Below are 144,179 nucleotides of genomic sequence, written 5' to 3' on the forward strand. Positions count from 1 at the left end.
AGACTGACATTCTCAACCTCAGTCCTTCTACACCAGCATTCTTCAAAGCAAAGTTTGCGGGTCAGTGGTTGTGGCCATTCATACTCTGATTCTAATCTAAGCTAATCTAATCCTTAGGTTTGTATACCGCATCATCTCCACGTTCATAGAGCTCGACGCGGTTTACAGTAGGAGAAATAGGAAGGAACTACAACAGAGGGTTAGAGGTAGAAGTGTGAAGAAAATTTAGAGGACTTGGGATGCCAAGATATAAGAGTTTCCTTGATTCCTAAGTTGGAGGGAGACTTACATTTTTTGAGAAAAGCCAGATTTTCAGATGTTTGCGGAAAACTTGGAGAGAGCTCAAGTTCCGAAGAGGGGAGGTAAGGTTGTTCCAGAGCTCAGTGATTTGAAGTGGAGGGAGGTCCCTAGCTTTCCTGTGTGGGAAATGCCTTTTAGCGAGGGGAAGGATAGTTTTAATTTGTGGGAGGATCTGGTGGTATTAGGGTTTGAGGAATTCCAAGAAAGAGGGATAAAGGGAGGGAGGATACCATATAGGATTTTGAAAGTTAAACAGGCGCATTTATAGTGGACCCTGGCGATTATCGGAAGCCAGTGGAGCTTGGCCAGGAGCGGGGAGACATGGTCAAATTTACTTTTAGCGAAGATGAGCTTGGCCGCGGCATTCTGAATTCTTCCCTCTCTCCTTAAAGAATGACATGAAGATGGTTTCCCGCGGTTATCCGCGGGGACGGGAAGGGTGATGAATTTTGTCACCGTGTCATTCTCTAATGTAGACCTTTAAAACCCTGGCCTATATTTCTAACACCTTTGATGAAAGCCACAATTCTATAAATGGCGCCATTACGTGATTGACACACAATCAGCAGCCATTTTTAAAGTGGCTATTGATAATGGCGCTACTTACACTGTGGAATATTTTACCTCTGACCTTGAGACAAGAAAAGAATCTCGATAACTTTAAATCTAATCCTAAAGCATTTCTTTTCAGAGATCCTTTTGAGATTTATACTTAGGGCTCCTTTTATAAAGGTGCGCTTGCATTTTTAGCGCACGCACCGGATTAGCGTGCACTATAGCGCGTGCTACCTGAAAAATTACTGCCTGCTCAAGAGGAGGAGGTAGCAGTTAGCGTGCATGGCATTTTAGTGCGCGCTAAGCGTGCAGTAAAACCGCTAGCGCGCCTTTGTAAAAGCAGACATCAAGCCTTACCTTAATGATTCCTTTTTGCGCCTTTTGTTATTTATCTTCCCCATTTGCCCATCTGTATCATGTTGTGTCTGTATGGTAATTGTGAATTTGTTCCCTTTATTTTATTATTATTTTATCTTTTTAAAACTTTGTATTAATTGGAAACTGCTTTGACTATAAAAGCGGTATTTCAAGATTTAATCAAACATGAAACATGATTTGTGCACGTGACAGTGCCTGGGTTGCCTTTATAAATTAGTCTTAGCGTTGGTGTCATTTTTCCAACTTCGTTATAGGCTCCTCTTCTTAAAATCATCCCCTGAAAGTAAGAGCATTTTAAATCTGATAAATGTTAAAGCTGTTTTCAGAGAGCCAGTTTCCCCAGGTGAATTAGTAGTTAACCAAGCCAATGACTTTGAAAATCGCCTGGATAACATTAGGCTTTCACCTTAGTATTTGCTATGTTCTAAAATTATTTCCGTAAATGATATCATCGCTGAATAGTAGTCTCCTTTTCATACAGTAGAAATGCGGGGTTTGAAGATGTTGCTACCATGAAAGAACAAAATAAATTGAAGTCACTGAGGTGAAAATAACATTGACAAAGTATTTAATTTTATAGTATAAAAATGTAGCAAAGTTAGTACTAATCTAAATTAGATACATTTTGCAAGTCTTTTTTTTTTTTCTTTCTTTTTTTTTGTGCTGAAGAACTACAGTAAAACCTTGGTTTGCGAGTATAATTCATTCCAGAAGCATGCTTGTAATCCAAAGCACTCGTATATCAAAGCAAATTTCCCCATAGGAAATAATGGAAACTCAGACGATTCGTTCCACAACCCCAAAACTTTAAGACAAAATATTATACGTACTTGTATTGCAAGACCTCGCTTGTTTAGAACAGTCACTATACTCCCGCAGCATCAGAGAGAGAAGAACCATCAACTCAGTTGTGATGTCCTGCAATACAAGACACATTGCTTGTATATGCAAACCAAGTTACTTGCAATCCAAGGTTTTACTGTACAGTGGTACCTCGGTTTACGAGTGCACCGGTTGGCGAGTGTTTTGCAAGACGAGCAAAACATTTGCAAAATCGGTGCCTCGGAAACCGAGCATGGCTCGATTTACGAGTGCCCCTCCCGCCCCCGTGATCCAGCACCCTCCCCCCCGCGATCCGGCACCCCCCGCCATGATCCGGCACCCCCTCCTGCCACGATTGGGCACCCCCCGCCGCTTCTTACCCTCATCTGGGCACCCTGAAGATCGGCCTCCTCGTCTGCTGGGCCTTGAGCATCTGAGCGGATCGTGGCGGGGGGGTGCCCAATCACGTTGGGGGAGTGCTGGATCATGGCGGGGGGGGGGGGGGTGCCAGATCGCGTCGGGGGGAGGGGAGGTGCCGGATCGCAGGGGGGGTGCCGGATCGCAGGGGGAACCTTCGAGGGGAGCAATGCCGGTTCTCGGGGGGGGGGGGGGGGGGGGAAACGCACCAAAGTGAGTTTTCATTATTTCCTATGGGGAAACTCGCTTTGATAAACGAGCATTTTGGATTACGAGCATGCTCCTGGAACGGATTATGCTCGTAATCCAACGTACCACTGTATTTAGCTTTTAGTCTGACATCCTTCATGGTATATACTAAGAGACAAATTCTTCAAGGGGCACTAACCAATTTAACACACTAAGGGCTCCTTGTACTAAGGTGTGCTATGCTTTCTAGCGCGCTAAATGCTAACGCGTGCATGTTAGTCTATGGACGCGTTAGCGTTTAGCACATGCATAGATTTAGCGTGCGTTAAACGCGCGCTAAAATGCATAGCACACCTTAGTAAACCAGGGGGGTAACTGATTTACACCCACCCCCTTTTACAAAACCATAGCACGGTGTTTAGCGCCAGCCGCAGCGGTAACGGCTCTGACGCTCATAGGAATTCTGTGAGCGTCGGCATGGGTTGAAATTTGGCACAGGGCTATAGAGTAATACCATCATCATGCATAACTGCCGGGACTTCAGCACCTGTAATTATGTTTCAAATATTCTGAGATTTTCACAACTTCTAGAATATCTAGTTTTTCAATTATTTCATGAGCGTCAGCCCCACCACTCATCGCCTCAAAATCCTTTCTTTGCGGCAAGCTTTACGTGGTCATTTCCTCATTGGTTCCTTGTGATATTTATTTTCCTTTTCTTTACAACTGTTTTTAAAAGTGCATATGTGCCTTACATTATTGCACTTCTCCCTGTATTTATATGGTTATATATTAAAGTGCTCCGTGCTTACTCATTCCATCAGCTTCCTATAAATATATTCTTTTTATAAATATAGATATAAATAAGGCAAATAACAGCTTAGTTTAGTGTTGTTTAGTTCATGTACACCTCCTTTCTTAAATCTTCAGTTTAGTTTTTTCGGCTTGGGAGGGTTAGACCCGACATGTTTCGCCCAATGCTGTTTCAAGGGTCCTCCCTATTACAAACAAAAAGGTTTGTTAATCAAAATTAATTCATAGAATATGTAAGCCTTCGCCACTTAACTACTATTTTAATAATCTTAAAATTAAAAACTTTATTGAACTAAAAAAAAAAAGTAAATTCTTTACCACAACCGCCGGAATCGATCCACCTCTCTCAAAACTCAGATCTCAAGATGGCCGCGGCGTCCTCTAACAAGTGTTTTTTAAAGTGTATCTCATTATCAAATTCCCCCGCCTCCTACGTTTTTTCCGGGCAGAATCAGCCTATCAAAGAGCCCCATTCGACTATGTTCAAGCCCCCTGGTTCCACCGTCCCCAGCTGGTAGATCCATCTCTGTTCTTTAAAGTATAACATTCTCTCCGTATTTCCTCCCACCCACCCTTCATCTGTTTTTTCAACCACCCTCCATCTCATCGCTTCTACCGGATGCTTTTTTTTGAGTCCAGTGGGCTACCATAGGTGCTTGCTCATTTTCTGTCATAATCCGTGATTTATGTTCATTCAATCTCGTTTTTACTGTTCTACTTGTTCTGCCTATGTATACTAGATACAGTTGTAAAGAAAAGGAAAATAAATATCACAAGGAGCCGATGAGGAAATGACCACGTAAAGCTTGCCACGAGGAAAGGATTTTGAGGCGGTGAGTGGTGGGGCTGAGGCTCATGAAATAGTTTAAAAACTAGATATTCTAGAAGTTCAGAGAATCCAAAACACTGCACTAAGATTGATCTACTCGCTAAAAAAATTTGACCAATCACCACTGCCTACCTAGACTCACACTGGTTACCAATACAAGCGCGAATTCAATTCAAATTATACTGTCTAATTATTCAAAGCAATAAATGGCACAGCCCCCAAATACCTAAACAACCGCCTGAACCAAAACCTTACCACTAGACAAAGAAGAACTAAGACCCCATTTACCTACCCCCCACTCAAAGGCACCCAGCGCAAGAAAATGTTTGACGGTCTACTAGCGACGCATGCAGCGAAACTGGACCATACCATCTCCAACCTGTTGATAACAACAAGCGACTTCAAATCTTATCGTAAAGAAATCAAAACCCAACTATTCAAAAAAATTTATCCAGATGTCTTAACTCTAACCCTGGACTCCCCTCCATGTAATTCCCTCAACGACTCCCCCTCTCCAGTTATCCTTACTCTTAAAAGCCTCAAGCACGTCAACTGCTTCCCAAACTGTATATATACTGGAACTGCACTTTCTCCAATTTGTACATCTCCCCAAATTGTAAATCTACTGGAATAGCCCAATCTTCCATGCTGTATCCCATTCCCAAAACTGTAATTCACCAATCTTCTTGTAATTCACCGATCTTTTTGTAATTTCTCATGGAAATGTCCAGATGTCTCTTTTGTAATCCGCCCAGAACTGCAAGGTATGGGCGGAATAGAAGTCAGTAATGTAATGTAAGTTGTGAAAAGCACAGAGTATTTGAAACATAATTACAGATTCTATTCTCTGTGCAAGGATTTATACCAGGGATCTCAAAGTCCCTCCTTGAGGGCCGCAATCCAGTCGGGTTTTCAGGATTTCCCCAATGAATATGCATTGAAAGCAGTGCATGCACATAGATCTCATGCATATTCATTGGAGAAATCCTGAAACCCCGACTGGATTGCGGCCCTCAAGGAGGGACTTTGAGACCCCTGATTTATACTATACACGGATCATATAGTGTTTGGGGACTTCAGCACCAGCATTTAAATCAGCATTTGGCTGGCATAAATACTTGCACCTGAAATTAGGTACAAGAATGGGGACTTAAACTAGTATTTTATAAAGACAGTTCCACAGAGAACTTCAAGTTTTAACCTCTAGCACAACTTGATAAAGGGGGGGGGGGGAAGGGGTGTTAATTATTTAAAAAGCTCAATCATCACTGATAATTGACAATTAGCATTTTATAATTAGCTTAAATTAAAATTAATTGGGTGATAGGCACTAGGTATGCGTCTACCCTAGGCACCTATCAGAAAGCGGGCATGGTTAAGGGCAGATTGCGGGTGGATCTTGGGCATGTGTTGCATGTAGGCACCTAAAACGGATTTAGGCGCTAATATTTAGGCCAAGAAAACCCTGATATAAATAGGGGGTGCCTACGGTTCAGGTGCCTACCTGCGCCAAAGTCCATTTTAGGCGCTGCTAGGCACGAATTTATAAATGCCACCTAACTGAAAATTGGCAGGGGCAATGCGCCACGTTCTGTGGTGCCTAGAATCGTGGCCTTAGTATGCATCATCCTGGGGCTTAATTTTGGGCAACCTTAGTGAATTCCCCCCCTGTGCTCATTTTTTGAGATTTAGACGTGTATCCCAGAACTTTAAAACTGAGATTTAGATGTATATACAATATACAGTACATTCATGGGCTATTCATGACTAAAATGTGCATAGGTTTTCTAAAATAAGCACCTTAATATAGAAACCCACATCCTTATATTAGAATAACTGAATTTAATTGCTTAAATTCTGTTTTATGCTAATGTAACAGATGGCTCTTACTGACTTCTCCGGTAATCATGTCATTATTTTACTAGAAGGACTAAGGCTTGAGGGTTATTTTTCCATATTTTGCCAATACATCTCTTTAAAATTAAAGTCCCCTTTGGGCACATGTCATGCAAATGAACAAACTCCAACTAATTTGCTTTAATATTCTACAAAATATTTTACTTGAGCTATTATTCTGCAAATATAGTGTTCCTTTTATTAAAAAAGCATTAAGAGATGCTTCACACGTTTTAATGCAGAACTTTCCTGCATGCGAAGCCCATCTCTAGAGCGGACCAAAATTAGTTTTTTGGGTTGTTTTTTTTTTTTTTTTTTTTGCTTTTTGCAGATCCTATGTTTTCCATTAGTGCGGGACCTGCAAAAATATTAACGTGGTAAGTCTTACTGCCTGTTATCCTGTTGGGATGCTATGGATTAACGGTCATTTGATGCCATGAAGATGCAACCATACTACCTATTTTTAAATTAGACTTCAATGCCTATGAGGATGAGTCTTTAAAAAGATAAGTACAGTGTTTGGCTTATGCTTGCATGATGTTGAATCAAATTGAACTATACTTGGAATGCATTGAAATATTGAACTATTTTTCCATATTTTGATTGCTGTAATCGGTGGATTTTTTTTTTTTTTAGACCTGTTATGTATCTGGTCCTTTAAAAACTTTTTTTTTTAAGAGGGTTTGCCTTTATCTAAAACAGAGTGAATCATTTGAGCTATTTTGCATATGTAGTGACACCAAGGTCTTTTCTACACTTCAGTAAAGGTCTTCTTTACAAAACTGCTGTTGCAATTCCAGAGCAGCAAATGCGACACAGCCTACTCAATTCCTATAGGCTATGACGCATGTGTCACGCCGGGACTTGCTACTGCGGCTTTGTAAAAGGGGTTCTAAGTAAACATAGAAATAGACGGCAGATAAGGGCCACGGCCCATCTAGTCTGCCCACCCCAATGACTCTCCCCTACCTTTCTCTGTGAATAGATCCCACGTGTCTATCCCATTTGGCCTTAAAATCAGGCACGCTGCTGGCCTCAATAACCTGAAGTGGAAGACTATTCCAGCGATCAACCACCCTTTCAGTGAAAAAGAATTTCCTGGTGTCCCCGTGCAGTTTCCTGCCCCTTATTTCCACGGATGCCCCCTTGTTGCCGCGGGACCCTTGAAAAAGAAGATATCTTCTTCCACCTCGATGCGGCCCGTGGGATACTTGAATGTCTCGATCATGTCACCCCTCTCTCTGCGTTCCTCGAATGAGTACAGCTGCAACTTATCCAGCCGTTCCTCGTACGGGAGATCCTTGAGTCCCGAGACCATCCGGGTGGCCATTCTCTGGACCGACTCCAGTCTCAGCACATCCTTACGGTAATGCGGCCTCCAGAATTGCACACAATATTCCAGGTGGGGCCTCACCATGGATCTATACAATGGCATAATGACTTCAGGCTTACGGCTGACGAAACTCCTGCGTGTGCAACCTATGATTTGCCTTGCCTTGGATGAAGCTTGCTCCACTTGATTGGCAGTCTTCATATTCTCATTGACGATCACCCCTAAGTCTCGTTCTGCTTCAGTTCTTGTTAGGATCTCGCCATTAAGGGTGTAAGTTTTGCATGGATTTTGGCTGCCCAGGTGTATGACTTTGCATTTTTTGGCATTTAAGCTGAGTTGCCAGGAGTTGTATTAGTTCCATGTTTATGATATATTTATTTGAGTAGGATTTCGGTGAATTTTTGTGCAGTATCGTAATAAGGGGGGGAGGACCGCCCCATTCGCTGTCTTCACGGGGGTGCTGGCACAGGCGCTGGTGCCTCCCTTCTCTCCTCCCTCCCAGCATACCTCTTTAAATGTTTGCCGGCATAAGAAGCATCTTCCACCTGCTGCTTGCACCAGCTTCGGCTACCTTCTGACTTCACTTCCTGGTTTTAGAACTCGGGCCTAACTGAATATCGTATACTGTTTTAAAAGGTCCTAATGAAACAGGATTTTAATATGCATTTCGCCAATTCCCCAGATTTGCTGATATTTAATTATTTATTTGAATCCTATAAAAGTTTCAAATTTATAATTTTATAACTTAGCATGGGAAAAATTTTTATTTAATTTTAACATCCAGGGATATAATGGGCATCTTATCATTTATTGCAGTGGTCTTAAACTCATGGCCCAGGGGCCACATGCGGCCCGCCAGGTACTATTTTGAGGCCCTCGGTATGTTTATCATAATCACAAAAGTAAAATTAAACAGTTTCATGATCATATGTCTCTTTAGATATAAATTAAAATATTATTATTAAGATTTAACCAAAAGGAATCCCACTATCCTTTAACTCCTCGAGTCCTGACTCCACCAGACCCGCCCAAAGATATAAACTATCCTTCCCCTCTCTACGCGGTATTCTCTATGCAGGTAAACTGGGAAAATCTCTTCTCTTCAAAATCACAGGTCTCTGGAACGACCTTACTATCCCGTTGCAGAACCTGGGCTCTCTCCAACTATTCCGCAAGCAACTGAAAACTTGGCTCTTCTCTAACATGTAATTCTATTTTACCCCTTACTCTTCCATTCTATATATAAGCTCATGTAAACCTTTTCCTTTCTCTTCTTATATTTTAAGATCTTGTAAACCGTGCCGAGCTCCACTTCCATGGAGAGGATGCGGTATATAAACTTAAGGTTTAGTTTAAAGAGTTTTACCTCATGTAAAATTGTAATTTCTTATTAACCATTTTTTTTTCTGAGGCCCTCCAAGTATCTACAAATCCAAAATGTGGCCCTGCAAACGGTTTGAGTTTGAGACCACTGATTTATTGTATACTAATCATTAGCTTGCGCTAACTCAGTTAGTGTCCCTTGATGAATTTCTCCCTTTAACCACCTAAAGGTAAGCAGCCATATTGGACCACATAAAATACAGTTCTATCCTTATGAGATGTTGCTTGCATAGTTAAGTGCGAAACATAGCACTTAACTGCTTAAGTAATACTTGGCCGCATAAACCCAGATATTCAATGGAATAACACCAATGGCAGTTAACAAGAAGTTTTCACTGCTACCGGCTGAATATCTACTCCTTAGTAATGCTAGTAAAATTCCCAAGGGATCCAGATTATCCTCTATTTTATTTACCCCCTCCCCCACACACCTTTTACTAAGCCGCGGTAGAGGTTTCTACCATGACCTGGAGCACTAAACACTCTGACGCTGCTTTGCCGCTCCTAGGAATCCTATGAGTGTCAGAGCGGTGTCGGAGGATTTCACCACGGTAGAAACCGCTACCACAGCTTAGTCAAGGAGGGTCTTAATTTGTTTTTATGTTTCTGGGACAGGTGACTAGAGTTAAGTATCTTTATTTATATACAGATGAAATCCAAATAGTGATTCCTAGACAAGGGACAATTGTACTGGATTTATTTGGACTGGTTATGCTCCCTGAACCTGAAGGAGGCCTACACTCACATCCTGATCCACCCGGCCTCTTGCTGGTTCCTTCGCTTTCAGGTGGGAGGCCTTCACCTGCAGTATCGGGTCCTCCCGTTCAGGCTCGCTTCGTCCCCACGAGTCTTCATGAAGTGCCTCGTGGTGGCAGCGGCCCTGCGATCACGGGGTCTTCAGGTGTTCCCGTACCTCGACGACTGGCTCAGCAAAGCACCGTCACGGCAGGAGGTTATTACAGCAATCCATCAGACTATTACATTCCTTCAGCGTCTGGATTTCGAGGTCAACTTTCCCAAGTCCCAGTTGTGCCCCTCTCAGTCTCTGCAGTTCATTGGGGCGGTGCTGGACACGGTTCGCCTCCGCTCGTTTCTGCCTCAACCTCGGCAGGCCACCCTCATCCACCTGTGCCAGCAGGTCTCCCTTCAGTCCACTGCCTCCGCCAAGCAGATGATCCTGTTGGGACACATGGCCTCCACCGTTCATGTGACTCCTTTTGTCAGACTTCACCTCCGGGTACCTCAGTGGACCCTGGCGTCCCAGTGGAGACAGGACCGGGATCCCGCCTCTCAGCGCATTGCGGTGACTCCCTCCTTGAGGCGTTCGCTCCGTTGGTGGACGTTCTCTTCCAATATTTCCAGAGGTTTTCTTTTTCTCATGCCCCCGCCGCAGAAGGTCCTAACAACAGACTCCTCCATGTATACGTGGGGGGCTCACCTCGACGGCCTCCGGACCCAGGGTCTTTGGTCGAGCGCCGATCATCGCTGCCACATCAACCTGCTGGAACTTCAGGCCTGGTCGCCTTCAGGCCTGGTCGCCTTTCGGTATTTGCTTCAGGATCAAGTAGTCCTGGTGCGCTCGGACAACCAGGTGGCTATGTATTATGTAAACAAACTGGGGGGTATGAGTTCCCTGTCTCTTTGCCGGGAGGCTCTTCGGCTCTGAGAGTGGGCGATACGCCACAACATCTTCCTTCAAGCAGTCTACATCCAAGGCGAGCAAAACTGCCTGGCGGACAGGTTGAGTCGTCTTCTCCAGCCATTCCTCAATTCTGCGTCAGGTGTTTCGCCTCACCCCTCAACCACAAATTGCCTTGCTTCTGTTCAAGGATTTACTACTGAGCAGCGTCGACCCAGAGAAGGCGCTGCAGCTGCCAGCTTTGGCCATGAAGAGGAGTGACCACCACGACCACCACCGCCTTCGCGAGGGGGAGGCCATGGTTGGCCCGGACGGCACGGTGGTTGAGGTGCCGCGCACGGTCAGAGAGGCGCGGTGCCTGTCCAGAAAGGAGACAGATTCATCGAATTTGGCATGCAGGAGGAGGGTGTGAATGTCTCAGACGAGTTGAGGACCGGAGACACTGGATCTGGGGCTTCCGGTATGCTGACTAGGATCGGATGACACCTGGAGAAGTTTGGCAGCCAAAGCAGTGAAGTCATTTCAAGCTGGACTTCAGTCTTGACTGTTTTGATTTTATTTTCACTTTCTTTTTAGTTTATGATATATTTTTTAATCTCATTCATTGTTTTGTCACTTGTTTTGTTTTATTTTATCATTTAAATTTCATTTAAATTTCCCCAGAATTCTATTGTTTCAACGGTTCTCCCTTCTGCATCTATTCCTATTTCCCCTCTTTTCAACCTTTCAAAGTCCTTTAGATCATTGTAGTCTTATTAGAATGTTTATTTTCTTATTTTTCTCCTCTATCTCTATTTTTTATTTCTTTATTACTCTACTAATTGTCATTTTTCCAGGTACTTTAGTTAGATTGTGAGCCTTCGGGACAGTAAGGGAATTTCTAAGTACCTATCTTATTTATAATTTTAATGCACCCTAATGTATATTTTCTGTAAATCGCTTAGAATCTAACGGATTAGTGGTATATAAGAAATAAATTACATTACATTACATTTGAATAATGTTATTTATGAATAGAAAGCTTGTTGAACCATAACATAGTGAAAATTAACACTGAGAAGATAATATTACTGTGAATTGGAGGTTCTAGTAACACGAAAGAGGAAGAGCTGTCAATTGCAATGGTATAATTATTTGTGATGAAATTTGTAGCTTGGGAATAATAAAGGATTTTAGGCTGTCACTAGATAAACAGGCATCAATGGTGGTTTGACAAATTTGGTTTTATTCGTGAGGGGATAATTTGAGACAGGTAATGTCTGCTTTTGTCCTCTTCACATAGATTATCGCAATGCTTTTTGCAAAGAAATTAATTGCATGCCTACAGCTAATCCGGAATACTGCTGCTAGCAGGGATCGCTAGTGAAAAAAAAGGAGCAAGGCAACGTGTTTGTTCATTCGAATGCTTTACACACAGATTCCATTTCACTCCAGTCAGTGGTGGGAGAAGAGACCCTGCATGACAGCTGGGAAAAAATGGGTTCTAGGAAAAGATTAAAATTTAGTAAAGGAGATTTTGGACTGTATCAATAGAGGTAAATCATTCCATAATTTGGGGTCTAGGGGGAAAAAAAAAAAAGGCAGAGCTGGCTTAAAATAATTCCAAGGTAGAGTTTAACTTTATGATTATTACTTTCAAGATTATACAGGGTCCAGTACCATGTTGCTCCGAGTATGAGGGCTTGTGCAATGTTGAAGGACTGCAAGTTAAGGATTCTATCAATAAAAGGATGCACAACACAGGCATTCTCATGCTCCCCCCCTTGCTCTTCATATCTCCCCCCAAAGATGTAAACAATTGAACATCACACTCCAGCAACTTCAATTTTTAACAATGTCATCTCCAATGTCATCTTCTTGTCTTGAATAATAATAATCACAACTATATCTTCAAATCCAAATTAGCATTTCTCTAGTTGGCTTGTAATAATCTAACTATGGCCTTTTCAACCAGCACTTTGTTGATAGTTCCCACTGGCATAATTTGCAGTAATACATAAGTATAGCCTCTTCTCCCCCCCCCCCCCCCAAGGTTCCATGATGAACCCATTCTTCCCCCTTCTTTATCCCAAATTGCCTGCTTCACTTGCAAAAAAAATCCCGCCAATTAATTCAATTTAGGGTCGAAGTAACAATTCACTCCCTTGTGACATCCCCCAACCCTCCTTCCCCCATTCCTTCTTTCCCATTTCCCTCCACCAAAGTATCCTCCGTCAAATTAGCCATGATGCATGGATCAAAAATCTCCCTGTGACTATTCCTTCAAAAAAATTATCTGCTTGCCAAATCCCCCTCGCCAGCCTGTGATTCAGTCCTTTATTTTGATTGGCACTCAGAATTTTCCAAGTATCCAATCGAAAACCAACTCTCTAATACCATAACATCCTCATTACACTACATGACATTGGTGTCTTCTATCCCACCAATACCTTTCAGCTCTAGGCGGTTTACAACAAGAGTTGGCCTGTGCATTTCCAGGGAGAATACATGGTAATAAATGTAGTATGCATCGGGATCTGTGGAGGCTCGATCAGATTTAGTTAGATTATTTGACAAATTTCTTGAATAGAAAAGTTTTAAGTTCTTTTCTGAATGTTTTGTAGTTGGGCGTCATAGTTAGCAGATTGGAGAGGTGGCGTTTATTTTCACTGCTCTGGTGACTAATAGTCCGTTGCATATTTTTTTGCTTTGTATATTTCTTCCCCCGCCCGAGCTAAATTATGCACAAAATAGTTGAAGAGGAGAAGGGCTTATGGCACTCATAGGCAACTTCCCAGGGGTATTCTATCAAATAACGCTACATGTGAAGACATCTTCTTTGTGGAACCAGTTGCCCTTGAAACTAGAATTGAGATTTGATTTTGAATGAAATTGGCTAACTGGGCGTCTTTGCTGAAATGTAAGGGGAGATTTTCTTTAATAGGATTAACTTTAGTATTTGAATTGTATTATTATAAGAATTTATGCTGCATATTTTATCGCACTATACGGAAACATTTCTATTAATTAGCACTTACAGTTACATGCAGCCTTTGCATATCACTGCCAAGGATATTGGTGATTATTTATTTATATACTCAATTTTCTATACTCTTCTCCCAGGGAAGCTCAGAATGGTTTCCATGAATTTATTCAGGCACTCAAGCATTTTTCCCTGTCTGTCCTGGCGAGCTCACAATCTATTTAATATACCTGGAGCAATGGGGGGATTACCATATTTTCACGCATATAAAGTGCGCGTTATACACGATTTTTACAAACCGTGCATAACCTTGCGCGTTATACGCGTGAGTGTGTTGTACAATTTTTTTTTTTTTCATTCCGATCCGGCATCCCCCCTGCGAACCGGCATCCTCCCCCCTGCTCGCCGGCACCAGCACCAATGCACAGGACGTGCCAGTGCCAGTGCCCGAAGATCCTCCCTCGTTGTTGCTGGGCTGGGCTGGGCTGGGCGGTGCGAGGGAGATCCTCCTTCTTCCTTGTGCCGGGCTGGACTGGGCTTTGAGCATTTGCGCATGCTCAAAGCCTTCTGGTCTCGCTCTCTCTGAGATTCTCTGGGGGGGGTGACGCGAGCGGGGGGGAGGATGCCGGTTCGCAGGCCAGAAGAGTAAGCGGGAGTGGGAGGAGGTTATAGCAGCAGGTGCGGTATACGCGTGTGCGTGCTATATAAATTTTTTTTTACAGAAATGCTTTGGACCCGCGCGCTATACGCGTATGCGTGTTATACACGTATGCGCGTTATATGCATGAAAATACGGTAGATGACTTGCCCAGGATCACAAGGAGCAGCGTGGGTTTGACCCCACAACCTCATGGTGCTGAGGCTGTAGCTTTAACCACTGCGCCACTCTGCTGTAAGATTAATCACAGGGGTTTCAAGGGGCACTCGTATAACTCCTGTGTTGAAAACATCGCACTGGTTACCCATACAACTAAGAGTGCAGTTTAAGATTCTTGTGATTATCCATCAGACATTGTATCATGCTTCTCTGAAAATTTTACAAGAATTCTTTGAAATTTATAAACCGAGAAGAGAGCTTAGATCTGTAAATGGGATGAAATTAAGTTTCGAGGGAAGAATATCAATTATGCATGTTAGGATTGGAGCATCAATGATGTCTGTGGCTGGCGTAGAACTGTGGAATGCCCTGCCTGGTATCCTGCGATTCTGTATTGGGAGGATAAATTTTAAGAAAATGCTGAAAACGCAATTATTTGCTAATGCCTTTCTATGCTAATGCTTATTCTATCTGAAAATATCTTCTTCAGGAATACGCTGACAGTAATTATTTAAAACTTGTTTGCATTCTTTTTTTTTTTTTTTTTTTAATTCTTTATTCATTTTCAAACTTATAATAAGTGTGATAATATGTCCAAACAAATTAACAATAAATATATCACTTAATAATCATCAATGGTACAAATGATATGCTCTTATCTCCCACCCTTCCTACCCTTTCCTATCGTATAATCAATACTTTATACAATATGTAACAATAAAATTACCCCCCTCCCCCCTCACAATTGAACTTGTAAATTTAAGGGGAAAAAAATGTCATCTAATCAGTACAATACTTTGTTAATGGCTCCCACACATCTTGAAATTTCCTGAAACATCCTCGCTGTATTGCAATAAATCTCTCCATTTTATAAACATGACATAAGGAATTCCACCAGAAATTATAATTTAATCTACTCCAATTTTTCCAATTATACGTAATTTGTTGAATGGCAACCCGTCATTATAAGTAATAATTTGTTATTATTTGTAGAAATCTAACTTTTTTGCTCTCGTTGCCATACCAAACAGCACAGTATCATATGATAAGGCCAATGGGTTGTCTAATAAACAATTAATTTGGACCCAAATTGATTTCCAAAAATTCATAATAAATGGACAATAAAATAATAAATGATCTAAAGCCCCTGCTTCAAGATGACAGTGCCAACATTTATTAGACTTAGAGCTATCCAATTTTTGTAACCAAACAAGGGTCCATAATGCTCTGTGTAACAGAAAATACCAAGTTTGTCTCATAGATGCCGACACTGTACATCTCATCCTCCAAGACCAAATTTGTGGCCATTGAGATGCAGTAATTTGATGCTTAATCTCAATGCTCCAAATATCTCTCAGACCAGTGTTTGGTTTCTTTTTAATAAATTCAGTCAGCAATTTATACCACTGGTCGGCCTGGTGACCCAAGAAGTCCGCCTGAAAGCATAAGAACTCCATACTATATGTTTGCATTTTTGAATTGTTGGAATTTGACTTGTTTTGCCTGTATATGTGGATCGGTTTTGTCACCTAGCTTGAAATGGATCGTTTCATCTAATGCCTTTTTGCTTCCTTAATTGTTGAAATCTGATTTGATTAGGTATATTGACATTTTATATTGGGGGGATATTAATGATGTTATCTAGTTATATCTATGTTATATGTGGAAATCACATGGAAATATGATTTTTTTGTATGCGATATGTAAACCGCATAGTTGTATGCGGTATATAAATTTTTTAATAAATAAATAAAAAATAAATGTAGTAAAATTAAGCCAAATAAAGGACAATTAAGCCATTGTGACATCACTGATGAGGCTGGTTCTTAGGCATTGGTGGAATGAGGCATTATGATGTCACAATATCAGCTCTGGTTATCAGAGGCTGAAGCTTTTCACACTATTTATTTATTAATTTTTCTATACTCTTCTCCCAGGGGAGCTCAGAATGGTGTACATGAATTTATTCAGGCACTCAAGAATTTTCCCATCTGTCCTGGTTGGCTCACAATCTATCTAATATACCTGGAGCAATGGGGAGATTAAGGGCTCCTTTTACTAAGCTGCGGTAGCGTTTTTAGCGCACGCTAACCCCCACGCTATATGGAAAAACTAACGCCAGAAAATAATATTAGATATTGAACTAAGGCCAGTGCTGGGCAGACTTGCACAGTCTGTGTCTTTATATGGCCGTTTTGGGGGAGGATGGGCTGGAGTAGGTTTTGACGGAGATTTCGGCAGTGGGAATCCAAGCACAGTACCGGGTAGAGCTTTGGATTCTTGCCTAGAAATAGCTAAGAAGAAAAAAATTTAAAAAATTTAAATTGAATCAGGTTAAGCAGACTGGATGGACCATTCGGGTCTTTATCTGACATCATCTACTATATGTTACTATGAGAGAGAGAAAGAAAGACAAAGAGAGAGAGAGAGAGAAAGAAAGACAAAGAGAGAGAGAGAGAGAGAAAGACAAAGAAAGAGAGAGAGAGAGAGAAAGACAAAGAAAGAGAGAGAGAGAGAAAGAAAGAGAGAGCAAGAGAAAGAAAGAGAGAGAGAGCGAGAAAAAAAGACAAAGAGAGAGAGAGAGGTGGTGGAGAGGAAAACTGTGACTGAGTTTAAAGAAGCGTGGAATGAACACAGAGGATCTAGAATCAGAAAATAATATTAAAAATTGAACTAAGGCCAGTACTGGGCAGACTTGCACAGTCTGTGTCTGTTTATGGCCATTTGGTGGAGGATGAGCTGGGGAGGGCTTCAATGGCTGGGAGGGTGGAGATGGGCTGGAGTAGGTTTTGACGGAGATTTCGGCAATTGGAACCCAAGCACAGTACCGGGTAGAGCTTTGGATTCTTGCCCAGAAATAGCTAAGAAGAAAAAATTAAAAAATTTAAATTGAATCAGGTTGGGCAGACTGGATGGACCATTCGGGTTTTTATCTGCTGTCATCTACTCTGTTATATGTGAAATTGCCTCTGGATCATTAGGAGATATCTACTGTAAATAAGGCAGGGGAAGAATTCATCATCTACTGTCTAGTGTTTTCTAGTTTGTGAAAGTAGTGTAACTCTTAATGTCCTTGTACACCCAAAGGTGAAATAGGCATTGAATATGTGGTCATGAATATTTCATTTTGGCAGCAAATCATCTGAATCTCAAATTTCCAGGGCAGATTTGATTTTAGTTCCAACTAGGCCTAGTTATGAATCAAATTAACTTACCAAATCAATAGAAGCATAGAAGTTGAAAGGTAATCTGCAATTGCTAAACCAGATGCCTGAAAAATGGTGGAACTTGTGTCTGTTTTATAGGTATAATTAATTATCCACTGGCCATTAATGCAAGTATGGAAATAATTACAGTAATTATCACTAGGTATACATGATTCTGTTAAAAAAAATAATAACTTGACACATTTGTAGGAATAAAAATAACCTGATACATGAAATTGCCAGTGTCAGTGTTTTTATATTTTTGCATTTCCAGACAGGTAGTTGATTGCCAAGTTTGATATGCATTTCATATTTAGCATATTGAACATTGCAATAATATATGGAATTATATAGAACGTTGGATAGAATGATTTTAAAGAATGATACCATTGAATACTAATACACGCCGGGTTTTACTAAACATCACTAGAGGTTTTTAGCGTGGGCCGGCGACGTAAATGCTCTGACAATTCCATGAGTGTCGATGCATTTACCTTGCTGGCCCACACTAAAAGCCTCTAGCATCGTTTAGTAAAAGGAGCCCACGTGTTTTCAGTTCCAAAAAGCAGTTTACAATGTTGAAAACAATAAGCATAATGTTAAAAAATTAGAATAAATAAGGTTAAAAACATACTCTGGCTTTTATAAAGCCACTGTGGAGGTTTCCACTGCAGGCCGGTGAGGTGAATGCTCCAATGCTCATAGATTTCCTCCTATTAGGCCCACACGCAGAATTCACATGTTCTCCTTCCCATCCTTAAAGGACTGCCGCTACAAAAGATTCCTGGACAGAACTCTTGCCTCCCAGGCAGGTAAATGAAATGACTGGCTGGGTAACATTATCATGCATTCCTCATCCTACTTCAATTTTAGAAAAGCAATAAAAACAAATTTGTTCAATCGATTGTAACCTAATTATCTTATAATATATCACTGTACCTCAAATATGACGACTTTGTATTGTACCACTTCACTGTATTGTATCACTTCGTTGTTTGTCCAGCACCTCTTATTGTAAACCGCCTCGAACTATCATGGTTTTGGCGGTTTATAAAAAAATTAATTATTATTATTATTAACCACTAGGACATGCCTTCTTCTTGGCTGGCTAAATAGCACTGAAAATTGGGCCCAGTATTTTTAGGGTTTTTAGCCTGAAATCCCCATGAATTCTTATTCCCACCTCAATCCATCCCTTCCCAACTCCCTTTTATAGTACAACATAAGAAGATAAGAATTGCTGCTGCTGGGTCAGACCAGTGGTCCATCGCGCCCAGCAGTCTGCTCACGCGGCGGCCCCCAGGTCAAAGACCTGTGCCCTAACTGAGACCAGCCCTACCTGCGTTTGTTCTGGTTCAGCAGGAACTTTATCTTGAATCCCTGGAGGGTGTTTTCCCCTATAACAGCCTCCGGAAGAGCGTTCCAGATTTCTACCACTCTCTGGGTGAAGAAGAACTTCCTCACGTTTGTACAGAACCTATCCCCTTTCAACTTTAGAGAGTGCCCTTTCGTTCTCTCTAACTTGGAGAGGGTGAACAACCTGTCTTTATCTACTAAGTCTATTCCCTTCATTATCTTGAATGTTTCGATCACGTCCCCTCTCAGTCTCCTCTTTTCAAGGGAGAATAGGCCCAGCTTCTATAATCTCTCACTGTAAGAAAAAGTATCTGTGGAAAGTGAACACTGAAAGAGAGGGCACATTTCAGTAGTTTTTTTTTCTTTACATATGTAAACAGCTGTTTACCCACATAGAAAGTTTTGATCATTATCCTCTACGGGATAATTTATGAACAGCTCATGTCAACATGTGTTAATGGTATTAGTATGTGTTCATTGTTAGTAAATGATTACCTAAGTAGGCCGGAGCGACTAGTGAGGCCTGCTACAAATGGAGGGGCCTCCCAGGTTGCGAGGGGAGCCAGGAGCAGAGGGAAAGAGCCAACAGGTGAGGAAGGTAGAGCAAGGTGAACGGTTGATCTCCTTTAGAGTAGTCTTCTCCTGGTGTAACCATTTTCAACGGCACGCCGGGAGGGTGAGAACACTCGCCTGCCCACCCGTTGCACTAAAGGTCATCGCACTGTTGGTGCAGGATTTGTGCCACTTCTAAAGTGAGTGCCTTTCATGGATGGAAGGGCACGCCAGAAAAGTGACCAACAGTACCCACTCAGTGCAAAGGGGGATGGGTAGTCAACGGGGCCCAAGAAGCCTGGACAGCAGTTCGGGCCAAGTGGGAGTAGAGCCTGGCTTGAACAGCGTCGCCTACTCATATGCAATCAGCTATACACTCAGAATGATTAATGTAAATGGCAGTGGCCCCCAGCTTGCCCCGCTTTGTGCGACACAGTGGTTCCTGAGTCTAGATTAGGACAGGGTAGAAATTGGCGATAGATAATTAGTTATTGTTAGTTCTAAGCATTGTTATACCTTAGGAATTAAGTTGCATGTTGGTGATAATTACTGTATTGCATATCATTATGTAACCATGCTGCGGCCTACAATAAACTTCTATTAGTGGAAATTTACCACGACCCAAGACTGCATTTTGTTGGGAAGGGTGGAAGGGGTGGAAGGTACAGGAGCATGGAGAGCAGGCTGAGGCTTCCCCAATTTGAGTGGCAAAAGCTACCAAAGACAAACTTTAAGAAGGGAATTTTAATAGATTTTCAACATTCACAGACTTAGAACCATGCATCTTTGCTGTCACTCATTTTAAGGAATGTGTCTCGTTCTAAATTTACCTCTGTCTTATATGAACCTGCAGATGCACCCACATTTCATGACAGTAATTTATTGTTGTCAGAACTATGTAACTCAGGAAAAATAATGATGTGTGAGCCTTCAGTTATGAGAGACAGAATTTCTGCTCTTTCTTATGCACTCAATCCATTCAAAATCGTAAAAACAGACCCACTTCAGCCTGACTTAGGCCCCTTTTTACAAAGCCGGGCAGCTGAGTGCCACATGCCAAATGCTCTAATTCCCATTCAGTTCCTATGGGTGTCGGAATATTTACCGTGCCAGCCCGCGCTGCCAGCGTTTATAAAAGAGGGGGGGGGGGGAGGGCTAGATAAAAGAGTGATTTCATCTAGATTGTTTCATGAGTTTAATTGAAAACTATTACAATAATAGCTTGTGGTATCATGCAGAAAAACTGGTTCACTTTAGAATTGCACTTTAGACTAGGGTACTTCAAATTACAATTCTGTAAGAAAGAAATATTTATGTGTGTGTATGTGTATATATATAGATAAGAACATAAGAATAGCCTTATTGGGTCAGACCAATGGTCCATCAAGCCCAGTAGCCCATTCTCACAGTGGCCAATTCAAGTCACTAGTACCTGGCCAAAACCCAAGGAGTACCAACATTCCAGAATCTCAAAGAGTAGCAACATTCTAGAGCCCTAAAGAGTAGCAACATTCTAGAATCCCAAAGAGTAGCAACATTCCATGCTACATATCCAAGGCAAGCAGTGGCTTTCCCCGTGTCTTTCTTAATAACAGACTATGGACTTTTCCTCCAGGAACTTGTCCAAATCTTTCTTAAAACCAGCTACGTTATCTGCTCTTACTGCTCTTACCACATCTGCTCTTAACACATCCTCTGGCATATCCCAACCCAACATCCAACACTCTCTATACCCTTAGTACTCTAATATTCTTCTATTTACCTAATGTTATCTAAAACCACATAATTCACCCCATTCTTATCTCCTAAAGACTTCTACTTAGAGTTGGTAACTCTTTAGCCAACGTTTTTTTTTGTTTGTCTGTTTGTTTTTATTACCTTAAAAATTTTATATCAGCGCTTATTCTATTCTTTCAAATTTTGAATGTAATTTTTGTTTTTAGTTTGAATGTAATCCGCCTTGAACCGCAAGGTAATGGCGGAATAGAAATCACTAATGTAATGTAATGTAATATCCAGATTGTCTGGTTAGTATGTATGAAGGTTCATAGCATCAGCATACCACTACCAGCTCTTACTGAGCTAAAAGTAACACGAGAAATCTGGAATTGAAAGTTCAAAACACCTTCAACCATATCTTCATAGATTACAGTTTTACAGTTGCAGAGAATAATAAAAAAAAAAGTGGTCATAATATTAGATTAGAATCATAGTAATATTTCCAGACCAGTGACATAGTAAGGAGGGGGAGGGGGGGATTTCCGCCCCAGGCTCCATTTTGGTGGGGCACCGACATCCCTCCTCTCCACTCCCTGCCTCTTCCCACTCCTCCCCTTGCCATGCGCATGCCCCCCTCCCCCTCCATTCCCCGTGCCTCTGGTTGTTCACCGCCATGAGAAATAATTTCAAGGTGCTCCTCGTAACCGCGCCATCTCTTCCACTGGCATCACTTCCAGGTGCCAAGCGTGGGAAGTGACATCAGAGAGAGAGCCAATGGGGTCACGAGCAGCACGCTGAAGTCCTCATTGCTCGCGGCGGTGAACACCTAGAGGTACAGGGGAAGGAGGGCGCATGAGTTGGAGGGAGGAGAGGGGGCAGAGATGAGTGCAGGGGAAGTCACCACTGTTCCGGGCACCTCTCACCCTCACTTCGCCACTGTCCCAGAGTTCATAAAGGGCAGTTGGCGGATACTTTTTATTCGCATTTTAAAGTTGGCACTCTTTCTGAAACTACTTTTTGCATTATATTTCCTGTTACAAAGGTAATTACTATCTGTAAAAATTATAGTTAGATCTGAATAATATCAAACAAGTACTAGACCTAATGGAATATTATTTGCAGCAAAATTTTGTGGTGCTCAGGAAGTGACATTTTAGAAATCACAACATGGAGAACTGCCCACAATATACTATTGTGTTTCTGTTTCTCAAAATAGTACAAACGCTTTAATAGGGAAAGCTAAGTCATTTATTATAGAATGCCCTCAAGACACAGACTCTCTCCGAGCGAGCTCCACATTCCTCCGCTGCAAAAAAATAAATCAATTTCTACAATTGGGAGAAATAGTTAGTAACAAAGCCACTGCTGCCTTCGAGCCAAATTCTTTATATAGATCTTACCTCTCTATCTTTTATGCAGTATTTATCAAGGGACTGCCATTTTTTTTGCAATGAACTATTTTTATTAAAAAAAAAAATCTAAATATTTTAATAGTGTCTATATTTGGATTAAAATGATTATCAGGGCAAAGGCCTATATCTTACCGTGTGATCTCTACTCATGCAATGTTAAAAACACAGTAATTCTATAAGCACACAACAGCTAGGGGATATGGGAGGGGCTTAGGAAGGTCAGGGGCGTGCCCAGCACTTAGATGCTAAAGTTATTGAATACTATCAGTTAAAGCTGTAATTGGCCTGCTGAGGTTACTATTACTACTAATTATCATTTCTAGAGCACTCGTTTGCAGTGCTGTATCTTAATGGATGTTCTCTTTGCAACAAGACCCTATTCATAAATGACCTTATAGTTGACAGCCAAGCAGGCATAATCTACATCACATGGATCCAGATGAAAATTCACTGACCTATGCCCTCCAGAGTACAAGATAATACACTCACCGAGAACACACAAAAGAGGTGGAGGCCTCCTACTAATGTACAAGACATTCCTCAGCATAAACGTCTTTGAAACACGGACAGACCCAGAACTGAAGCACACGATCTGCACCCTCAAGAACCACGAGGGAGGTAAAGACGTAGGACTGCTACTACTATACAGGCCATCTGGTAACTGGAGCATGGTGGAGGACAAACCCCTCGAACTGATCTCCCACTGCACCACACTCTTCCCTAACTTACTGATGCTGGGAGACCTCAGCCTCCACCTAGAAATACGCAACGACCTCAAAGTCCACATCTTCAAAGAACTGCTCGGCCAACTAGAGATCCACAGTCCACCTACAGTCCCGACACACAGAGATGGCCACGGATTGGTCTTTATCTCCTACTCATCCAGAAGATTAAATTTCCCTCTAGTAGACCATATCACATGGGAACCTCTGATATGGTTAGATCACCATCTCTCAAATTGCTACCTGAAACTGCCTAAGACTTCTGTGCGTGAAGCTAATGAGATCCCTGCAGAGATTTTTGGGGAGAAAACTATGGCCCGTCTCCCCTCTGCGAATAATAATGTGGATGGGGCCCTCGGCTCCTGGCACCAAACCGTCATGACAACTTTAGACAAGATAGCACCTCTGAAGATCATGGTCCCTAAGCAGAAAAGCAGGCCATGGTTCTCAGACAGACTACTTACCCTAAGAACCGAAGCCAGGTGACTAGAAAGGGCCTGGAAGAAGAACCAGAAGCAGCACCCCCCACATTCAAAGGAGAAGAAAAATAAACCTTTTTAAAAATCAGGTTACATTGGCCACCCTCCAATCTTCAGGTACTACAGACAATATTAACTATAGGTTACAGATCACTAACATCAGATCAGCAATTTTATGTTTTAGTTTCTTTAGTACCCTGGGATGTATACCATCTGGTTCATGTGATTTATATCCCTTTAACTTGTCAATTTGGCTTAGTACGTCTTCCAGATTCACCATGATTTCTTTCAACTCCTCTGCTCATCACCCTTGAAAACCATTTCCAGTTCAGGTAGATTTCTTACATCTTCTTCCGTAAAGACCAAAGTAAAGAATTCATTCAGTCTCTTCACTACGGCTTTATCCTCCCTGAGTGCAACTTGTGCTCCTTGATCATCCAAAGGTCCCATGGATTCGCTCACAGGTTTTCTGCTTTTGATGTACCTAAAAAAAAAATTGTTACTATGAGTTTTTGCATCTTTGGCAAGTTGTTCTTCACATTCTTGTTCTCTCTCTTTATTAATGCTTTGCGTCTAACTTGCCAATGCTTATGTCTCTTCTTATTTTCTTCATCGGGATCCTTTTTACATTCTTTAAAGGATGTTTTCTTGGCTGTAATAGCCTCTTTGACTTTGCTTTTTAACCACTTCTTCCCATCTGGTCTGCGCTTCCACCATGGTATTTTTGAACAACATCCATGCCTGGTTTACACTTCTAACCTTTACCACAGAACCTTTTAGCATATTTTTATCGTGAAAATTAATGCCGCTACGGTAGATTTCTTTAGCGACGTCTCTCCAGTTATCTGCTCAGATTTGATCACGTTATGATCACTGCTTCCCAGCGGGCCCAAAAGTCATGTGCGTAACTGACAGCAGTAAGGTGCAAGAATGTATACCAGCATTTGACATGTGACTAAAATTAGGTACATAGCTGCAGACCTATGCTAGTATTCTAGAATGACAATTGCCAATATAGAATTCACACTTACTGCCAAATTCTATATATGGCACCCAAAAATTGGTGCTGATGAGAATGGTACATAATGCAATTCTATAAAAGGCACTTGCCATACATAGAATTGTGCTTAATAATAATAATAATAACAACTTAATTTTTATATACCGCCATACCACAGACAGTTCTAAGCGGTTTACAAGGGAAGAGACTGTATAGAGACAGCGACATTACAGAGAACTTTCGAAATTACATTGGCATGCTAAGTTTAGTCAGGTTTATCTGGAAGTGTTTTGGAAGTACGTCAGGTTGAAATGGGGTCAGAGAAATTTGTCAGAGATAAGTTTTTATTGACTTTCTAAACGTTTGGTACAAAAGTGCATTTGAGAAGAAGTTGGTTAAACATTTGCTCCATTTGTCTCTTGGAATGATAGTGTTCTATTGAGGTATCTCTTGTAGGTGCAGCCCTTTAGGGATGGAAAAGCGAACAAGTAGGTACTGTGTGTATTAGTTGTGCCTGGAAATCTGAATTGGTGAGACAGATAGGATGGGGATGAACCTGTCATGGTTTTGAAGCAAGGGCAAGCAAACTTAAAAATGACCCTTGCTTTCACAGGCAGCCAGTGTAGTTTTTTGTACTTACATGGTCTGATTTCTTGAGGCCATAAATGAGACGGACTGCAGCATTTTGGATGACTCTCAGTCATTTGATGGTTTTCTTGAGAGATCCCAAGTATATAATATTGCAGTAGTCTAAGGTACTTAAGATCAGGGATTGAACCAGCAGTCGAAAGGAAAAGAAATTGAAGTATTGTTTAATGGTACGAAGTTTCCATAGAGTGAGAAAGCATTTTTTGACTTGAGCATTAGTGTGATCTTCAAACGTCAGGCTTCGGTCCAGAGTGACGCCAAGGATTTTGGTTCTGGGATTAATTGGGTAATCTGATCCATTTATTCTCAAGGAGGTGTTCACGATCTTGTTATTGGGACTTGCCAAGAAGATCTTGGTTTTTTCGGGATTCAGTTTTAGTTTGGAGTGCATAGTCCAATGTTTTACCTTGGTAAGGACGGATGAGATGAATTGTTCTGTCTCTTGGGTCAATGAGGTTATGGGAATAATAATCGTTATATCATCCACGTATGGATTTCAGTTTTAATGATTGAAGGTGTCACTAACATTTAGGTGTATCCTTTTAGGCCAAGAAAATCTAGGCCTAAATATCTGCAACTAAGCTTCTATCAGGTGTATTCTATAACAGTGCACATAAATTTTAGGAATGCCCATGATCTGACCATGCTTCTCCCCTGGCCCTGGCTCCTTTTCAGATTCACAAACTAGAACGGGTGATGCACTGGCGCTTAGCACGATTCCGTAAAGTGCACTCATCTTTTATAGAATTCCACTAAATGATGGTCTAGTCTGTGCCAAATTTTTGGCACTATATATAGAATTTGGATTTAGGCCTTGATTCTGGAAGTGGCACCAGAAGACAGGCAGCAATAGGTGCCCCACTGCCACCTAACTTAATTGGTTTAATTGCCTTTAAGCAATGTAACATAACATAAGAACATAAGCAATGCCTCCGCTGGGTCAGACCTGAGGTCCATCGTGCCCAGCAGTCCGCTCACGCGGCGGCCCAACAGGTCCAGGACCTGTGCAGTAATCCTCTATCTATACCCCTTTATCCCCTTTTCCAACAGGAAATTGTCCAATCCTTTCTTGAACCCCAGTACCGTACTCTGCCCTATTACGTCGTCTGGAAGCACATTCCAGGTGTCCACCACATGTTGGGTAAAGAAGAACTTCCTAGCATTTGTTTTGAATCTGTCCCCTTTCAACTTTTCCGAATGCCCTCTTGTTCTTTTATTTTGCGAAAGTTTGAAGAATCTGTCCCTCTCTACTCTCTCTATGCCCTTCATGATCTTATAAGTCTCTATCATGTCCCCTCTGAGTCTCCTCTTCTCCAGGGAAAAGAGACCCAGTTTCTCCAATCTCTCAGCGTATGAAAGGTTTTCCACATACCTTTTATCAGGATGGTACATTATGCAATTTTATAAAAGGCACTTGCCATACATAGAATTGTGTCCTTTAAAAGCAATAATAATTGCCTACTTTCCTGGCACTAGAATCTCGTGTATGACGGTGCCTATTGGTGCCTAAGGTCAACGGAGGTGTGGTTAATGCCGGAAACGACCTTGCGATTTACGTCAAACGTAGGCGCCAGAAATGTAGGCCTTCAAAACTCCGGCCTGCATTTCTAGTGCCTATATTTGGCCTGGCCGCGACTCTGCATTCAACGCCAGTGTTTAGTCGATATGCAACTGGCGCAGGTTTCGGAGGCACTAGCCAATTCCGGCGCCGGTAGCAGAATCTGGCCCTTAGCACGTAAGTGAAAACCAGGAAGTGTTTTGGGAGTGGAGTCAGCACTTGCCAATATTCAACACTTAACTGGCCTGGGTACCCCGCATAAAAAGGATCCCATAAAGCTCAGTTCCACCTTTATGTGGTAACCCGTGACCAAGTGTTGAATATTGACTTAACTGACTGCGTGTTAGCTGGCACCGCATAAACTAGATATACAATGCCAAAGCCCAAATATGGCCCAGCATTGAATATCGAAGAATAATATCTGTAGCAGGTCAGCAAAATGCTCACCCCCCCCCAGCCTCCCCCCCCTATTTATTAACACAAATGTATGAAAAAACTGTAAAAAAGTCTGGTAACAGGGGAACAAATCCCAAATGAACTGGGGGACAAACCCCAAACTGTGGGACAAATCCCAAATGAACCATGTGGGAGCATGTGTGCAGTGGGCGTGTGTGGGAGTGTGTGGTGCTGTGGTTAGAGCTACAGCTTTAGCACCCTGAGGTTGTGGGTTCAAATCCCACATTGTTCCTTGTGGCCCTGGGCCAGTCACTTAATCCCCATTGCCCCAGGTACATTAGTTAGAGTGGGAGCCCACGGGACAGTTAGGGAAAATGCTTGAGTATCTGAATAATTTGTAATCCGCATAGAATTGTAGGATATACAGAATATATATATATATTTTTTAATGCAAACTAAAAAAGTTTGTCCTTTGTACATCCTTTGAGAATACCTTTTTACTATCATAGCAAGATTCAAAGGAACATAACAATATATATATTTTTTATGGTTGAAATAAATGAATATTAGCTACCATGCAAGCCAAAAATGGTCCTCCTTATAATAATAATAATAATTTTATTCTTATATACTGCCAAAGCTGTGGTAGTTTGAGGCGGTTTACAACAAAGAAGAGCTGGACAAACAGCGAATACAGGTACAATGTAAGATCATCAAAAAATAAAGGAGAGCATGACACAGAGGTGAGGCATACAAGAAGAATTTTATCTATGGAAAATACGAGGTTTGTTTTCAACTATAGCTTGCTTCCTGCAGTCTGATTTAATGATACGCCAAAATTTAAAAGTAACAAAGCTGTCAGCAAAGACTTGATTTACAAAACGGAATATTGAGGCATAAATCGTCTGGGTAGATAAAACTCACACATAATGCTATTAAAGAGCATTGTAATCTAGAAATAAGTGACTTGGTGTTTCAAAATGAAGGTTTAGTTTTTTTTTTTTTCAAGTGAGCAGTTTTATTGTTATAAATAAAATATCACGGCAAAGCCATTTAACATTTCTAGTTTTGTTTGGCTTAGATTTTCACAAGGGAGTGGAACAGAGTCGTATAACAAAATATCAAAGTGTTCCAGAGGGGTCAGTCCAATGGGGAGAGAACGCAGACCCCAGATTCTATAAACGATGCCTAAAGTTAAGTGCCAAGATCGGCACGCCCTAGCCGATCTAGGCACCTGTGGTAACTTAGGGCTCCTTTTACTAAGGTGCGCTAGCGTTTTTAGCGCACGCACAAGATTAGCGAGTGCTATAGCATGTGCTAGCTGAAAAATTACCGCCTGCTTAAAAGGAGGCGGTAGTGGCTGGCTCGATAATTGAAAGTGCCATTAAAAAACAATTAAAGAAACATTAAAAATGAGCCAGCTAAAACTTTGAGATAGGTATCTACACCAAAGCACAGTAGGTGTAGTTAAAGGTGGATTTTTGGAGGATTTGGGGCATGGTTTCACTGGTAGGCACCTGGTCTAATTGGCAGGGCCCAATCCCCGGGGACAACCATGGGAAACCATCCCGTGTCATTCTTTAGTGGTTACTGTGGATGGGCAGACTAGATGGGCCATTTGGCCTTTATCTGCTGTCATGTTTCTATGTCTATCTCCATCTCAGTCCTTCTACACCAGCATTCTTCAATGCAAAGCTTGAGGGTCAGTGGTTGTGCCCTTTCATACTCTGATTCTTATGTGAGCCAAGTATAGGATAAGGAAGCCATTGTGACATCACTGATGTGATTGGCTCTGAGGCATTGGTAGAACGAGGCATTATGACATCACAATCTCAGCTTGGAATGTTGCTACTCTTTGGGTTTCTGCCAGGCACTTGGGACCTCGGTCCTTCTACACCAGCATTCTTCAATGCAAGGCTGGAGAGTCAGTGGCTGGGCTCGTTCATACTCTCATTCTTCCCTCTCTCCTTAAAGAATAACATAGGGATGGGTTCCCGCAGTTAACCACGGGGACAAATTTTGTCTCCATCTCATTCTCTAGATTTTTAACACTTGCTGGTGCCTAAGAATGCACGATTCTCTAAATGGCGCCTAGCAGATGATTTCCAGCCTTGCCTAACGGTGCGTACGAGTTAGGCACCATTTATAGAATAATAATAATAATAATAATAATAACAGCTTATATACCGCAATACCGTGAAGTTCTATGCGGTTTACAAAGATTAAGCAAAGGTACAAATTGATTGACTTTAAGAGGGGAGGAAGAAAGAGGATTAATAGTACAGGAAATCCATTTTTGAGGAGAGAGTGATCAATAGAACAAGTTAATCGCTATAGAGGGGAGAGAGAAGAGAGGATCAGATGTCTAGATACTTTAGGAACAGGTGTTCAGAATCAGGTGTTTAGAATCAGGCCCACAGTGCAGAAGGTGGTTAAGGCATAAGAAAAGTGGAAGCAGTAAGAGCAAAGTGTTCTCTACAATGGAACATCTGGACAAGTCAGGGGCAGTCTATTAGTTGGAGGTCTTGGTTCAGTGCTGAAGCTGCTTACTAATATTTAATTTTTGTGACAGAGGGGTAGGTCTACTAAAGGACGTTAGCAGTAACGCCAGATTCTGTACAGGTCGACCAAAGTTGGGCACACCAATTTGGGTGCAGATCCCAGATCTGCAAGTAAACTAATTAGCTAATTAGGCCTTAATGATCAATTGGTGTTAAGCACTTACTTGGCAGTAATTAGTATTTAAGCGTGGATCTGCCCTATGCCCTATTCAATAACATGCATATCTAATTTCATGTTGCACAACTCCAAAGGGGCAGGGATGGGTCAGAGCCATTTTCAGAATTTAGACACAATAAGCCAGAATCTCGCACTGGTACCAATTTTCTAGGCGATGGTAGGCGCCCATATCTCTATTACGGCACTTTTAGCCGTGATCTGAGGCGCATACCGTCGCATAGAAAATTGGTGCCAGAATCGCACCTGTGTAGGTCCTTTAGACTGCCAAACACAAAAGTAGGCATGGCCAACAACAGAAGTAGTGTTAGGCGGCTTAAAGCGCCTACATAGGCGTGATTCACGCAAAGATAGGGGCTGAAAATGTTGGCACAGAAAACCCTGGCATGATGTTGGCGTGATTCCAAAACTGGCGCCAATGTGTGATTGACACGCGTTCAGAGGCCACTTTTAAGGCAGCCGCGGATATCAGCACTGGTTTGAGAATCCGGACCTATGTTATTGAATGAGGTAATTGATGTGCCTAACTCCCATTAGCTGTGCACCAGCATGTACACCAGCCTTTGGTGTGAAATGTGCACTAAGGAGTGTTTAAGCTATATAAGATATAAAATCATAGAAACATGATGGCAGATAAAGACCAAATGGCCCATTTGCAGCTTCCACTTTCTCCTCTTCCCCTATTGGCTAAGGCTCTTTACACCTGCATTGTGAGGTCATAGAACTTTATGGTTAGAGAAACATTGTAACGTGATGGCATATAAAGGCCAAATGGCCCATCCAGTCTGCCTATCCGCAGCATCCACTATCTCCTTCTTTCCCTATTGGCTAAGGCTCTTTACACCTGCATTGTGATGTCATAGAACTTTATGGTTATAGAAACATTGTACATAAAATATAAGGGACCTTGTTTCTTCAAAGGTGATAACCATATAACAATTCAAAAAATAATCACCTTATTTCCACATAAATAAACAACCAAATACTTTTATGGTCACACAGTGACTCTAGATTTCTATGTGAATGCTCAGACCCATAACCAAACTCTAGTGAAAAGTCATGGAGTCAGTTATAATAGTGACCATTACTCCTGAGCCTATCACCTCTTAACTTCATCCAATGCCCTCTCATTCCAGAGCTTCTTTTCAAATGAACTCGACTCATGCGCATATATGCCACGTAGGTATTTAAATGTCTCTATCATATCTCGCCTTTCCCGTCTTTCCTCTAAAGAATACATATTGAATCCAAACCAATATCCAACATAGTAACATATACATCACGCAAACACATCGAGCCCGCCATTTTCTGGTCAAAAGTAGACGAAACAATCCAAGAAGATAACCCCAAAGACTTCATTTCACACTGGGGCTATTTGAGCAACAACATCCTTGATGAACAAGCCCCACTTCGAACCAAAACCAGAACATGCAGACGATCAGACCAATGGTTCGATGAAGAATTACTCCTACTCAAGAGACAATGTAGACGTCTGGAAAGAAAATGGAGAAAAACCAACCAAGATCACATGAAAACCGCCTGGAAAAAAATTAATAAACAATACAAACTTCTATTAAAAGAAAAGAGAAAAAAAACATTACACCAACCTAATAGGCACGGAAACCCAAGACACCAAAAACTATTCCAAATATTAAAAGATCTAACTAACACCATACCCTATTTGACCACTAACAATAACTCCTCCCCTTCAGCCTCCCTCCTAGCTGAACACTTCAAGAATAAAATTACAAACACCAGAACTACTCTCATTAGTAACCCAACCCACCTACTCGAAGTCACAATACTCCCCACAGAAAATGAATCTTGTGCTGCAGACAGATCTTGGTCCCAATTCCCTAAGATACATTGGACCGAATTCAACAAACTCTACAATAAGTACAGCCACGCATCATGTGAACTCAACCACTGCCCGCCATATCTCCTATCATCAGCGAGCACTAAGTTCCGTACCTTACTCCTACATTGGATACAAACCATGCTCACAGATGGCATTTTTCCGAATGACCTCAGCGAAATCATCATCACCCCAATCTTAAAAGACCCAAAAGGACCAACAGACCTCTCATCCAACTACAGACCAATAGCCTCAATACCTCTATATATCAAACTAACAGAAGGATTAGTAGCCAAATTCCTCACCAACTATCTCGAGGACCATAACTTACTCCATCCCACGCAATCCGGCTTCAGAACTAACTTCAGCACAGAGACACTACTAGGCTCCCTTATCGACACAGCAAGACAACACCTCAGCATTGGAAAAAAAATGCTGCTCATACAGTTGGACCTGACGGCGGCATTTGACCTGGTAGACCATAACATCCTATTGCAAATCTTGGACTCAATAGGCATCTCAGATAAAGTATACTCATGGTTTGAAGGTTTCTTAAAATCCAGAACATACAAAGTAAAATCAGACAAAGAAAAATCCAAACCTTGGTCCAACCCCTGCGGCGTTCCACAAGGGTCCCCACTGTCCCCTACACTCTTCAACCTATATACGGCTTCTATTGGCGTTTACCTGAACAAACAAGGCCTATCCTCTTATAGCTATGCTGATGACATCACCATCCTCATTCCTTTCGACCAACCATTGCTCTTAATGTCAGACACACTACACAGAACTCTAGCTACAGTTACGACTTGGATGGAAGACCACAAACTGAAACTCAACCCAGACAAAATTAAATTCATCCTCCTAGAAAATAACAAAATCCCAACCATAACCAACTTAGAAATCAACTCTATCAACTACCCTTTGCAAACCACCCTAAAACTTCTAGGTATGACTATTGACAAAGGCTGCACCATGCAACCACAAATTAACAAAACAATACAGAAATCTTTCGCAGTTATGAGAAACCTTAGACAAGTCCGAAAATTCTTCGAAAAACACAATTTCAGCTCCTAGTACAATCTCTAATCCTAAGTATCCTAGATTATTGCAACATCCTCTACCTCCCCTGCCCTGCAATAATGATTAAACAACTACAGACAATTCAGAATACAGCTCTGAGACTCGTCTATTCATTGAAAAAACATGATTACATTACTGAGGCATTCATCAATTCTCATTGACTTCCAATCCAGGAAAGAATACAATTTAAATTCTATTGTACACTATTTAAAACTATAAATGGAGACAGCCCAACCTACCTAAACGACCGCCTCATCCAAACCACCTCTACCAGGCATAGAAAAACACACACCCCATTCACTTACCCCCCAATCAAAGAAGTAAAAAGGAAAAAACTATACAACGGACTACTGGCCACTCAAGCAGCGAAGATAGACAACCAAGTCTCCAACCTATTGACAACAACCCCAGACTACAAGATGTTCAGAAAGGAAATAAAAACTATACTCTTCAAGAAATCCCTTAATAAAGCTTAATACCATGATAAAGCTTAAACCCCCCTCTTACCATCCCCTCCCTAACCCCATCCCCCAGTGTGCCTAATTTTGCCATAGAGGTTCAATGCACTAGCATATAACACAGTGTTTTTCAACCTTTTTACACCTATGGATCGGCAGAAATAAAAGAATTATTCTGTGGACTGGCATCGGTCCGTGGACCAGCGGTTGAAGAGCACTGGGCTAAGTCATGGGCCAGACCCCGCCCATCTCTACCCAATCTCCACCCCAGACCCCGCCCCCATAATAGTACTAATTGCACCTTGCATGTCCTGTGCCTCATCTGGAAGCCTTCCCTCTGACGTTGCAACGTCAGAGAGAAGGCTTCCGGTTCAGGCGGAGGACGCCCGTAGGAGCCACTGCCTGTGGCTTTGTGCACCGAATCAGTTAGGAAGAGGGAGCTGGCTCGAACATAACGCCGCATCGATCGCACCGTTGACCAGCGGTTGAAGAACACTGTTTTAGACCTGATGCACATGCTGGCCCTGTGGACCGGCAGGAAATTTCTGTGGACCGGCACTGGTCCATGGACCGGTGGTTGAAGAACACTGATATAACACATCAAAAAAAGTCTGAAATTTCATGTGCTGATAAAGTATATTAAACTGAAGTTCCGCTTGTGTGGGCATAGGCCATTCGATAGTACTGACTAATAAGATAATTACCATGCTATTTTAATGTTTACCATATGTTAGCATTTCTCATTTAATATGTTTGCATTAAGGAGTTTCTATATCAGGTGTTATTTTTTTTGTAAACAGTAAAGGCTGTTAGTATGTCATTAACCTCGAAGGACCTTTCTAGGGAAGTTTTAAGACTGCCCATGGGGGTATGCAAACTTAAAAAAAAAAAATTACAGGAAACTATCTACAGAGTTCGCATTTATAAATCTCTGGCCTAGAAGGAGTTATATGTAAAAAAAAAATTCCCAATATAGTATGTAAGCTCAAAATCCCCAACAGGAAATATGCACGGGGAGCTAAAAATCAATTCCATGCCGGGATGGATCCAATTATGTCCTTTTCCTTCTTGAAGAAAAAATACTCATGCTGTCTTTGACGTGCGTTTCTCCCTCTCATTACCTCACATTTTTAGAAGACATATTTCTGAAGAAATAATAGATGTAAATCAGGCAAAAAAATTATAACGTATGCACTTTTCTGCTAATTACTTTTCCAAAGAGAAACCATCCAACTGAAAAATTAGCTGCAAGAGCATGTGGTAAAAGTACTCAAATATTGTTTGACAACATCAGCCAATGATTTGCAAACCTGGCCTAGGGAACCTGCAGTAGTGAGTTTTTCAGAATTTCCCCAGTGAAGGTAGTGAACATAAGAACAGCCTTACTGGGTCAGACCAATGGTACATCAAATCCACTAACCCGTTCTCATGGTGGCCAATCTAGGGGGGGGCCTTTTATCAAGCCGCACTAGCGGAGTTAGCGCGTCGGACATTTCATCACGCGCTAACCCCCCGCGGCCGGCTAAAAAAACTAACGCCTGGTCAAAACCCAAGGAGTAGCAACATTCCATGCGGAATTCTCAAAGAGGAGCAACATTCTAGAACCCCAAAGAGTAGCAACATTCCATTCTACCGATCCAGGCAAGCAGAGGCTTCCCCCATGTCTTTCTCAATAATAGACTATGGACTTTTCCTCCAGGAAATTGTCCAAATCTTTCTTAAAGCCAGCTACACTATCCACTCTTACCACTACCTCTGTAATGCGTTCCAGAGCTTAACTATTCGTTGAGTGGGAAAAAAAAATTCCATCTATTGGTTTAAAAAGGATTTCCCTACAATTTCATTGAGTGTCCCCTAGTCTGGAAACTGCAGATAAACAAGACGGACCCAACTCATTTAACAGTGATGCCCATAACTTTTTTCTATTGCATCGGGCCTACTGGACTCCCCTCAGAATGCCAAAATTGAACAAAACCCATAAGCAAGATCTCTGTTGGTCCTGTAAAATGTCAATTGGAACACTAACTACAATTAATAATGTTGCACTCATCCACACCATCAAAATGTTTTTTTCATATACTTCGTCCGCATATAGACGCTTCATAAATAGCGAATAAATATGTAAATGTGAAAGCAATTTTTTATTTTTTTTATGACCTCAGCGGCTACACTCCCGCGTCAGATTTCATGTAAAGCTAGCCAGCCTCCTCATCGGTCATTCTTAATTATCTTATAAATAAATAAATAACTTTTTAGTGAAATTTTATAGCCCAAAGTGACTTATTTTATACAAAAAGCTTGGGGCTCTGACATGAATTCAGCGTTTCACCCGAAAGCTGTCTCAAGTAGCATCCCCATATAAGCCATAACACCAATATCTCCGTGTTGGTCTAAAAACACTAAAACATATGATAAAAAGAATGTCCTCTGTTAAGAGATTATTGGAACCAGATATGGAAACACACTTCCTCCATAGTGGATACTTCAGTCTCATTATCTTACCCACATCTCATAGCTAGCATTACTGAACCATTGGAGCTGTCTCAGTTAACACAGTTGCTCATAATAATTGCGATTCGAATAATCCTTGCAAATTGGAAGGATTTTTTTAACATCTCGTACAATGAAAGATGGAACACAGAATGCTTATACGCACGATATGAAAGGATAGCAGCTGAACGTAAAAACCTTAATGCACCTTAATAAAAAGAACCCAAAATGTATTGTTAATCCACTGTTTTTTAAGCCCGTCCCGGCGGAGTTCCAGCCAGTCAGGTTTTCAGGGTACAGTATACCCCCACGAATTTGCGGTCCGTGATTCGCAGACTCGGTAATTTGCAATTTTTTTTCCGTGCTAGGTTACCGCTCTCCCCTCCCCATGGTCCACCATCACTTCCTGGTCTCCTTCCCAGACCGCCGGATGCGATCTGCCAGCTCTCCTTCAGACATCCTCTTCCTTCACCGCCCATCTCATACCTGAGCTTTCCCATCAATGATCCCACAGCACCCCTTCTCCAGTGCCCGTCCCCTCTGACACAACAGCTGTCCTGCCTTGCTGGAAACAGGAAGCAACCTCGGAAGAGGGCAGGAGCCCAGAGAAAGGAATGACGTGGTTGATCTTGAGATGAGAAAGTACCGTGCAGGGTAATTTACAGTATTCGCGGGGGCTCCAGGAACGTAATACTGTATTATTACTACCACTACTATTTATCATTTCTATAGCACTGAAAGGCATACACAGCGCTGTAAATTTAACATTGAATAGACAGTCCCTTTTCAGAAGAGCTTACAATCTAATTTGGACAGACGGGACATTTCAGGGTTGGGGAGTTTTTGGTAGAAGGAATGATACAATGGGTAAAGGTATCTGACAGTGAGTGGTATCCAAAATAAATATGCAAAGATAGATTTGCATTGAGGATGTCTTGAAAACTCCCTAGGACAGATTTGAGAATTAATATGTTAGTCCAATAGAAATGTATCCGTCTTCTTGCCGACCTATTTGTAAGCATTTAAATGCACTAACTTGCCAACCATATTTTTCTGTTATTTATGTGATATCCACACATTTTTCCTGCAGAATCTCTAATTGCATTCAACTGTTTCAACTCTAAATCTAAAAACTGATTCCTTAAGGCAAAACTAAAAGAATTTTTAGATCGTACATAAATCTTTTTTTATGCATTTTGGTAAAACGAAGTAAGGATATTTTTTTTATTGCTTTCGCAGCACATATTTCAATGTAACCTCTTTGCTCTTAAAAAAAACCCTCCATAACTGAATAAGAAGAATGTGCTAAGTTTAAGACTGATATATTCAAGAAAGGGATTTTTTTTTTTTTTTTAATGAACACAATAACATTGATATCCAAGAGAATGCAGAAAACATTATCTAAAACATGTGAGATACCTTATATAGGGCACCTTTTATTTATTTAATTATTTATATACCACTTATATCCCACATGGTTTACATTCAAGTATTTTATCATAATTCCCTATCTGTCCTGGTGGGCTCAAACTCTATCTAGTGGGGCAATGAGGGGATCAAGTGACTTTCCCAAGGTCACAAGGAGCAGCAAGGGATTTTAACCCACAGCCTCAGGGTGCTGAGGCTGTAGGTCTAACCCAGTAAATGGCAGTAGAGGTTTCTACTGCAGTCTGGCGAGGTAAATGTTTTGAGGACACTTGGAATGAAGTGGAGGAGATGGAAAGTGTTTGGGCTCAACAGCAAGGGAAGAAAAGGCTGAAGAAGGATGTACAAGTGCTTTGAAAAGCCACTGCTGTACTTACCTTTCTTTTGGGATTATAAAGTTTATTTTTTGCTGGTTTAAAAGCCTATTGACTGAGAGTTGCCAATAAAAGACCCAGTGAGCAGTGCCTGGAGGGAAGTCACCGCCGAAGGAACTTAAGTTTTATAGTCCAAGAAAGAGAAAGAACAAGCTCCGATCCCTTATAAGGAGGAGCGAGGCCAAATCGGCCGAAGCCGGAGCGATAGGATGGGAGGGGGAAGGGAGGGGCCAAGCAACAGAGGAAGCAGGGGTGGGGTGGGTTAGGGGATAGGGGTGAGCGGAAGGGAGGTCGCCCTTTCGTTACGGCGATCCCAAAGAGAGAGGCGGCTTCCCTTCCTCTCACCCTCGACCGCAGTCTTTTCCCTCACCTGGGGCGCCTCCGGCTCCCGCGGCGATCGGGTCCGGTGTCCTCTCCGGCGGCTGCACGCTGGTGTGTGGGACCGCCGCCCGCGGGATGCCTGCAGGGGGAGTTGGGCCGCTGCCGGGTGGGAAGTCGCCGGCCGGTGCAGGCTTTGCCGTGGGCCGCTGACCCCGACGTGGTCGGGGGGTGGGTTGCGCCTGCGGGGAGATTTTCTTCTGCGGCCCATCTCCATGGGCTTCGCGGTGCCGCCGCCGTCTCCGGCAGCGCGGCGCGCTGGGAGGTGGGGTGGCTGGGTCTGGGCCGCTCTGCACGCGGCCACTGAGAGGACCGCGGTCGATGGGATAGATCCGGGGACCGCGGCAGGCCGCGAGCTCCCCCAATTTCTGTGCTGTGAAGCCATGCTGCAGCCGGCCGCTCGACTCTTAACTCCGATTTGCGCAGAGAGGGGGAGGGGGCGGCACGCCCCACCCCGGTTTTGTCCAGGGCGGCGTGCCTTCGCCTCCGTGCCGCCTGCCTCTACAAAAAAAAAACAAAAACCTTTTGAATGGAGGATTCGGCTCTGGCGGCTGGACCTTGCCCCTCTCGTTCCGCTCGACCGCTGTGGGGTGGGGAGCCGATCCTGTTGGGGTGGGGGGGGCGCTGCTCGCTCGCTCGCTCGGAGAGTTTGGCGCCACTCCCCCACATGGCCAGGCGGGACCGTGGCAGCTTGGGGGCTGTGGGTGGGTCCTGGTCCTCCCTGTGGATCCTGCTCACAGCCGTGGAGGGATCTGGCCACCCACGTGGCCCCTCTCTGCAGGAGCGCTCTGTTGGTAGAATGGGTGGGCCCTGGTCCTCCCGTTAGATCCGGCATGGAGCAGGCCACTCGCGTGGCCCCTCTATGCTTGGACCTGGCTAGGGAGTGCTCCATCGGTGGAGGTGCTGTGCCGGTGGCCCGACTAGGGAGTGCTCCATAGGTGGAGGTGCTGTGCCGGGGGCCCGACTGGACTGTGATTTTGTGTGGCGGTTGTGCTATTCATAATACTATTAAATGCTATGCTATTAGGCAATTATATGCTATTTAATAAAATGCTATTTAATGCTATGCTATTAGGCTATTATATGCTATTTAATAAAATGCTATTTAATGCTATGCTATTACGCTATTATATGCTAGTTAATAAAATGCTATTGGCTGCTATGCTATTAGGCAATTATTTGCTAGGCTATTATATGCTACTTAATAAAATGCTATTTAATGCTATGCTATTAAGCTATTATATGCTAGTTAATAAAATGCTATTTAATGCTATGCTATTAGGCTATTATATGCTATTTAATAAAATGCTATTTGCTGCTATGCTATTAGGCAATTATTTGCTACGCTATTAGGCTGCTATTTGATGCTATGCTATTAGGCAATTATTTGCTATGCTATTAGGCTATTATATGCTATTTAATAAAATGCTATTTAATGCTATGCTATTAAGCTATTATATGCTAGTTAAAGGCTCTCATATGCTATTTAAAGGTTCTTATATGCTATGTAAAGGCTCTTATCTGCTATTAGCTGCCATTATATGCTATTCAGATCCCATCATATGCGATACCTACAACTTAGCAGCAATGCGCTCCTTCTCCAACTGGAGTTTCTGATGGCTTGAGTCCTATATTGTATTTTATGCATGATCCCAGAAGGAGGGCTTTACTAATATTAGGGCCTGTCTCGGGTTCCAATCCACGTATGCCTGTACTGACTGTCTTTATTCTTTAGTACTTATTATAGCCACGCCTGCTCAACGTAAGCCACGATCAAAACCAGCACTGCAGAAAAGCCCACGGCTAAGAGTCAAAGAAAGACTAGGACCACAAGCATCACAACAACAGCGGTGGCTTCTATAGCAGCTTCTGCGGCCTCAACAGCGGCACCGGCTTCTGCGTTTCTACGGCTGCACAGCCTCAACAAGAACTGGCCGACTTAATGGCTTTGTTCCAGAGGCAGATAGAGCAACACGGGGTTCGACGTTTGTCCCAGGTGAGCCACCACAAGCTACTCCAACACCGACACATCCATTCACATAATATGCCCTCGCCTCTCACGGGGAAAACCATGCCCTCGGCTAGCGGTCAACCAAGGGACCATGTTACACTAGCACGAACTATACGGGAGGCACTGTCGCTCTTTCAACAGTCTAGGGCAAAACCTCCTTCTGAAGCAAGTAACACATGGCTCTACCCCCAGATAAAAGGGTATTATCACAGGGATATGTTGACCTCACTTTATGTGTATTTCATATATTAACTGTTTTCTTGCCTCACTTACTCGCTTCATCAGAACACGGCCATGATATCATCATTTCCCACCTTGCTTATGACCCTATTACCTGGAGTATGTTTCCATCCTTAGCATGTTGCCAGTGCAGAATGGGACGTAAAACGTAGGCCTTGAGCCTCATTTGACTTCCTTGAATTTCTCCTCGACCATACCAGACCCTTATACGGGGATGCTACTGACAACAGATGTGGGCGCACCTCTTGTATTAATTATGTTCTTGCCTCACTCATTCTTCATGACCTACACGGCCAGGCTATCATTTATGGACCACCTTGCTGACGACCTTATTACCAGAGACCTTAGCAGGGCGACCAGCTAACATCACTCACAAGCATCAAGGAGATAGGAATGTGAATAATCCCTTACTCGGAAGGAGAGTCACCATCTGGGAGGTGAGATCGAACGCCACGTAAGCAGCTCAACACATAGCGCGTGTCTATAATCGGGGAGCGACATAAGGGTTGTTATCGGGGTTTACACCGGATTTAAGGATACATACCGATACAGAATGGAGTTATATCACAGGCGGTAGGTACAGTACGATTCGGTGGGAATAGGCCTTGAGTTGTCAGGGTCTACATTCGGGACATTTTGCATGAGGTAAAACTTCATAGTTTATGGATCTTTCCTTTGGCTAAGCCTCGATGGTATTGTGATTTGTAGCGGAGAGACATTTGGTCACAAGGCTGCTTTTGTTGCTTTTGTGATTGTGATGGGACATGCCGCGGGTCTCAAAATAGTACCTGAGGTTGAGACCACTGCTCAAGATCTTGCTCACCCTAGAGTGGTAGCAAACTCCGTGATCTATATTTGGTTATTCGAGCAAAACCAGGGATCTACATTCCGTTTATACATCATTGTTCGGGATGGAGGCTGCCTCGATTTTGTGTCGACAGGACCACATGGAATGCTGAAGGCCCTTCATACTTCCGTTTTACATTCCGGAGTTTACCTTAGGGTGTACAACACTTCAAGAAATGCTGAAGGACCTTCACAATTAGGGTTTACATTTCTTCAAGTACCTGATGGCTTGCGACATTAGGTCCCAGTATTTATGAGTACAAGGCACCTTGGGTATGAGTTCAACAGTCCATTATGTTCTTCGGTACATTGCCTGTGGAGGTTCCTCAGTACACTGCTGGGGATATGCTCATCGGTACGTTGGATATGTTCATCAGAATGTTTGGTTTGGGGAAGTTCATCACTATATGTTTATCAGTATATTATGCTATTTCGTACATTACTTGCGGAAGTTCCATATGTTTCATCAGAAGGCTTATCAGTGCATTGGCTTGGGGAAGTACAACTGTATATGCTTATCATTGCTTTGGAGGCTCATCAGTACGCTAATCAGTACACTGGGCTGGTGAAGTTCAACAGGATATGCTCATCAGTACATTGGATATGCTCATCCATGCTCATCCATCCACCCCAGCGACCATTGTACAGTTAGGCAATAAAAGTAGATCCGATTCTTTATCCTCAGCCTGCAGGCTTTCCCATGCTACCTTATTGTTTGTCCTCATCCAGCAGGCGTCCCCACACTACCTTAATAATAATAATAATAACTTTATTTCGGTATACCGCATTGTTGTCCGTTGGTTTATCCTCTGCCAGCAGGCGTCCCCACACTACCTTAATAATAATAATAACTTTATTTCGGTATACCGCTGTGTTGTCCGTTGGTTTATCCTCTGCCAGCAGGCGTCCCCACACTACCTTAATAATAATAATAACTTTATTTCGGTATACCGCATTGTTGTCCGTTGGTTTATCCTCTGCCAGCAGGCGTCCCCACACTACCTTAATAATAATAATAACTTTATTTCGGTATACCGCTGTGTTGTCCGTTGGTTTATCCTCTGCCAGCAGGCGTCCCCACACTACCTTAATAATAATAATAACTTTATTTCGGTATACCGCATTGTTGTCCGTTGGTTTATCCTCTGCCAGCAGGCGTCCCCACACTACCTTAATAATAATAATAACTTTATTTCGGTATACTGCATTGTTGTCCGTTGGTTTATCCTCTGCCAGCAGGCGTCCCCACACTACCTTAATAATAATAACTTTATTTATCCCAGGACAAGCAGGCAGGTATTCTCACTAGTGGGTGATGTCATCAGACAGAGCCCCGGTACGGACGTCTCACAAGCACGTGTTGCTTGTAGAAACTTAAAGTTTCTAGATGCCCGCACCGCGCATGCGCCGGTGCCTTCCTACCCTGAGATCCGGGCGTGTCTCCTCAGTTCTTTCTTTTCCGCGGAGCTGAGAAGTTCAACTTCTTCATGCGCTAGCTGAATTCAGTTAAATTTGCCTTTCTTGTCCGCGTTTTCGTTTTCTTTTAATTACAGTTAACAGTTCTTTTCTTTTTCAGTAAAAAAAAAAAAAAAAAAAAGAAGATTATTTCCTCCGGCAGGTCGAACGGGCCGGCCACGTGGCTCAGGCCCACTGGCTTCGACCTAGCGGCGGAGATTTTCCGGCCTATGTCCCGGCCAATCACCGGGTTTAAAAAGTGCAGCAAGTGCCAATGCGCGATTTCACTCACGGACCCTCACTGGCGCTGTTTGCAGTGTTTGGGCCCTGACCACATCCCGAAATCGTGCGGGCCTTGCTCTACCCTTACGGCACGCTCATTCAAGCGGCGTTGCCTATTGTGGGAATCGATGTTCAAGATGGACGCAGCTAAGGATCCCTCAGCCTCCACTTCATCTGATACCTCCCCGGTTCGGGCGAAACCGGCATCGACCACTCCTGCATCGAATGTGGTGAAACCGGCATCGCTCACCCCGACACCATCCACGAGCTCGACGTCGGTGCCTGCCCCGGTCTCCTCGGTTCAGGTACCTCTTCCTTCCACAGTGCCACCAATGGTCATCAAAGTGCCGAAAGCTACTAAGCAGAAGCACTCGGCCTCGAAGGAGCGCGATGTCCGTGCAGGAGGACCCCCTTTCGGTGCGGATCCCTCCTTATCGGCTTCGCTACGGTCCGTGCTGGAAGCTCAATTCGTTGAGCTCATGCAGACCATCGGACCCGGGCTCATCGCTGCCATACAGGGTGACCTCCCGGTACCGGTCCAAAGAGGCGGTCCGCCCCCTCCCCCTCCCCCACACCGTTCGACCTCGACAACCGACGAGGACGAACGGGGGAGGGTGGCGATGCCCACGCGGCAAGCCTCGCTTACCGATATGCCGCCATTAGAACCCATTACGCCTCCGCGCCAACATGGGACCAGACCTCCGATCGATACTCGAAGCCCTGGGCATAGTCAGGAAGAGTTCTTCCGTACTCCTTACCAGACTTGGGTAGCATCGCAAGAACCCGCATCGCAAACCCAGTTGCGATCCACTGCTTCCAGCCCTATCCACTTGGGGGCCTCGGGAGACCATGCGATGCACAGACGATCCCGATCCCCGTCCCGCCACCGAGACGGGCACCGATCGAGACACTCATCCTGGCACTCCTCACGCCATTCGGAGGTGTCACCGCAGAAAAAACTGCAACGTAGGGGATACTCCTCATCAGAGGTGTCCCCCCCGAGGGGCCCGGAGTACGAGGAGACACTGGTGCCCGATTCTCCTTGTCACTCCCCGATGTCCACGGACCTGGAGGCCTCCTCCTCCTCCAGCCCGTCCCACAGACCGACGCTGGCGGAACAATTGTCCTTCTCATCATTCCTCCGACAAATGGCGGAGGATCTGGATGTGACCCTTGACACGGGCTCCCGATACTCCAAAGAGTATCTGGACACCATGCATTTACCTAACCCTCCAACGGAGTCGCTTCGGCTCCCCTTGCATAAATTACTGGACCAGACCTTCATGCAGTGCTTCGAAACGCCGTATTCCATACCGGCGATCCCCAGCAAACTCGATGCTCGATACCGCATCGTGCACCATAAAGGGTTCGAGGGCCCTCAACTCTCCCACCAATCCCTACTGGTCGAGTCCTCCCTTAAACGCTCTCATCCCTCCCAGGTCTACGCCTCTGTACCGCCGGGCCGAGAGGGGAGAACGATGGACAAATTTGGTAGAAAATTCTACCAAAACTCCATGATGGCGTCACGGGTGCTAAACTACAACTTCTTTTTCTCTTCCTATCTGGAGTTCTTCTTGCCGGTGCTCCGCAAGTTCACTCCGTTCATAGACAACCAAGCTCGATTCGAGTTCGAGGAAGTGGTAGCCTCCCTCTCCCAATTACGCCTCCAGCTGATGCAATCCTCCTTCGATGCATTCGAACTCTCGGCACGCGCCGCCGCAAGCGCGGTAGCTATGCGTCGCCTGGCATGGCTCCGTACTATCGATATGGATCCCAACCTACAGGACAGACTCGCCAACGTACCATGTGCTGGAGCTGACCTGTTCGATGAGTCTATCGAAACTGTTACCAAGAAGCTGTCGGATCATGAAAAATCCTTTCAATCCATCCTGCGGCCCAAACCCAAACCTCAACAGTCTCGACCTTCCAGGCCACCCCTGATTTACCAGCGGCGTTACATGCCCAGACAAACGCCTGCTGCGAGACAGCCTGCGAAGAGACAACCTCCCCAGAAGTCTCAGCAAAAACCTCAGCCACCGGCGGTACCTAAGGCTCCCCAGCCCTTTTGACGCCCCCCCCGGGAGCATAACCTCGGCCTCTCCCATAGGGGGCCGCCTCCATCTTTTTTACCATCGATGGGAGGCCATAACCACGGACCTATGGGTCCTCACCATCATAAGAGAAGGATACTCTCTTCAATTCCACCGGGTCCCCCCGGACCATCCTCCAAGAGAGTATCCTTCAAGCTCGACGCAGACCGCCCTGCTTCTTCAGGAAGTCCAAACCTTACTTCAGCTTCGGGCTGTCGAGCCGGTCCCGTCAGACCAATTGAACCGAGGGTTTTACTCCCGGTACTTCCTCGTCCCGAAGAAAACGGGCGACCTGCGACCCATTTTAGACCTTCGAGCCCTCAACAAGTTCCTGGTCAAAGAGAAGTTTCGCATGTTGACTTTGGCTTCTCTATACCCCCTCCTCGAGCAGAACGACTGGTTATGCTCCCTGGATCTCAAGGAGGCCTACACTCACATCCCCATTCACCCGGCCTCCCGAAAGTTCCTCAGATTTCGGGTGGGAAATCTGCACCTACAGTATCGAGTGCTACCATTCGGCCTATCTTCGTCCCCCAGAGTCTTCACAAAGTGCCTGGTGGTAGTGGCCGCAGCACTCCGGGACAGGGGTCTACAGGTATTCCCATACCTCGACGACTGGCTCATCAAGGCCCCGTCAGCCCCAGAGGTCACTTCGGCGGCCTTGGCTACAACCTACTTCCTCCAGAATTTGGGCTTCGAGATCAACTTCTCCAAGTCTCATCTACAACCCACCCAGTCCCTCCCCTTCATCGGAGCGGTCCTGGACACCACCCGACTCCGAGCATTCCTGCCTCGGCAACGCATGGAGTCTCTTCTTCATCTCAGCCAATCGGTGTCTACTCGCCAAACCCTACCGGCGAGACAACTGATGGTGCTCCTGGGCCATATGGCCTCCACAGTACATGTGACACCCTTTGCCAGACTCCACCTCAGGATCCCCCAGTGGACCCTGGCATCACAGTGGAATCAAACGTCCGATCCACTATCCAAACGCATCTTAGTCACACCTGCTCTTCGGCAGTCTCTACTTTGGTGGATGACCTCTTCGAATCTATCCAGAGGTTTGCTGATGCACTCTCCCCCCCATCAGAAAGTTCTCACAACCGATTCGTCGAACTACGCATGGGGGGCCCACCTGGAGGGTCTCCGCACCCAAGGATTCTGGACCAGTGCGGAAAGACTACACCAAATCAATCTACTGGAACTCAGAGCCATCTTCAATGCGCTCCAAGCTTTCCAACACCTACTCCACGACATGGTAATACTCATTCGCACAGACAATCAGGCCGCCATGTATTATATCAACAAGCAAGGAGGCACGGGCTCGGCCCTCCTTTGCCAGGAAGCTCTACGAGTCTGGGACTGGGCGGTGCGCCACAACACCCTACTCAGAGCAGTATACATCCAGGGGGAGAACAACGTCTTAGCAGACAAACTAAGCCGTCTGCTACAACCGCACGAATGGACTCTCCATTCCAGCCCCCTTCACCAAATCTTCACGCAATGGGGGACGCCTCAGATAGACCTCTTTGCGGCTCCCCACAACGCCAAACTGCCTCAGTTTTGCTCCAGGATCTACACTCCTCATCGCCTCGAGGCAGATGCTTTTCTACTAAACTGGGGGAAACAATTTCTATATGCGTTCCCACCATTCCCGCTGATCCAGAAGACTCTGGTCAAGCTGAAACTCGAACGGGCCACCATGATTCTAATAGCTCCTCGGTGGCCCAGACAACCTTGGTTCTCCCTCCTACTTCAACTCAGCAGCAGGGAACCAGTACCACTTCCAGTGTCTCCTTCACTGCTTACTCAACATCAAGGATCACTACTTCATCCCAACCTGCAGGCTCTCCACCTGACAGCTTGGTTCCTCTCAACGTAACCCCTCACCAATTCTCACAAGAAGTGAGGGAGGTCTTGGAAGCTTCCAGGAAGCCCGCCACTCGACAATGCTACTCCCAAAAATGGACCAGATTCTCCTCATGGTGTGTTTCTAAGTCAACGGAACCTCAGCGAGCTTCCTTATCCTCCGTGCTGGACTATCTCCTACACCTATCTCAATCTGGGCTCAAGTCCACATCCATACGAGTCCACCTGAGCGCTATTGCGGCGTTCCACCAGCCCCTACAAGGGAAACCCCTCTCGGCCCATCCGGTGGTCGCCAGATTTATGAAAGGACTCTTCCATGTTAACCCTCCTCTCAAACCACCCCCAGTAGTTTGGGACCTCAATGTAGTCCTTTCCCACCTCATGAAGCCCCCGTTTGAACCACTCAACAGGGCACCTGGAAAGTGCTTTTCCTTGTAGCCCTTACGTCCGCTCGCAGAGTCAGCGAACTCCAGGCATTGATGGCGGACCCACCATTCACAGTATTCCACCATGACAAGGTGGTCCTCCGCACTCACCCGAAATTCCTGCCTAAGGTGGTCTCCGAATTTCATCTCAACCAATCCATTGTACTTCCAGTATTCTTCCCTAAGCCTCATTCTCACCACGGAGAATCGGCCCTTCACACTCTAGACTGCAAACGTGCCTTGGCTTTCTACCTGGATCGCACCAAGCCACACAGAACCACTCCTCAACTTTTTGTCTCCTTCGACCCTAACAAGTTGGGAAGACCCGTATCAAAGCGCACCATCTCTAATTGGATGGCGGCTTGTATCTCTTCCTGCTATGCCCAGGCTGGATTATCACTTCCTTGTAAGTTCACAGCCCATAAGGTCAGAGCAATGGCAGCCTCAGTAGCATTCCTCAGATCAACACCAATCGAGGAAATTTGCAAGGCTGCCACCTGGTCCTCGGTTCACACATTCACCTCACATTATTGTCTGGATACCCTCTCCAGACGGGATGGACAGTTTGGCCAAACAGTATTGAAAAATTTATTCTCTTAAGTCGCCAACTCCCCCTCCATCCCACTGAGGTTAGCTTGGAAGTCACCCACTAGTGAGAATACCTGCCTGCTTGTCCTGGGATAAAGCAATGTTACTTACCGTAACAGTTGTTATCCAGGGACAGCAGGCAGCTATTCTCACGTCCCACCCACCTCCCCTGGGTTGGCTTCTCAGGCTAGCTACCTGAACTGAGGAGACACGCCCGGATCTCCGGGTAGGAAGGCACCGGCGCATGCGCGGTGCCGGCATCTAGAAACTTTAAGTTTCTACAAGCAACACGTGCTTGTGAGACGTCCGTACCGGGGCTCTGTCTGATGACATCACCCACTAGTGAGAATAGCTGCCTGCTGTCCCTGGATAACAACTGTTACGGTAAGTAACATTGCTTTCGCGTCCCCACACTACCTTAATAATAATAACTTTATTTCGGTATACCGCATTGTGGTCCGTTGGTTTATCCTCTGCCAGCAGGCTTCCCCACACTACCTTATTGTTATCCTCAGCCAGCAGGCTTCCCAACACTACCTTATACGGATGGCTTCCCAACACTGCCTCATACGGATGGCTTCCCAACACTACCTTATCTGATCCGATTGTTTTACTCAGCCAGCAGGTTCCTACACTACCTTATCCTCAGCCATCAGGTTCCCACACTACCTTATCTGATCCGATTCTTTATCCTCAGCCAGCAGGCTTCCCCACGCTACCTTACCTGGTCACATCTTATACAATTTATACCCAGTTAGTAGGCAAAGCTCCGAGCTCTCACACAGCCGTGGAGATAACTCGCAATAGACCGATTGTTTATCCTGAGCCAGCAGGCTCCCCCACAGTACCTTATGGTAGATGCTTAGATCTCACACAGCCGTGGAGATAACGCGCAATAGACCGATTGTTTATCCTGAGCCAGCAGGCTCCCCCACAGTACCTTATGGTAGTCCCTTATATACCCTGATTAGATCTCACACAGCCGTGGAGATAACGCGCAATAGACCGATTGTTTATCCTGAGCCAGCAGGCTCCCCCACAGTACCTTATTGTAGTCCCTTATATACCCTGCTTAGATCTCACACAGCCGTGGAGATAACTCGCAAGAAACGCAATACGTACTGGGCAAAATTTATGCCTGCCTGCAATAGGACAGCTGTCTGCGTCGGTACCGCCTATTCACCAGTTCAATACAGGATGTTGTCATTGAGGCTATGTGAACCTGCGGGGCCGCAGCCATGACACTTGGGGGGAACCCGCGATTAGCGAGGTTTCGCTATCACGGGTAGTGGCAGGTAAGCACAGCATATGGATAGAAGGCATACATCTTTACTGTGGTTAAGACATGGGGCACGTCGCCTTGCTTGGACGGCAGGGAGGCCAGGCCATGATCTTCACACCTACGTACCGCTGACGAGGGGACACCTCCTTGAACGGGAAGGGTCCGGTGAGCCGGGGTTGCTTGTACGGCACCCCACATTGTGCGGGGATAAGGAGGCATATGCTGTGCGCCTGATCATCGGTTGGTTATATGTTGCCTGGTGATGTACCTTGTGTGTTATGCCATGTCAGAAGTGCGGTTGCAGTGTACAGGTCATCACCGTTCATGCTTGATTATTATGTTCAGTTGATAACAGTTGGATGTAATTGTGCTGTTATGGCTGCGGCCAAATAAATTCCACATGAGTCGATAAATGCCTGAGTGTCATCATTGTTCCATGTTAGTCCATGAGGGGTAAGAGCTACAGTGCTGAGTGCACGATTTGAGGTTTTTGTTTTAAGCTGGGAAACCTCACAGACTGTGCGCTGCTCGTGGAAACAGGTGATTGACCTCAGCTAATGACGAATCCTTTACCAGGCAAAGGGGAGCCGGTTTGGACTCTGTATCCAGCTTCAGTAAAGACCGTTTTTTGTGCAGTAACTCTTTGGGGACATGCAGGGAACACCCTCAAGAGTGTAGAATTAAGCAGACATAAGGAGGAGGCTGGAAACTGGTTAGTCTGACTTCATGTGTCCCCTGAGGAAGGCATATTTATATGCCGAAACCTGGATCCTTGGGACGAATATCTAAGGAATAAAGATACTGTTGGTTGAAAGGACATCTTTCTTGCCTTTTGCATTGTTCTGTCTCCAACAGAACTGGCCATAACTCTGAAGCTGACATACAGGCTAGTATGTATTGTGTTTTTTTTAACATCTTTAGGGGATGGGGAAGTCGCTGGCCACTGAGTAAGGGGGAGGGTCATGTGTTAATCCCCCAATGGTCAGACACCTTTTCGGCACTGAAACATGAAATTTTTGCCCTGGACATTTTCTGCAATCTTCCAATATTTCAGAAAAATGTTCGAATCATAATCGCACCCAAAATACGCCCCCTTGAGAATTAGATGCACTGCATAGAAAACTGTCCACCTGGGGTTTTGCGCCAATTTGTGGGCATTTTGCTCTTCCAAAAATGAACCCCACAATATTTTAAAATAAATCTATATTTTAAGAAGTGAAATAACATAACAACAATTTGACTGATAGAGGTTTTCACAAGTTTTATTATGCTTACACAATTACTCCATATTCCTTGCGTTCGTCAACTCTTCTTATAAAACATTTATTTAATTTATTTATTTAAAAGATTTATTAACCACCTATTTCTAGGCGGCATTACAACAATACAGAATTAAACAAGCGAGACTTATATAGACATCTTGAAATACAAAAGAATAATTACATTTTTGGGGCCATACAATACTATTCATCCTGAAGCCAGTATTAAATAGCACATCGTTTATTGAAAAGCTTCTAAAAATAGTGCAGTTTAAGTATTTTTTTAAAAACTTCTGAATATCAAATTACGCCTTTAGCGGTCCAGTGAATTTGTTCAACAGCGTTACTCCCATGATGGAAATGGGAGAAGTTCTCATGTTCTCATAGTGCATTTTTGAGAACTCTGTCAAAACCAATCGTATCGCGCCTTCAGATCGCATAGTTCGGAGTGGTCGGTAAATTGCCAAAGTTTGTAATAGATACCAGGGAATCCCATGGTAAATGACTTTTGAACACCAAAGTTAGAGTTTTGAAAATGATACATAATGAGATATGCCTCATTATTCCAGCCCTATTTTTCAACACTTAAATCTAAACTGGTACACTGAGGGCTCCTTTTACAAAGGTGCGCTAGGGCCTTAACGCGCACGCTAGCCGATACTGCCTCCTTTTGAGCAGGCGGTAGATTTTCGGCCAGCGCGTGCTATAGCGCACGCTAATCCGGTGCGTGCGTTAAAAAACGCCAGCGCACCTTTGTAAAAGGAGCCCTAAAATTTTGGGCTCCTTTTATCAAGCCGTGCTAGCGGGGTTAACGAGCGTGACTTTTCATCACACGCTAACCGCCGCGCTGGCCTAAAAACTACCACCTGCTCAAGAGGAGGCGGTAGCGGCTAGCGCGGACGGCGCGTTAAACTGCTAGCGCGGCTTGATAAAAGGAGCCCTTTGTTTTATGACTGGAAAGAAAATATATTTGTACAGGCTATTGTTAAATTATTGACTGATCCATGTGAGGGCTTACGAGGGGGCTGGATCACGTGACAGAATCTGCTCTTCTTGTTGAAGTAAATTCTGTATATGAAACAAAGAATAGAAACTTGCTCCTCATGGGTATTTTTGACAAACACTAGCACGCTGGGCAGCACTGAAGTCATGCATATATGCCATCTAAAAGTGTAATGATTTTATTTTTTCCTGGGTGGTGTTCATTCTGTTTAGCTCAATAGATATCCTAAGGTTAAGGTTACATTGTCCTTCATGAGAGAATAGAAGCTTCTTCACATGTAATTGTACATTTTAAATGCTATCTGTAAATAACAAAGTATTAATTTTAAAGTACTGGCAGTGAAATGGTGTGGTAGCCAATGTCTTCTTATGCTAAGGTATAGTTCAGTTGATAATCGCCTTTTAGAATTTTTTTTGACAGCAATGTATGGGGTGTCCAACCAAGCGGGCCGGTGAAGTATTTTGTGCGGCCCCAGTCGAAGGCGATGCAGTGTTTCCTCTGCTGCCCCAGGGTGTTTACCCTCTTACCGGCTCCCTCCTCTGTCTTGCTGCAGCGCTTGTGCGACCCCAGAAACATTTTATGGGCCAATGCGGTCCAGGGAAGCCAAAAGGTTGGACACCCCAAATTTAAAGCTTCCTTGTATTTCTGAATTGATTGAATTTGCGCTCTGTCCCTGTTTATAACAGGGACGATAAATGATGTTGTTTAGACATGTCTATGTTATATGTGATAATCGTAGGGAAACAAGATTTTATGCATGTGATATGGAAACCGCATAGTTGTATGCGGTATATAAATTTTAAAATAAATAAATATATAAAAATAAAACCTAAAAGACATTAGGTGATACATAAGAACATAAGAATTGCTGCTGCTGGGTCCATCGTGCCCAGCAGTCCGCTCACGCAGCAGCCCCCAGGTCAAAGACCAGCGCCCTAACAGACTAGCTCTACCTGCGTACGTTCCGGTTCAGCAGGAACTTGTCTAACTTTGTCTTGAATCCCTAGAGGGTGTTTTCCCCTATGACAGACTCCATTTTCTATTGGACTAACAATGCATTTTGTATTAGTCTTCGAAGGTAACCCTTCTTCTTCAGATCAGAAATAAGCAAATGTTGAAAAATATCAATATACTGTATATAAATGAAACATTGAGGGCTCCTTTTACAAAGGTGCGCTAGCGTTTTTAGCGCACGCACCGGATTAGCACACGCTATAGCGTGCACTACCCGAAAAACTACCACCTGCTTAAGAGGAGGCGGTAGTGGCTAGTGCACAGGGCATTTTAGCGAGCGCTATTCCACGCGTTAAGGCCCTAACGCACCTTTGTAAAGGAAACAGGTTGTTCACCCTCTCCAAGGTAGGGGGAACGAGAGGGCACTCTCTAAAGTTAAAAGGGGATAGATTCCGTACAAACGTAAGGAAGTTGTTCTTTACCCAGAGAGTGGTGGAAAACTGGAACGCTCTTCCGGATGCTGTTATAGGGAAAAACACCCTCCAGGGATTTAATACAAAGTTGGACGGATTCCTGTTGAACCAAAACGTAAGCAGGTAGGGCTGGTCTCAGAGTGCTGGTCTTGACCTGGGGGCCACCCTGGAAGTGGACTGCTGGGCACGATGGACCACTGGTCTGACCCAGCAGCAGCATATTCTTATGTTCTTATGAGCCCTAAATCATTCTAACGGTGTGAGGGGTTCAGGGGGGTCATGTGTTTGGGGGGGACAGAAGAAGAGAGTGGGCATCCCTCTTGCCAGGGATTGTTTTGGGGTTTGCGGCAGGAGGGATTGAGCATTCCTCCTGCTGGGGGTTGTTTCGGGAGTTCCTAACCTAATTCTTTGTCAAAAGAAAGCGAGGGAACTATTCTTGAGAAAGCCGAGTGGCAAAACTTGTTAAATGGGTCCCTTCCTGATGCAGATAAGTAAGCTTGAAAAATCAAGAAACAAGCCGACATTGAAACGGTGGCCAAGCTAAAGTTACTTAAAATATTTATATACATATTTCTTTGATTTGAAAGTTTTTATACAGCACACTATGAGCACTAACAGCACTTTTCAAAAAAAGTAAAAAACAGATTTGATGATGATACATATGTCACAAAAATGTTTATTATATAGCTGTTGAAACAGTGATTGGCTGGTTGGTGGCATTTCTGATGAATCTGCAGTAAATAGTATTTGAAATATAATCCTGAGGTACATATCAGAGAATGACACAGGGGCAAATTTTTCCCCATTCCCATGGGAACTCATTTTCCTGTCCCCATGAGTTCTTTTCCTTCCCCTGCCCCATTCCTGCAAGCTCTGTCCTCATCTGCACAAGCCTCAAACACTTAAAAATCATAAGTAGCAACATTCTAGAGCTCAGATTGTGATGTCATAATGCCTAAGCTCCATCCTCATCTGCACAAGCCTCAAACACTTAAAAATCATAAGTAGCAACATTCTAGAGCTCAGATTGTGATGTCATAATGCCTAAGCTCCATCCTTATCTGCACAAGCCTCAAACACTTAAAAATCCTAAGTAGCAACATTCTAGTGCTCAGATTGTGATGTCATAATGCCTAAGCTCCATCCTTATCTGCACAAGCCTCAAACACTTAAAAATCCTAAGTAGCAACATTCTAGTGCTCAGATTGTGATGTCATAATGCCTCATTCCACCAATGCCTAAGCTCCGTCCTCATCTGCACAAGCCTCAAACACTTTAAAATCATAAGTAGCAACATTCTAGTGCTCAGATTGTGATGTCATAATGCCTAAGCTCCATCCTCATCTGCACAAGCCTCAAACACTTAAAAATCATAAGTAGCAACATTCTGGTGCTCAGATTGTGATGTCATAATGCCTAAGCTCCATCCTCATCTGCACAAGCCTCAAACACTTAAAAATCCTAAGTAGCAACATTCTAGTGCTCAGATTGTGATGTCATAATGCCTCATTCCACCAATGCCTAAGCTCCGTCCTCATCTGCACAAGCCTTTAAAATCATAAGTAGCAACATTCTAGTGCTCAGATTGTGATGTCATAATGCCTAAGCTCCATCCTTATCTGCACAAGCCTCAAACACTTAAAAATCCTAAGTAGCAACATTCTAGTGCTCAGATTGTGATGTCATAATGCCTCATTCCACCAATGCCTAAGCTCCGTCCTCATCTGCACAAGCCTCAAACACTTTAAAATCATAAGTAGCAACATTCTAGTGCTCAGATTGTGATGTCATAATGCCTAAGCTCCATCCTTATCTGCACAAGCCTCAAACACTTAAAAATCCTAAGTAGCAACATTCTAGTGCTCAGATTGTGATGTCATAATGCCTCATTCCACCAATGCCTAAGCTCCGTCCTCATCTGCACAAGCCTCAAACACTTTAAAATCATAAGTAGCAACATTCTAGTGCTCAGATTGTGATGTCATAATGCCTAAGCTCCATCCTCATCTGCACAAGCCTCAAACACTTAAAAATCATAAGTAGCAACATTCTAGTGCTCAGATTGTGATGTCATAATGCCTCATTCCACCAATGCCTAAGCTCCGTCCTCATCTGCACAAGCCTCAAACACTTTAAAATCATAAGTAGCAACATTCTAGTGCTCAGATTGTGATGTCATAATGCCTAAGCTCCATCCTCATCTGCACAAACCTCAAACACTTAAAAATCATAAGTAGCAACATTTTAGTGCTCAGATTGTGATGTCATAATGCCTAAGCTCCATCCTCATCTGCACAAGCCTCAAACACTTTAAAATCATAAGTAGCAACATTCTAGTGCTCAGATTGTGATGTCATAATGCCTAAGCTCCATCCTCATCTGCACAAGCCTCAAACACTTAAAAATCATAAGTAGCAACATTCTAGTGCTCAGATTGTGATGTCATAATGCCTCATTCCACCAATGCCTAAGCTCCGTCCTCATCTGCACAAGCCTCAAACACTTTAAAATCATAAGTAGCAACATTCTAGTGCTCAGATTGTGATGTCATAATGCCTAAGCCACAAAACCAAGAGTATAAAGGAAGACCTGTAACGGGTATCAGACCACCCAACAAACACCTTATGTTTGTCGCAAAAATTCCTCATTTACCCAACGGTGCCTCCACCTCCTGTTTTGTTCATTATTTAGGCTTTTTATCAAACAATTTTTTTTCATTGCTTATTTCACTATTGGAATTCTTTTATATTCTTTTATATTATACATATCTCATATAAGAAACCTTTTACTTAGCTTTTTTGCATTGCTATCTCCAAACGCCAACGCGTTTCGATAATCTTTATCAAGACGAAAATGGGGAAACTGAGTCCAGAGTCCGCACTCACTCGGAATCGTCCCCGTTAGTCCATCATTGGATTAATTGTGGGCACACGTTGGAAGATCTGCAATGGCGGGTTTTGGACCAAATTTCTGTAGGGTGGGAGGGAGGGAACACTGCCCGGAGGCTTAACCGATGTGAACTCCGGTGGATGTTCCGATTAGACTCTATGGCCCCTAATGGGTTAAATCAAACTTCTGACTGGTTAGCTCAAGCGGATTTTTAGGTGCTTTGGGTTATGGATAAGGGATGTTTGAATTTTTGTGTATGGCTCCTTTTAGAATTCTGTATGGGTCAGCTGAGTATTTCCCCGGAAGTGACGTCTTTTGGGTGGGGTATTTAACTTTCAGAGTCGGCGAACCTCGGCGTGCTTTTTTTGCCGTTGGTTGGTATGTGACGTTTGTTCTGCATAAATGTAAGTAAAGTGAGATTGCAGAGATATTGGAATTGTTTCTAATTCTGTTCCTAACATGGTGTTTATGTGTGTTTGGTATTTCAGTTTCCCCATTTTCGTCTTGATAAAGATTATTGAAACGCGTTGGCGTTTGGGGATAGCAATGCAAAAAAGCTAAGTAAAAGGTTTCTTATATGAGATATGTATAATATAAAAGAATTCCAATAGTGAAATAAGCAATGAAAAAAATCGTTTGATAAAAAGCCTAAATAATGAACAAAACAGGAGGTGGAGGCACCGTTGGGTAAATGAGGAATTTTTCCGACAAACATAAGGTGTTTGTTGGGTGGTCTGATACCCGTTACAGGTCTTCCTTTATACTCTTGGTTTTGTGACTCTGAACACGTGTGATCTGGATATAACCTGTCAGTATTAAGTGAATTTTGTAGTTGATAATGCCTAAGCTCCATTCTCATCTGCACAAGCCTCAAACACTTAAAAATCATAAGTAGCAACATTCTAGAGCTCAGATTGTGATGTCATAATGCCTCATTCCACCAATGCCTAAGCCCTGTCCTCATCTGCACAAGCCTCAAACACTTAAAAATCATAAGTAGCAACATTCTAGTGCTCAGATTGTGATGTCATAATGCCTCATTCCACCAATGCCTAAGCTCCGTCCTCATCTGCACAAGCCTCAAACACTTTAAAATCATAAATGTTCGAGGCTTGTGCAGTTAAGGCAGAGCTTACCGGAATGGGACAGGGACAGCTATAGCGACAAAACCTGCAGGGATGGGATGGGGAAATTGAGCCCCTGCGGAGATGGGGACAAATTTGTCCACGTGTCATTCTCTAGTGCATATACTTCCACATTTATATATGTTTAATAAAAGTACTTCATAGTCATTGTCTCACATTTAATAGAGGAACTCTTAAGATACTATGGAAGAATATGAAATAGTTGACAGAGAAATGGAGCAGTGCAACTGTATGGAGAGCCAATGCCTAGGGCTTAAAATAATTTTGTTATAGAAATGAAAGCGAGGTTGTCAAAGTCAGAAATAAATTGCTGAAAATAAGTTTGAAAATTCTGTAAAGCTGTGTATTCTATATAATTTTCGATGATATATTGGTAGCACTCAAGTACACAGCTTCTCTTCCATAATAGAAAATATGATAAGGTTAAAAAAATTGCAGAAAAAAAGTGAAAGGATGTGTAGAAGGTTGACTAGAAATGATTACACGCAGAGCAGAAGGAATATCTGTAATTTAATCCAAAAATTGGCAACAGTTCACACACAGTGACATTTGAGGATAGCTGGTTTTCTATAGTTGTCACTGCCCTAAATATATCTATGAATGGCTAGGGGCTCCTTTTACGAAGGCGCGGTAGTGGTTTAATGCGCGTAATACCGCACGCTAAACTGCCAGCTACGCTAGCTGCTACCGCCTCCTCTTGAGCAGGCGGTAGTTTGTAGGCCAGCGTGGGGGTTAGCGCGTGATGAAAAGTCACGCGCGTTAAACCCGCTAGCGCGGCATTGTAAAAGGAGCCCTAGATGTACGTGAATTTTCAACTGCAAAAGATGGAGCCCAAGATCAGCCCAGGCCCAGGAGTCCTGCCCAAGATATTGGAGCTTTGGAGGTACTGTTGGCATTTCTTTGAATATTTAAGTGATGGGGAGTAAAATGAAAAAAAAAATAAATCAAAAGATATGTGAAGGGGCAATCCTACCCCATTCAACCAACGATGAAGGTTCTGGGGGTAATACTAGACCAAGGTCTAACAATGAAAGACCATGTAGACTCCCTAATCAAAAAAGGGTTTTTCACTCTCTGGAAACTTAGGTCCATTAGAGCATACTTCAACGCTTCAGCTTTCAGAATTCTAGTACAATCCCTAATACTAAACCACCTTGATTATTGCAACATTACCCATCTGGCAATCTCCCAGAAGCAAATGCAGACTACAACTAATACAAAACGCAGCAGTCAGGCTGATTTTCGGGCTGAAGAAGTCTGATCACATAACCCCTTCCTACCGACTCCTGCACTGGCTGCCAATGGAGGCACGAACGAAATTCAAGCTGGGATGTCTCTGCTTCAAGGTATTACACGGTCTAGCCCCTAAATACATAACAGACCTCTTCTCATTCCCAACCAACAGACATGAGAGAAGAACACACCTGAAATTCGTCTCCCCACCGGCTAGAGGATGCAAATATAAGAGATACCATCAACAACTTCTATCGTACCAAGCAGCCTTATGGGGCAAAGACCTAGAAAAATTAATTACACACACAAACAAATACGGAGAATTTAGGAAACACCTAAAAACTTACCTGTTCTCGAAATACCTAGGGAACGAACCAGGACAATAGCCCCCCTTCGTAATACCATCCCAAAACCGAACTTGTAAACTGTTAACCCCTAATCACTAACTATGAATACTCCATTCAATTTATGGAATTTTTCTAATTCTTTGTAAGCCGCATGGCCCTGCAGCATATGAACTGTTGTTATCACGATTAATGTTGTTATAATCAGATGTACACTGCAATACTCTGTAATTCGCTGTCTGTACAATTTCTCTTTATTGTAAACCGCCTAGAAGTCGCAAGATTGTTGGCGGTATATAAGAATAAAGTTATTATTATTATTATTATTTTTGATGGGACATTTAAGTATGAGGTTGGGACGTTTTGGGCAAGATGTCCTCGAACCTATCTTTTATTTTTGAAAATGACCTATGTATAAGTTTTGGTCCTTAGGACATCTATCCTTTTTCAACAATAAAAACGTCCACATCAAAAATACACAAAAGCAGGTTTTGTAGGCGTACCCAACCACCTTGTTTGATGGCAGCAGAGGAATCCCCATCAGCTGAGCCGGCTTTGGGGGGATTCCTGCTGGCTCAGGTGATGAGGATCCCCTCTGCCAGGATCAGCTGAGCCACAAAGCCCTACACCCCTCCCCCGACATCTCCCTGACATCCCTGGGACCTTCCCCCCACCATTTCCCCAACATTGCTGGACCCCCCCTCCCACATCCCTGCCCCCACCCCCCTCGTACCTGCTGATTACAGATCAGCAGGAGAGAAGCACGGCCTTCCCCTTCTCAAAGCATTCAACGTGCCAGCCTGTGATCAAAACCACTATCGCAGTTTTGTAAAAAAAAAAAAAAAAAAAGAGGGGGACAAATATGAAAGAAATGCGCAGTTTCATAGAGCATATCCGAGAACTTTTATGATCAGAAATTACTATTCAAGTTAAATGAATCTGTAGAAATTAAAGAGTCCAGAAATGAAAATTACTAGAGCGGTGGTCTTCACTAATTTTTTAAAGTTGGAGTCACATTAAATCCAGATGAGCTGAAGGAGAGCCCCAAATTGTCTTCCCAGGTGGGGACAGGCCACTGCTTATTAACAAGTGACAATGATATCCATGCCTTCAAGCCCACTTTTTTACTTTTTCATTGGAGATATCTTCGAGGAGGTGGTAGGCATTATCCCAGGACAAGCAGGCAGCATATTCTTAACACATGGGTGACGTCACCGACGGAGCCCTCGGTACGGACCTTTTAACTAGAAGTTTCTAGTTGGCCGCACCGCGCGTGCGCGAGTGCCTTCCCGCCCGACGGAGGAGTGCGTGGTCCCCAGTTTCTTCGTTTCCGCGGAGCGAAGAAGACGCGTGTATTTTTTCAACGGCCGTTGAAATCACTTTTTGCCTTCCCGCTCGCGCTTTTGTTATATTTTTTTTCTTCCTCTACCTTCGGGTTTCCTTTTTCTTTCAATTACAAAAAAAAAAAAAAAAAAAAAAAAAAACTTTGATTTTTATTGTTTCTTTCGTTTTTGCCCCGGCGGGGCCTGTTGCCATTATACAGGCCTCGGACTTCGATTTTGCGGAGGCTATCTTCCCCTTCATGCCCCCGCAGGTCGGTTTTAAGAAGTGCCAGCGGTGTGCACGCCCGATCTCCGTTTCTGACCCACACAATTGGTGTTTGCAGTGCCTGGGTCCGGAGCATCGGGCAGATTCCTGCACCCGCTGTGCCACTTTACAAAAACGTACTCTTAAAAACCGAAGAATCCAGCAAACCCTGCTCTTCGGCTCCGAGTCGGCGATGGATTCATCACCCTCAGCGGCGGTACCGCAGAAATCGGCACCGTCCAGCTCGACACCGACCGATCCCGCATCGGCGCCACTGGCGCCAGGTAAGCCGGCTAAGAAGCCTTCCTCTTCCCTCGAGCGCCCTCCAGCTACGGTGACGACACCGTCCATACCGGCATCGCACCGGTCCCGTAAACGCTCCGCCCCGATAACGGTGAGTGCCTCGTCATCGGCCTCCTCATCGCCGGGGCGTGGAGCGGCATCCAAGGAACCGAAGAAAAAGAAAGCGGTTCCGATGCCACCCCTGGATGACCGTATCTCGGCCATCCTACAAACTCAGCTTCAGGAGCAGTTGAAGAAACAGCTTGAACAACTGCTACCCTCTATCCTGGCACCGCTCCTTCCGGTACCAGACCGGCCCGAGCCCCGCACCGAGCCCCCGGTGTCCACTCCTTCGGTACCGGTAAACACCTCGATGCCGATCCTTTCGGCACAACAACTTCCTGATGATCCTGTGGTTCATTCTCGAACCACAGTGGATCCTGCTCGGCACCAGGCGGTACGGCACTCTTCTCGGGACCGAGAACGACGCCGATCGTCCTCCCCTGGTGCCGTTTCGGTGCGCTCTGGTAAATCTTTGTCCAAAACTCACCACACCGCACCCTCCACCCCGGTGTCCCGACACGCACCAGAGGTCAGGGATCCGGATTTATGGGAGGAGACTCCTCTCGGTACCGAGGAGGATCCCTCCTCATCTGATGAGGAACCATCGGCGCCTGATGCCTCCTCTAAACCTGAGCAGTCCTCTTTTTCTAAATTTCTGAGGGAAATGTCTGCTGCTCTGTCACTTCCCCTTGAATCTGACTCCAAAAAGTCCCAAGCCTTTTTAGAAGCCTTAGACTTTGAGCAACCTCCTAAAGAGTTCCTCAAACTTCCCGTACATGACATCTTACGGGAGACATTCTACAAAAATTTGGAAAATCCCCTCACGGTACCGGGAGCTCCCCGTAAACTGGACAACCTTTACCGTGTCATCCCTATTCCAGGATTCGACAAATCTCAATTGCCCCATGAGTCCCTTCTGGTGGAATCCACCTTAAAAAAGACTCAGGGCTCCAGTGTCTATGCCTCTACCCCTCCTGGCAGAGAAGGTAAGACCATGGACAAGTTTGGCAAGAGGCTTTACCAAAATGCCATGCTTGCCAACAGGGCAAACAACTATTCCTTCCATTTTTCCTTTTATCTCAAACACTTGGTCCAACAGCTGTCTGCCCTCCAGAAGTACCTTCCTGAGCGCAAGGTCCCGCTATTCCAGCAGCACATATCTGGCCTTCTCCAAATGCGCAAGTATATGGTCCGCTCGATCTACGACTCCTTCGAGCTCACCTCTCGGGCCTCTGCCATGGCTGTAGCCATGCGTCGCTTGGCCTGGCTCAGAGTCTCCGACCTGGACATCAACCACCAGGACCGCCTGGCCAACGCCCCCTGTCTCGGGGATGAGCTTTTTGGAGAGTCACTGGATTCCACCACCCAGAAACTCTCCGCCCATGAGACTAGGTGGGACACCCTAATCAAGCCGAAAAAGAAGGCTCCGCCTGCTCGACCCTATCGGCCTCAATCATCCTACCAGCGGAGGTTCTCAGCCAGGCCACTCAATCCGCCTCCCCAACAATCTCGGCGACCCCGTCAACAGCAGCACCATGCCCAGGCTCGGTCTCAGGCCACCCAACCCTCCAAGCCTCCTCAGCCTGCTAAACAATCTCAGCCCTTTTGACTCTTCTCTCCAGGGCATAGCCAGTCATCCACCCTCGCTGCCTCTTCCACAGCCTATCGGGGGTCGTCTCACCATTTTCTCAAGCCGTTGGGAAGTCATCACGTCGGACCAGTGGGTCCTCAACATCATCCGCCACGGCTACTCTCTCAACTTCCAGACTCTGCCTCCGGACAACCTTCCCGTAGAGTCTGCTTCAAACTCATCTCAAACCCCCCTCCTCCTGAGGGAGGTTCAATCCCTCCTCCTTCTCAATGCCATCGAAGAAGTACCTCCAGATCAAAGGGGGCAGGGATTCTACTCCCGCTACTTCCTGGTACCCAAAAAGACGGGAGACCTCCGTCCCATTCTCGATCTCAGGGACCTCAACAAGTGTCTGGTCAAGGAGAAGTTCAGAATGCTCTCCCTTGCCACGCTCTATCCTCTTCTTTCTCAACACGACTGGCTATGTTCCCTGGACCTCAAAGAGGCCTACACTCACATCTCCATCAATCAACATTCTCGCCGCTACCTGCGATTCCAGGTACTGCACCACCACTATCAGTACAAGGTGCTACCGTTCGGCCTCGCCTCCTCACCCAGGGTCTTCACCAAGTGCCTTATAGTGGTAGCGGCCTTCCTCAGGTCTCACAACCTCCAGGTGTTCCCCTATTTGGACGATTGGTTGGTGAAAGCACCTACGTCTCCACTTGTGCTACAGGCTACTCATCACACCATCTCTCTCCTCCACCTCCTGGGGTTCGAGATCAACTACCCCAAGTCGCATCTGCTTCCCACCCAGCGACTTCAATTCATTGGAGCAGTTCTGGACACCACGCTAATGAGGGCTTTTCTCCCCTCCGATCGCAAGCAGACCCTGCTCCATCTCTGCCGTCAGGTACTCATGCATCCCTCCATTCCTGCTCGACAGATGATGGTCCTCCTGGGTCACATGGCCTCGACAGTGCATGTCCTTCCTCTGGCTCGTCTCCACCTTCGTACACCTCAGTGGACGCTCGCCAACCAGTGGTCACAGACTACGGATCTTCTTTCTCATCCCATCTCTGTGACATCATCTCTTCAGCAATCTCTCCAATGGTGGTTGAACTCCTCAAATCTTTCCAGGGGTCTACTTTTCCATCTGCCCCCCCACTCTATGATCATCACCACAGATGCGTCCCCCTACGCGTGGGGAGCTCACCTGGGAGATCTACGCACCCAGGGACTTTGGACCCCACAGGAGCGTCGTCATCACATCAATTTCCTGGAACTCAGAGCCATATTCTACGCCCTCAAGGCTTTCCAGCATCTTCTCTGTCCTCAAGTCCTCCTCCTGTGCACAGACAATCAAGTCGCCATGTACTACATAAACAAGCAGGGCGGCACCGGATCTCGCCCCCTTTGTCTGGAGGCTCTGCGCATCTGGACCTGGGCCACGGACCGCAATCTCTTTCTCAGGGCGGTCTATATCCAGGGCGAACAGAACTCTCTGGCCGACAATCTCAGCCGCATCCTTCAACCTCACGAGTGGACGTTGGACCCTCCGACTCTACTCTCCATCTTTGCTCGATGGGGCACTCCGCAGGTGGACCTCTTTGCAGCACCTCACAACCATCAGCTGCCCCAATTCTGTTCCAGACTCTTCTCTCCTCACCGTCTGGCCCCGGATGCATTCCTGCTCGACTGGAGGGATCGGTTCCTCTATGCCTTCCCTCCACTTCCTTTGATGTTGCGGACCTTGTCCAAACTCCGCAAGGACAATGCCACCATGATCCTCATCGCCCCTCGGTGGCCTCGTCAACACTGGTTCTCCCTTCTGCTTCAACTCAGCTCCAGGGAGCCCATTCCTCTTCCTGTGTTTCCTACTCTACTTACACAGCAGAATCAGTCTCTACTACATCCCAACCTGTCTTCCCTCCACCTGACAGCTTGGTTTCTCTCGGGCTGACCTCTCCGGAGAATCTATCTCAACCGGTCCGCCTCATTTTGGACGCCTCCAGGAAACCGGCCACTCTTCAATGTTACCATCAGAAGTGGACCAGATTCTCCTCGTGGTGTCTCCGGCATCATCAAGAACCCACCTCTTTGGCGGTGGAAACTGTCTTGGACTATTTGCTCTCGCTGTCCAACGCTGGCCTCAAAACCACTTCCATCAGAGTCCACCTCAGTGCCATCACTGCGTTTCACGAGCCTATTCTCGGAAAACCCCTCACGGCTCATCCTCTGGTTTCAAGATTTATGAGAGGGCTCTTCAACATCAAACCGCCTCTCAAGCCTCCTCCCGTCGTCTGGGACCTGAATGTGGTTCTCTCTGCCCTTATGAAACCTCCGTTTGAGCCTCTTGCCACAACTTCATTCAGGCTTCTTACCTGGAAGGTGCTTTTCCTAATTGCCATCACCTCTGCCAGGAGGGTTAGCGAACTGCATGCACTGGTTGCCGACCCACCGTTCACTGTTTTTCACCATGACAAGGTTGTTCTGCGTACCCACCCTAAATTCCTTCCCAAGGTGGTCTCAGCTTTTCACCTCAACCAGTCCATTGTGCTTCCCGTCTTCTTCCCTAAGCCTCACTCGCATCCTGGAGAACAGGCGTTGCACACGCTGGATTGTAAGCGTGCCCTTGCTTACTACCTTGATCGTACCAGAGCTCACCGAACATCCCCTCAGCTCTTTTTGTCTTTCGATCCCAACCGTTTGGGCCGTCCTGTCTCCAAACGGACACTTTCAAATTGGCTTGCTGCCTGTATTGCCTTCTGTTATGCTCGGGCCGGTCTCTCACTGGAAGGATCTGTCACGGCCCACAGAGTCCGAGCTATGGCTGCTTCTGTGGCTTTCCTCCGTTCCACGCCCATCGAGGAAATCTGCAAGGCGGCCACTTGGTCCTCAGTTCACACGTTCACTACTCACTACTGTCTGGATGCATTCTCCAGACGGGATGGACACTTCGGCCAATCTGTGTTACAAAATTTATTTTCCTAATGGCCAACCATCCCTCCTCCCTCTTTGTTAGCTTGGAGGTCACCCATGTGTTAAGAATATGCTGCCTGCTTGTCCTGGGATAAAGCACAGTTACTTACCGTAACAGGTGTTATCCAGGGACAGCAGGCAGATATTCTTAAGTCCCACCCACCTCCCCGGGTTGGCTTCTTAGCTGGCTTATCCTAACTGGGGACCACGCACTCCTCCGTCGGGCGGGAAGGCACTCGCGCACGCGCGGTGCGGCCAACTAGAAACTTCTAGTTAAAAGGTCCGTACCGAGGGCTCCGTCGGTGACGTCACCCATGTGTTAAGAATATCTGCCTGCTGTCCCTGGATAACACCTGTTACGGTAAGTAACTGTGCTTTTCCGGTTCACGCTCAATTGTCTTGCGCCGAGTTGTCATGCGCGCAATTCTCTTGCGCTAAATTGTCTTTGCGCTAAGTTGTCTTGCACGCATTTGACTTGCCACCGGCATTTCCACATGCATTCTCTTCGAAAAGCCATGTTCATCAAGCTTGTAGCTGTTGCCCCTGTCCACTTCTGCTTTTTTTTTTAAATCTTTATTGATTTTCTATATATTAACAGTGCAATACACAGGTATATAAACATATAATAAATCAAGAAAAGCACAATCATCTTACAGATAGACATAAGCAACCATTTTATCTCACCCTCCCGTTGATTGATCAATAAAAACACAAATACATATATTCTTTCAATAACCTTCCTTTATTTAAAATAGTAATGTAATGTAATCCCACTTCTGCTTTCTGTCATGAGCCCGGGAAGAGAGGCAGAGAATAGTGAACAAAAAAAAGAGAGGTCTATAGGGGGCCACCATTGGTTCTCGGGCCTTGTATTGAAGTACACTGGACTGGAGATTTAAAAATTGCTAAGAGGGAAAGTTTGCCAGATTCTTTTAGACTAATGGCTACTAGATTAATGATTTCCATAAAAAAACATTGGATGCATTCAGCATCCACTGATTTTACTGATAGCTGGCCTGTATTCAAGTGTTTTACTATTTATGTATTATTAGCCATGGTGTTGAAATAGGATATTAGCTTTGGTGGCAATATTTGACATGCATATAGCCATACTTTCTAATGTACCAATAGATTGCATATTGCCTAAATTTATAGAGAACATTAAAGTATTGCATTGAATAAATGTTTTCAATGTTGGCCATAATTCATCAAAGTTTGGTTTGCTGCCATCTATAAATTACTTTACTTTGTATAATCAGTTTCTTAAAGTAGCTTCATTAAATCAGCTATTCTACAAGTTCCAAGCATAATAATAGTTTGGGCTCAATTTGTATAACATAGAAGCACAGTATATAATAGCGAAAAAGACCCATCTAGCCTATTCAATTATCCTGTCCACACTACTACAGATATATCCCAGCTGCCAACCACAGATTGACCATCTAATCTAATCTAATACAAGATTTTCTGAATCGCTCTAATACCATTAAATTCAAGGCAATTTACATAAAAAAGAAGCCATAATAATTCTATAGGAAGATACAATTCTTTGGGTAAAAAGATGTCCTTATAATTCTGCAACCTACGATTTGTTTTCATATTGTCACGCCCATGCCCCCACCTACCCAAGGTGTAGGTTGAGTGTTTTTCCAACACCCACCGAGGCTGAGGGCCGAGTGCCCATTCACCCCCTACCAGAGTATAGGCCGAGTGTCCATTCACCACCTACCGAGGATGTAGGCCATGTGTCCTAATTAACTGGAGCCCAGAGGCTCAGAGAAGGTTTCAGGATTACCAGAGTTAGGCATTAGGCTTGCAATCCTCCCCTCGAGAGTCGCACTGGAGCTCTTGTTTCCAAGAACTCAAACTATGTACCTTTCTGCTGGGAGTTTATTAATCAACCCCCCCCCTTTTCAGTTCAGGGTGAGTTCATCTTGACCTCCTCAAAATGTTCCCTAAGGATTGAGGGGGTTCAAGCGTAAGCTCTGCTCTCTATCAGGAGTCCAGTGGGAGGCTTTAGGAGTCTCTTTTCTTTATAAATCACTCCTTTTCTCTGCAATTTACTTCATATGCAAATTAGGATGCAAATTAGTTATTAAAGTCCAATGGCGAGGTCATTAAATCTGTACTATTGGGCAACACAATACTCCAGAGCAATAGGGGTAGCTGGTTCCTAACACCACCCGCCTAGTCTTTCACTATGACTAGAACCACCCCATTAGGGACTAGGTGGACCCGGCTATTCCCTGTTTAACCCTGGTTACCTACTGCCCATTGATACTCTGGGGAGGGGTAGACTCTGGTATAGCCCTCCCTCGAGAAAGTACTCTCTCACGTGATGGAACATATACCCCATCACACATATAAAAATGTGAAAAGAACAAAGTGATTGGAAGCCTCTGCCTGTATAATATGATGAATCAAACAGGATACCTCAGGGAGGAGGGTTCGTATTGATTAAGTGGGCAGACTTGCGGGAGAGAGGGTTCTGGAGTGGGCAGACTTGTTGGGCCGCCGGCCCTTTTCTGCCGTCATACTCTATGTTTCTATGGCCAAAGCACAATATTGAAGCAGAGAGGTTTACTTAAAAGTGGTTCCCCTGATGAAGCAATCACAAAACGGGGGCCCTGTTGGGAATTCTACTATTTGAAAATTTGTGGTTCGGATTAGCAGTTTTTTATACGGCAAAGATTTGATTGGGTTCTTTAAGTGCTGGCTCTGCTTTCCTTGCTATATACTAGAATATGAATTGGACCAGCCACAGATAAGTGTTTTCGATATTTTATGTACAATCATCGACGTTTAGCAATATATCTTGTGTTATGCAACACTAAACTTTAAGCGTTAATGGTGCTTTATCAGATTACATGCGCTAGTACAAACACTGGGTCACAATCTGAAAAATAAATACTTGAAAATACTCAGAAATGGGCATTAACACACAGGAAAATCCCACATTAGCATGCACAAAGCCAATTTCCTAATGCACTTCCCCCCTCTCACCCACCCCTTTGACAAAAATGGGTTAGGCTTTTGTAGGCCACTTCAACACTCATAGAATTTCTAAGAGCATCGGCGCTAATACCGCCACAGCCGGCGATACAAAAGCCTGACGTAGCTTTGTGAAAGGGGGTGGGGGGTGGAGTTAATACAGGTATCCCCCTTAACTAGATGTTTAATAATATACATAAAAATTGAGCTCCTCGTTCAGGATAACTCTCAGGACTTGAAAAAAAATATCTCCTTCTGGAAATTGGTTAGCACATGTCCCAATTAGAGAGAGAAACTACTTTACTGGAACTTAAAAAGCAACATTATATAACTGTAAATATAGCTAAAACAGCAAGGCACGCTTCCGTGTTGTACACGGCTTCTAATGAAGCTGGAAGTTGAGGTTTCAAAATATGCTTTCCTTAAATACCCTTTCTATTTTCATCAGACAAACCTAAACACTGATAAATCAACAGGGCAGAAGAAAATATCTCAGTACCCAAGCCACATGCTGACAATACACTTAAATATTATCACTCGGAAGCTGTTTTATTGCAGTTTGTGTGTTCACATTAGCCCCTTGTCTGCTGCCTTTGATTATTCTACTCTACAAAACAATTTAAAAATGGCTGTAACTTCCCATAGCTTACTATGAAGTATCATTTTAATCTTTTCTTACCTTGTTGATAATTGGGCTGCTTGTCTTTTGCATCTGTGAACATTAAGCTGATTTAAAAAAGTCAATATAAAAAGCAATAGATGGCCTATAGTAGACTCTTGTAGGATAAGAGCATAAGAGTTGTCATGCTGGAACAGATTGAAGATCCATTAAGCCCAGTATCCTGTTTCCAACAGTGGCCAACCCAAGTCCCAAGTACCTGGCAAGATCCCAAGGAGAAAAACATATTTTTTATGATGTTTGTCCTGTGAATAAGCAAAGGATTTCCCAATGCCATCTTAATAATGGCTTATAGACTTCTCTTTTAGGAAGTTATCCAAACCTTTTTTTTTAAACCTGCTAAACTAACTACTTCCACTACATTGTCTGGCAATAAATCCCAGAGTTTAATTACCCATTGAGTGAAGACATATTTTCTTTGCATTGTTTTAAATTGACTACTTAGTACTTTCATTGCATGACCCCCCAGTCCCAGTATTTTTGGAAAGAGTAAACAAGCGATGCACGCCTACTCATTCCACTCCACTCAGTATTTTATAGACCTCTATCATATCTCCTCTAAGCCATCTCTTCTCCAAGCTAGAGATTCCTAGCCACTTTTGCCTTTCGTCGTAGAGAAGTCATCCGATCCCTTTTATCAATTCCGTCGCTCTTCTCTGTACTTTTTCTAATTCTGCTATATTTTTTTTGAGATTTCACGACCAGAACTACACTGTAGAACAGGGCTGCCCATGTCCAGTCCTCGAGATCTACTGGCAGGCCAGGTTTTCAGGATATCTCCAATGAACATGCATGAGAGAGATTTGCTTGCACTGCCTTCTTGGTATTCAAATCTCTCTCATGCATATTTATTGTGGATATCCTGAAAACCTGGCCTGCCAGTAGATCTCGAGGACTGGACTTGGGCAGTCCCGCTGTAGAACAATACAAAGGCAAGATAACATTTTCATTTTTGTTTTCCATTCCTTTCTGATAGAATGTTAGGAATGATTTGCTTCCTTAGCCATGATCTGAGGGCTTCAATGTATCCTCAGCTATGACATCTAAATCCTTTTCCTGGGGAGTGACTCCTGCATCACATAGCAATAGCTTGGTACTTCTTTCCCGCATGCATCACTTTGTTCACATTAAACATCATCTGCCATTTTGATTTCCAGGCCCCCAGTCTCACAGGGTCCTCTTGAAATTTTTCACAATCCTCTTGCGATGTAACACGTTTGTGTCATCAGCAAATTTAATTATCTTACGTTCTGAGAATTTTGCTTTACTGAAGACTAATGTTAATCCGAGGCTTGTGGAGACTGGTAAAATGACTCTTTGTTGTGCAGGAGTTAAAATATGGAACTCTCTTGTGAGCCAATATGAAATTGTTGTGAAAAAGGCTTGTTTAGAAAATTACTCGAGACTCAATTATTTGTAAATGCCTTTATCTAGCCAATAATTCTCTTCTTTGGCATAGTTGATGAACTAAAAAAACAAAACAAAACTGCAGGGGAATGTACAAGGTGCAGGAATTTATTCAATAAAAGCATAGATAAAATAAATACAATAATGATATCCAAAAACTGGTCCTTGTATTCGTGTGGACCTGACACGATCCGTGTTTCGAAAAACACTTCTTCTTCATGGGTCCCGGATGTTGGTACGGAGAGTATCAAAAAACCAGATTGAGTTAAATAAACAAAATCGAACTGAACAGGTGTAAAAATCTCCTGGCTAAGGTGCTGCACTAAAGAACGCAAAGTGCTAAATGTTGATGAACTATTCATGACTTTTATTATATAAGCCATGGTATTAGTTTGTAGATATGATTTCTGAGGATTGTTTGTGTGTCTGTTTTATTATGTTTTTTTTATAATATTATGTATGCAAATCATGTAAACCATTTAGGGCTCCTTTTACGAAGATGTGTTAGCAGTTTAACACATGTAATGGTGCACGCTAAACCGCTGGATGCACTAGCCACTACCGCCTCCAGCGCGGGGGTTAGTGCGAGATGAAAAGTCACGCGCGTTAAACCCGCTAGCGCGGCTTCGTAAAAGGAGCCCTTAGTTTTATTATTTATTTATTTATTATAGATTTGTAAATTTACATTCAAGTATTCACTTGTATAGAAAGTTGGTCAGTAGAGATGTGACTTATAGCCAAAATGAATCACATAAGAACATAAGAACATAAGAACTGCCATCTCCGGATCAGACCCATGGTCCATCGAGTCCGGCGATCCGCACACGCGGAGGCCCAGTCAGGTATACACCTGATGTAGTTTTAGTCACCCATATCCCTCTATGCCTCTCGTAAGGAGATGTGCATCTAATTTGCCTTTGAATCCCAGCACAGTGGATTCCTTAATAACCTCCTTTGGGAGAGCATTCCAGGCGTCTACCACTCGCTGCGTAAAACAGAACTTCCTGACATTTGTCCTGGACTTGTCCCCCCTTAGCTTCAAACCATGTCCTCTTGTCCGTGTCGCGTTGGACAATGTAAATAATTTATTTTCCTGCTCTATTTTATCGATGCCTTTCAGCATTTTGAACGTCTCGATCATGTCCCCTCGCAGCCTTCTCTTCTCAAGGGAGAACAGTCCCAGTTTCTTGAGTCGTTCCTCATATTCCAAGTTCTCCATACCTCTTATTAACTTCGTTGCTCGTCTCTGCACCCTCTCCAACAGTTTTATATCCTTCTTTAGGTTGGGAGACCAATGTTGGACACAGTATTCCAAGTGTGGTCTGACCATTGCTCTATAAAGCGGTATTATGACTTTCTCCGATCTACTCGTGATTCCTTTCTTTATCATGCCTAACATTCTGTTTGCTTTCTTTGCCGCTGCCGCGCATTGTGCCGACGGCTTCAGAGTCCTATCTATCAGTACACCCAGGTCCTTTTCTTGTTCGCTCAACATAATCAACATAAAAGAAAATTATTGCCACTAACCCAACTCAAGTCCTCAAAATGTGATCCAAGATTACATCAAGCGAGAAAAAAAAAGGAAAAAAGCAATTGTTATAAAGGACAAATTACAGACAGGACTGAGACGTGATTAACAGCTTATATAAACTATTGAGCTATTGTTGACTCCTCTTTATCCAGTCGAGACAAAGCCAGAAAAGCGGTTAACTGATGAGGTTAAAAAAAAAAAACATATTTAACTGAACGGTAGCAAATAAAACACTTGCAAGGATATCTTAAGTAGAACGTTGCTCCCAGCAAAGTGACTCCAGGTTTCAAAAGTAAAAATTCTCTACGACGCTTTTGAGTTTCTCTAGAAAAATCTGGAAACATTTGTATTTTGCATCCAAGAAACTCTTTCTGCTTGTTTTTAAAGAAAAGTCTCAATAACCATACTTCTATTGCGAGAGCTAATGTCACAACCATTGTAGAAGGTACAGCTGTCTCTTTATCTGATGTTTCTAAAAGTTCAGAAACATTCAAAGGTGTTTGAATCGATATTTTTGACTGCAATTGAGCTCCATCTTTATTTGGCAAGTAATGCACTTGAGTAAATGGTGGTAAAGTTTCCTCAGAAATTTGCAGTATTTCAGTCAGGTATCTCCTCAGCATTTCCGTTAATCTAGGGAAGTTAACAAGTCTCAAGTTATTATTCCGGGAATTATTTTCAAGTGTTTCCAATTTCTTCGTGAGATTAATATTATCTTTAATTAGGGACTCCTGCACTTGTTTAACTGTAAGCATATCTTGATCAAGCTTTTGAATTGAAGCCTTTGAGACCGTCAAATCCGCTGTTAAATCTTTCAGCTTTCTAGTATTTTGGATCAATTTCCCTTCAATATATTGGAAATTGGGACTGATAGTTTTAGTGAAATTTGCAATCAGATCCCATAATGAGTCTAAAGTTACTTGTGCTGGTTTCTCCCATATTGGTAACATTTGCTGGGTGTAGAAATGCTCACCGTCCTGAGAAGAAAAGCTGTCCTGGTCTGATTCTGGCTGGAATCCACCTCCGTCTGCTTGTCCTACCTCGATTTCTTCTACAGTTGCTCTCTGGTCAGGGAGCACTGCTTTCACAGTCTCCAATACTGGTCTTACTGCCTCTGGGGAAAGGACTTCCCCCTTCTCCGGGGCTTCCTCTACCCCTGGAAAACTGGTAGACCGAGGTCGCGGAGGTAGGGCTCTCACGTCGGGGCTTAGGGTGGTTTCAAGCCCGGGAGAGACAACCCCTGCCTTGCTCCGCCCGGGTGCTCACAACGGGCTGCTCTCCGACATGGACAACGCTGCACCCTGCATCCGCCACAATAGATCATCGAGTCTGCCGAGGGAGGGCATATCAGAGCGCCACGAGGCACCAGCCGTACTCCTGCTCCTTCTCTTCGGCATCCTAGTCAGAAAATTGGGCCGCAAGCCATCGAATCTCTAAGAAAAAGATAAGATATCTGGAGCGGTCTGGAGCGTCGCTCTCAGAACGTCTGTACCGCGGCCATCTTGGATCTCCAATCGAGCCTTTAGTTTTAAACTGTATATAATTTTTTTAATTAAATAAATGAAAATAAATAAATCTATAGGTCATTGATAATAATATTAACTAAATAATAATGAGCTTTATTCTTGTATACCACCCAACCATCAAGAAGAACTGTACAATCAGTGAAGCATACATGTAAACAAGTCAAGAGAATAATCATAATACAAATTTATTAGACAAATAGGTTTTCAGTAACTTTCTAAATGCCTGATATGATTGTGTTTGAAAAATCAGAGGACTTAACCATGAATTCATTTTTCCTAACTGGAAAGTGAAAGTCTTAGCTAAGAATCTTTTATAGCGACAAGCTTTTGTAGATGGGAACATAAACATACAGATATTGTGAGTATTTTTATTCGACTTATGTACTTTAATTTGGGAGGATAGGTATGCTGGAGCCAGACCAAAAAGAGCTTTAAAGCAAGTGCAGCTCAATTTAAAGAGAATTTGCGCTTCGAATGGCAACCAATGCAATTGCCGATAAAAGGGGCTCACATGATCGTATTTTTTTAATCCAAGGATCAAGCGCACTGCCATATTCTGTATTATTCGAATGCGATTTAAGGTTTTCTTTTAGGATGCTAAGTAGATAATGTTGCAATAATCAAGAGCAGATAAAATTAGAGATTGGACTAATAATCTAAAAGAAACAAAATCAAAATATTTTTTAATAGTCCGCAGTTTCCAGAGGATCACAAAGCATTTTTTTAAATCACAAAGCAGCGGTCCCTGCTGTGGCATAACTGGGGAGCTTGACACTCAGAGCCGCACTGTGCTGTATGCCGCCTGCTCTTTCATGATGCTTGAGCAGCCCGCCCCTCCTTGAGTGCTCCTCCCCACTCTTCCCCACCGCCTGAGTACCCCCCATCCCTTGCGTGCTTCTTGAAATGTTCGCCGGCAGCATCTTCAGCCTGTTGCTCGCGCCTGCCTTTGGTTCCCTTCTGATGTCATGGTTCTGCGACTGAGAAGTGACATCAGAAGGGAGCCGAAGCCGGCGCGAGCAGCAGGTAGAAGACGCAGCTCATGCTGGTGAACATTTCAACAAGTACGCTGGGGGGGAGGGCAAAGAGGAGGAAAGGTGACAGCACCCCACAAAAATAGCGCCTGGGGCAGTCCAGCCCCTCCTTACTACTCCACTGGTTCCTAGCATAGACCCCTGAGGAGCCCCACTATTTACCCTTCTCCATTGAAAATATTGACCATTTAAACTTAGGGATCCTTTTACTAAGGTGCGCTAAGCATTTTAACGCACGCTAAATATTAATGCAAGCTAATCACGCGCTAAATGCTAACGCGTGCATGCTAGTTTATGGACGCATTAGCATTTAGCGTACACGTAGATTTAGTGCTGAATGCTCCGTGCTGCTTCCGACTCTCATAGAACCGGCCTGCGCTAAAAAACGCTTTTGTGGTTTCGTAAAAGGGGGGGGGGGGAGGGGGAAGAGTCAGTAAAGTTATAACAGATTTCCTTTCCGGTGGATTTTATGAACCGGAACAAGGATTTTGTAAGGGATCTGGTGAGAAATTGGGAATCCATATCGGAAAGGAATGACACGATTGAATCTTTTTGAAGCAGTTATTTTGTTTATCTTTTTCCTGTCATTTCATTCATTTCCGTTAAAGTTCATTTCAGTTCAATTTCATGGCACCAAAAGGGGGGGGGGGGGGGGGAGAAATCCAAACGAAACAAAAATAACAAATGTAAATGAAGGACCTCAAAAAGTCCCAATCCATTGCTGAATGACCCCTGACCTCCTTCCATTGCCAATCTGAAACCTGAAAAAACAGAACCCAGTGAGGTTGGAAAGACTGACTATTTGTTCCTGTTCCATTTTAACTATTGTTTAATTTTAATTTGAATTTAATGCAGTGTCTTATATACCGCTAAATCTCCAAAAGGATTCAGAGCCGTTTACAAAACAAATTGACTTAAGTAATTGCCAAAAATCTAATCGAGGACTTTGAATTTCCCTCTCTGACCCAACTTGCTCCCGATCTAACTATAGTACCTATGACACAAATAATTACTTACATTTACCTATATAAAGAGAAGGAAGAGGAAATAGAATAGATAATACAATAAATTCAATACTATAAATGCGTAAAAGGCTCAACAGAAGAAAAATCCTAGAAATAAAAACAGGGAAAAAAAAATAGCAAAATTAAACAAGCTCGATTGTAACTTGAGAAGTGGGATTCAGACTGTCAAGAAAACATAGGGAAAAAACCAAAGTCATTTAATTGTGGCATCGAGGCTTTTTCTTATAGGCAAGTTCAATTTTTAATGTGTGTGACCCTCGTTCTATTTTTTTTTTTTTTTCTTAAAAGAAATAAAATAACAATATTCATGAATTATGATGGTGGTATGGGGGATGTTTCATTTCATTTTCTTACAAATCAAAGCAAGCTTTTTTTCATTTTGTTAGAAAGGAAATGCTGATCCCTCGTGTCTACTTGGAATCCTTAGCTAGCAGCAGTGCAAACAAGAGTGTTAGTGCTATCAGAGAAGAAAGAATGGATTCTGTTGTCGACATTACAATCCAGCTGGGGACCAATGACTTGGCCAGTAAAGGAATTAGTGTTTTGCTGAGGGATTGTCTGAATTTATGGAATGTACTTATGCGTCTGGCAAAGAGAACATCATTTTCAGAGGTATTACATGTTCATGATAATGGAGAAGAAAGGCGCCAAATGTTTCTGACAAACATATTGAACAGAAACGGATCCCGGGATAAATCTCCAGGTACTCCTTTAATCACTTTTATGTTCTCAGAAATAATTCTGTTTATCAGTACTCTGTGTTGTCTGTCATGCATCCACTTTTTAATCCAGTCAGACACCTTGGGACCCATCCCTAGCCTGGTCAAATTATTAATAATCCTTCTACAGAGGACAACTAAAGCTTTACTGAAATCCAAGGAAACTATCTGGCACACACCACTGATTTACATTTTTAATATACCAGATTAATTTGACATGATATGCCTTAGATAAAACAATGCTGTACTTGGATCCTCCAACCAACTGATTTGTCATTTGTTCGCAGATGAAGAGCTGGGAGTAGGAACACAGTAGACAAACACAAATAGGAATGGAAGTAGAGTGGACCTTGAATGACTTTCAGAAGACTGTGTTCATGAGCAGCTATTTAAGCTCAAAGCAGACAAAGTGATGGGGCCAGATAGGATATACCTAAGGGTACCGAAAAAACTTCAGGAAGTTCTGACAACTTCACTGTTTGACCTTTTCTCTACTTCTTTAGAGTCAAGTGTGGTCTTGAAGGACTAAGAATGGTGGAATAAGGAGGAGGTTGGGAACTGTAGGCAGATTAAACTGGCCTCTGTGGTGAGTAAATTTATAGAAATTTTTCTAAAACAGAACAGTTCAGTTTCTGGAATACAGTCGCTTGCAAGACTTGAGGCAGCATGATTTTACTATAGGTAAGTATTTTCAAATGCCCCCGTTTAATTTATTTTACCATGTGACCATAGAGTTGGATCATGAGAGAACACTAGATGTGGAACTTAGGGTGGGTTGAGGGATGACCCTGTTGTGGTAGAATATTGTATAGGGAGGATCCAACATGAGTACGTGGAGATAACTTGGCGTGTGGATGTGAGGGATATGAGGAAGGTCATTTTCCAGGTAAGATACTTGAGAGATGAAGATGAGAATGGTTCAAAAGGAGTTTTCATCAGAGCAGAGAGAACCACATTAAAGTACCAAGGCACCACAGGAGGCTTGGTGGTCTGGTACTGAGCAAACCTTTTATGAATCTGGAAACCAAGGAATGCTTGGAAAAAGGTTTTCCTTCCAGTGGGAGATGGAAAATACTGATTGCGCTGAGGTGGACTGAGTGATGTGGTCTGCAGGCCAGAGTTAGACAGGTGCAAGAGATGATCAATCACGCCTGGTAAAGGACCAGGGATCCAGGGAGTGAGCATTGCATCACATTGTGAAGCAAGTTTGTTTGAAGCGATAGGGGTGTTACGTAGAAGGCTTCCTAGAGGCTTCAAGGATGGCTGACACCGGAGCCGAGATTGCCTTGGGTGGGAGAAAGATACCATGCTGTGAGAGTTAAGTAGCATAGGTTGGGATGGAGGAGTAAGCCCTCGTTCTGTGTCAGCAGCATTGGAAAAATGAAAAGGGTGATGGGTTCCCTCATTGAGAGTTGTAGAAGGAAAGGGAACCATGGTTGTTGTGACTATCAGGGTGCTTTGAAGATCATAGTGGCCTGTTCCTGGTGAAGCTTGAGCAGATTCTTTCCAATTAGGAGGAATGGAGGAAAGGCATACAGGAACTGGTGGCTTCAATCAAGTAGAAAGACATCAGACTCCAGTCGATTGGGGGCATAGAGTGGTGGCACTGGAATGAGCAGTGGCACTGGGTGGTACCCGGAATAGTACCCCCACAGTGTCTATTTAAGCTCCTTGAGCTGTGCTTCCTGTGGGTAATCAGCCCCTGTAAATACAAGGTTCTGCTGTTGAATGAGCTGATGCATAAACTAAACTAAGCCTTAAGTTTATATACCGCATAATCTCCACGGAAGTGGAGCTCGACACAGTTTACAAAGCTTAAAAATACAAGAAGAGAGGGGAGAGAGAATTTACAAGAGCATATGAAAAGAGGGGAAGTAAGCAGGAGATGTTATATATTAGAGAAAAGACAGGTTTTCAGTTGTTTTCGGAACAGTTGGAGGGAGCCCAGGTTCCGCAGCGGGATACTGAGATCGTTCCAAAGGCCCGTGATTTTGGAGAGGAGGGATCTTCCCAGCTTGCCTGCGTGGAGGATGCCATGTAGAGAGGGGAAGGATAGTTTTTGTCTGTGGGCTGATCTGGTGGTAGCAGGCTTTAGGGCGAGGAAGGATAGAGGGATTAGTGGCGGAAGGATGCCATGAATTATCTTGAAAGCCAGACAGGAGCATTTGAAGTGAATTCTGGAAAGTACAGGGAGCCAGTGAAGATTGGTAAGTAAGGGGGAGACGTGATCAAATTTGCGTTTAGCAAAAATCAGTTTGGCCGCAGTATTCTGGATGAGCTGGAGTCTGTGGAGACTTTTTTTTTGTTAGGCATAGGTAAATGGCATTGCAGTAATCGAGTTTGGATAAGATGATGGATTGTACTAGGACGGTAAAGTGTTTTTGGTGGAAATAGGATCTAACTTTCCTCAGCATGTGAAGGCTGAAAAAACACAATTTTGCCAAGGAATTCAGGTGATCGTTGAGGGAGAGGGAGGAATCGATAATGATGCCGAGGACCTTGCTTGAGAACTCAAGGTGAAGAGTAGGACCTGTGGGTAGAGTGAAGAGGGTGGGCAGGTGTACTAACTTTGGGCCGAGCCAGAGTAGTTTTGTTTTTGATTCATTTAATTTCATCTGAACAGAGAGGGACCAGGCATGAAGTCTCATTATGCAAGAGGTGATGTTCTCTTGGAGGTTTGTAAGGTTCTGGTCTGTTTCGAGGAGGATAAGGATATCGTCTGCATATGTGTATATTGTTTCAAGGGGGGTAGTTTGAGAAGCTTCAGGGAGGTCATATACATGTTGAAGAGAATAGGTGATAGGGGAGAACCCTGTGGGACCCCGCAGGATGGTGACCACGAAGCAGATTTGGAGCCGTTTGCATTGACAATATAGGAACATGCGCGAAGGAAGTTTGAGAACCACTTTAGGACAAAGGAGTCTATTCCTATCTCAGAAAGTTGGTAGATTAGTATGTCGTGGTGCACGACGTCGAAAGCTGCGGAGAGATCGAACTGTAGGAGAACAGCAAATTTGTTTCGGGCGTATAGTTGTTGCACCTTTGAGATTAGGGAAACTAGGAGGGACTCGGTGCTGAAGTTGGGCCTAAATCCGAATCGGTAGTGTTGGAGGATGGAGAATCTCTCTAGGTAAGAGGAGAACTGGGTAGCGACTATGGTCTCCAGAAGTTTTGTTAAAAGAGGGATGTTAGCTATGGGGCAGTAGTTCGATGGTAAGGAAGGGTCAAGATCGGCTTTTTTCAGAAGAGGGGATAAGGCAATGTGACCCATTTCTGTGCTTTGCATAAAAGCAAAGCACAGGATCTGTTATGCTCCTGTGTCATCCACAGCTAGCAAACTGAACTGACGCACTCAATGATTCTGTGCAGGCTCCTCTGGCCCCAATGAGCCCTTCACCCCTCTTCCTGGGGAATCCCTAGTCTCCCCAACACTTCAGACCTGGGCCTTGGTCGAGGCCAAGCAGGGCCCAATCCAAAATTATATTTTTTTGTCCACAGAAAAATTGGATAAGAAGCAAAAACAAAAAAGTGTTAGAAACATAGGTTTTAGATGTCTGCGTTCGACTTCTTTATTCCGCGGAGACAAAAAAAAAAATACAGTTATCGTGAGATGGGGAAGATATGGAGAGCTGATGCATGGGTGTTGTGAGTGTGCCAGGACTCTTAAAGTCGTAGTGCACTTTCAAAAATCTGCGCCAGGGCTCCATCAGATGACATCACCCATATGTGAGGACAACTTGCCTGCTTGTCTCGGGATATTGTCATGGTCCTTGGCTTGGCCCTGCTAGACTCATCAGTAAACCGGAACTAACCTACAAGTGTAATGTAAAACAGACCCCACAATACAGGACTCTGAGCCTATGGAGGAACAGCTTAAGTCCTAGCAGGGATTCAGGATTTAAAATTAAAAGAAGCCCCAATGCTAGGAAAGCTCATGGACAAAAACCCCAGTCATGAGACAGTCCCTTTAAAGTATACCAGAGTTCGGCCCCACTTTAGCAGTGCTGGTCCCTTTAAGAATAGAGCTGTTTCAGCCAGAGTGGGGGGAGGAGTTCTGGAGTCTGATTCATTCCTGAGCAGCCTTCCTGTTAGAGAGAGCAGCTGAGCCAGGGCTAGGAGTAAAGACATGGCCCAGAAGAAAGTGGTTTTTGCCTCTGGAGGAGCTGTCCTGAGGAGGAGAAAGAAAAAGCAGAGCCCCAGGACTGAGAAATGAGTGAGCCTGAATCCTGGGAAGCAAGCAGTGATACAGAGGAACCATGTCTTACTGTGCCATATGCCTGGAACAACCTGCCTGGCTCTGTACATCGGCTTCCATCTCTCACAGTATTCAAATCCAGACTGAAAGCTCATTTTTTCGAAGCTGCGCTTAAGTCCTAACCCTGCCAACTTGTAAACCACCATATTTGTTGTCATTCCCTCTGTAGTCTTCTACCCTTTCCACGGCTTTATCTATTTGTATTTCCCTACATGAGCAGCATATATTGAATGTCCAGTGTGTCTGTCATCATTAGATTGTAAGCTCTTTTGAGCAGGGACCATCTCTTGTGTGTTTAATGTACAGCGCTGTTTGCATCTGGCAGCCCTACAGAAATAATAAATAGTAGTAGTAGTAGTAGTTAAGAGTATCAGAAATTCAAGAATGGGATGCCTATAGCTAGAGTCTCAAGAGGCAGAATAGCTCCTTATGGAAGAGTGACTAGTTCAAGGCTAGCCAATGCATGGCAGCTATTAATGATATTAGAAAAAAAAAAAATTAAGGACATTGTGGGAAAATGGTGACGGGACTAAATTGCGCGAGACAACGGCGCGCCGACAACTGAACGCAAGGTTGACGGCGCACCGAAGAAAATCACTATTTTAAAGGGCTCCGACAGGGGGTGTGGGGGGGGAACCCCCCCCCACTTTACTTAACAAACATTGCGCTGGCATTGTGGGGGGTTTGGGGGTTGTAACCCCCCACATTATACTTAAAACTGAACTTTTTCCCTAAAAAACAGGCAAAAAGTTCGGTTTCAAGTATAATGAGGGGGGGTTACAACCCCCCAAACCCCTCACAACGCCAGCACGATGTCTGTTAAGTAAAATAGGGGGGTTCCCCACCAACACCCCCCATCGGAACCCTTTAAAATAGTGCTTTTCTTCGGCACGCCGTCAACCTTGCGCTCAGTTGTCGGTGCGCCATTGTCTCGCGCGATTTTCTCTATGAACCGGGAAAATGACATTTTGGGTTTTCTTGTCATCTCTCATTACAAACGACATAGGGTTATACTTCTCATTTTGTTCAAACAAATGCTGTTCAATCATTTTTTTATTCTAAAATCCTGAGCTATGGGGGAGCTGTTCTGACACCAGATGATGTCACCCCAATTGTGCGCTCTGTCAGTCTATGAAAAGCCTGTTACATATGAGCAATAGTGCTTTTGGTCCTTATGAATCGTCATTGGATGGCATCGTAGATTCTACATACTGTCATACTCTTGTTCATTTTTCGTTCTTTTGTTCACATTTAAAAGAAAAATCTTGCTGATAGTGTATCCAGTCTGTGAAAATATGCGTATGCCTTTTCTCTGTGATTCATACAGAACTTATTTTTCTCCTTCATGAATATGACAAACTATTTTTGTCTCATTGGTCAAGTAAAAAGAATTATATCAGCTGCACTGCAGCATTAAAGATTTCTACATGATATTTGGAAAGTTCTACCTTTCATCTTTTTTTAAACATCTTCTATTCACACATTGTACTCTACTTTTGTAACAATGATTTCTCTTTATTCCGACATGCAATATATTCATTTTCAAGTGTATAACTTGATGTAATGCATACATTTACTGGAATATGTTTAGAATCTGTTGAGATTAGATCAACTGAAATTCCATCTTTATGCTTCAGCTGAAATGATATTTTTCTGACATTTTGTGCATCATTATCCCAGGTTTAGTACAGTATATTTCACATAATTTTGAACCATTATGTGAGGCAGTAAGACTTAAAATTTGGCAAACTATCGCTGGCTTTTACAAAGCTATGGTAGATGTTTCCACCTCGGGGTGGTGAGATGAATGCTCCACCGCTCGTAGAATTCCTATGAGCGTCAGAGCATTTTCCTCGCCGGCCCGCGGTAGAAACTTCTACTATGATATTCTAAAAGGAGCCCTATATTAAGGATTTTAAAAAAAATCTGGACTCATGTTACTTTTTGTTTCCTCACTCAACTGCCTTTTTATTGTTCTCTCACATATGTATGTTTTCATTTATTAATTTAGTACAGAAGTTAAAAGTACGGAAGAATTGCTGCTGCTAGGTCAGACCAGTGGTCCATCGTGCCCAGCAATCCGCTCACGTGGCAGCCCTCTGGTCAAAGACCAGTGCCCTGATACGAGCCCTACCTGCGTATGTTCCGGTTCAGCAGGAACTTGTCTAACTTTGTCTTGAATCCATGGAGGGTGTTTCCCCCTATGACAGACTCCGGAAGAGCGTTCCAGTTTTCTACCACTCTCTGGGTGAAGAGGAACTTCCTTACGTTCGTACGGAATCTATCCCCTTTCAATTTTAGAGAGTGCCCTCTCGTTCTCCCTACCTTGGAGAGGATGAACAACCTGTCCTTATCTACTAAGTCTATTCCCTTCAGTACCTTGAATGTTTCGATCATGTCTCCTCTCAATCTCCTCTGTTCGAGGAAGAAGAGGCCGAGTTTCTCTAATCTTTCGCTGTACGGCACCTTCTCCAGCCTCGTAACCATCTTAGTTGCTCTTTTCTGGACCCTTTCGAGTAGTACCGTGTCCTTCTTCATGTATGGCGACCAGTGCTGGATGCAGTATTCCAGGTGTGGGCACACCATGGCTCGGTACAGTGGCATGATAACCTTCTCTGATCTGTTCGTGATCCCCTTGTTATCATTCCTAGTATTCTGTTTGCCCTTTTCGTCGCCACCACACATTGTGCGGACAGCTTCATCGACTTGTCAATCAGTACTCCCAAGTCTCTTTCCTGGGAGTTCTCTCCAAATACTGCCCCGGACATCCTGTATTCGTGCATGAGATTTTTGTTACTGACATGCATCACTTTACGCTTATCCACGTTGATAAGCATATAAAGACCATATGGCTTATCCATTCTGCCCATCCATGCCATACATTCTCTCTTTTATTCCCTTAAAGATTCTATGTACTTGTCCCAAGCTTTCTTGAATTCATATACAGTTGTCGTCTTTACCAACTCCACTGGGAGGTCGTTCCATTAATTTATCACCCTTTTCATAAAGAAGTACGGTATTTCTTCAGGTTACTTCTGAGTCTATTGCCTTTCACCTTCATCTTATGCCCCCTCATTTCAGGGCTTCCTTTTAATTAAAAGAGACTCACCTCCTGTGCATTTATGCTACAAAGGTATTTAAAACTCAGTGATCATTTGGCCTAATAGTAGGACAGAAGATCTAGTTTATGGTGCATTTTGTTTTGCTCATTAAACCTTCACAGTAGAAAACCCATTTAATTGGTCACTTCAGGGCATTTTTGGTCTATAAACTCCTCAAAGTTGTCAATCTGCATCTATGAAAAACAACTGCACAAGGTCAACCTGGCACTATTATGGATCCTGAATTGAACTAGCCAAGAAGAAGTCATTATTTCCTCTGGCTTTGTTTTGATAACGGTGGAATAGATCAGTAGGAGGTACCTGGTAAAGGGTGAGGTACGAGAGGATCTAGGAATTACTGATGCTCCTTGACCTTGGATTAAAAAGGAGTGACAGGATTCCTTTCAATTTGCATGACATATTGGGGACCATGACCGTAAGGTCGTGATTCTATATATATCATCAAAAAAATTGATGCTGACTAGTGCAGCGCTAAGTGCAATACTAAAAAAAAAGTTAGACATACTGTATAGAATAACGCTTAGCACTGCCTAAACAGCCTTTGATGTCGCAAGGCATCCTAACTTTTAAACTCAACCTATTTATGCCAGGGATTTCTTGGCCTAAATGCCTACGCCTAAATTAGTAAAGTATAATAGCTATTGTTGTATAATCAATCAAATCATGTACTTTTTTGTCTTATTAGTATCACACCAAGGGCTACCCATAGATATTATTCTCAATTGTATGGACCTTCAGATCACCACCGGGCAAAATGCTCCCGGTTGCTGTATACTCTGTGTCGGTCCAGCCTTTATTAATTATTCATATGGAACTCATTTTGTATTGTTTCATATATTATTCTTATTTTTTTTTTTTTATTTAAATTTTATTAATTTGAAAAATGTCACAAGTAATACACTTGTTGCAGAAATACAGAAAGTAAAAAAAAAACAAAAAACATCAAAAGGAAACAAATTGTAAATGTGGGAGATCCATAATTCCATGGAGAGAAAAAAAAGGAAATCTATTTATTAGGAAATCTGACTATGCTAAACAGCCCCAATTATTTCTTCTAGCAGATCGAATACATTATTTATCTCTAGAAATCTTTTTAAGGTCCAGAAAGGCTCTCAATTGTGATGGTAAAAAGAAAGTGTACTTAATCCCCAGGTAACGAATCAAACATTTACAAGGATATGCCAACAAAAAAGAAGCCCCCCAAACTTTTTGTCTCATCACGCATAGCCAGGAATTCTTTTCTGCGGTCCTGTGTTATCTTAGATACATCGGGATAAATCTAAATTCTTTGTCCTGAAAAGTCTTGATGTAAATTCCGAAAGTAAAGTTTCATTATAAAATTTAGGTCTTGTTCAAATTAGAGAGCTGCACGGGAACGGGGACGACGGGAATCCCACGGGACCCGCGGGCATCCCGCGGGTTACCCCTTCGGGTCGCGGGGATCCCATGGGAATGCCCCCTAGGGTCGTGGGGATCCTGTGGGGACGCCCCCTAGGGTTGCTGGGATCCTGCGCGGCTGGATGTACTAAGTCGAGCGGCTTTTCTCCCTACCTGCTCTGCTCGCAGCACAGAGCCGAACAGCAGCTGTAAGAAGGTAATTTAGATTTGCGGTTAAGGGCAGGGAGGTTTGTCGGACCGGGGCTGTTGTCGGTCGGTCGGGGAAGTGCCACAAAAGTAAGGGGACCTGGCCGGCTGTGCTGCACCCGGGGCGGGAGAGAAGGAGGGGGGGGGGGAAGGACACTGAAAGCACTTGTGGAAGACAGAGGGGGGAGAAGGACACTGACAGGACATGGGGAAGACCGGGGGGGGTGGGTGGAGAAGGACGCTGAAAGGCCATGGGGAAGACAGAGAGGGAGAAGGACCCTGAAAGGACATGGGGAATACAGAGGGGGGAGAAGGACACTGAAAGCACATGTGGAAGACAGAGGGGGGAGAAGGACGCTGACAGGACATGGGGAAGATGGGGTGGGGAGAAGGACGCTGAAAAGAAATGGGGAAGAGAGAGTGGGGAGAAGACGCTGGCAGGGAAAAAGACAGAGATGCCAGACTATGGGGGGAGCGGAGGGAAGAAGATGGGTGCCAGACCAATTTGGAAGGGGGGAGAAAGGGAGAGGCACAGTAACAGAGCAAATGGAAGACGCAGAAGGAAGAGAGACAGTGGATGGAAGGAATTGAATGAGAACATGAGGAAAGCAGAAACCAGGCAACAAAGGTAGGAAAATAATTCTAGTTCTTTTTTTTTTTTATTTTTTATTTTTTTTGCTTCAGGATAAAATAGTATATTAGTTGTGTTGATAAAAATTTATAAACATTAGAGGCTCTGGTAGAAACCCGTTTACAAAGTATATATTCTTCCCAATTAATATTTCCAAATTAATAAAGTCTTTTTGCTTATTTGTAAATGGGTTTCTACCAGAGCCTTTAATTCAGTAGCATAATTAAATGAAATAACTATTTCTGAAGTTTATAGGGATGGGCGGGGACGGAGGGGATTCCTCGCGGGGACGGGTGGGGATGGAGGGATTCCTCACGGGGACGGGTGGGGATGGAGGGATTCCTCACGGGGACGGGTGGGACTTTGGCGTGGACGGGTGGGATTTCTGTCCCTGCGCAACTCTCTAGTTCAAATACAAAGGAGACTAATAGCGTCCCCCCTTTCTTTAATATCAGCAAAGGATTCCTCCAACGTTGCCGTCAAGTTTTCTTCCACCACCAAATTCCCTCCTTCAACAGGCTTAGTCGCAGCACTAGGAATATAGTATATTTTATTTATAGGAGGAATAGCTTGTTGAGGGATTTTGAGGATTTCAATTAAGTATTTTTTTTTTAAAGTAATCAAGAGGACTTAAAGCCGGTGATTTTGGAAAATTTATTATCCGTAGGTTTAGCCTCCTATTAAAATTCTCAAATTGTTCCAATTTTAAATGAACATAAGTCTTATCTTTAACCAACGTTGATGTTATTTCCTTTAAATCTTTAACTTCAATTTTAACACAGGTAATTGGTTCAGCAGATTCATGTTTGATCTGTTCAGTAATTTTAGTCAAGTTATCCACTTTCCCTGAGAGATTGAGTACCTCTAATGAAGATTCTGTCAGCTTACTGTGGAGACTCTGCAGGGCCTGCCAAATGATCTCCAGTGTCACCACCGGGGGAGTCTGAAGCAGCGGCAAGTCGTTGGCTCGGCTGTCTTTCCCACGGGTGCTCCTTCCTCCAGACTCAGGTCCTGGTCTGCGACTTCCGCCCCCAGAACACCTGTCGGGGCAACCTGTGCCAACGGACACGGCGGTGCGCTGGATACCGGAGGGGACAGCAATACTTCTTGCCCTAAGAAGCTGGATTTGAATACCAAGAAGGCAGTGCAGGCAAATCTCTCTCATGCACATTCATTGCGGATATCCAGAAAACCTGGCCTGCCAGTAGATCTCGAGGACCGGACTTGGGCAGCCCTGGATTACATGTTGCTGCACCACTAGCAACCATCTCATCATTTTTCTAGATGCACTAAATCTGCTAATAATCTATTGTTCAGTCAGATTCCCCCCCCCCCCCATCCCTTCTTGATAATGGTTTCAGATTTCTTTTATGTTAGCATTTACTAAGAATAAAAATGCTGTTAGGGAAATTGCATTCTGCTATGTTATACTATACATGCAAAACTATAAAATGCATAATTCCCATACACTTGATTTAAGATTTTAAGTACTGTTAAGGTCATTTAAACCTGGAACATTTCCATCATCTATAATGCTATCATTGTGTTCCTCTATCTTTAAGATTCGCTGAATTTGATTTTCTGGTTGTAAAGTTGATATATGCGAGGCCTGCCAATAGAAGCATGAAGCTGCACATTTTAATTTCTGGATATATATTTCAATCTTTTTTTTTTATCATAAAATATATAAAAAGTATTACTCCTTGAAATTGTTTGTGTCTAATCTTGTCTTGATTTCTATAACACTTCCATTGGAATGCTTTGATGTTTCACTTATATATACCAATATTTCTCAAAGTTTGCTTATTTCTGATCTGAAGAAGGGTTAATATAGAAGCTAATAAAAAATGCATCACCTTACTTCCTTTATGCTTTTCTTTTCTTTCTATTGGACTAACATGGCTACCACACCGTTTTACTCGCCTTCCTCTAAATACGAAGCTGGATATATGTGGTCTGCTGAGCAAAAAGGTACCAAAATGGGGTACGTGACTTATTTATACCATAAGATAGAGGGATATCGACTGCATAATCCTGCAAAATTTTGGGCTTAGGTATGCACTAATTAACCCCCCCCCCCCCGTTTTAGGTATGCACTAATTAACCAACATCCCCCCATTTTAGGTATGCACTAATTAACCAACATCGCCCCCCCCCATTTTAGGTATGCACTAATTAACCAATGTCCCCCCATTTTAGGTATGCACTAATTAACCAATGCCCCCATTTTAGGATGTACTAATTAACCCCCCTGTTTTAGGTATGCACTAATTAACCAACGCCTCCCCCCCCGTTTTAGGTATGCACTAATTAACCAATGCCCCCCCATTTTAGGTATGCACTAATTAACCAAAGCCCCCCATTTTAGGATGTACTAATTAACCCCCCCTGTTTTAGGTATGCACTAATTAACCAATGCGCCCCCCCCCCGTTTTAGGTATGCACTAATTAACCAATGCCCCCCTATTTTAGGTATGCACTAATTAACTCCCCCCATTTTAGGTATGCACTAATTAACCAATGCCCCCCCCCATTTTAGGATGTACTAATTAACCCCCCCTGTTTTAGGTATGCACTAATTAACCAATGCCCCCCTCATTTTAGGTATGCACTAATTAACCTCCCCCCCTTTTATTAAGCCACAGCCCGGAGTTCTAAATGCTCTAACACTGCTCCGAATTCCTATGAGCATCATAGCATGTAGCGCTCCGGGCCCTGGAAGAAACCTTTACAGCGGCTTAGTAAAAGAGGGCCTACATTTGTAAAAAATGAGAAACATTCATTAAAAAAAAGTAATTAACAACAGAAAACACATCCCAGTAACCATTATCTCTTTCTCTCTCCGAGAGATCTCACATGCCTATCCCAGTCAACAGCTTTTCAAGATTTGATGATATCTATCTATCTAGTCAGTAACCTTCTCATCCAGTCATATCTTATTAATTGCCCTGTGATTTATTTTATGCTATTGTCTTTTATATCACAGCTTTATAAATTATTTAGGGCTCCTTTTACTAAATGACTGCAGATGCATGCACCTGTATATGAAGTACTGTGTCCAATATTGCTCAACGTACCTTAAGAAGGACATGGCAATACTTGAGAGGGTTCAGAGAACGACAAAAATGATAAAAGGTATAGAAAACCTTTCATACGCAGACAGGTTAGAAAGGCTGGGGCTCTTCTCCCTGGAAACGCGGAGGCTCAGAGGAGACATGATAGAGACTTACAAGATCATGAAAGGCATAGAGAAGGTAGAGAGGGACAGATTCTTCAGCCTATTGGGAACCACAAGAACAAGGGGGCACTAGGAGAAATTGAAAGGGGACAGGTTTAGAACCAATGTTAGGAAATTCTTTTTCACTCAGAGGGTGATGGGCACCTGGAATGCGCTTCCGGAGGCTATGATAGGACAGAGTACATTAAGGGGTTTCAAAGAAGGATTGGATAAATTCCTGAAGGATACAGGGATTGAGGGATACAGAAAGAGGTAGAGATAGGTTATGAAAGGGTATAGATAGAAGGATAAATGGGCTAAAGGGTTTTAGACAAGGATCACCTTACAGGTCATGGACCTGATGGGCCGCCGTGGGAGCGGACTGCTGGGCGTGATGGACCTCTGGTCTGACCCAGCGGAGGCACTTATTATGTTCTTATGTTTCTACCGCGGTCCAGTGGGGTAAATGCTTCGATGCTCAGGAATTCTGTGAGTGTAAGAGCACTTACCTTGCTGGCACTTACCTTTACTACCGTTTAGTAAAATCCCAGCGTTATTTAATGCCAAAAACTAGATGATACTAATGACACTGGCTTTACTTTTAGAACACTTTAGTCCAGTGTAATTGAATAATACACAAATAACCTTTTACATCTGGAACAAGAAAGAGTTAGGATCTCTCAGATATATGGTTAAGGACGCCTCAGCCCCACCTCTCCACCGCTGCAATTAATTTAGTATTACACCGGGAAGGTTGTGTGGTGCCTCATCATCGGCAATCCATTATTTTACTTTTTTAACATTTTTATTTTTCGTAGATTTATAAATAGTTCTCAGCCAAAATATTTGTGCAAATGCTGAATTTAGTAAAAATATAAATATTGACTTATCTCAGCCACCTTGGGAGCCAGACCCGACATGTTTCGCACTACTTGAGTGCTGTTTCAAGGGTCTCCCTGCGAGAATGAAAGGAGAAAAAACTAAGAAAAACAACTCACACTTAGTCTCTCCCCCTCCGAATTTTTTATTTAAAATTTATGGTTTAATACTTTTCGTCCAGAAAGAACTTAATTTATAATTAAAGAAAAAGACTCACCGGGGCCGCCGCTGTCATCCGACTAATTACAGCGGTGGAGAGGTGGGGCTGAGGCGTCCTTAACCATATATCTGAGAGATCCTAACTCTTTCTTGTTCCAGATGTAAAAGGTTATTTGTGTATTATTCAAAAACTAGATGATGGCAGCATGTCTATGGTTAGTATACTTTTGCCTGCTGAATACCTCAGCCTGAGAAAAGACCTATATTACTCTGCTAGATAATACCTAAGATCCAAGCTGGCAAAATGATGACTTGTTTTTCTAACGTTGCAGAAGAGCTGGCCAGGCAGTAGGTTGGTCTTTACATCCTATTATATGGATGTTTCAGCCTTTTCTCTACCTCTACCACAGCTTAGTAAAAAGCAGGGGGGGAGGGGAGAGGGGGTTAATATTAAACGGCTATTAAAAACTTTGGGCCCAATATTCGAAGGGATTCTATGAGCATCAGAGTGTTTACCTCACCAGCCCACAGCAGAAACCTATACCACAGCTTTGTAAAAGCCAACAATATTCTGTTTAATTATCTATTTTTTTAAATCAGACTTTCATTTTAAAAGGTACTCCATTTCATATTCAGTGCAGTAGGCATTGTGATTGTGTTCAGTACAAATCATTGCTTCAAACAACTCTGTCGTTGTTTGCCTACGTTTCTTTAAGTGGTTTCTTTTAGAACTTTCCTTTATGTCTCAGAAGGTTCATAGACAACGGCGCGAAAGACAAAAGCGCGCGCCGACAATTGAGCGCAGCGCCGAGGCGCGCGCCGCACAAAATTACAGTTTTTAGGGGCTCCGACTGGGGGGCAGGGGGGAACCCCCCCACTTTACTTAATAGACAAACTGAACTTTTTCCCTAAAAACAGGGAAAAAGTGAAGTTTTCAGTAAAATGTGGGGGGTTACAACCCCCCACACCTCCCACAACGCGGCGCGATGTTTATTAAGTAAAGTGGGGGGGTTCCCCCCCACGCCCCCCCCGTCAGAGCCCTAAAAGCAGTAATTTAGAGTGGCGCGCGCCTCCGCACTGCGCTCAATTGTCTGGGCGCGCCTTTGTCACGGCGCGCTTTTGACCTGACAAAGGACGCCAATCTCGTCGGCCACCTAAGAAGCAGCCGCTGATTGTGTGTCAATCACACATTGGCGTCCTTTATAGAATCACATCTTTTTTCTTTTTTTCTAACAGACACCTTAAATCTAGGCCAGCATTTTAAAGGTCTACATTTACGGTGGATGTCTTGCAACTACGGAGACAAATAGGGATTAGAGAATGACACGGGGAAAATATTGTCCCTGTCACTGCCCCGTCCCCGGCCCACCATCCCCTTCACCGCCCCGTCACCACCATTCCCTTCACTGCCCCGTCACCATCACCGCCATCCCCTTCACCATCACTGCCATCCCATTCACCGCCCCGTCACCGTCCCCGCAGCATCCATATAAGCCTTAGTACTGCAATATTTAGCTTATTCCTTTCTTATAAATCAAAGTTCTGGCTGCTGAACTAGAGAAAGATGTTCAGCTGGCAGGGCTTTGTTTATAAATTTTTATCAACACAACTAATATACTACTTTATCCTAAAGCAAAAAATAAATAAATAAATATAATTTTTTTTTTTTCTATTTTTGTTGTCTGTTTCTGCTTTCCACATCTTCTCATTCAATTCCTTCCATCCACTGTGTGTCTTCTCTCTGCGTCTTCCATTTGCTGTTACTGTGCCTCTCCCTTCACCCTCTCCCAATTGGTCTAGCACCCATCTTCTTCCCTCCGCTCCCCCATAGTCTGGCATCTGTCTTTTTCCCTTCCAGCGTCTTCTCCCCACTCTGTCTTCCACATTTCCCTTCAGGGTCTGTTCCTCTCTACCCTCTTTCAATGTCTGTTCTATTCCTTTCTACCACCACTCTTCCCTCCCTCCTTCACCATCTGTTCCTTTCTACCACCCTTCAGCTCATCTCGCATGGCTTATCTATCTACCTCCCTCCCTCTTATTTTCGTGGCACGTTACAATGTAATTTGTGCAAGCCGCTGGAGCCTGCGAGCTCGGTCCCTGTCCCATCCCCACAATCCATCTCGCTTCTGTGTTCCTATTTTCCCCATTTCTAATATCTCCCCTATGTATCTGGCATTGCCCCCCCCTGTGTCCATATACCATCCCCATGGCATGTCCCCTTTATGTCTCTGTTCCTATGCCCCATGCACATAATTTCCCCTCTTTCTGTTACCTTCCTGTGTCCAGATTTCCCCTATCTTCCTCTTCCATACCAGTGTGTCTCTTTTTTTCAACCCCATCTAGCTTCTCTCCCTCTTTCTTCCCCCTCCCCTGCTTCCAGCATCTGGCTCACCTGCCTGTCCTCCCCTTTCTTTCCTGCTGTGAGTTTCTTTCTTTCCCTCTTCATCCCCTTGGCCCAGAATCTTTTTCCCTTTCACTCCCTCCTTCCTAGTGTGAGCCGGGAACACGCGCGGTCCAGCAGCCCCCACCCGCTCGATCGCAGCGTTTAGTCAGCTCCCTCCCTCCACCTCACCTTATATGCCGAGTTTGCCGGCTTTCTTTTTCCCGAGCCGCACACGTTCAAAAAGACGTGCACGCACGGCTGCGTGAGTTGATCAATCTTCTCCTCTTCTGCAACTTCCTGTTTCCGGTTGCGTCAGAGGAGAAGATTGATCAATTTGTGCAGCCGCGCTTGCGGCTCAGGAAAAGGAAAGCAGGCAAACTCGGTATCTAAGGTGAGGTGGAGGGAGGGAGCTGGCTAAATACTGCGATCGGGCAGGTGGGGGCTGCTGGACCATGCGATCCTTGATGCCTCACTGCAGAGACAAGACCATTCACCGCTCCATGGGGCGGTGAATGGCTTTGTCCCCGTCCCCGCAGCGACTACTATTTTTCTTTCCCCGTTTCGGCGGGTTACCTGCGGCTACTTGCGGCTAGCCGCGGGTAACAACCACCGTGTCATTCTCTAATAGGGACTCTTACAGACAGCCAAGGCCACTTCTGGTGTAAACCACGCCCATGCTGGCCTTGGGCATCCAGAAGTATCCCTATATGTCTCCGTAGGCACAAGACAGATGCCTACAATATAGACGTTGTTCACCGCATCCATTTTTTTAAATGTGCATCCCGATTGCCTGGTGAGATGGCAGTAGGACGCCTACTGTTGCCTACAATTGGGACACCATTTGTAGAATCATCCCCTACGTGTAGAACTCTGGTTATATTTTGTAACAGGATATGCTTTCAGAAATAAAGATAAAAGGTGCCAGTAGGGACAAATGCCCAGGTCAAGCAAGATGCACATTTTTCAGGTGAAAACGGAAAAAATCCACATAGAAAGCATGGTCACATACTTGTGTACATGCCCACAACTACACATGCAGGTTGTAAAATATCACCCTACTGGTATAAGTGGCGGCTCATAGATGAGTAAGACTGCCATTTGGCAAACCTCACAGGTATTCCCAACACGAGAATCATGGGAAGTGTAGTTCATCGGTCATGGGAGACATGCCCAACTTGTTTCACCAACACTACGGCTTTCTCAAGGACATCCCCATACCCCACTTCAACCCCTGTCCAAACTAAGCATGACCAACAGACAAAACTGCTAAAGGTAAGTTAAATTGTATAATTATAGAGATAAAGTTGAGCTGTTTGAGAGCGGTTTATAAACTAGTCATCAAAGGTTAATGAGGAGGTGGGTGCATAAAGCTTAGCATTATGAAAGTTTATTGAATGCTAAGTGGCACCACTGAAGTCAATATATGTACCGTGTTTCCCTGAAAATGAGACACTGTCTTATGTTAATTTTGAGCCCAAAAAGGCACTAGGTCTTATTTTGGGGGATGTCTTATTTTTTTCATGATCAAAAATATTATTTTTGTAGGACATCAGAAATAACACTTGTTGGACCAGAATAGATGTAAGCTATACCACAGTGTCTTATCAGTAGTCCCGTTTTTTAATTTTTTAATTTTTTTAGATAATAGTGAAAGTGCAAAGCCGTGCATAAAACTGCATCAAATCTTCAGTAAATTTCTTTAAATGTTTTTATCTTCAAAATAATAATTATTTTAGTAATCGGCAAACTTAGCTTTGTGGTCGCGTCGGGGAGGGAATAAAAAGCTGACGCAATCATGTTTCACCACCAGGGCTGTTTCAAGACTCTTTTCCCCCTTTTTCCTTTCTAATGCTTGTTAAGGCATTTTCAGGTAGGCAGCTAACTCAGCAGGCACCATGTAGGCGTCTACTACACTGAGGTGCCTACTCGTGCCTACCTGAAAAGTGGGCAGCGTTGGGGTGAACTTGGTGCATGAAATGAGATAGGAGCTGGTATTTTAAGCCAAGAAAATCCTGGCTTAATATACTAGTTCCTAAGTTGCAGACACCTAATGGTAACTAACTTGCACCCCCCCCTCACACACCTTTACAATTTTTAGCGCCAGCCAGCCACTGCGATAACAGCTCCGACTTTCATAGGAATTCTATGAGCGTCAAAGCTGTTACTGCCACGACCGGCGCTAAAAAAATACACTGTGGCTTTGTAAAAGGGGGTTTGATTTAGATGCTACTAGGCGCGATTCTGTAAACAGCGCCTAATTTTGAATGACACGCGGTAGGTTCCATTTTACAAGGTGCCTACCAAGTTAGGTGCCATTTATAGACTCAAATCCTCAGTATTTGATGTCAACATCAACTGCAGGTTTTAAATATTGAGATGGGGGTAGTGGCATAAGGGGGTGGGGGGTGGTCCGCCCAGGGCGCCATCTTGGTGAGGGCGCAGACACCCATCCTCCTTTCTGCTCTCCCTGCTCCTTTCCCACCCCCACTACCACACGTGTGTGCTGCTTCCCTTCCCCCGGCGTGAGCATCAACCCCACAAACCTGCTGTTGCGCCAGCGTTGACTCTTTCTCTGATGTCACTTCCTGGACCCGCACCTAGGAAGTGATGTCAGAGGAAGAGCTGATGCTGGCGTGACAGCAGGTTGGGGGCTTCTGCTTGCGCCAGGAACGTTACAGAGGTACGGGGGAAGGGAAATGGCCAGTACGTGACAAGAGGGGGCAGGGAAGGAGAATGTTGAGTATGGGCAGAGTTTAGGGGCAGGGGAGGGGCGCCACCGCTCCGGGCACCTCTCACCCTTGCTATGCCACTGGGTGGGGGAGGTGTTTTCAGTTCAGCTCATAAAAGGTAACTTTAAAACTATCTTTCTTTTTCCACTTTTCGGTCCAAGCTAACTTAGAGATTTAAAAAAAAAAAAAAAAATCATTCGAATGTCATTAATGAAAGTCAATTCAAGATTGATTTTCTATATCATTCCATGCACATTCTGAAAGATTATATTAAGAATGACATTTTAGAAAAGAAAGTAATTGAATGCCAAATAGCCACTGAATGAAGGAGCTACTGATGTGACTCTAAACTCCTGCTTTATAAGAGTTTAAATAAAAAGCCTATAAAAATACATATAATCCTAGAACTGAATTATCAAAGACATAATCATAAAATATTTAAAATAAATGCATGAAATATTTAAAAGAGTAAAATAGCCATTTCATTTTTGAGCCTGGGAAAATCTGTAATTAAACAGTGGCATAATTTCAAGAGCATTAAATGAGCGGTGCCATAAATCAGTTAATTCTTTATTCCATAAGTAGCATTATCCCAGGACAAGCAGGCAGCATATTCTTTACGCATGGGTGACGTCACCGACGGAGCCCACGGTACGGACCTTTTTACTAGAAAGTTCTAGTTGGCCGCACCGCGCGTGCGCGAGTGCCTTCCCGCCCGACGGAGGAGAGCGTGGTCCCCAGTTTCTTCGTTTCCGCGGAGCGAAGAAGACGTGCGTTTTTCAACTCCGATTGAAATCCTCTTTTTGCCTTCCCGCTCGCGTTCTTTTTTTCGTTTTATTTACCTTCGGGTTCTTTTTTCTTTCATTTCCAAAAAAAAAAAAATATATATTTCTTTTTGTTTCGTTTTTTGTCCTTGCCCCGGCGGGGCCTGTTGTCACGATCCAGGCCTCGGGGTTTGATTTTGCGGAGGCCGTGTTTCCATTCATGCCCCCGCAGCCCGGTTTTAAGAAGTGCCAGCGGTGTGCACGCCCGATCTCCCTCACTGACCCACACAATTGGTGTTTACAGTGCTTGGGACCGGAGCATCGGGCGGACTCGTGCACCCGCTGTACCACTCTTAAAAAACGCACTTTGAAGAATCGCCAAATCCAGCAAAGTCTGCTGTTCGGCACCGGCCCGACTATGGACTCGACTTCTTCAACTGCGGCACCATCGAAGTCGGCACCGACCACCTCGACACCGCCTGACATTACATCGGCGCCACCGGCGCCAGGTAAGCCGGCTAAGAAGCCTTCCACCCTTGAGCGCCCTCCCACCTCGGTGGCGACACCGGCTCTTTCGGCTCCACGCCGAACTAAAAAGCGCTCCGCTCCGATATCGGTGAATGCCTCGTCATCGGCCTCCTCATCGCCGGAGCGTAGAGCGGCACCCATGGAACCAAAGCAGAAAAAAGTGGTTCCGGTGCCACCCCTGGATGACCGCATTGTGGCCATCCTCCAGGATAAGTTGCAGGAACAACTCCAACAGCAACTTAAACAGCTCTTGCCCTCTATCCTGGCACCGCTGCTTTCGGTACCAGACCGGCCCGAGCCCCACACCGTCCAACCGGTATCCACGCCATCGGTACCTATGGACCCCTCCATGCCCATTCTCTCGGCACCGCATATCCATGCCCATGCCGAGGCCGTCGCTCTGACGACATCCGATCCTCTTCGGGACCGAGCGGAACACCGGTCTTCCCGCGAACCTGACCGGCACCGTTCTTCCCGGGACCGAGACAGACACAGGTCTTCATCCCCCGGTACCGTCTCGGTACGCTCAGGCAAGTCTCGGTCTAAAGCTCATCATACCGAGCCTTCCACTCCAGTCTCTCGGCACGCACACACCGATGTCAGAGACCCGGACCTCTGGGAAGAATCTCCCCTCGGTACCGAAGAGGATGCATCGTCGTCGGACGAAGAGCCCTCGGCCCCCGATACCACATCTAAACCTGAGCAATCTTCTTTTTCAAAATTCCTCAGGGAATTATCGGGGGCCTTATCTTTGCCTCTGGAATCTGACTCCAAGAAGTCACAAGCTTTCCTGGAGGCATTAGATTTCGACCAACCTCCTAAGGAGTTCCTGAAGTTACCCGTGCATGACATCCTACGGGAAACTTTTTATAAAAATTGGGAAAATCCATTAACTATCCCTGGGGCACCCCGTAAACTGGATAGCCTTTACAGGGTTATTCCAATCCCGGGATTTGATAAACCCCAGCTGCCCCATGAATCTCTCCTGGTTGAGTCCACTTTAAAAAAGACTCAAGGCTCCAGTGTATATGCCTCTACCCCTCCTGGCAGGGAGGGCAAAACTATGGACAAGTTTGGCAAGCGGCTCTACCAGAATGCCATGCTTGCCAACAGAGCAAACAATTACTCTTTCCACTTTTCATTCTACCTGAAACATCTGGTAATGCAACTCTCCGCCTTGCAAAAGTACATGCCGGAGCACAAGGTTCCACTATTCCAGCAGCACATCTCCAGCCTGCTTCAACTTAGAAAATTTATGGTGCGCTCCATCTATGATTCCTTTGAGCTCACCTCTCGTGCATCTGCCATCGCTGTGGCCATGCGCCGACTGGCCTGGCTCAGGGTCTCTGATCTGGATGTCAACCATCAGGACCGACTAGCCAACGCCCCATGTATGGGAGACGAATTGTTCGGAGAGTCTCTGGATACCACCACACAAAAACTCTCCGCCCATGAGACCAGATGGGATACTCTCATTAAACCAAAGAAGAAGGCCCCTCCTGCTCGGCCTTACAAACCACAGTCTTCATACCAGCGCAGATTCTCCGCTAGGCCGCTTAACCCACCTTCACAGCAACCTAGGCGGGCTCGCCAACACCAACACAACCAGGCTCGTGCACAGTCTAATCAGCCTGCCAAACCTCTTCCTCCTGCCAAACCTTCTCAGCCCTTTTGACTCCTCTCTCCAGGGCTTAGCCAGTCTTCCACCCTCATTGCCTCTCCCTCGACCAATCGGAGGCAGGCTCCACATTTTTCTCAGCCGTTGGGAGGTCATCACATCAGACCAGTGGGTCCTCAACATCATCCGCCACGGCTACTCTCTCAACTTCCAGACTCTTCCACCAGACAATCCTCCCGTAGAGTCTGCTTCTCTTTCAACTCAAACCCCCCTCCTCCTGAGGGAGGTCCAATCCCTCCTTCTCCTCAATGCCATCGAAGAAGTACCTCTGGAACAAAGGGGCCGGGGATTCTACTCCCGTTACTTTCTGGTTCCAAAAAAGACAGGAGACCTACGTCCCATTCTCGATCTCAGGGACCTCAACAAATGTCTTGTCAAGGAGAAGTTCAGAATGCTCTCCCTTGCCACGCTTTACCCTCATCTCTCTCAGAACGACTGGCTATGTTCCCTGGACCTCAAAGAGGCCTACACTCACATACCAATCAATCCAGCCTCACGTCGCTACCTAAGATTCCAGGTGCACCATCGCCATTATCAGTACAAAGTGCTACCATTTGGCCTCGCTTCATCACCCAGGGTGTTCACCAAATGCCTCATTGTGGTGGCGGCCTTCCTCAGGTCTCACAACCTCCAGGTGTTTCCCTACTTGGACGATTGGTTGGTAAAAGCACCTACATCTCCACTTGTGCTACAAGCCACTCATCATACCATCTCTCTCCTCCACCTCCTGGGGTTCGAGATCAACTACCCCAAGTCGCATCTGCTTCCCACACAGCGCCTTCAGTTCATTGGAGCAGTTCTCGACACCACACTAATGAGGGCGTTTCTCCCCTCCGACCGTCAGCGGAACCTGCTCCGCCTGTGTCGTCAGGTGCTCCTTCATCACTCCATCTCTGCCAGACAGATGATGGTCCTCCTGGGCCACATGGCCTCGACGGTGCATGTGCTTCCCCTGGCACGACTCCACCTCAGGACACCTCAATGGACTCTGGCCAACCAATGGTCGCAGACCTCGAATCTTCTTTCTCATCCCATCTCTGTGACATCGTCTCTTCAGCAATCTCTACAATGGTGGTTGAACTCCTCAAATCTTTCCCGGGGCCTTCTTTTTCATCTGCCCCCGCATTCCATGACCATCACCACGGATGCCTCCCCTTATGCATGGGGAGCTCACCTGGGAGACCTACGCACCCAAGGTCTTTGGACCCCGCAGGAGCGTCGTCATCACATCAATTTCCTGGAACTACGAGCCATGTTCTATGCTCTCAAGGCCTTCCAGCACCTTCTTTGCCCTCAGGTTCTGCTCCTGTGCACGGACAACCAAGTTGCCATGTACTACATCAACAAACAGGGCGGCACCGGATCTCGCCTCCTTTGTCAGGAGGCTCTTCGCATTTGGACCTGGGCCACGGCCCGCAGTCTCTTCCTCAAGGCTGTCTACATCCAGGGCGAACAGAACTCCCTGGCCGACAATCTCAGCCGCATCCTTCAACCTCACGAGTGGACTTTGGATCCTCCCACGCTCCACTCCATCTTTGCTCGCTGGGGCACTCCGCAGGTGGACCTATTCGCAGCTCCTCACAACCATCAGCTGCCCCAGTACTGCTCCAGACTCTTCTCTCCTCATCGTCTGGCCCCGGATGCATTCCTTCTCGACTGGACGGATCGGTTCCTCTATGCCTTTCCTCCTCTACCTCTGATGTTGCGGACTTTATCCAAACTCCGCAGGGACGGAGCCACCATGATCCTCATAGCTCCCCGGTGGCCTCGTCAACACTGGTTCTCCCTCCTGCTTCAACTCAGCTCCAGGGATCCCATTCCTCTACCTGTGTTTCCTACTCTACTTACACAGCAACATCAGTCTCTACTACATCCCAATCTGTCTTCCCTCCACCTGACAGCTTGGTTTCTCTCGGGCTGACCTCTTCAGGAAATCTGTCCCAGCCTGTCCGTCTCATTTTGAACGCCTCCAGGAAACCGGCCACCCTCCAATGTTACCATCAGAAGTGGACCAGGTTCTCCTCTTGGTGCCTCCGTCATCATCACAATCCCACCTCTTTAGCGGTGGAAACTGTTCTGGACTACTTGCTCTCCCTGTCCAACGCAGGCCTCAAGTCTACCTCTATCAGAGTCCATCTCAGTGCCATCACGGCGTTTCATGAGCCGGTCTTTGGAAAACCTCTCACGGCTCACCCTCTGGTTTCCCGATTCATGAGGGGCCTCTTCAACATCAAACCACCTCTGAAGCCTCCTCCGGTCGTCTGGGACCTGAATGTGGTTTTATCTGCCCTCATGAAACCTCCCTTTGAGCCACTTGCCACAACTTCGCTCAAATTTCTGACATGGAAGGTTCTTTTCCTCATTGCCATCACCTCTGCCAGGAGGGTTAGTGAGCTTCATGCACTGGTTGCCGATCCACCGTTCACTATTTTTCACCATGACAAGGTGGTTCTGCGCACCCATCCAAAATTCCTTCCAAAGGTGGTCTCAGCTTTTCACCTCCACCAGTCCATTGTGTTGCCTGTTTTCTTCCCGAAACCTCATTCACATCCCGGAGAACAGGCATTGCACAGTCTTGACTGCAAGCGTGTCCTGGCTTATTATCTTGATCGTACAAGGGCTCACCGCTTGTCCCCCCAGCTCTTCCTGACCTTCGACCCGAATCGTTTGGGTCGACCGGTCTCTAAACGGACGCTATCCAACTGGCTTGCAGCTTGCATCGCGTTCTGTTACGCTCGGGCCGGTCTGTCACTAGACGGTGCTGTCACGGCCCACAGGGTAAGAGCTATGGCCGCTTCTGTTGCTTTCCTCCGTTCCACACCCATTGAGGAAATCTGCAAGGCGGCCACCTGGTCCTCAGTTCACACATTCACTACTCACTACTGTCTGGATGCTTTCTCCAGACGGGATGGGCACTTCGGCCAATCTGTACTTCAGAATTTATTTTCCTAATGGCCAACCATCCCTCCTCCCTCTTTGTTAGCTTGGAGGTCACCCATGCGTAAAGAATATGCTGCCTGCTTGTCCTGGGATAAAGCACAGTTACTTACCGTAACAGGTGTTATCCAGGGACAGCAGGCAGATATTCTTACGTCCCACCCTCCTCCCCGGGTTGGCTTCTTAGCTGGCTTATACTAACTGGGGACCACGCTCTCCTCCGTCGGGCGGGAAGGCACTCGCGCACGCGCGGTGCGGCCAACTAGAACTTTCTAGTAAAAAGGTCCGTACCGTGGGCTCCGTCGGTGACGTCACCCATGCGTAAAGAATATCTGCCTGCTGTCCCTGGATAACACCTGTTACGGTAAGTAACTGTGCTTTTTGGTTTTTTTTTAATTTTGGAACTCTGGTTTTACATACTATCCCCCCGTTTTTACAAAGCCGCAGTAGCGGCTGCCATGTGGCAAACGCTTCGATGCCCGTTCAATCCCTGTGGTCTGGGCCACATTTGCCACGACAGAACTTGCTACCGTGGCTTTGTCAAAGGGACTCTATCCCCCTCCTTTACTCATGCGTAGCGCGGGTTTTCGCGCCAGCAGCGGCGGTAACTTATCTGACGCTCATAGGAATTCTTTGAGCGTCAGAACAGTTACCGGTGCTGCCGGCGCTAGAACCCACGCTACGCATTAGTAAAGTAGGGGGTATGTTGTGTACTTTTTTTTTTTTTTTGTATATGTAGTTTAATTTTTTTTAAAAAATAAGCTTGCAGGAAAATAAAACAAGATGTTTATAGGCTTAAGCTGTATATTTTGAGACAAAATTAAAATATACAATGAAGGTACAAAACAAATGAAGGCCAATTTGCCTGAGCAATGTTTTTGGTTGAAGCCTTAAATCCAGTACTTAGGGGCCGTTTTACTAAGGGCTCTTTTTACAAAGGTGCGCTCATGCGTTTTAGCGTGTGCTAACCATGTACTAAACGCACTACACCATACTGGTATAACACTTAAGTATGGAATTTTGTGATACGTATATTGAGTTAGTTGTCTATAGTGTGTATGCTCTCAAAGAGAGTTTATAATTTTTTTTTTTCTGAATCTGTTGTACAATGTTTCCATCCTAATGGCAGTCATAGAAACATAGAGTATGACGACAGAAGAGGGCCGGGGCCCAACAAGTCTGCCCACTCAGGAACCCTCCCTCTCTGGTGTACTCCTCTGTCATGCATAGCCTTGCAGCACTCCCACCTGTTTGTCCCATCGACTTTTGAAGTCAGCTATACTACACGCCTCGACCACCCGGCGTGGAAGTTTATTCCATCGATCAATCACCCGTTCGGTGAAGAAGTATTTCCTGGTGTCACTATGGAATCTTCCCCCCTTCAGTTTCAACGGATGCCCTCTTGTCACAGTGGGACCCGTACAAAAAAATATCTCTTCCTCCACCTCAATTCGACCCGTGATGTATGTGAATGTTTCTATCATGTCCCCCCTTTCTCTACGCTCCTCGAGAGAACATAAGCGTAGTTTGATCAGACGTGCCTCATATGGGATGTCTTTAAGTCCTGATACCATCCTAGTGGCCATTCTCTGGACCGACTCCATTCTCTTCACATCCTTTTGATAATGTGGCCTCCAAAACTGGACACAGTACTCTAGGTGAGGTCTCACCATGGATCTGTACAATGGTAGAATGACTTCAGGCTTTCGGCTGATAAAGCTCCTTTTGATGCAACCCAGCATTTGTCTTGCCTTTGCTGAAGCTTTCTCCACTTGATTGACAGCTTTCATATCTTCCCGGATGAGAACTCCCAAGTCCCTTTCTGCAGTGGTTCTCACTAAGTTCACACCATTTAAGGTGTATGTTCTGCATGGGTTTCTGTTCCCAAGATGCATCACTTTACATTTTTTGGCATTAAAATTTAGTTGCCAAGTACTAGACCATTGTTCCAACAAAAGCAGGTCCTGCTCCATGGTGTTGGGCCTGGTTGCGCCATTAGGTTCTGTTACTCTGCCCACAATGTTGCACAGTTTAGCATCGTCAGCAAATAATGTGATTTTGCCCCTAAGCCCCTGAGTTAGATCTATGACAAAGATGTTAAATAGCAGCGGGCCCAAAACCGAACCCTGTGGCACTCCGCTGGTCACCTTTGACGATTTTGAGGGAATACCGTTCACCATTACTCTCTGAAGCCTGCCGCTAAGCCAGTCTTGTACCCATGCTGTCAGTGTTTTCCCTAGTGCCAATGAGTTCATTTTGTTTAATAACCTGCGGTGTGGAACACTATCAAAAGCCTTGGTCTAGATACATGACATCCAGGGACTCTCCCTCATCTAGCTTTCTTGTTATCCAGTCAAAGAAGCTTATTAGGTTAGATTGGCAAGACCTACCCTTTGTAAAGCCATGCTGGTGGGGATCCCTTAATCTTTCATCATCCAAAAATGTGTCCAATCTGTTCTTGATCAATTTCTCCATGAGTTTACTCACTATCGATGTGAGACTCACCGGTCTGTAATTTTCAGCCTCTGACCTGCATCATTTTTTGTGGAGCGGGATAACGTTGGCAGTTTTCCAGTCTTGGGGAACTTTACCCTTGCTTAGGGAAAGATTGAAGAGTACAGCTAATGGCTCTGCCAGGACATCACTCAGTTCTCGAAGTGCTCTAGGGTGTAGATCGTCCGGGCCCATAGCTTCGGAAGATTGTTCAGGTCCTGGTGCCAAGATAAGTGAAATGTGAGTCGAATATACATTTGTATTTAATTCCTTTGGGAGATGGAATGAGCAATTGAAGCAATTTCAGTTTTCTGGTTGGTGTAGGCCAGGAGTTGACGAATAAGTTCATGAGCGGCTCTGCTGCTTTTGCATATAGAGTTTGAAACATTATTCAGGATAGTTTGAAGGTTATATGTTTTGATGGGTAGCCAGTGTAAGTTCTTGTAGTAAGGTGAGACGGAGTCAGATTTTTTGAGTGTGAACATTAGTCTGTGGTTTGTTCTGGAGTATGGAGTTCCAGTAAGTGTCATAATGTTAGGCGTCGGTATATAAGCCAGAATTTTATTGGCTTAATATACCAGCATATAACATAGACAGCTAATGGCGCTTAAGTCAGTTTATGCCAAAACTCCACCCCTATTCATGCCTACTTTTCATGTAGGTGCTGCTAATTGCCTCAGTGTAGATGCCAACCATATGGTGGTAGACGCCTACTGAGTTAAGCATCTACTGGATAATTTAATCAGTTTTTTATTACTCTTTCAATTATCAGTGCCAATTAGGCCGATTAAAAAAAATTGAGTTAGGCACCTTGATTGGTAAACGCCTCTTATAGAAGCAGAGCCTTAGTGACTTCTAAATAGCAAAGGTTTCCTGTGTGGAATAGAGACAAAAAGTAGTCCAGACAAAAATTGCTTTGCTATACATTAGAGAATGACACGGTGACAAAATTCATCACCGTTCCCGTCCCCGCGATAACCGCGGGAAACCATCTTCATGTCATTCTTTAAGGGAAGAGGGAAGAATCAGAGTATGAATGGCCACAACCACTGACCCTCGAGCTTTGCTTTGAAGAATGCTGGTGTAGAAGGACTGAGGTTGAAACAGACACTACAGAATGACAGTCTCTGGTATCCAGAGCAGATATTGTGATGTCATAATGCCTCATTCCACAAGTGCCTAAGAACCAATCACATCAGTGATGTCACAATGGCTTCATTATCCTTGGCTCCCATAAGAATCAGAGTATGAATGGCCACAACCACTGACCCGCAAGCTTTGCTTTGAAGAATGCTGGTGTAGAAGGACTGAGGTTGAAATAGACACTAGAAAATGACATGGGATTATTTCCCGTGGTTATCCGCAGGGACGGGAACGGTGACGAATTTTGTCACCGTGTCATTCTCTACTATACATATGGGGATACATTCTATATAAGGTGCCTAACCAATCAATGCTGACAAAAATCCACAATCTAAATTGTGCACAAATTTTCAAATAAAGAATTAGAACATAAGAACATAAGAAGTTGCCTCCGCTGAGGCAGACCAGAGGTCCCGCGGCGGCGGCGGCCCATCAGGCCCATTGCCTGACTATCCCTATAACCTACCGCTACTCCTATCTGTACCCTTCAATTCCTTTATCCTCCAGGAACCTATCCAAACCTTCTTTGAAGCCTTGTAACGTGCTCCGGCCTATCACAGCCTCCGGAAGCGCGTTCCATGTGTCCACCACCCTCTGGGTGAAAAAGAACTTTCTGGCATTTGTTTTAAACCTGTCTCCTTTTAATTTTTCCGAGTGCCCCCTTGTACTTGTGGTTCCCCGTAATCTGAAAAATCTGTCCCTGTCTACTTTTTCTATACCCTTCAGGATCTTGAAGGTTTCTATCATGTCTCCTCTAAGTCTCCGCTTTTCCAGGGAGAACAGCCCCAGCTTTTTCAGTCTGTCCGTATATGAGAGGTTTTCCATACCTCTTATCAGTTTAGTTGCTCTTCTCTGGACTCCCTCAAGTACCGCCATGTCCTTTTTGAGGTACGGCGACCAATATTGGACACAGTACTCCAGATGCGGTCGCACCATTCCACGATACAGTGGCAGGATGACCTCCTTTGTCCTGGTCGTGATACCCTTCTTAATGATACCCAACATTTTGTTTGCTTTTCTTGAGGCTGTGGCGCACTGTGCCGACGCCTTTAAAGACGTGTCCACCATCACTCCCAGGTCTCTTTCAAGGTTACTTACCCCTAGCAGTGATCCTCCCATTTTGTAGCTGAACATCGGGTTCTTTTTCCCTACATGCATGACCTTGCATTTCCCTACATTAAAGTTCATTTGCCATTTTTTGGCCCATTCTTCTAGCGTCGTTAGGTCCCTTTGCAGATCTTCGCAGTCTTCCATGGTTTCAACCCTGCGGTAGAGTTTGGTGTCATCCGCAAATTTAATAACTTCGCAATTTGTTCCCGCCTCCAGGTCATTAATAAATATATTGAACAGGAGCGGTCCCAGCACCGACCCCTGCGGAACTCCGCTCGTGACCCCATGCCAGTCTGAGTAATGGCCCTTCACTCCAACCCTCTGTTTCCTGTCTGCCAGCCAGTTTTTGATCCATCGGTGGACCTCCCCTTGCACCCCGTGTCTCCACAGCTTTTTAAGCAGTCTTTCGTGCGGTACCTTGTCAAAGGCTTTTTGAAAGTCAAGGTAAATGATGTCAATGGATTCCCCTTTATCCACCTGTCTGTTTACCCCCTCAAAGAAGTACAATAAGTTTGTGAGGCATGACCTACCCTTGCAGAAGCCGTGCTGGCTCGACTTTAGCTGTCCATTGTTTTCTATGTGTTCACAGATACTGTCCTTAATCAGTGCTTCCATCATTTTTCCCGGGACCGAGGTCAAGCTCACCGGCCTGTAGTTCCCTGGGTCCCCCCTTGAACCCTTCTTGAAGATGGGTGTGACATTTGCAATTTTCCAATCCTCCGGGATCTCTCCAGTTTTTAAGGATAGGTTACATATTTGGCGAAGTGGCTCTGCTATTACGTTCCTTAGTTCCTTGAGTACCCTTGGGTGAATGCCGTCCGGACCTGGCGATTTGTCGCTCTTTAGTCTGTCTATCTGCCTGAGGACATCCTCTTGGCTTACCTCTAGTTGGACCAGCTTTTCATCCCGATCCCCATTTACGATGTCCTCCGGTTCCGGAATATTGGATGTATCCTCCCTCGTGAAGACTGACGTGAAGAACTTATTTAACCTGTCTGCTATCTCTTTTTCCTCTTTTACCACTCCTTTTTTGTCTCCATCATCCAATGGCCCCACTTCTTCCCTTGCCGGTTGCTTCCCCTTCACATATCTGAAGAACGATTTGAAGTTTGTTGCTTCCCCCGCCAGTCTCTCCTCATATTCCCTTTTAGCTTTTTTAACCACACGATGACACTCCCTTTGGTGTTCTTTGTGTTCCTTTTGGTTGTCCTTTGTTTGGTCCTTTTTCCATTTTTTGAACGATGCTTTCTTGTCACTTATCGCCTTTTTCACTGCAGTTGTTATCCACGCTGGGTTTTTTGTTCGGTTTTTTTTTGCACCCCTTCCTGAATCTGGGGATGTACAGGTTCTGTGCCTCTTGCACCGTGCCCTTGAGTAGGGACCAGGCTTTTTCTACAGACTCCATCTTCCTTTCGCTACCATTGAGTTTCTTTCCCACCAGTTTCCTCATGCCATCATAATTCCCTTTTTTGTAGTTGAGTGCTGTCGCTGTGGATCTTTTCACCTTTGATGGTCCAATTTCCAGCTTGCACTGGATCATGTTGTGATCGCTATTTCCTAGGGGTTCTAGTACCGCCACCTCCTTTGCAGGTCCCCCTAGCCCATTGAGGATTAGGTCGAGAGTTGCATTCCCCCGTGTTGGTTCCGTGACCAGCTGTTCCATGAAACAGTCCCTCGTGGTTTCCAGGAATTTGGTCTCCCTTGTGCAGTTTGAGTGTCCAATACTCCAGTCTATCCCAGGGTAGTTGAAGTCTCCCATCACCATCACGCTTCCGCTTTTGCATATCTGCCTCAGCTCAGCCTCCAGGTCCTGGTCGAGTGCTTCCGTTTGACCAGGTGGGCGATAGTACAGGCCCAATTTTATGTCTGCTCCAGCTCCTCCAGGTAGCTTAATCCATAGTGATTCCAAGTCGTCCGCCCTTACTGTTGTTTCTATCCTGGTTGAAGGTATGGAGTCCTTTATATAAAGCGCTATTCCTCCACCCTTCTTGTGTGTCCTGTCCCTCCTGTAGAGTTTGTACCCTGGTATGGCCACATCCCATTTGTTGTCGTCAGTCCACCACGTTTCTGTGACTCCTATTATGTCCAGGTCCTTTGTACTGGCTATGACTTCTAGTTCTCCCATTTTGGCTCTTAGGCTCCTAGCATTAGTGTATAGGCAATTTAAGTCCTGGTTGTTTGCCTTCTCCGCTGGTTTTCCTTGTGGTTTGGCGCCCCTGCCAACCTCCTCATTGGTTGCCAGCCCCGGAGCTTTGTTGTGTTCATCCCCATCCTGCGGTGTGTCTATGTTGTCCTCAGCCTGCTCCCCCATGTTTGGATGACCCTCTGGCTCCTGTTGCTCTCTCTTAATTCTGCTTGCTAGGTTCGTTTGTGCATTGGCTCCCTGCATTGCGTCCTTGTGTCCTTTTCCCAAAAGTTCCCTCTCAGTCCCGAGCCCTCTTTTACAAATTTCTGGTTCAGTATCCTTGTTTGATACTTTGGTCCGATGTGTCGAGGTCAGGTCGACTGTCGGCTTTCCCCTTCTCCTCAGTTTAAAGCTAAGTCTATGCTGCTCTGGACGTTGCGTGCCAGCAACCTCGTCCCAGCCGTGCTCAGGTGCAGTCCGTCCCTCCTGTAGAGCTTGTTCTTCCCCAAAAAAGTTGTCCAGTTCCGTACAAAGTGGAAACCCTCCTCTTCGCACCATCTCCTCAGCCAACCGTTTACTGCTTGCAGCTCAGTCTGTCTCTTAGCATCTGCCCTCGGTACTGGCAGGATCTCCGAGAAGGCTATCCTCCTTGTCCTCAGCTTCAGTTTCCTCCCCAGGATCCTGAACTGCTCAGTTAGTGTAGTCCTGTTGTAGCTCCTCCTGCTGATGTCGTTGGTTCCAACGTGGATTATCACCGCTGTCTCCTCTGTTTCAGCTCCGTCCAGGATTCTCTCTATTCTGTCAATGACGTCCTTCGTTCTCGCCCCCGGGAGACATGTCACTAGTCGGTCCTCTCTCCCTCCTGCTATGTGACTGTCCACTTCTCTCAGGATTGAGTCTCCCACTACAATTGCAGACTTCCCCTTCCTTGGTTGTCTCTCTGGTCTCAGGTCCGTGTCGCGATCCGTTAGAATTTCCTCTGGGTTCGGTTGGGTCACTATCTCCTCTGTCTGTCCAGCTCCTCCGCAAGGTCCTACTCTCATGGCGTCTGGTGGATTCTGTCCAATTGTTGGTTCCATTCCGATGTGCTGTTTGTCCTGAGCCGCCACCATCCTGCAGGCCTCCTCGATGAATTTCTCGAGCTCTCTTACTTGCTCCGTGACGTGACTCTCTCCGGTGGTATCCTCCGTTGTCCAGCATGGTTCCTCTAAGGTGCACAGTCCTTCCAGCTCCTGGACCCTGGCCTGCAGTCTCCCGACCTCCTTCCTCAGGCTATCCAGTTCCTGACATCGACCGCATATGTACGCCTGCCTCCCGGAGGGGAGGTAGTCATACATATGACACTCGATGCAGTACACTGGGTAGCTCCGCTGGGTTCCTGCAGCCTCCATTTCTTTTTCCCTGTTCCTTTGGTTCCTCGGTGTGTATGAGTGGTGTCTGGCGTGCAGCTAGCTGAAAGGGTAGAGAGAGAAGAGAGTAATGAGAGAGAAAAAAAAGATGTTTGCTGCTGCTGCTGTCTGGGCTCCTTCTCAAGGCTCCTTCGCAAAGGCGCTCTCGCTAAGGCGAGCGCCTTTGCCGCTCGCCTTCGCCGTGCGCCGAACGGCTGGGCGCCGTTGGCTCCCTTCTTCTTATAGGGGGAGCCCGGGCCCGATGTAACCTCTGACGCGGGTGGGGGTGGGCGGAGCTAACTCTCGCCGCAACCCCGGTCTAACAGCCTGCTCTGGCTGTTTCCTCCTGCCTTCCCCTCTGCCTCTCCGCTCCTGAAAGAGAAGAAAACAAAAACAAAAACGCTGCCGAGGTTTACCTCGTGTCCTGGCTCCCTTCTTCTTATAGGGGGAACCCGGGCCCGATGTAACCTCTGACGCGGGTGGGGGTGGGCGGAGCTAACTCTCGCCGCAACCCCGGTCTAACAGCCTGCTCTGGCTGTTTCCTCCTGCCTTCCCCTCTGCCTCTCCGCTCCTGAAAGAGAAGAAAACAAAAACAAAAACGCTGCCGAGGTTTACCTCGTGTCCTGGCTCCCTTCTTCTTATAGGGGGAGCCCGGGCCCGATGTAACCTCTGACGCGGGTGGGGGTGGGCGGAGCTAACTCTCGCCGCAACCCCGGTCTAACAGCCTGCTCTGGCTGTTTCCTCTGCCTCTCCGCTCCTGAAAGAGTAATGAGCTTAATGAAAAGCTATGAAGAAACTACACACCAGTTCCTCAGAATGCCACACAGTATAAACGTATGGTAGCTGTCCTCATAGGAACCTTATAGTGTGTGATTTTTTTTATCTTTTTATCTTTTTTGTTTCCTAATAAATTATAAGGTGCTTGTGCTTAATACTTTGTAGCATAGTAGCATAGTAGCAATTACTTAGCTTTTAGAAACTGGGTCTGGCTCAATCCCCACCGACGCGTTTCATTATTTCATCAGGGTTGGGGAAGGAGAACGCTGTAAAAAACAAACATTATATGAGTTAAAGAGCCCATCAGTATAAACAACCTAAGTTTAAAAATCGCTATGTGGCTTACCAGAGCAGTTCTATGTCTTAGCGAAATGCTAAATCCATGTTTAATGAGCCGGAAAATGGAAAAAAACGGGAAAAAACCGCGGCTTGAAGGGAGCTAATAAGTCAAAACCCCAGATCATGTGACACCATGCAGGCCAATGAACTCCTTACAAAGAAACCTTTAACTAAAGCCCGGGATGTCATTAAACAAATCATATGATCGATGTTAACCAATCACTGGTCAGATTCAAACCATGAGGATACATTGTGTTAAGTTTAAACATCCACTGAAGTTCTTTAATGTTTAAATTATGTTCATAATTGCCTCCCTCCCACCCAACATGTACTGTATCAATAATACGCCATTTGAGATCAGTGATTTTATGCTTCAATAGGGACCAGTGGCGAACTAAAGGAGCAGTTTCAACTCCAGTATTGACACGGGACTTATGTTCATTAAGCCTGACGTTCATAGGTCTAATGGTGCGCCCTATGTATATTTTTGGGCAAGGGCAAATAATCATGTAAATAACATGATCCGTTTTACAATTAGTTCTAGATTTGGCAGTATAGATCTGGCCAGTATGAGGATGACTCCAAGTTTCCCCTGTCAAAGCATACTTGCACCATTGGCATTGACCGCAAGTATAATGGCCATTCAGGACAGGGAGTTCATTTTGTTTATGTTTATGTTGACCAATAAGTTCCCCTAGATTTTTAGCTCTTTTGAAGGCAAAAATTGGGGGGTCACATTCAGCTCCCAAAGTCAATTGAATAATGTGCCAATGTGCTCCTTCCGTGGCAACTTTGTACATGGCCCAATTGGAGGAACAATACATCTATACCTCCCATTGGTTTCAAAACATCACTGTTTGGAGACGTTTTTTGGATGATATTTTTTGTATTTGGAATTCTGACATCCATACATTCAATCTATTTCTTATATGGTTAAACCAAATAGACTCCAATATTCAGTTCTCTGCTACCATTAATCAACATGAGATATCATTTTTGGACATGAAAAATTTCAAATCCCAGGGGTTACTATTAACAACAATTTTTCGCAAACCTACTGATAGAAATAGCCTTCTTCGTTACCACAGCTTTCATCCGCAACAACTTAAAAATAGCCTTCCTCATATCCAATTTTTACGCTTGAGGAGACTATGCCATTCTACTGTTGAATATAAGATTTAAGCCCGGATACTGAAGAAACGATTCAAACAGCGAGGATACCCTAAGCAAATAATACAATAGGCTTACATTCGAGCCAAATATGCTCTTAGACAACAAATTCTTCAATATAAACAAAATCCTGAAGAAGAAAAATTGTTAGTATGTGTTCAACAATTCTCCCACCTAGCTTATGATATTAAGAACATCATTCTTAAACATTGGCACATTATTCAATTGACTTTGGGAGCTGAATGTGACCCCCCAATTTTTGCCTTCAAAAGAGCTAAAAATCTAGGGGAACTTATTGGTCAACATAAACATAAACAAAATGAACTCCCTGTCCTGAATGGCCATTATACTTGCGGTCAATGCCAATGGTGCAAGTATGCTTTGACAGGGGAAACTTGGAGTCATCCTCATACTGGCCAGATCTATACTGCCAAATCTAGAACTAATTGTAAAACGGATCATGTTATTTACATGATTATTTGCCCTTGCCCAAAAATATACATAGGGCGCACCATTAGACCTATGAACGTCAGGCTTAATGAACATAAGTCCCGTGTCAATACTGGAGTTGAAACTGCTCCTTTAGTTCGCCACTGGTCCCTATTGAAGCATAAAATCACTGATCTCAAATGGCGTATTATTGATACAGTACATGTTGGGTGGGAGAGAGGCAATTATGAACATAATTTAAACATTAAAGAACTTCAGTGGATGTTTAAACTTAACACAATGTATCCTCATGGTTTGAATCTGACCAGTGATTGGTTAACATCGATCATATGATTTGTTTAATGACATCCCGGGCTTTAGTTAAAGGTTTCTTTGTAAGGAGTTCATTGGCCTGCATGGTGTCACATGATCTGGGGTTTTGACTTATTAGCTCCCTTCAAGCCGCGGTTTTTTTCCGTTTTTTTCCATTTTCCGGCTCATTAAACATGGATTTAGCATTTCGCTAAGACATAGAACTGCTCTGGTAAGCCACATAGCGATTTTTAAACTTAGGTTGTTTATACTGATGGGCTCTTTAACTCATATAATGTTTGTTTTTTACAGCGTTCTCCTTCCCCGACCCTGATGAAATAATGAAACGCGTCGGTGGGGATTGAGCCAGACCCAGTTTCTAAAAGCTAAGTAATTGCTACTATGCTACTATTGCTACTATGCTACAAAGTATTAAGCACAAGCACCTTATAATTTACTAGGAAACAAAAAATATAAAAAGATAAAAAAAATCACACACTATAAGGTTCCTATGAGGACAGCTACCATATGTTTATACTGTGTGGCATTCTGAGGAACTGGTGTGTAGTTTCTTCATAGCTTTTCATTAAGCTCATTACTCTGGTGGTTAGTTTAAGTCTAATAATTCTTTAGACAAAAATCCACAGCACTATTCTATAAATGGCACTTAAGAATTAGGCGCAGTTAACAGAATAGGGCTTAAAACCAGAAATCGTACCAAATTTAAGGCACGTCCATTTGCAACAAATAAAGGCAGTGCAAATCAGTGACAAAGCTATTGTGTGCTTCAAGCTGGATACTTCTGTTCAAGAGCATTTTTATTTCCTTTAAATATTAATAATTATGACTATGTAAAAAAAACAAAAGAGCAGGCCAATTATTCTACTGTATAACAATTCCCCTTCTTGGTAATGCATATTTTTATAAGCCTTGATAAATACTAATTCTTCTGCAGTTTCCACACTTATTCTCTAATCATACCCTTAGTAATAATATGTAATAGGACTGATGATGAAAATTGTAATACTAATTATCGTCATCGCCATCATCAGGAATCAATTGCTGCACATACACTGACACATGGATGATTACTGCATTGAGAATGAAGAAGACGGTTCAAATAACATTACTTACTGATCTTATTTCCTATGAAAAGAAATACAAAACTTGTTACTTCTGCATACACCCTGCTTTCATTGTTATATGCCAGGGGTAGGCAATTCCGATCCTCGAGAGCCGGAGCCAGGTCAGGTTTTCAGGATATCCACCATGAATATGTATGAGATGGATTTGCATGCACTGCCTCCTTGAGATGCAAATCTATCTCATGCTTATTTATTGTGGAGATCCTGAAAACCTGACCCGGCTCCGGCTCTCGAGGACCGGAATTGCCTACCCCTTTTATATGCGGAAGGGCATTTTTGATATGGCGTCTAAATTCCAAGTTTAGATGTTTGCAGAAGATACACCGAAATCCAGTACTAAACATGCCCATTTTCAAAACTGCAAAATGCCTTATCTTTTTTTTTTTTTTTTTTCAAAAATGTGTGCCTATCATTTCAAATCATTTTGGGGGGGGAGGAAAAAATGCACAATACAAGCCACCGGAACATAGGGGGGGGGGCAGCATTTGTGGTAGACTGGTCACACAGACACCCCGTTAGAGCAGTGAGGCATCTCAGAGGATACTGCAGTAAACTTCATATAAAAGGTCCCAGGTATACGTTTCACCATAACCCCCTTATATTGCGTGGTGAGCCCTCCAAAACCCACCCCAAACCTACTGGATTCAACTGTACACAATAGCCCTTTTGCTTGCATGTGGCAGCTATATGATGGTCCAGTAGGTTTTGGGTGGGTTTTGGTGGGCTCAAACACTCCGCCACTAGTGCAGTAGTTATAACTGGATGTGGACCTGGGTCCCCCTTCTCTGCAGTCCACTCCACTGACCACCAGGCTGTTCCAGAGACCTGCTTCTCTAATATGATTGTCCCTAACATCTGAAGCTGTCATACATTTATTTTTCTTTATTCTCTTTAAATACTCTTACATTCTAGTGGCACGGTGGCTAGAGCTTCAGCCTCAGTGCCCTGAGGTTGAGGGTTCAAATCCCACACTACTCGTTGTGATCCTGGGCAAGTCACTTAATCCCCCCATTGTCCCAGGTACATTAGGAAAAATGCAAATTGTTCTGAGCTCCCCTAGGGGAACAGTATAGAAATTTGAATAAATAAATAGTGTGAAAAGCATCAGCCTCTGATAACCAGAGCTGGAATCATGACATCATAGTGCCATAATGCATAATGCTCATTCCACCAATGCCTAAGAGCCAACCTCATTAGTGATGTCACAATGCCTTGATTGTCCTATTCTTGGCATACTTTTATTACATTTTGATTTCAAGAGTGGTGCAGTGGTTAAAGCTACAGCCTCAGCATCCTGAGGTTGTGGGTTCAAATCAAACCCATACTGCTCCTTGTGACCCAGGAAAAAATGCTTGAGTACCTATATGTAAACCCCTTAGGCTAGGGGTGTCCAATGTCGGTCCTCGAGGGCCGCAGTCCAGTCGGATTTTCAGGATTTCCCCAATGAATATACATGAGGTCTATTTGCATGCACTGCTTTCATTGTATGCTAATAGATCTCATGCATATTCATTGGGGAAATCCTGAAAACCCGACTGGATTGCGGCCCTCGCGGACCGACATTGGACACCTCTGCCTTAGGCTATAAGTGGTATATAAATTCTTAAATAAATAAACACACGTGAAAGGCATTCCTCACAACTATTTGCCAAGATTAATAGTGATTTTGCTGAGTAAATTGACATATCTGGAAATTGGCTCTTTTTTTTTTCTCTCTCTCTCTTTCCTCCATTAACAGTTTCTCTAATATGTACTTTTGGTGACTTCCCAGGGGTAAGTTGATGGAATGGAAGGAAAATATATTTTCAAAAGTATCATCATCTTGTATTTCTGAAACTGCCTTTCTATATTATATACGGCCCAGAGAGAGATATCAGATACAAAAATCAATATCATAACAACATAATGCACAGAGCAGTCATTATTTAGCAGTCAAGCAACCACATAAAGGCATATGGAAAACTTATCTGTAAATTTTTATGCATATTTTCAGCTATACTGTAGCAACATTTATGCATAACAATTAGAGAATGACACGGGGACAAATTTTCCCCATCCCCAGGGGAACTCATTTTCCTGTGCCGGCAAGTTCTATTCCTGTCCTTGCCCCATTCCCGCAAGCTCTGTCCTCATCTGCACAAGCCTCAAACACTTTAAAATCATAAGAGCAGCATTCTAGAGCTCAGATTGTGATGTCATAACATGGCTTCATTCCACCATTGCCTAAGCTCTGCCCTCATCTGCACAAGCCTCAAACGCTTTAAAATCATAAGAGCAGCTTTCTAGAGCTCAGATTGTGATGTCATAATATGGCTTCATTCCACCATTGCCTAAGCTCTGCCCTCATCTGCACAAGCCTCAAACGCTTTAAAATCATAAGAGCAGCATTCTAGAGCTCAGATTGTGATGTCATAATATGGCTTCATTCCACCATTGCCTAAGCTCTGCCCTCATCTGCACAAGCCTGATATGCTTTAAAATCATAAGTGTTCGAGGCTTGTGCGGTTAAGGCAGAGCCTTATAGGAATGGGGCAGGGACAGCGACAAAACTCACGGGAGCGGGATGGGGAAAAATGTGTCCCCGTACCATTCTCTTATAATAATGGCAGGCACATACAAGTAACTATTGTACAGTGCTGCTATTTGGGTGTGCAAATCCTTGATACACGTGAAGGGGCATTTTCAAAACGATGTCCAAATCTGAATTTGGTCATTTCACAGCACATGCACAATAATCCAGTAGTGAACATGATCATTTTCAAAACAGAAAAGGGTCTGTTAATTTTTTTTAATGGACGTTTTTCAGATGTGTCTCTTTTTGATCCGTTTTTTGAAGGGAGAACCCCCCCCCCCCCCACATTCAAAAGAAATATGCACAAAACAAGACATTGGGGTGTAGGTGGGGCAGACATTACATTACATGACATTGGTGTCTTCTATCCCACCAATACTTTTCATTTCTAGGCGGTTTGCAACAAGAGTTGGCCTGGGCATTTCCAGGGAGAATACATGGTTAATAGATGTAGTATGCTTCGGGATCTGTGGAGGGTCGATCCGGTTTAGTTAGATCATTTGACAAATTTCTTGAATAGAAAAGTTTTAAATTCTTTCCTGAATGTTTTGTAGTTGGGCGTCATAGTCAGCAGATTGGAAAGGTGGTGGACATCCCAGCAGAGCAGTACAGTGGAGCATCCCAGCAGAGCAGAGCAGTGCAATGGGGCATCCCAGCAGAGCAGAACAGTGCAGTGGGGCATCCCAGCAGAGCAGAGCAGTGAAATGGGGCATCCCAGCAGAGCAGTGGGGCACCTCAGGGGGCACTGCAGTGAACTGCACATAAAAGGTCTTAGGTACACACCTCACCATAACTGCCTTATATTGTATGGTGAACCCTCCAAAACCCACTGTTCCCAACTGTAGACCACCTCAATAGCCCTTATGCCTGCAGATGTCACCTAAATGATGACTGGGTAGGTTTTGGAGGGCTCACACCTTTCACCATACATGTACTAGTCAGATATGGGCCCGAGTCCCCTTTATTTATTTATTTAATTTTCTATACCGTTCTCCCAGAGGAGCTCAGAACGGTTTTACATTAATTTATTCAGGTACTCAAGAATTTTTCCCTGTCTGTCCTGGTGGGCTCACAATCTGTCTAATGTACCCGAGGCAAGGGGGGATTAAGTAACTTGCCCATGGTCACGAGGAGCAGTGTGGGTTTGAACCCACAACCTCAGAGTGCTAAGGCTGTAGCTTTAACCGCTGTGCCACACTCTCCCCTTTCTCTGCCGTCCACTGCTCTGTCCACCAGGTTACTCGAGACCTGCAAGTAGGTATGAACTTTTTCATTTACTTCTTTTGGGGCGGGAGTGGGTCAGTGACCACTGGAATAGTGTGGAGGGTCATGCCTTCATCTCTCCAGTGGTCATCTGCTCAGTTTGGGCACCTTTTTGGCAATTATTTGTTATTTAAACAGGTCTAGCCACAAATGTCCATATGCCTTTATGTGGTCACCCTGAACATATTATAAATGTTTGATTATGGCAGAAATATATAGCCACAAAATACAGATATAGTAGAAACACAATTGTAATGGAGAAACACTTCTACGATGGTTGGATATAAGTTTTCTACAGATGGAATGAAGACAAGTGCAGGTTCAATGTAGATATCAACGGAGGAAAAAGCCTCAGACAAGGGCCCTCCCACCTCCACATTGGTGGAGTAGCGGTGGTAAGGCGTTCACCTCATTGGCTAAAAAACCTCCTGCAATAACAAGAACTCTGCACTATTAAAAAGTTCTTAAATGGAAATACTGAATGATAGATAAAAAAATATCTTATCACTACTTAGCTTTAAATGATCGGTACACCTTTCACTTTACAGCTACCTCAGGGTGTAACGTCTCCGATCAAAACTTAGAAACGGATGCAAAAGCGCCTCAGGCATCCAAAAAGATATTTTTTTTTTATCTATCATTCAGTATTTCCATTTAAGAACTTTTTAATAGTGCAGAGTTCTTGTTATTTCAGGAGGTTTTTTAGCCAATGAGGTGAACGCCTTACCACCGCTACTCCACCCTTGTGGAGGTGGGAGGGCCCTTGTCTGAGGCTTTTTCCTCCGTTGATATCTACATTGAACCTGCACTTGTCTTCATTCCATCTGTAGACAACTTATATCCAACTATCGTAGAAGTGTTTCTCCATATGATTATGGCAGAAAACCATTTAACCAAGGAATAGCAAGGTATTTAATGAACTAAATGAATTGAGAATAGCTGAAATATTTATGGTATAAAAGCATTTTAATTCAGCAATACGTTTTAAAATTTATAAGATGAGTATTGAGTGGGTTTTGAGTGTCATTTTGGTATGTGGACTTTTTTAGAAAACCCTATCATGATAAATTATTGAATTGGTAAATTTTATATAATATTTTTATGATTGGAAGAAGAATGAAATAAAGTGAGATAAATAAATGAAATAGTTTTTAAGTGTGGGTAATAGATTATAATAGTAAACATTAATGAATTTGGTAGGGAGGTTGGGACAAAGCCGGTGATGTTACGAAGAGCAAGAGAAGATTGGTTTTCTTTCTCTTGAAGAAACCCCATTATGGGGGAGATCTGCTCTATAATCTGAGGCTTGTCTCTATATATGAAATTCAATAAAATACTAATTGGGATATGGGGCTCCTTTTATCAAGCCGCGCTAGCGGTTTAACGCATGTAATAGCACGCATTAAACCACCGGCCGCGCTAACTGCTACCGCCTCCTCTTGAGCAGGCGGTAGTTTTTGGCCAGCGCGGGGGTTAGCGCGTGATGAAAAGTCACGCGCGTTAACCCCGCTAGCGCGGCTTGATAAAAGGAACCCATAGACTACTGTCCATTTTGAGTTTTCTAAATGGTTTTGTGTATGTATATTTAATTAATAGACAACCATTTAATTTTGGGAGGGTATTTTTTTTTTTTTTTTTGGTCTTTTGTTGAGAAAACCATTTAAGTCATAAGCCTACCCAAATCCTGCCCAGACTTCATCTTCACTTCAGACTGGCACAGACGGATGAGTTTATGCTCCTCTACCAGCAGGTAGAAACTGAGAACACAGTTAGGGCCTGTTGGATCTGATTAGTGGCTTTTTTTTGTCCCTTTTTTTCTGTCCGGACAGAGCTTGGGAGACCCTTTCAGGGGTCCGTCCGGCTTCGGGGGTGTCACACTCAGGCAACTTGAGTTCCTTCCACCATTTCCCCCACCTCTCCAATTTTTTCTTAGCGGTACCTCAACTGTATGCCTTGCCACAGTCAGGCAAAGACTAGAGCTTTGAGAGCCTGTGGGGTCTGCTCCTTTGTTAGGCAATTTTTAATGCGTAAGAAGCACATAGATCTGGAGTGTGTGCCACTAGTGCCATTTTTAGGCGGTAGTAAACATGCGTTAGAGCTTACTGCTGCTTAGTAAAAATGTCCCTAAGTAAGCAAGAAGGGGCTGATTCTATAAGTGGCGCCTGAAAATGGCAGGCACCTAGAAAAATGGCGTCTGCCGCATGTCAGTCACAGTCAGTTGCCACTTAGAGAATTGTGGCTCCTGGAGCCTAATGTCAAACTTACTGCAGGTGCTGATAATGTAGGCCAGGGTTTTAAAAGCTTACATTTCTGGTGCCTAGGCTCATCATATTTCTATCCCGCATCACTGATGATGTCATCAGCAATGCCCCGGCGGTAGAAGGCCCGAAGCAGCCTGTTTAGATTGCTGCCGTGACAGTGCCGTTTAGAAGAAGGTAATTGTATGTCGGTCTCGCGGTCAACGTGAGAAGGGAGAGCAGGAAGGGTTGGCGGGGGTTCAACTGGGTGGCGGGGGGGGGGGGGGGAGGATGGGGAGAGAAAGATGCTGTGATTGGGCATTGTTTCCCTGAAAATAATACCTAGTGGGGTTTTTAGGCACAAAATTAATATGACAGTGTCTTATTTTCAGGAAAACACGGTACTTATTATTTTTATAGCACTATTAAACACATACAGTGCTACAAATACATAAGAGACAGTCCTTATTCAACAAAGCTTACAACCTAATCTAATCTAATATTCTATTTGTGTGTCGCTCATACCTATACAGGCTCAAGCCAGCTTTAAAGGGAGAAGAGGGGGGGGAGGGAGGAGAGGGGAGGAGGATAGGTAGGAGGGAAAGAGAGAGAGAGAAGGGGAGAGATAAGAGAGGGGAGTGGAGGTGGGAGGGAAAGGGGAGGAGAAGAGGAGAGGATGCAGGAGATTAAGTGTCGAACAGATGAGTTTTCAGTTTTCTTTGGAAGATGATGTATGATGTATGATGATGTATGTATGAGAAATTTTCCATACCTTTTATCAGTTTAGTCGCTGAGGAGGGCGACTAAACTGATAAAAGGTATGGAAAATTTCTCATACGCTGACAGGTTAAAAATGCTGGGGCTGTTCTCACTGGAAAAGAGGAGACTTAGAGGGGACATGATAGAAACCTTCAAAATCCTAAAGGGCATAGAGAAAGTGAATAAGGACAGATTCTTCAAACTGTGGGGAGCCACAAGCACTAGGGGTCACTCGGAGAAATTGAAAGGGGACAGGTTTAGAACAAATGCTAGGAAGTTCTTTTTTACCCAGAGGGTGGTGGACACATGGAACAAGCTTCCGGAGGAGGTGATAAGCCAGAACTCTGTACAGGGGTTCAAGAAAGGTTTGGATAGGTTCCTGGAGGATAAGGGGATAGAGGGGTACAGATAGAACTTGAGGTAGGTTATAGAAGTGGTCAGAAACCACTTCACAGGTCGCGGACCTGATGGGCCACCACGGGAGCGGACCGCTGGGCGGGATGGACCTCTGGTCTGACCCAGTGGAGGCAACTTCTTATGTTCTTATGATGTGGCAAGATTCAGTTCTGGTTATTTCTGTAAGGCCATTCTAAGTTTATACTCCTAGAAAGGTAAGCATGGAGTGGAAAACTCGTTTGTAGTGAAGATCTTTTGTGAATGGGAGATTTAGTAGCATCCGGCTGAGGTTCTGCAAGAAGTAGACCACGCCATTGAGAAGAGCTACAGAGTTTCCATAAAGTATTTGGTGAATGATGCAAGATATTTTGAATGTTATTCGTGATGAGATGGGTAGCCAATGCAATTGTTTGATGAAGGTTGTGACTGAGTCGTATTTTCTCAGGTTGAAGATTAGTCTTAAGGCAGTGTTTTGGATGAGTTGCATTTTATGAATTAGAGCAGTGTTGATTCCCATGTAGATGGAGTTGCAGCAGTCCAGTTGTGGTAGTATCATCAGTTGTACAATTAAGGCAAAGTGGTGTTGGTGAAAGTACGGTCTGATTAGTCTTAGTTGTCTCAGGGTGAAGAGGGATTTCTTTTGGAGACTAGATATTTGAGGTTCCATGGTATGCAACCTAGGATTTTGGAGGACTCATCGATGGAGAGGGTTTTGCCCGATTGAAGGGTGATTCTTGTTGGTGCCGTTTGCTGGACCTTGTGGAAGTATAGAACTTGGTTTTAGTTGTGTTTAGTTTCAGTTTGTTGGTTGTTGCCCAGTTTTGGATTCTTTCTATATTGTGTGAGATTTTGTTGGAGATGTCCGATTGATTTTTGGTTGTGGGAATAAGGAGAAAAATGCTATCTGCGTAGGACATTATGCTTTTGTCTTTGAATTTGATGTTACCTAGAGATCTCATGAAGAGATTGAATAGGATGGGGGAGAGTGGGGAGCCTTGTGACATACCACAGAAGGCTTTCCAGGGTTTGGAGGTCTCTCCGCTCTTATTGACGATATATTCTCTGTTTTGTAGGAAATCTGAGAGCCATTTTAGCCTGTTATGCCTATTTCTGACAGTTTTGTTAGTAGTAGGCGGTGGTCAACTGAATCGAAGGCTGCTGAAATATCAAATTTGAGGAGTATTTCTTGGCATCCTGTGCTGAGCAGTTGTTTGTTTTTTGTGATTAAGGTGAGGAGGAGAAGCTCTGTGCTGTGTTGTTGATGGAATCCGAATTGGGCCAGGTGGAGACAAAAGTGTTGCTCCATGTAAGTTGTGAGTTGTTTACTCACGTGAGTTTCAATGATTTTTGTTAGAATGGGTATGCCGGCGATGGGTTTGTAATTTGAAGCCGAAGAGAGATCTGCCTTTGGTGATTTTGGTATCGGGGTGAGGGCTATCTTTCCCATTATCTTTGGCAAGTGGCCTTGATTTAGGGAGCTATTGAGTAGGTTGGTGATCCAGGTGGTGATTTGTTCAGGAGCGGCAGTGAGAAGGTAAGAGGAACATAAGAACATAAGAATTGCCACTGCTGGGTCAGACCAGTGGTCCATTGTGCCCAGCAGTCCGCTCACGTGGCGGCCCTTAGGTCAAAGACCAGTGCTCTAAATGAGTCCAGCCTCACCTGTGTACGTTCCAGTTTAGCAGGAATTTGTCTAGGGAGCTGCACCACGTGGATATTAGTTTTTTGTGTCGGGGATGGACAGGTTGGAGAATGAGGTCCAGATTTGGTCTGCTTTGGTGGGTTCAGGGACTTGCTGAGAATGTGTGTCTCGGTGGGGATTAATTTGGCTACCTCTGATTGTACAGTTTTGTTTTTGTTGAGAAAGAAGTCTGCTAGATCCTGAGCACTGATTTTGTGGGGTTGTGAGCTGTCACACCAGGTGAGATAGTTTCTTGTTATCCAGCATTTTGGTGCCTAATTTGCTGAGGTAGTAGTTCTTTTTGGCCTCAGATATGTTGGATTTGGATTTGTTTATTGCCTCTTGCCATAATGGTCTGTGTTCTTGTGTTCTGCTTTTACGCCATTTTCTTTCCAGACGCCTGCATAGTTTTTAATGGATCTCAGAGATTCAGTGAACCAGGGGGAATTATGTTTTTGTTTTGCAAGGGTGGAGGGGGGTGAGCATGTCCAATGTGTTGGTAATGGTTTGGTTCCAGCTCGTTAGCAAAGTTATAGTGCAGTCTGAAGGGGGGGGGAGGGGCGGTTAGAGTATTCCTAACTATGTTTCAGAAAAGGTCTGGTCTTGTCTTTCCTCACACAAGTTTCACTTCCTTGGTGGCCATGTTGTTCTGGTTCTCAGTTGTGAAGTTTAGGCAGAAGTTTAGTGGGTAGTGGTCTGTCCATGGTGTTGAAGTCCATTTGGCGATAGTTGTAAGATTGGCTAAACAAAACAAATAAAGGATTTTGGAGGACATATATGAATGATTAAAACAACATAAATATTGAACATGTTGATGAGAATGAGGAGCTAAGAGTTAAAAGCAGCCTTAAACAATAAAATATGGTTACCACAGGAAAGAAGCACTCATCTTTTCATTTCATATAAAATTCTAGCTTTAACAGCACTTGTGACCGCTGAATCTCCCGATTCCTAATTTCTCTTTTCTGTGCTTCTCTCACTCAAGTGGTGAGCACTGGTGCAAATACAAGATTTTCTCCAGCTCTGTTTGCTTTTAATCTTCTTTGAAGAGCTCTGGTATAGTGAGAGAGAAAATGCTGATGTTTAATGACTGCCTCCACCAGTAGGCCCATCTTTTGGTGATTGGTATTGAGTTTTCTTGGCATGTCACAGTCCATTGTAGAATGCACACTGGTGAGATCGAGGCTTGAGAGCACTGAGGACTTGGAAGCGTCAAGATCTTTGACATTAGGAGGCTCTGGTGAGCCATTTCTCCCTCAGTGGATTACGAAAGCATCTTATTTCTATCTAATGCTTATAAGTCTGATGTAATAAGCTTTGGTTTAAGAAAGGAATCGTCCTTGAAATAACGGGTTTTATAGATACATGTCCTAAACCAAACATTAAGGTATGTGTTTAAATAAGCTATACTTCAGAGGCATCGCTTTTAGAAAATTCAATATATTTAGGAAAAATGTTTTGTCAAAACATAATTTTACTCCCCCCAACACTTCGACTTTTTAGTTTTAGAAAGCTTCTGTTGTCAGATATTGCCTGGGGAATCTCTTTTCTGACTCACTGGTGGAAGCATTCCAGCTTTTTAATAAAACAGTAATCTTTTGTGCCAAGGCATTACTGATAATGCCCTCTCTTGAGGAGTTGTATACAAGGAGAAGCGGATGGCCTCTAACATAGATAGCACATTAGCTGCTATTAAACATCCTGTCTAGAAACAAGTCAATCACTTTGGGGATTTTCAAAGAACTTAAAAATCCCACAAGCATTCCTTGAGACAAAAGCAATTGGTTAAGTCAATGAGATTGGTCATTGCTACAGAATGAATGCGTGGAGGGACATAATCGAAAGGGACGTCTAAGTCCATTTACGTCCATATCGCAAGTCGTCCAAAGTTAAAAAAAAAGCCTAAAACACATTTTCAAAAGATACGTCCAACTTTTTTTTACTTTCGAAAATCGTCTAATTATACGTCCTGCCGATCTGATCGTCCAAGCCACTAAATCGTCTATCTTTATACCACATTTCCGTCCAACATTCCGTCCAAGTCCAAAACACCTAGAAAAAGCCCTGTTGGATGTGGGAGGGGTCTGCAAAGTGATGGACTGCACACCCAGACATGCCACCTAAATAGTGGGGTACCTTACAGGGCACCGCTGTGAACTTTGCAAAAAGGGTGCCATGGCTTCTCTTCACTACAGCTCCCTTATAGGTGACAGTGAGCCCCCCAAACCACCTCCAGAATCCCCTAGACCCACTTATCTACCACCCCAATAGCCCATATAGCTGCAGGAGCCACTTATATGCCAGTAAAAAAGGGTTTTGGGGGTGTATAGGGCAGTGCACATGTTTCAGTATCAATGCAATGATTACAGGAGCTTATGGGCATGGGTCCGCCTCTCTATGGATCCTTAACCCACCCCCAAGGTGACTTAAGCTGCCTCTGGACTGGACGACTAGGCTTTCCTATGCCAGGTGGCCAGATGATGATGGTCTGGAGGCTGAAATTTAAAGTTGTGAATACAATTTTTATGGGGGTGGGGTGGGGGTTGGTGATCACTGGGATAGTGTGTGGGGGTCTGTGTTATGTGTTTGCAGTGCTAATCTGGTGAGTTTAGGTGTGTTTTTGTGACTTAGACCTTGTTTTACATGGTCTAAGACACAACGTCCAAGTTCCATCTAGGCTCTGTTGTTAAACTTTCGGTTATACATGCTGTACAACTAAGTCTAAGCCAGCCCACGTCCCACCCAACTCCCGCCGTCAACACGCCTCCCGAAACGCCCCGTTTAGCTTTTGGACATTGAGTGGCACTATGAAGGCCTAGGTCATTTTTAAATACATCCAAAACCCGGTTTTATTATCGGCGCTTGGACGTTTTTGAGAAATGTTCATCCAAGTGCCGACTTAGGCCGGTTTTTGGATGTTTTTCTCTTTCGATGATGAGCCCCATAGTGTCCTCCAATCAGAGAAACTGTTTTGGAGTTTAAAAAATATATAACCTACTGGTTGAAGTAACCTTTGTGGCATGACTGTTGCAGATGTGTTGTTTATTGAATATAAAAAAAAGGCAGTTGCATATACATTGAAGTTGATATTCAAAGTGATTTAACTGGCCAGAAATGGCTCTGGCTGGTTAAAACACTTCTTCAGGTCTATTTGCTGATATTCAGAGGCACTTAAATGGTCCTCGGTTATAAAATTGCTCTTTCTGTCTCAGGAAGGATTTAATATGAGATCCTCCTGCCCTGATCATTAGGGGGGGGGGGGAGGATGGATCGTGGCAGGGGAGATGAGCCATCTCTCCTGCCGCTATCATTGCTGTAGGGGGTAGGCAGGTTGCTGGGGGCCGCTGAGCTGACTGCAACAGCCACGATCAGCTCAGCGGCCCCTTTTTGACACTTAGACCTGTTTTGACTTGGTCTAAGTCAAAACGTATAAGTGCCGACTAGGCAACCTGCCTAAAGTATTGGTTATACCTGCTGCACACCTAGGTCTAGGTCGGCCCACCTCCCGCCCACCCCCCACCCTTTCCCCTCCTCTAAAAACGCCTCTTTTCTCTCTGTGCGTTTAGAGCAGTGATTCCCAACCCTGTCCTGGAGGAACACCAGGCCAATCGGGTTTTCAGGCTAGCCCTAATGAATATGCATGAGAGAGATTTGCATATGATGGAAGTGATAGGCATGCAAATTTGCTTCATGCATATTCATTAGGGCTAGCCTGAAAACCCAATTGGCCTGGTGTTCCTCCAGGAAAGGTTGGGAACCACTGGTTTAGAGGCAGGGGAAAGGCCTAAGCTGATTTTAGATACATCTAAAACCAGCTTTGATTATGGGTATTTGGACGATCAGGCTTTTTGATCGTCCAAGTAGCCATTTAGGCCACATTTTAGATGTTTTTTTTATATTATTATTATGAGCCCCTTAGTTCCTGGATTTATTAGATTTTTTATATACATCCAGGTAGGGAGGAAGTGAAAGGGAAGGGGAGGGGATGGGGTAATTTGTTTCAGATGTTTGCATGAATTTAAGTGTTGTTATTTGTTACTGTGTGTATAATTGTTACACTTTTTATAAGTTTTGAAAATCAATAAAGATTTATAAAAAAAAAAGGTTAAAAAGATTTTTTTGGGATACTTATCTTTAAATGAAAACAATGGTGCAGGGCAAAAGTATGCTACTGTTTTTCTCGCTCTGAATTGGATTCTATCTATACTGTATAGATAAAAATTAACTTTAAATTTAACAGCTGAAATAGAGATTTTAGATTACAGGAATCACATTTATCTTCGGACTACATCTGGATAGAGATGTATTACTGGAAATGAAATGTTCTATATTTTTGCAGTCTATGTGCAGCATGGTATGACGACTTGTATTAAAATTTACTATTTAATGTTCATGTTCTGGCTTCATCAACGACTTATAGACTCTTAGGTTTGTCCCCGATCCTTTACTTCCATTACTTGGTACCCTTTAAAGATAAGAACATAAGAGTTGCCTCTGCCGGGTCAGACCGGAGGTCCATCGCGCCCAGCAGCCCGCACCTGCAGCGGCCCATCAGGTCCATGACCTGTTAAGTGACCCTGTCTTTCCTGTACCTATCTCTATGTCTATCTGTACCCCTCAATCCCCTTATCCTGTAGGTATTTATCCAAACCTTCTTTGAACCCCTGTAGCGTGCCCTGCCCTACCACAGCCTCCGGGAGCACGTTCCATGTGTCCACCACCCTCTGAGTAAAGAAGAACTTCCTAGCATGTGTTCTAAACCTGTCCCCTTTCAATTTCTCCAAGTGCCCCCTTGTATTTATGGCTCCCCTCAGTCTGAAGAATCTGTCCCTGTCTACCTTCTCTATGCCTTTCAGGATTTTAAAGGTTTCTATCATGTCTCCTCTAAGTCTCCGCTTTTCCAGGGAGAAAAGCCCCAGCTTATCTAACCTATCAGTGTATGAAAGGTTTTCCATACCTCTTACCAATTTAGTTGCTCTTCTCTGGACTCCCTCAAGTACTGCCATGTCCTTCTTGAGGTACGGCGACCAGTACGGCGACCAGTATGCCATGTCCTTCTTGAGGTACGGCGACCAGATAAGGTCTGTTTTCTTGAAATGCGTTCCTAACCACAACTGTTTTTCCTATAATTTTTTTAAGCTGTTGCTGGCTTCATTTTGCTCATCAAATTGAGCGAAAAGGTTCCAAAAGCAAGGTTACAAATAACAGAGATAAAGGTTATAAAAGTTTGGAGGGCTAAATTTGGGCAACTTTCATCTTTCCATAAATTTCTAAAAACTTTTCTATGTGCCAAACATTTTGAAAACGAATTTCTTTTGAAAACTTTGTTTTTACTTTCTTTAGTTTTTTTATTTAATTGTTGTAAACTTTCTTTAGTTTTTATGCAATTGTTGTTAAGTTTTAGTTTAGTTTAGTAGTAATTTATTCACAACTCTGATGTTTTTCCTATTCTACATTTTTTCGTTTTGCTCTTTTTCAAATGTTATTTCAACAATACTTTATTATTATTATTATTATTATTATTGATAAAGGTTTCTCATTGTTTAAAGATGTAATTAGTCCATACCTGAGGCTGAAATTTTGCAAGATTGTGCAGTTGATATCCCTCTATTTTGTGGTATAAATAAGAGGAGAATTAATCAATGAATGCTAAGAACATTAGCACACACACTAATGGTTAGTATCTGATAAATGCTAAAGACCTCCATAGGAATATAATGGGCATCTTTAATATAGATAATCAGCATATATTAATGCATTTAGGGCCTGATTCTCTTTAGGGCGCCAGTCTTGGAAGACGCCTTAGAGATGGCCACCGATCGCAGCGTCCTAAAAAGAACCAGGTTTATGGGCTAGATTTACGAACCTGCCTGATCGGGCCCGATCCGGGCAGATCTGATGAATTCTCCAAACTCTAATATGCAGATGGGGCGATCAGAGGAACGCCCCCATCTGCCTGCCCGGATCGCTGTACAGCAATCCCAGCGCATGCGCAGACCATCTGGACCTCTGGGCCAGAGGAGATTTTTTTTTTTTTCTTTTTTTTACTTTTGTGTGTGCCCTTAAAGCACGAAGCCAATCGCAGAAAGATAAGAAGGATACAGGAAGCAATGAGATGGGTTTGGAATATGCCGAGGCCATAGTGGAAGCTACAGTTTTGATCACATTTCAGCAAGCTGAGGAGCATTTGTTCAAATCATAAGCGCATGGATGACCTTGTGGAAGCATAGTGTCAGGGCTGAGAGCCAACTCGCATGTGCAGGCTGAGGAAGGTGGATGGGAACATACATCAGGATGGGAGGGTGAGGGGTGGGGGATACCTGCTCTCCTCATTAGGCTTACATAAGAACATAAGAAATGCCTCTGCTGGGTCAGACCCGAGGTCCATCGTGCCCAGCAGTCCACTCACGCAGCAGCCCAACAGGTCCAGGACCTGTGCAGTAATCTTCTATCTATACCCCTTTATCCCCTTTTCCAGTAGGAAATTGTCCAATCCTTTCTTAAACCCCAGTACCGTACTCTGCCCTATTACGTCCTCTGGAAGCGCATTCCAGGTGTCCACCACACGTTGGGTAAAGAAGAACTTCCTAGCATTTGTTTTGAATCTATCTCCTATCAACTTTTCCGAATGCCCTCTTGTTCTTTTATTCTTTGAAAGTTTGAAGAATCAGTCCTTCTCTACTCTCTCTATGCCCTTCATGATCCTATAAGTCTCTATCATATCTCCTCTAAGTCTTCTCTTCTCCAGGGAAAAGAGACCCAGCTTCTCCAATCTCTCAGAATATGACAGGTTTTCCATACCTTTTATCAGACGTGTCGCTCTCCTCTGAACCCTCTCGACTAACGCCATATCCTTCTTAAGGTACGGCGACCAATATTGGACGCAGTACTCCAAATGCGGGCGCACTATCGCCCGATACAACGGCAGGATAACTTCTTTCGTTCTGGCTGTAATACCCTTTTTGATTATACCAAGCATTCTATTCGCTCTCTTAGCGGCTGTTTATAGAGTTTGCTTTGGAGCCTGTGGTTTTAACCCACTTAAGCCCGTGGGGTTAAAACCATAGGCTAGCACTGCGGGGAAGGATTGAAAAGATGGGGCAGGCAGGCAAGCGATCCGGGGCAGCGGGAGAGTCGGGGCAACAGTACTGAAATAAACTGGAAGACAAATTGTAACTGACAGGATTAAACTCTGCCAAAGATTTGTTTTGTTTTTTTTTGAGTCACAGATCGGGGCTGACAGGGCAGAGAGCAAGTCAGAGAGCAGGGCTTCAATAGAGCAGGAGAGTCGGAAAGACATTTTCGACTGGGCCCCAGCAGTCGCTTCTTGAGTTGATCGGCCAGCCCAGTCGGATCGTGCAGTTTGTGCTGTGAATCGCGTCCCTGCCTACTTTGCATGCATTTCCCCTCATTTGCATGCACAGATTGGAAGCGGATCGCAGGAGAGGTAAGTGAACCAGGCCAGAGGGAAATTTGCTCATAAAGAGTTCGCAAACCGATCGGTACACGATCGGTTTGCTATGTGAATCTAGCCCTATATCACTGAACAGACACCTTAAATATAGGCCATCATTTTGAAGACCTAAATTTAAGGCATCTGTCTCACACTTAGGGAGACACATACCCCCTCTTTTACTAAGGCGTGCTAGCGTTTTTAGCGCGCGCTGCATTGCTACACGCCAAGAACTAACGCCAACTCAATGGTGGTGCTAGCGTCTAGTAAAAGGAGCCCATAGGGATGCTTAAGCATGCCCAAGGCCACTTCCTGGTGAAACCACATCCACGGCCCGCCTTGGGTGAGCTTAAGCATCCTTGCGCATAGACATGCTACAGATGCCTACAATGTAGGCATCCGTCCTTGCTCAATTTTTTTTAAAATGTGCATCCCGATTGACTGCCAGATGGTGGTAGGACGCCTACTGCCTCCTGCAATCAGGACACACTCTTCGAGAATCAGGCCTTTAGCAAGTGATAACGCACCTAATGCCCTGATGAATTTCCTCCTAAGTCACATACCCCACTTGTGGTACCTTTTTCTATGGGTCACATATTCAGATGTTCATATTAGGTAATATTTTTTTTTTTAAACTAATTAAAAAAAAACGTTTTCCCAATGTAAAATATATTATTAATAAAAAGGACAAAGTGACTACAGTTACAGCAAAATGTAAGCCAGGATTCCTCAAGCTTGAATTTGAAAATGTGTAAGGCACTACAGATTGACAGAGAGCTATGATTCAAACTCTGAAAGCCTGCAGCTAGCATCGCTGCTACAGTACTTCCTGACTAGATGAGAAAAAACAAAATGGCAACTTAACTGCATTATATATCCGCCACCAGTGTGATAACACCGCCTCTGGCCCAGGCTGACTTCTGTACTTCTGACTTGGAAATCAAAATTTAACAAAAAAAATGACTTTCAGTTTACTACAAACTCAGCAACTGGAGATGAAATATACCCTTCTAAAGGAGGAATATAGCTTAGAGGAAAATTTTCCGTTTTCTTCTACAACAATTTCTCTTGGCACACAGCACACTGGAAAGTGACTTTTTTTTTTTAAACCGAGTCCTCCAGTCATCAAAATCCCTAATATTCAAAAATGGTAATGCATCTAAAGACAGAGTGACCTCTTGATGAATGAAAAAAATAAAAATATTCAGATGAACACCAGGTATAGTTTCATTTTTGTCCTATCGAACTTCATTTCCTACATGGTAAATTTAAAATACATGGCTAAAGATTTAAGCGCTTCTTTTGCAAAGCTGCGGCAGAGATTTATACCACTGGCTGGAGAGATAAATACTCTGATGCTCATAGGAATTCTACGGGTGTCGGAGCATTTACCTATCCGCCTGTACCAAAAGGGTTGTATGATATTGGGAATAATCTTGAGAAGTTTCTAAAATTTTTGCAAGATCAAGCTCACTTTGACTTTCCAATATATCTAATGACTCTCCCTCAGGCTTTAGGACAATTGTTTTCCAAGGCAAAAATGCCAACTTGTGGCCACACTTTTTATTTCTAGAATACCAGCGTAGCATGTCAAACCCAACTAGAATTAAGGTGTGATCACTTACGAGAATACCAGCCATAAAGCTGGTGTATTAAAATGATCATGACTAAATCACAGAATGATTTTTGTAGGTTTTAGCGTTCTATAATGTTGTACCGCAGTAGCACTCAACCGAAGTGACTACCAGTTTGCGTGGTGACTGCCCTAATAAAGGGCGCATTATAATATCTCACTCAAGGTGTATTGCAAAGTCTGACCCCTGATGCAGGGATTATGCTGAAACACAGCCCGTATTGGGTCCTTCTTTAAAGGTTTGATGAGTACCCAGTCTTGGAGGCCCTTGGAGCTTTTTTCTGTTTAACCTTGTGCCCCACCCATGCTCCGCCCAGACTCCTTCCATGTGAATGTCCACCCTCAAACTTCATGGCTTTGTATTTAAGCAGTAGTTATAGAATAATGCATAGACAGAAGATTAGCATTTACGTGTGTATGTGCATACATACATATATGTACAGGTTAGTATTTGGGTTGTTTATGTGGCCAATATTCAATGCACTGTTATGCAATATTCAATGCTCACTATTATGCAAGCTGCCTTATTCATGGAAAATTAACACCAACTTTTAGCTGCCATTTCTTTCTCTCGAGACTGCTAATATGGGTTCCAGTGCTTCTAGGTGCCATTTTAAAGGGACTGGACTTTAAAAGGTGCTATGTAAATCCCACTACCAAGAGCCCTTACCTTCCAAAATGATGTCTAGTTCCCCAATCAAGACTCTCCACTCTTAAAGACCCTACCAGAACCTATTGGGAGCTTTTTTTTTTTTTTCGTCTCTAGCAGCTTCTATTCCATCAGGGTCTGAGTGCACAATGGTGCTGATTAATCCCTAATGACATGTGGCTGGGAGCGAGGTTATTCTTGTGTGATTTTTCAATAGCGCTGTCCTCTTTAAGAAACCTACAGGAGACTTGGACCACATATTAGCAGCCAAGTGCTCCAGGAGAGCTGAATAAACCAGCTCGCAAGATTATTTAGTTATTTCACTCAATCGCACGCCTTATTGCACCCTCTAAATGTTGTAGAACATAACATAGCAATAATTATATAATAAACTCCTCTCAGAACAAACTCTCTCCAAATATAAAAAAGTTTTAAATAGTTGAAAATTACTTAGAAATGCTAACAGTAAGGGGACAAGTCTATAACTGGGCACCTGGTAGACTCCTATATTAGAAAGGAATGTAGGTACCTACTTTCCATTATAGAATAACATCATAACTATACAAATATGGACCTGTAAGTTAGGTGCACTTATACCAGTGATATGTGAGTAACTTACAGTATTCTATAAGTTACATGCATGTGAGTCCTAAATATTACATTACATTGATGTCTTCTGTCCCGCCAATACCTTTCAGTTCTAGGCAGTTTACAACAAGAAATTAGCCTGGACATTCCCAGGGAGATTACAAGGTCGATAGCTATAGGATGCGTCGGTATCTGGGAATGGTTGATACAGTTTGGTTAGATCATTTGACAAATTTCTTGAATAGTATGGTTTTCAGTGCTTTTCTGAATGTTTTGTGGTTGGGAGTCGTGGTCAGCAGATTTGAGAGGTGGTGGTCTATTTTCGCTGCTCTGGTGGCTAGTAGACCGTCATATATTTTTTTGCTTTGCATGCCTTTGATTGGGGGGGGGGGGGTAAAGTGTGCTTGAGTTCTCCTTGGTCCGGATGTGTTTTTCCAGATTAGGCGGTTGTTCAGATAGCTTGGTCCATTTCCATTTAGGGCTTTGAATAGGGTGCAGTAGAATGGTGACGGGACTAAATCGCGCGAGACAATGGCGCGCCGACAACTGAGCGCAAGGTTGACGGCGCGCCGAAGAAAAGCACTATTTTAAAGGGCTCCGACGGGGGTGTGTGGGGGGGAACCCCCCCACACTTTACTTAACAGACATTGCACTGGCGTTGTGGGGGGTTTGGGGGGTTGTAACCCCCCACATTATACTTAAAACTGAACTTTTTCCCTAAAAAACAGGCAAAACGTTTGGTTTCAAGTATAATGAGGGGGGTTACAACCCCCAAACTCCCCACAATGCCAGCGCAATGTCTGTTAAGTAAAATAGGGGGGTTCCCCACTGTCACATTTTTCAATTGTGAGGGACAGGCAAGTTCTGCAGGACTCCAGGGAACATACCTGTCCTTAGCGACTGAAAATATTCCACCCCCTAGTGGTAGCAATGCAGCTGGAGGACACCTGCTCAGCTTAGAGGGAACACTGTTAATGACCCCACCAACACCCCCCATCGGAACCCTTTAAAATAGTGCTTTTCTTCGGTGCACTGTCAACCTTGCGCTCAGTTATCTGCACTCAGTTGTCGGCGCGCTGTTGTCTCGCGCGATTTTGTCTATGAACCCAGTAGAATTTGTGTTGTATGCATGCTTGTACTGGGAGCCAGTGTGAGTCTTGGAAAGCTGAGGTCATGTGGTCGTATTTTTTTCAGTGAGTATATTAGGGATGTATTTTGGACTGTTTGTAATTGTTTTAGCATGTTGGCGGGGCATGACAGGTAAAGTATGTTACAGGAGTCCAGGAGTCCTAGGATTAGCGCTTGTACTATGAGTTTGAATTGTTCGTTGTTGAGGTATTTTTGGACTTAAGTTGCGCATGGTTGTGAATGCCTTCTGGACTGTTTTGCTGATTTGAAGTTGCATGGTGCAGCCTTTGTCTGTCATTATTCCCAGCAGATTTAGGTTGGGTTGTAAGGGATATGTGATGTGACTCCTAATTTTGTGCTTAGTTGTAGCTGAGAATCCACTTGTCCTATTCATGATCTGCCTAGTTTCTACCTAAGTGTATGCCTACCTGTTAAATGCACACTGTTGATATATAACATACACACACATGAGGTATTTACAAAATAGAACAGAATTATGATCTCTATATTAATTTAAAATGGATCTTTAAGTGTACCTGGGTGATGCCACACACCCATATATCTTCTCTAAAAATGGCAGGTCAAGTTTTATGTAGCTAAATTTAGAATTTTCAGCTAAAAATGTAGCCTCTCGGAGTTGGTGGTGGGGGGAGGGGGAGTTATCAATCTTCATTAGGCTACGTTACATCATTTGACTTAATTTACTCCAGAGCATTGCTGGCCCAAAACCCAGCATATGTTATGTTGTTATGTTTGGTTTTCTATTCTGCCTTTACCTGTTCAATTCAAGGTCGGATTGCATTACTAGAGGTTGGGTCAGTAACCCAGGAAGTTGCAATGAACAGTTTGACAGTTATGTCTCATAATTTAAGTCATTATGAGTTACATGGCAATGAGATATAAAATATGCAAATATAAATAAATATGGTAACATAACCTGTAGCAGTAAAAGTGTAAGACTTCCATTAGTGGTGCCATTTTGAAGAAGGACCACCAGGGACGAACGTAGAAAGTCCTCTAACATTGTGGGGGGTCCTTGGGAGGATGAGTACTTGTGTGTGTGTGGGGGGGGGGATTGATAGAATATAAGAACATAAGAAGTTGCCTCCACTGGGTCAGACCAGAGGTCCATCGCGCCCAGCAGTTCGCCCCCACGGCGGCCCATCAGGCCCATGACCTGTGAAGTGGTTCCTGACTATTTCTTTAACCTATCTGTACTTCTATCTGTACCTCTCAATCCCCTTATCCTTCAGGAACCTATCCAGCCCTTCCTTGAACCCCTGTAGTGTGCTGTTAAGTGATTAGAGAGGTGAGGCTCTTCAGGCTCTGGTCCAGGAACATTAGACCATGCTTTGAGGTTTAATGTCTCCGGGCCAATGGAATAAACACTGCTTGCGAGATGGCTTGGAAGCAGAATTATCATTTACCATGAGATTCAGCCACTTGTAGGACTCTTATACTGCAGTTAGCTAACTCGTGATAAGTCAAGGTACAGTAATAGCACACCGTTACCACACTTTGATAATTACCCTCTCTCCCTTAATTTCAACTGACAATAATCCTAAAGATAACTAGCTACATTTAACCAGTTCTCTTACATATTCAGTGACTGAAAATTGATTCCATAATTATTAATCTTACTAAGAAAGTTAGTTATATTTTTCAGTATAATAAATATTATGTCTGACATGTACAGATATAATTCCTCATGCATGCTAGTTGACCTCGTCAACTGAAGCTGCCATCCAAGGTGTTAATTTACGCCAGTAATGTAGATATCTGCCCATTTGTTTAGCGGGAGCTAAATTGAGGCCATCAACTCATTTCCATTAAGCCACCAAATGGATTTCAGCTGGTAATGACTTTGGCCACTATTAAAATGAATCAGGTCTGACAGGATGAACCAGAGGTGACAGACCCTCTAATCCTGAGTCAGTTGCTTGAGTCATTCAGTCCCTTTTAAATGATAAAGAATCAGAAAACTATCAAATACCTGACAGACCTAAACCAAAGCGGGAAAATTGTGTTTTCACGCTGCGTAGTGTGTGACTTTTTCCTTTAAATTTACTATTTTTAAACATAATAGCTCTATTCATATTACAAAGTAATATCTATAGCTATCAGCTTTAGCAGCTGAGATATATCCAATAAATATCATATGTGCAGCCACTGGTATATATACTTGCCTGAAATGAGAACTTTACAGCTTAGGAGACAGGTGAAATCAGATAGCATGTCATGAATAATTTCTTGCAACCATATTTGTCCGTCTGTCTGTCTATCTATCTATTAAACTGAGTGAAAGGGGCTATTTTGCATTACACTCGGGGAGGGGGGTGGTTAATTTTTTTTTTGAACTGGCAGTTGATTATTGTGCTGGCAAGAGTTGAACGTGTCACAGAGGCAGTGGGAGGAGATAGATTCCCAATTCACAGTGCTATAAAACTAGTCAGGAATCTACCGCTGTTGATTTGACTCCTCCTTCCTCCACCTCGTTTTATTCTCCTTCTGCGTTGTTCCTCTAAATCCTTCTTCTGGTCCTTCGGAAGTAGCATCTCTGAGTGTGTGGCGCAGGGGTAGGATCTACAGCCTCAGCACCCTGGGGCTGTGGGTTCAAACCCCGCGCTGCTCCTTGTGACTCTGGGCAAGTCACTCAGTCCTCTATAGCCCCAGGTACATTAGATAGATTGTGAGCCCACCGGGACAGATAGGGAAAATGCTTGAGTACCTGATTGTAAAAACCGCTTAGATAACCTTGATAAGCGGTATATCAAATCTTAATAAACTTGAAACTTACAGCTGTGCGCATACTGAACCATTTTGAACTAGTTAGAGATGTGATAGCAGTGTTATAGAGCAAAGAGCTAGTGCTACAGTAAACTAGTCGAGGTAGGATTAGGGATTGCTCTAAAATTTAGAAAGCCGTACATTGAGAAGTTAGAGAAACTGGGCCTCTTCTGTCTTGAAAAAAGGAGGCTGAGAGGGGACATGATTGAAAGATTCAAAATACTGAAGGGAATAGACTTAGTAAATAAAGACAGACTGTTCACAATCTCCAAGGTAAGGAGAACAAGAAGGCACGCTCTGAAGTTGTACAAATGTAAGGAAGTTCTTCTTCACCCAGAGAGTGGTGGAGAGCTGGAACGCTCTTCCGGAGTCTGTTATAGGGGAAAACACCCTCCAGGGTTTCAAGACTAAGCTGGACAAGTTCCTGCTAAACTAGGACATACACAGGTGAGGCTGGACTCATTTTAGAGCACTGGTCTTTGACCTGGAGGCCGCCATGTGAGCGGATTTCTGGGCAGGATGAACCACTGGTCTGACCCAGCTGCGGCAATTCTTATGTTCTTATTTTCTGATGGATCTTAGCTTTCTCATCACAAGGAATGATTGTTTTATTATTGATTGTATGTGGCTCTTCACGGATAAGTGCTTATCAATTTTTACTCATAAGAACATAAGAATTGCCGCTACTGGACCAGTGGTCCATCGTGCACAGCAGTCCCTCCCGCGGCGGCCCCTAGGTCAAAGACCAGTGCCCTTACTGAGACCAGCCCTACCTGCGTATGTTCCGGTTCAGCAGGAACTTGTCTAACTTTGTCTTGAATCCTTATAACAGCTTCCTAAGATTTGGGATTGTAGTTCTAATGGAAAGTCTGTGTTGTCTACTGTAATCCTTGTAGTGTAGTGTGGGTCAGTTGAGGGTCCTAGCCAAAGGAATTTGGTTTTGTTCTTATTTAGTTTAAGGCAGTTTTCTGTGATGATAATGCAGCCTTTACAGATAGCATGTTTGTAATGTCATCCGTATAAGTGAAATGTTTTATTCATGCAAGATCTAGGTTGGCTCCCCAAAGATGGCATTAGAAGGTTGAACATTGATGGTGAGAGTGGGGATTTTGGGAGGGTGCCAGCTATCAGAAAGTACACCATCCTTATCTACATCATAGTGCCAAGTGGTTAGGAAGCTTTGGAACCAGGGGAGGACAGGGCTGCTAAAACCAAGATCCTGGACATTTGATCGAAGTCTACTAGGTCAAATGCACTGCTTAGGTCAAATTGGATTATGATTGTGCTGTGACCCTTGCTTAGTAATTGTTTGCCAGATGTCACTAGTGCTGCGACCACCATCTCAATGCTGTGATTTTTCCGGAATCCCGATTGTGAAGGGTGGAGGATATTGAAGCGTTGTAAGTCGCATTTGAGTTGTTCTGTGACATATCCTGCCATCATTTTGATAAATAGGGGGACTGGAAGCTACTGCTTGATAACTGGTCACATCAGAGGGGCTGAGTTTTGGGTTCTTGGGAGTCGATGTTTGGATGCATTTGTTATAAGGTGCTTTTTGGATTATCTCCCTCATATTTGTCCCCCTATCTGAAACTTTCTTACTCAACAAAAGGAACTAGAAATTCTGGAAAGTTCATCTTCCCTACTCCAAAGGCCTGTCGTTTTAAGACCTTTTTAGACAGGACTTTGGAGTATCAAGCTGGGAAGATGAACTCTTTTTTTTATTTTTATTTTTATTATTTTCAACTTAAATTTCAAGTATTACACTTGTACAGAAAGCAAGAATAGAATAGATATCAAGTACAATAGTAATATAATTCCTAAGTTAACAAATATACTATTTATGCTCAAGTCCACAAATTAAGATCCAAGAATTAAAGAAAATTGGCGAAATTATAAAAAAAAAAGACAATAATAATATTAAGAAACTGAGAGCTATAGCAATGAGATAGGGTCACAATATCCAAATTATAGGGCTCAGAGATTGTTAACCTTCAGGCGAGACATAGCCACGAAATTTGTCAGTTGTGATGGTTCAAAAAACACATATTTAAGAGTACGGTAATACACAATACATTTACAAGGGTGCCTCAAATAAAAAGTTGCCCCCAGAGATAAAACCCCAGGTTTCAAAAGAAGAAATTCACGGCGGCGCCTTTGCGTCTCCCTTGCCAAATCTGGGAACATTTGTATTTTATAACCAAGAAAGCTTTTTTGTCTATTTTTAAAGAAAAGTTTTAACAACCATGTTTTATCAATCGGCAAAGCTAAAGTAATAATCATAGTGGCTGGTGGGAAGATGAACTCTTGGCTAAGTCCGATGATTGTTCAATCTAATTCTTACTTCAGATTTAGGAAATCATTAAAGAACTATTTATTTGACAAATAAGAATATTAATTTTGATATATTTAAATGAGGTCTTTTGTTTCTATTCTTATTGTCATAGTATGTTTTGATTTTTTAATAATTTTTAATATTATACTTGAATGTTTTTAACAATTGTATTACTTTTATTATATAATTTTAGATTGTACGTAGATAGTGTGTTCTATGAAACTGTACCATGTACTGAAATGTCTCGGTATTCTCCTGTTATGAACCGCCCAGAACTACTGGTTGGGCGGTATACAAGAAAATAAATTATTATTACTATTAATTCCTCAACCTGATTTGGGGAAAAGGGTAGACTCTTCACCTTACCGTGATGTTAGCAGTGGGGTAAAGTAAATCAAACTTTCCTGAATATAATTTTTGTGAGATTTTGCTGTGAATGATCCTTCTCACTAATTCTTTTTTTTTTTTATTTTTTTAATATATTTTTATAGAGAGTTCTAACATTTTTTTCCTTTGGTCTCTCCTGAAACAGCCAAAGCAAAACATGGTCCATGTTGGGGTCCAACAAAAAGGATAAAAAAGTATTTTTTAAAAACCAGACAAGTGTAATGGGAGCGTTTCTAGTACTACTTATCATTTATAAAGTCTTACCAGACAAATGCAATGCTGTACATTAAACACACACGAGAAGGTCCCTATTTGAAAGGAGTATTCATTATTTGCCATGCTATCTCTACACAATTAATACTTTAACAATACTATTGGTGACCTGGTATTGCTCACAGTTTTTTAAAGTATCCTCTATAATAAAACCCTAAGCGCACATGCGCACTTAGGAGGCCATGATCCCTGCCACCGTGATGTGTGCTTCCGTGGCCGTATTCTATTTGCGGTGCATGCGGCTGTTTGCGGGGCATGGTGTGTGGTGCACGTGGTGGTTTCAGTGGGTTGGAAGCTGGCCTCAACGAAAAAAAATAAACAATGCTGGCTTACACGAAAAAAAACAAAACCAAACAGATGCTGCCCAAGGAGACAAACAGGAAGCGAAGGACTGGAAATCGAGGGAAATCGGAGGAAATCGAGCACCCTGGAGCAGGAGGACAGGGAGAGAGTGTGAGCGTTGACGATAGCTCCACATAAGGCGCCGCTGCAGGCACCTTGGCAACGGGAAGAGGAGGAGAGGGCCCGATGATAGGGAGAGACCGCTGGAATTTGGAACAAATGATGCTGCTGGACAGGGGGAAGGTAAAAGGAAGGGATAATGGCTACTGTTGGACAGGGGGAGCAGGGAAGAGGTGCTGTTGAACAGGGGAGAGGTAAAAGTTAGGGAGAAGTGCTACTGCTGGACAGGGGGAGCAGTAAAGGGGTGCTGCTAGACAGGGGGGAGGTAAAGGTAAGGGAAAAGGCCTACTGCTAGACAGTGGGAGCAGAGAAAGGGGGGTGTTGCTGGACAGGGGGGGGGAGAAAAAAGTAAGGAAGAAGGGCTGCTAGCACCCGTTAATGTAATGGGCTAAAAAATAGTTTTGATAAGAATTGATTTCAGTTGTTGGTTTTATTTTTTTTAATGATTTCCCCCTTTTTTTACTAAGGTGCGCTAACCGATTAACGTGTGCTAATTGAATTAGCACGCGCTAAATGCTAATGCATCCATAGACTAACATGGACGCGTTTAGCTTGCGCTAAATCGATTAGCGCATCTTAGTAAAAGAAGGGGTTTGTGCTTTGATTAAATTGAAATAGTTGGCTACCATAACCTGAATGTTTGGGCCTGATGCCACTTTATGATATGAGCACAACAAAGGAATTTCTGTAAAAATTAAAAAATTTTTGAAGGTTTTCTATAGAACTCTCCTGTATATTGGAGGCATATAGTTCTGAATTAGGCCATTTTTTTCCCTTAGTCAAAGCAGCTCCTGATTGGATAAGGCCCAACTTTGTGCAGGAAGAGGCGGTCAGAGCGTACCGCCAGTGATTTCCTGCACTCGCGGCGCTCCGGCTGCTCTCCCCTGCCTCTCCCGCTGCCCTCTCCTTGTTGGCGGTTCGCGGTCCGAAAATACCGCGAATGGCCGGGACCACGAACCGCCGGCCGCGAACAACCAGGGGAACACTGCAGTGCGATTCATGATTTGTGTGCACAACTTAATTTAACCAGGTAATCAGCACTGATAATTGGCAATTAACACTAATAATTGATGCTAATTGGCACTCATTAGAAGTTATACACACAACGTTCTAAGTGGATTCTATAAAGTGGTGCCTGCAAATTCTAGTGTGCATGGGGGTATTTTGGACTTTCCTAAAAATTAGGCACACTGTTATAGAATACATCCGATCCGTGCACAACGTAGCCACAGGCCTTTCATTAGCTTAAATGGGTGCACCTAAATGTTAGCCAGGCATACGGCCACTAAGCGTAGGTTTACCAGATTTTCTGTTTGGAAAATCCGGACCCCCCTAGACCCGCCCCAGCCTCGCCCAGTTCTACCCGTCCTCGCCGCATCAAGCCTCAGTCCCACCCCCAATCCTGCCCTAGCCCCGCCCCCCACTGCCTGCCTGACCAACGGCGATTTGATAGAAGCTTTTCAAAACCCGGACAAAATGCCGGGTTTTGAAATGCCGTCCAGACCGGGGAAATTCAGACATCTGGTAACCCTAACTAAGCGTGACTCTATGGGCTCCTTTTACAAAGGTGCGCTAGCGGTTTTAGCGTGCGCTTAGCGCGCGCGCTAAAATGCCGCACGCCGCTACCGCCTCCTTTTAAGGAGGTGGTAGTTTTTCGGCTAGCACGTGCTATAGGGCGCGCTAATCTTGTACGTGCGCTAAAAACGCTAGCGCACTTTCGTAAAAGGAGCCCTATATATGGCGAGTGCCTTTTATTGAATCATGCTAAGCGCCATATATTGAATTGGGGGGTGAGTGCTTCCTAAATAGGAGGGTTTAAGTGTTCTTCAATTCACTTTTAACAGGCAACATGGGCTAATGCAAACAGGAGGACGCTGCCAACTGATCATTTGCAGTGCCGGTCACATATTCTTAAAGTCTGCCCTGACCATGAAATTCAACAGTGTGGAATCAATACAAATTACATTGAATTACCATTTAAAGATGACTTCAACTGCACCTTCCAGTTTGGTCTAGGGTTATCAAGCTCTGCTTTCCTCGAAATAATCCATGGCATTCATGTAATTTACTGCTTTCTTACTAGAATGTTTGTGTCACAATAATCATAGGTATCAATTATTTCCTATATATTCTTCATTGAATGAAAGAGAAACCAAGCAAGTGCCCCCACTTTTGATCACCGGTATTTATTTTACACCATAGGGAGTTCAGCTAAAGCCTAAAACTTTTGCTAAACATAACATAGTAGATGACGGCAGATAAAGACCCGAATGGTCCATCCAGTCTGCCCAACCTGATTCAATTAAATTTTTTTTTTTTTTTTTAGCTATTTCTGGGCAAGAATTCAAAGCTCTACCCGGTACTGTGCTTGGGATCCTACTGCCAAAATCTCCGTTAAAACCTACTCCAGCCCATCTACACCCTCCCAGCCATTGAAGCCCTCCCCAACCCATCCTCCAACAAACAGCCATACACAGGCACAGACCGTGCAGGTCTGCCCAGTACTGGCCTTAGTTCAATATTTAATCTTATTTTCTGATTCTAGATCCTTTGTGTTCATCCCACGCTTCTTTGAACTCAGTCACCGTTTTCCTCTCCACCACCTCTCTCGGGAGCGCATTCCAGGCATCCACCACCCTCTCCGTAAAGTAGAATTTCCTAACATTGCCTTTGAATCTTCCACCCCTCAACCTCAAATTATGTCCTCTGGTTCTACCATTTTCCTTTCTCTGGAAAAGATTATGTTCTACGTTTTGCTGTGGGGACTTCCTTTTTTCCTTCAATTTCAGTGTAACTATCCGGTCCCTTGGGGAAACAACTGGTAGGTTCTTCAGGTCCTACGGTATTCAGTTTGAGAATTTCTTAAAACATAAGGCTGGTGTGCAACATGATAATGCCACTTAGGGCTCCTTTTACAAAGGCGTGGTAGCGGGTTTAACGCACGTAATAGCGCGCGCTAAACCTCCAGCTGCGCTAGCCGCTACCACCTCCTCTTGAGCAGGCGGTAGTTTTCCGGCTAGCGCAGGGGTTAGCGCGTGATGAAAAGTCGCGCGCATTAAACCCGCTAATGCGCCTTCGTAAAAGGAGCCCTTAGTTCTGCTTTCAGAGGTTTTATTTATTTATTTTTTTTTAAAGAAGGCAATAGGAAAATGATATAAAATGATTACTATAGGCCCTCTTTTACTAACCTGTGGTAGAGGTTTCTACCACGGCCCGGAGCGCTGTGGCCCTAATTCCGCAAAATGCGTCTAAAGTTAGGCGCTGTTTTGATGCCTAAGTTAGACGTCCTTTTTAGAATCGTGCTCAGCAGAGTTCAGCACTGTTTGGGTATCTAACTTTTTAGGTGCCCTTTAGAGAATCAGGGTTTAGGTGCGATTTAGACGTCCAAACAATGTCCTTAATGTTATAATATTTTATTACTAGTCTTATAGCCCGTTACATTAACGGGTGCTAGAATATATGTGTGTGTGTGTCTGTCTTTATTTCTTTTTCTCTCTCCTTAGCCGCTTTCTGTGTTTTTTGGTTGTTTTTTTTCCTTGGCTGTCCACAACTACCCCTTGCCTGCTCCCCGTCCATTATCCCTTCCTTTTACCTCCCCTGTGTCCTCCACCACTCCATCACTGCTCGCCTTATCCAGCAGCAGCCCCTTTGTTTTACCTCCCCCCTGTCCATCATCACCTTCTTCCTGCTCCCCCTGCACGGTCTAGTCACTGGCCGAATTAACAATTTAAAGCAGCTGTAAAATAACCCTTAGCATATCCTCATAAGCAAAATACAAAATATGAAACCATAACCAACCTACCGCATCACTGCTTATCCTCTCCTGTATTGCATTGCAAATGGCAACGTGCCTGGTGAACCCTTTCAGCCTCGGCTACATTGGGAATGCTCCAGACTGTGTTATAACTGTTCCTTTCCCATCTCACCTCCTGAGACTGAAAAGGAGAGTGTTTGGACTTTTAAAAAGACCCCGGGGGAAGTTCTGAAGTGGAATTTTTGTTGTTAGTATGTTCAGAGAGGGAAGGTATAGTCCACGACACCAGGATGTTAACTTTGTATTTGCGGCCATTTTGAAGATCGTTCTGCCCTGCTCCTTGCCTTACTATATTTTTAAGTTGAAAGACACGGCGGCGGCAGCTCCTCTCAAGATCTCCGACTGCATCGGACTTCCGACACAGGTGGGGATCCTGAGAGGAGCCGCTGCCTCGTCTTTCAACTTAAAAATATAATAAGGGAAGGAGCAGGGCAGACCGAAGAACAGCACGGAATGACAGCCGCCGCGTCCGACATCCGCCTCGGGGGAGGAGAGAGGACTTCA

This window comes from Geotrypetes seraphini, chromosome 9 (assembly GCF_902459505.1).
Source record: "Geotrypetes seraphini chromosome 9, aGeoSer1.1, whole genome shotgun sequence".
NCBI lineage: Eukaryota > Metazoa > Chordata > Amphibia > Gymnophiona > Dermophiidae > Geotrypetes > Geotrypetes seraphini.